The following is a 144,179-nucleotide window of genomic DNA, read 5'->3' as shown; positions in this document are numbered from 1 at the left end:
TTTAGCATTTGTTTGGGGGCATTTCTGCTAGCTACAAACTTTTGCTCTCTCTCTTTCTTTTTTCTTGGAATGACAAAGATGTGGAATTCTTGGTCAATAGTTTTTTCCTTTCAGCACTTTGTATAGGTCATCCCACTGCCTTCTGGCATCCATAGTTTAGATGAAAAGTTAGCCATCAATCTTATTGACAATTCCTTGTATGTAAAGAGCCATTTTTCTCTTTCTGCTTTAAAGGATGAGTCTTTGATTTTCCACAGTTTGACTGTGATGTATACGAGTATGGATCTCTTTGTGCTTATTGTACTTAAAATGTTTTGGGCTTCCTGTATGTGTAAATTAATGCTTTTCATCAAATTTGGTACATTTTTAGCTATTATTCCTTCAAATATTGTTTTTGCCCTTTTCCTTCCCATCTCCTTATGAGACTTATATTACACTAATGTTGGTATACTTGATGGTGTCACACAAGTCTTTGAGGCTTTGTTCATTTATCTTTTCCCCTCTTTCTGTTTTTCAGGCTAGATTATCTTAATTGACCTATCTTCAAGTTTGCTGATTCTTTCTTTTACCTGTTAAAGCTCCTGTAGTAAATTTGCCATTTCAATTATTGTAATTTTCAACTCCAGAATTTCTAGTTGGTCCTTTTTTATAATTTCTGTCTTTTTATTGATATTCTGTATTTTTGGAGACATCCTTCTCATTCTTTCTTTTAGTTCTTTACTCATGATTTCCTTTAATTATTTGAACATATATATAACTCCTGACTTGAAAAACTTGTCCAGTAAGTCCAAAATCTGGATTTCCTCAAAGACAATTTTTATTTACTGCTTTTGTTTACTTCTTAGGTATGGGTCATACTTTCCTATTTCATTGTGTGTCTCATAACTTTTTATTGAAAAGCAGAGCACTTTAAATGATATAATGTGACAACTCTGTCAATCAGATTTCCCCAACAACCTTATGGTTTGTTGTTTCTTTTTGTTATTTTGTTGTTGTCGCAACTGCCCCTATTGTTTGCTTATTTAGTGACTTTCATGGAATTATTTTGTGAAGTGTGTTTTTTGTTCTATGTAGCCGCTGAAGTGTCTACTAAGGTAGCTTAGTGGTAGCTAATCATTGAACAGAAATTTCCTTAATTGCCTTGAACCAATAGGTTTCTTATTCTTTGCCCAGGTGCTCTGAGTGAGTTTGTGTGTGTGTGTGTGTGTGTGCGCGCGCGCGTGGTGGGTCAAGACTTCAATATTCCAGCAGTTTACAACTCTGCTTTATCCTTCACCTCCTGCTTTTCAGAACCTTTAGGTCACCCAGAGATGAGACGTTTCTCGGTATGCACCAAGCACATGTGCATTTTGCTCTAAACCTCCAGGAACATTTTGGATTTTTCAAATCCCCTATGGACTTCTTATTCTCCAGATTTTTCTTTTAAGGTTTTTTGTTTTGTTTTGTTTTATGAGCCTCTTGTTTGCCCCAACTGGTATTGCTTGTGTTGCTGCTTCAGACAGTTGTGATGTTAAAAAATTGTCACTGATTGTTTTTGACAAACACCCTAAGGATAGAGGTTTTCTCAGTGACCAAGGTCTGAGTTAGATCAAATAAAGTTAATCCTTGTGAACCCTGGCTGGTGTGGCTCAGTTGGTTGAGTGTCATCCTACAAAGTAAAAGGTCACTGGTTTGATTACAGTCAAGGTTCGTGCCTTGACTGTGGATTCAGTTGTGGTCAGAGCGCATACGAGAAACAACCAATTGATGTTTCTTTCTCAAATTGATGTTCCTCGCCCTCTCTTTCTTCCTCCCTTCCCCTTATTCTAAAAATAAAAAATAATAATAATTTTTTTTTAAAAAAGATAAGCCCAGTGGATTGGGCTTTTCCAGGGAGCTGCCAGATGGTCAATATTGACAATTCTCTCAGGACTTGTTAGGGAGCCCCAAATCCATTATGCTCCCTTCAGTGGCTGCTAGACTACTGTTTTCCACAGCTATCATAGCTAAGAAGCTGTTGGTTTTTCAGAATACTGCAGGACTGGGGTGAAGCAGATGTAAATAGGGCAAGTTAAAATGCCACAAACTTGCTGTTTTTATTGCATTTCAGCCATTTTATCAGTAAATGATCTGCAGATTGTTTCAGGCTTTTGATTAACTTCCACAGTTCTGAAAAAGTTGATTAAAAAAATTTTTTTTCAGTGTTCTTGTTGCTTTTATAAAGGTGTTGATTTTTGGAAGTACTTACTCTGCTACTTTGGAAGGTCCTTACTCTGCTATTCCCTTTCTAGTTATTACTAAGCATTTTATGGTTTGTCACTGTTTTGTGGGGAATATTTACCCATACAGAGTTGGCTTATATAGAAAAAAAACTCTGATATAGAGCCATCTTACCCGTTTTTATTTTACTCCGTTATCTTCTTAAAAGTCTTTTGAAAATCTAGTTAAATAATTATATCAAAAAGAAATAATTTAATATCTTCCCAGTATTTGTAAAAATTACATTTTTTCCCTCATTTTATTGCATTTTCTAGAATCTACAAAACAATGGCAAACAAATGTGGAAAATTTCCTGTTTCATGACTGATTTTAAAAGAAATGACCTAATGGTTTCCATATTTAGAATAATTTATGCAGTTTTTTATTATATAATTTTACCATATTTAAAACTATTTTCTTTCAACATGTTGAATGAATGTTGAATTGAATTGAGCTCCTGGGTCACAAACCTTTGGGGATTTTTAAATTTAGGTGTTAACATTACTCTGGGCTATTTACTTGAAAGTAACTTGTGAAGTGTCTCATAAACTGGAATAACTCAGGCAGCCAGCTCAATTATAAATTGAGATATTACTACAGGAAACTTGAAGAGGGCTAGAGAATACACCCATGAATGTTCTAACAGAAAATTTCTGAAGATAAAATTTCTGCCTGAATTGTTTGTGAAATTATTGACTCTGCTTACATGGAGTTGGGAATCCAAGGTAGATCACAAGGATGGGAAACTCTGTGTCAGACTGGCAGGTGTGACGTTTTGGTATAGGCAGAGCCATTATTCTTGCTGTGGAGTCTACCATGTTATTATCTGAGACACTAAACGCTGAACCAATGGAATGGAGTTAGCACTGGAACTCTGACCAGTTTAAGCCCTAAAGACCACCCCCAGGCCACTTCCTGTAACCCATGCTAACCCTTCTCATGGAAAAGGTAACTGCTATTCTTTACCCTATTAGCTCCTTGTCTTTACTCCCTTTTCATTTTGTTCTATTTAGAATTTAAAATAATTCTCTGAGGGCAGCACTCTGTCCCACAGAGCTCCATGGGCCTCTGTGGATGAGGAAATGAGTCATTCCAGACACTCTCGGTCTGCCAGGAAAAGGGGGTGGTGATTCCAGCTAGTGAAGAATGCCCGAGTCCTTCTCTTGAAGTGGATTTTATTAAGAAAAATATGCGCAGGGGTATATAGCCTGCATGCAAAGCTTATCAATCAATGCCTAAAGGCTATGTTTACAGAAAACTAGATAGAGATCATAGATAACAATAGAAAGAACACAGAGATTTGCTTCTGGTCAGGGTCTGGTAGACAGGGTGGTGCCTATTCGATCCTGAAACCTGGGAAACTGATCTCATCCTGATCTCATCTGATGAGTACCAAACATCAGTACTCAGTAACTCTAGGACATTCTTAGCAAAGTAAGTTTCATAGGATTTAGTGCATTCCTTTTCCAGGCCTAGTTGCCCCCAGGGAACCGCCTGATCCAGTTTAGGGCTGTACTTGCCTTTAGTATGTTTCACTGACTCAGTCAGGCAGGTGGAGTAGAGCAGCCAAGAGATAAGGAGACTTCTTTCAAATAGAATGAGGACTCCGGCCATGACAAAGCCAAGGGGTGAGGGTCTTTTGCTTCTTCTCCATGTCCCCCAAATCCTTCCCTGATGGCCCCTATGCAACTGTGCCTGTCTAAGGTTGCTCCTGCCATTGAGGGGTCTTACCTGTCATTGACTAACCAGCCATCCTCCGGGGCCAAGCAGGGTGATATGAGGGAGGCAGGGACTGCACCCCTACTAGGGGGAGAGGTTTTGTCTCCTCAGTGGCCTATTTTCCCAAGGCCACCTTGCTCAGCTCTGGCCCTGGGGTCCTCTTGCCTGTCGGTGAGGCTAGAGTCCCTGAAATTAAGCAGGGTGATTCCCAACAATGCTCCAGAACTTTTACCTTAGAATTGACCTAAAAGCCACTAGAATCCCCATGCCTCACCCTCTTTAAACAACCAGTAGCATCAGGCATTGAGACTCAGCACCCAGCTCAGATTCCTGAGATGCTCCCTGCCTGGCCTCAAATTGACCTTCAAAAGCTCGCTCCAATTCTGACTGGTACCTAGAAGGCTGCAGGTAGTTTGTGAATGGTACTTTAAAAAAAATGGACTATTGCCCTGGCTGGTATGGCTCAGTGGATTGAGTGCCAGCCTGTGAACTGGAAGGTCACTTGTTCCATTCCCAGTCAGGGCACATGCCTGGGTTGTGGGCCAGGTCCCCAGGTCGGGGCATGTGAGAGGCAACTGATCGATGTATCTCTTGCACACCAATGTTTCTCCCTTTCTTTCTCCCTCCCTCCCCCTCTTTCTAAAAATAAATAAATAAAATCTCTTTTTTTAAGTTCAAAAAATGGACTATTGTCAGAATGCCATTCATTCTTTTGTTATTATTTTTCCACAAAAATTTGTCACGTATAGGGGATACCAACCTCTCCTTCTCCATGGTTTCTTAGCTTGGTCCAAAACATAGTTTGTCTGCTTTCTCAGAAGTGTTTGGGAGAGAACTGAAATCCTTTTTACATTTACCTTCCACTTGTTGTGACTTATGGAAGGTAAAATGGTTTATATCAGCAATTTTCAACCAGTGTGCCATGAGAGTTTCTAAAACTCTCTGCCTGGCCTCAAATACAATACCTGACTATTTAGTCAAGGGCACAGACCTCTTTTACCTTAGATTGTCAAATTAAAAATGACAACAGCCAGCATGACAATAGACTTCTGGTGTAAATGAATAAAAATTATGCCTATTTTTTGGTCAGATCAACAAAAAATATATTTTTTGATGTGCTATAGAATTTTAAAAATTAGTTCCTGTGTGCCAAGAGATGAAAAAGATTGAAAATTGCATTTATTACGCCAAGTTCCTCCTTGGCTTTCTTTTGGAATGATGCAGCCCACAGACATGCATTATTTTCTTCTTTGTTTCATAGACTAGCTGGAGCAGAACCTGCTTCTGTAGATGGCTTGTGGTTGTACAAGATCTGCCTGTAATTAAGTTCAATTTGGGAAGGAGTGTGAAATTGATTTTGACCCTTAATACAGGCTTTCTCCAATCTAATATTACCATAAAAAGATGGGATTTGGATTATTGTCTGATTCCTGGATTGATATCTCTATGGCTCAGAACTCACAGAGAATAGGAATGTGATTCTCATTCTCAAACTCTAATTATTGGTGCCCCTCATTGCTAGGAACAATGAGGAAGTTAAAGAATTATGTATATGAACATTTAAAACTGCTGGCCAAGATGGAGGTGTAAGTGGATATACTTTGTTTCCTTGCACAACCAAAGAAGGACAACAAATTTAAAAACAAAAAATAACTAGAGCTTCCAGAAAATAGAACTGTATGGAAGTCTGACAACTAAGGAGTTAAGAAGAAACATTCATCCAGACTGGTGGGAAGGGTGGAAAGAACTTGTGGAAAGGTGGTGGCGGCTGGAGAACTGGGCTGGTGAAGAGGTGGCTGGCAGACTAGTGGTCCCACATTTGTGTCCAGATAAACTGAGAGGAACAACTGGGGAGTGAGAAAGACCACGCAGTCCAGGGTTCCAGTGTGGGAAAAGAAAGCCTCAAAACCTCTGGCTATAAAATTATGTGGGGGTTGTGGTGGTGGGAGAAACTCCCAGCCTTGCAAGAGAGTTCTTGAAGAGACCCACAGGATTCTAGAATGTACACAAACCTACCTACCTGGGAATCAGCATGAGAAGGGCCCAATTTGCTTGTGGGTAGTGGGGGAAGTGACTGAAAGCCCACCAAGAACTGAGCAAGTGGCATTGTTCCCTCTCAGACCCCTCTCCCACACACAGCGTCACAACACAGCAATGTGGGTTACCCTGCCCTGGGGAGTGCCTGAGGCTCTACCTTTCCAATGTAACAGGCACACCAAGACAAAGAAATATGGCCCAAATTAAAGAACAAATCAAAACTCAAAAAAAAAAACAACTAAGTGATGAAGACATAGCCAACCTATCAGATTCACAGTTCAAAACACTGGTAATCAAGATGTTCAGAGAAATGGTTGAGTATGGTCGCAAAGTGGAGGAAAAAGTGAAGGCTATGCAAAGTAAAATAAAGAAAAATATACAGGGAACCAACAGTAAAGGGAAAGAGACTGGGACTCAAATCAATGATTTGGAGCAGAGGGAGGAGATAAACATTCAACTAGAATAGAATGGAGAAACAGGAATTCAAAAAAATAAGGAGAGGCTTAGGAACCTCTGGGACAACTTTAAACAATTCAACATCTGAAGCATAGGGGTGCTAGAAGGAGAAGAGGAAGAGCAAGAAATTGAAAACTTATTTAGAGAAAATAATGAAGGAGAACTTCCCCAGTCTGGCAAAGGAAATAGACTTCCAAGAGATCCAGGAAGCTCAGAGAGTCCAAGAGAAGTTGGACCCAAGGGAACACACACCAAGGCACATCATAATTACGTTACCCAAGATTAAAGGTAAGGAGAGAATCTTAAAAGCAGCAAGAGAAAAGGAAACGGTTCCCTCCAAAGAAGTTCCTATAAGACTATCAGCTGATTTCTCACAAGAAACCTTGCAGGCAAAAAGGGGCTGGGTAGAAGTTTTCGAAGTCATGAAAGACAAGGACCTACATCCAAGATTACTCTATGCATCAAAACTCTCATTTAGAATGGAAGGGCAGATAAAGTGCTTCCCAGATAAGGTCAAGTTAAAGGAGTTCATTGTCACCAAGCCCTTCTTATATGACATGTTAAAGGGACTTATCTGAGAAAAAGAAGATCAAAAACTATGAACAGCAAAATGACAACAAACTCACAACTATCGACAACTGAACCTAACAAAAAACCAACTAAACAAACAAGTAGAACAGGAACAGAATCACAGAAATGGAGATCACAGGGAGGGTTATCAGGGGGGTGGTGAAGCGGGGAGGATGGAGGAAAAGGCACAGGGAATAAGAAGCATAAATAGTAGGTACAAAATAGACAGGGGGAGGTTAAGAATAGTATAGGAAATGGAGAGGCCAAAGAACTTATATGTTAGGCTCATGGATGTGAACTGAGGGGAGAAGGGGGATGCTGGTTCGAGGGGGGTGGTACAGGGCAGAGGAGAATAAAGGGGAGGGAAAAAATGGGACAACTGTAATAGCATAATCAATAAATATACTATATATTTAAAAAAAGAATTTTGTATATGGCCCCTGCTCTCAAGAAATTTGTAGTTTTGTGATAGGGATAAGACATTTACACAGATGACAATTCAAATGAGGATATTATCATAAATATTTTGCAATCATTTATTGGCTTAAGGTATAATGACAAAAACCAAGGATACAGAAATATGTTATGGTTTCTGTTTTGAAGGCCCATACAGAGAAATCTTCACAAGGAAAGTGGAATTTGACCTAGTCTAAGAAGAGTAGCATTTCAAAGGGCAGAGATAGGAAAGATATTCCAGGTAAAGGAATTAGCATGAAGTTAAGACTAGAGGCAGAAATCAAAGCAAGCAGTCCATGTTAATAGAATTGGATGGATCATTAGGAGAGCAATGGGAAATAACTACACAGGCACATTGGAACTAGATTGTGTGGTTTCTTGGTTGCAAGCCTAATCAGAGGCAGTAGAGCCTCATGGTTAAGTGTTGTGACTCTGGGTTAAAGAAAAGGGGCAGAGGCAGTCTCAATAGAGACTAAACTGCTTAAGAGAAGGAAAATGTCCCCAAAATAAATACTGTCCTCTATAATTTATTCAGATACAATTACAGACTGGCAAAGACCTTAGTGATAGTCTACTTTAACTTCCTCTTTTTAAAATGAAGAAGCTCATAGAGATGAAGTGAACATTCATACAAGCACTAGAAGCATACCTGGAAAACTTAAAGATGATGTCAATGTGAAAAATTCACCCCAAGAAATAAAAGCAGTAACAGCATCATCTTTAAATGACAAGGACAGATGTACTCGAGAATTTCAATAATACAATAGGTGATGAACTGTTTCAGAAACACAAATTAAATAATTTCTTTAAAAGTGAGTGGGAAGATTCCTGGTCCTTACATGTGTGGACACTGGTCTTTGTGAACCACAGAGACTGAGTCACAGTAATTAGTAGATCATTGTCAGGTTATTATTATTTTTTTTTTTGATGTTACAGTCATACACCTAAATGATTCTAAGGTTACATTTTCAACCCCCAACAAACCTTTAAAAGGTACGCGATGTCTTTTGTTGGTGCTTGCTAGGATGATGGGAGGCCATTGGAAAGGGTTGCCATTATGAGTCCTAGCAGGGAACCTGCCTTCTAGGCCTCACTTGTCAGACAGTGAGTTCCACAGGACAGGCAGGAACAAGATACAGAGGGGAACACCTGTGGGAAACAGAAGTAAACATTATATTAAGAATAATTAAAATAATAAAATGGACATTCTTCAACCTACATTCATCACCAAATGTATATAATGCACTGTGACCAGAGGGGGAGTTTTAATAAGCACCAGATTCCCCGAAACTGGATGTCCAGAATCCAACACAGTTGACTCAAACGGCCGGTATTTTGAGGTTGGGAAGCTTGCTGGTCATTCAGACCTTCTTGGGGATGAACGTTGAGAAGGGCTCAGCCTTTCTTCTTCGCTTTTTAAAAAAATCAGGTTTATTTATTCTAGTAGCATACAATTCACCCATTTGAAACTGTACAACTTAGTTTTTAGTACAGTACTTTCACAAATATGTGCACCCATCACCACAGTCAATTTTAAGGTAATTTTATTACCTTAAGAAACCTCAGCTGGTGAGAATGAAATGTAGAATTACATATGATCCAGCAATTCCAATCTTGTGTATATACCATGAAGCAATGATTTTCAACCTTTTTCATCTCTTGGCACACATAAACTAATTACTAAAATTCTATGGCACACCAAAAAATATATTTTTTGCTGACCTAACAAAAAAATAGATATAATTTTTATTCATTTACACTGATGGCTATAGTTGTGTTTGCTGTTGTCATTTTTTTATTTGACAATCTAAGGGAAAAGAGGTTAGTGTCCTGACTGACTAGTTAGGTATTGCATGTTTTAAAAATTCTTGGAGCGCACCAGGGTGCCACAACACACCAGTTAAAAATTGCTGCCTGAAAGAATTGAAAGCAGCGACTCAACAGGTAGTTGCATGCTTGTGTTTATAGCAACATGATTTGCAACAGGTGAAAAAAAACAAAGTGGAAACAACCAAAGTGTCCATCACTGGATAAATGGAAAAAAATATATAGTACATATATATACAATGGAATATTAATTATTTGGTCCAAATAAGGAATGAAAGTCTGACTTATGTGTGAACCTTGAAAACATTATGCTAAGTGAAATGAGCCAGTCACAAAATGACAAATATTGTATGGTTCCACTTATGTGAGGGATCTAGAGTAGTCAAATTTGTATTAATAGAAGTAGAATGGTGGTCGCGAGGGGTTGGAGGGAGGGGTAGGAAAAATGAGTTTTTTTAATGGGTGTAGAATTTCAGTGGAGGAAGATGAAAAAGTTCTGGAGACGGATGGTGGTGATGATTGCACAAAAAATGTGAATGTGCTTAATGTTATAGAACTGTACACTTAATAATCATTCAATTAGTAAAGTTTGTTACATATAATTTACCACATTTTTTTAAAGAGGGGGTGTCATAGAGCGACCCTTGGGAAGAAAGACCACTTCCAGCCTATCTCCAACACATCTAAAGGTCACAGGCAGAAAGGGCGGGGACTGCGAGGCAGACAGGCCTCGCCTCCGCTTGCAAGTCTACGACCAACACACTCCTCTTGTTCTCCAACTTCCGTTTCCTCATCTCAAAAATGGGAATGATAAAGCTGCATGGCTCAGATAGTTGAAGAGCTTTCTTGAAATCTAAAATTCTGTTAGACCACTATAGTGTATATTCTCCAACATAAATGGCATAAAACAAAAAATATATATGTTAAAAAAGGAAACCCTATACTTTTTAGCTATCACTTCACCCCACCCCAAGTACTCAAAACCTCCCTACTGACCTTCAGCCCTAAGCAACCACTAGTCTACTTTCTCTGTATGTAGATTACACTAGTCTGGGTTTCTATATAAATAGAATCATAAGATATGTGATCTTTTGTGAATGGGCTTCTTTGTCTTTTTTTGCTTTGAACTAAGCTGCCTCTGCCTGTGAGAAACTGCATTTCCTCAGTGGGAACATAGGAACTGTGGGCAAGCCCTGGACAGGGCATTTGGAACCATTAGGATTGAAAACTAAAGGAAAGTCCTAAAGTTTAAAGCAGTTTCAACTTCTCTCATTATATAATACTATGTTTACTGTAAAAATCTCAAAGAATATTGAATAGCAAAAATAACAAAATACCAAATCAGCTCTAATCTTACCACCCAGAAATAACCACTGTTAACATTTTGATAAATATTCTTCCAGACTTTTTGCTACACATATTATATTCTCATACACACATATATCATATGAAACATTTTGAAAATCTTTTTTCTGTTTTTAAAAGTTATAGATGCTTGTCATAAAGATATTGAAATAGTATAGAAATATAAAATTTAGAATCTATTTCATAATCCCCTCATACAAGCTTATCTTCACTCAAGAATAGACTATGACATTTTTCATGTTAGTTCATAGAAATTTATTTCATTTTTTAAAACAGTTGGTTAGTAGTCTATATGGTTGTGCCATTATTTTTTTAGCATTCCCCATTGATAAATTAGTGTAATCTAGTTTTTCATGGAAATGATTCAATCAAAATATTTACACTCATATCATTGTGCTAGTATTTCTTAAAAGATGAATTTCTGGGTCAAAGTGTATGGAAATACAGTGTTGTATAACCTGTCTTTTAAAAACACATATAGTAATCTATTATTAACCTCTTTTCAGGTTATTAAATATCTAATTTAGTTGCCTAATATTATAATCTGTGAATGTATTAAAATTTATTTTCCTAATCTCTTAACACTAGATAGTGAGTTATTTCTAGATTTTCTCTATTAGAAACAACTTTTTGATAAATATTACTTTAGTTAAATCTTTGCGTGCATGCTTAAAATTCCTAGATATTGAATTGCTCATTCAATGCGCTCATGCACTTTAAAAATAACTTTCATGGGTTTTTTCTTATTATAGAAATAATACCTGTTCATCCTAGGTTAGAAAATGCAGATAGGCAAGAAAATCAAACATATATAACCTCACCACCCAGAGGTAACCATTGGCAACATTGTGGAGGTAACAGCTGGTAACAATTTTGTCTGCATACTTTTTTTTACTTGAATGCAAATATAGAGTACATAATGCTTTGAACCGTCTGTAATAAGCATGTTCTCATTTGTCTCCATTGTCATTTTTAATATCTGCATATTATTATATCATAAAGATGTACCAAAATTTATTTGCACAATCCTTATTGCTTGGTGTTTAGGTTAATAATGTACATATTTTCAAAACTTTTCAGGCGAATGCAGTACCTGTAGGGGAACCCTGATCTAACTGTTGACTACTTGTAAACAAAAAGCTCCTGTCCCTTTATGGATCCGTGGGCCAGGGGGAGGGAGTGAAAGGGAAGGGTTAATAGTGGAAAGGTACTGAGTCAAAGTAGAGAAGTGCCTCAGCAAAGGTCCCCAATAAGGAGGGATCTGAAAGGAGGCATCTAGGTTAGGAATGTAGGTATGTGTATGAGCATGGCTGGTTGCAGGTGGGGAGAAGGAGGGCTAAGTCGTTGACTGCACCTCCCCCCAAGGAAATTGCAATGCAGTGGCAGTGCATCAAGTCTGGTATGGGACGGGCAGCTTCTCCCCACGAGGCCTGCCAGGCAAAGCCTTGTAATTCCTCATGATCAAGTTGGAAATCTTACACATAGGATTTTGGCCTGGAGCTGGACTCCTCAACAGGGAATGACAAACTTCCAAAACTTGTACAGTATCCCGTCCCACCTGAGTATGTCAGAGTGCCAGTAGAGGTGGAAGTTTGTCAGGGACACAACAGGGAGAACTGAAATGATTTCTTTTGAGGTGTACAAACTGACATCTGAGGGCAGAACAGAGTTCCAGCATGACTGGACAACTAAATGAGCCCCAGGGTATCCTAAGCAGGATCTGATGTAGTGGGTCCCCTGCTTTTGGGAGATGAGATTGAGTCTTCTCCATTATCATCCACTCAACACATTTAGAGTGAATGCTCTACTTTTAGAGTGAAACCTAAGCACATATTGTGTGCATGCTTGGCTATGTTCCCTGGCCTCAAAAGGATATGATAAATCCTCCAACTTTTTATTTTTCCTTAAGAAATGATCTATTTTGGTTAATCCCATCTGAATTTCCTCTAACTCCTTTTGATATTTTCTACTTTTGTACTATTTCATTGAGGAGTACGTTCTCTCAGTCCATTACCCACTGTGTATATGGCTTGTATTAAAATTTCCTGCATCACAATTTAAATACTTTGCAATTTAATGGAGAGTAAGCACTCTCTGCTTACCTCATCCATACCTTTCATGACTTCGTAAACTTTTTATCACACCTCTTTTCATTCTTCATTGCTTTGGTCTGGTCTATTTTTTTTTAACCCTAAGATGGATGATTCTAAAGCACTCTGGCTGCTATAAATGGATCTTCCTGAGTTTTATTAAATTACTGCTGCTGCTGCTACTATTTGTAGTATTTATCATAGGGAAGTACTGTTGTAGGTACTCAGAAAGGGACACAAAGTTGAATAATTTATGGTCCCTGAAGGACTTGCCATTCTCTTCCCTTGACCTGTAGAAGTAGCCTGTTGAGCTAAGTCTTTAGAAAAGAGATGAAAGGACATTTTAGGTGTATAGTCTAGTCACTAAACCACAAGGCTGTTTGATTCTTCAGTAATGAACATTGATGGATATTAATTTTTATGTCATGAATTCTTCACAAGGGCACAAGGGTAAGGGTGACTGGACTTCATAGTTCCATCCTTTGCCTAGAGATTCTCCTTCCCAAGAGTGAGTTCTTTCTTAGGCCAGACTTCACAGGTTAAGGGCACAGTCCCCTGCAAGCCTGCCCTCACTCAGATACCAGCTACAAGTCCAGGGCTTCCCAGGCCACCTTCTGACCTTGTGGCTGCACATTTAGGGGTTCCCACTGTCTTCTAAATTTCGATAATATTCTAGAATGACCCACAGCATTCAAGAGAGTGTTGCACTTACAATTATAGCAAAAGGCTACAAATGAAAATCAGTCAAAGGAAGAAACAGGTAGATAAGTTCAGGAGGGTCTTAGAAACAAAGTTTCCATTATCCTCAAGGATACATTGCCTTCCTGGCTGGCACATCTATGTGCAGTGCAGAGGAAATCTTATGAGAGATTTGGTGTCTGTAGTTTTTGTTGGGGTCTTATTATCCAGGCACAATTGATTGAATCATTGTCCATGTGGGTGAACTCAATCTAAAGACCCCTTCCCTTCCTGGAGGTTGAGCTGACATTGCATTACTTAAAATCCCAAACCTCTAATCACAGGGTTGCTCTTTATGGCACAGCTAGATCCTATCCTGAGTCATCTCATTAATATAAACTGTCTAGGGGTCCACCATGAGTCACCTAATTCTCATAAACTATTAGGTATGGTCTGAGGGGCTGCCTATGAATAACAAATACACTGCTATTACTCTGAAAATTCAAAAGATTTATTGGTTATCTCCCAGGCCCTGAGGACAAAGGCCAGCCACATTTTTCATAACACACTCCCCTTGGCATCTCTCCTTAAGCATCGTAACGTGGGCCTCAAGGAGTGCTGGTTTCTGCTCTACTCTCTAGGTCCAGTAATCACAATAGGTCCACTGCCTTCTGGTAGTACCTGCTCTCAGCCTCAGTGAAGCTAGACATTACTCTATAGCTAATCCTTGGATTTCAAGTATATGCATCAAAATAGTCCAACATCAACACAGGAAATAATTATATGATATCAGGGGGATTGGTGTTCTGTATTTACAGTCTAGTTTTCTTTTCCTTCCTGCTTCCATAGAATACAAAGTAAATGTAGTTGTTTGGTTCTGCCAGAGAGTTTTGTCTTCAGAACTGTTGAAGGGAATGCTAGGGAGGGCTTAGACAAACCAAGCACTCCCATATGCTATATGTGGCATTACTTTCCGGGGAGTAATTTGTAATAGCTAAATGCATGTAACAAGAAATTGAGAGGTACCTTTTCTGTTTCTAAATTGCATTTAAAACCCAAAGAAAGCTCATAACATAAGACACTAGGTAAGAAAAACTAGATATGTACTTTTTCAAGAAAGCCATCAACCAATTACCTTGAGATGGGATTCAACACCTTCCTAGGGCTTCTGGAAGAAACAAAACTAGTACTACTCCCACCAAGACCACCCCTAACAACATGCCAAGTTAATCTAAGAAGAACGGCGATGAACAGGAGGAATGCTCAGTGGCGGTGGTCTTGTGAGAAAAGAAGACCAATAGCCATGAGAGGCTTTCCCCTTCTTCTCTGGGAGAGGGAAGGAGGGATGCTTTCCTCTCCTTGAATGCAAGTGAATGGGTGCCAAGAGACTCAGGAACAAAGATTAGAGCTGCTAGCAAGAAAGGGAAATAGACATTTTATTTCCTAACAGAGGTCTGCTTTGGCATAGACAGGTTTATCTTCCCCTGTGCCTGACTGACATGGGTAAAAGAGTTGGAAAAAGTGCATAGTGGCGAGCTTTCCACGGTTTGGTGTGGCAAGGACACTCAATTGTCTTATGGATTGAGAGGACCCTACAGAAGGTATCTGGGCTGAAATTAGGTTGCCAGCACTCCATCCAAGAAGGTTATTCATTCAGGGAGCAACAACCGTGAAATGAGGGGCCCCACCTGTGCAGTGTTGGGATCTGAGGTGGAGAGTGGAAGGGGCTGAGTTGGAACTGTATCACTCAAATAAGGGGAAGGCCTCGTGAAGAACTCCAAATTTTGGTGCCTGCCACCAAATAACATTAACCATCTGCCTGAATTAGCCAGAGAAACAGGACAGCCAACAAGAGATGTTTAAAGTCAAGGTGTTTGCCTTTCCCCCCATTTCCATTCCTCCTCCATTTCTATCATAGAAGGAGCCTCCCAAGTCTCTCAAGGGATGGGAGAAGCTTTGAATCAGCTTTGAAGTTTTAAATAGACTGGAAAGTTTTGGAATCTGCTCAAGATGCACTTAAGAGCCCAAAGGGTATTTAACACAACATAGTTGAAAGCCATGATTAGAAAAACAATACCACTTCATGTTGTTTATTCTTTACCAAGAGAATCTTTAAAAACAAATCAGTTACATGCACATTCTTTTCTTTTTTTTTTTTTCTTTTTCGTTTATTTTTAGAGAAGGGAAGGGAGGGAGAAAGAGAGGGAGAGAAACATCAATGTGTGGTCGCATTTCATGTGTCCCCTGCTGGGGACCTGGCCTGCAATCCAGGCATGTGCCCTACACTGGGAATTGAACTGACCCTTTGGTTTGCAGGCCAGTGTTCAATCCACTGAGCCACACCAGCTAGGGCTACATGCACATTTTCTTTGATCCTGCAACTCCCCAGTCAGGGACTGAGACTACAGATATAGTAGCTAGTGTACAACAAATGATATATACAAGGATGATTATTGCAGTATTGTTTGTAACAGCAAAATAGTAACAACAACAACAACAACAATAGTGACAAAAAACTAGATATGATGCTATCCATAGGGTACTAGTTAAATCGATTACCTCATAATCACACAACAAAAAGACTGAGGTAGAGCTGTATGTGTTGATTTAGAAACAGCTCCAAGATATTTTGTTATATGAAAAAAGCCAGGGAAACAGGGCAGCACAAAGTGCATAAGTCTTTAAAAATAACTGCTTGCATAAATATTTTGGAGTGTTTACTGTGTATACTGATACAGGAATTCAAAATGTTTTGGAAGGCCCTGGCTGGAGGGCTCAGTTGGTTGGAGCATTGTTCTGTGTATACCAAAGGGTTGCAGGCACAGTCCCCAGTCAGGGCGCACACCTAGGTTGTGGGTTCAATCCCCGGTTGGGGTGAGTATGGAAGGAAACCAATCAATGTTTCTCTCTCTCTCTCTCTCTACCCTCTCTAAAATTAATAAACATATCTTCAGATGAGGGTTAAAAAATATATCTCTGGAAGAATTTACAAGAAACTTAAGAGCCATTTCCTTTTAAATGAATGACAGGAAGGTTTTAATTTGACATATTTAGGTGCTATTTGAATTTATTTCATAGGGCATGTGTTTTTTTTTAAATGTTAAAAGTAAATAAGTAGGTTTTACAACAATGTGAATGTGCTTAATGTTACTTAAAAATGGTTAAAAAGGTAAGTTTTGTGTTATATATATTTCTCCACAATAAAAAAAGTAAATAAACATATGTAAATTCATTTGAAATAAAGTATCAAGAGAAGAAGACAGAGTGAGTGTGTGAGAAATCTCCAAGGTGGCAGTAAAAACAAGTTTAATGCCTTGTCTTGTGACTCTCACTGAAGGCTATTGCACAGGAAGCCTAATGGGGCTTTTATGGGGGGTTCAGAGAGGAGCCAGGACATGCATATTTGTCTGGAGTAAGTTGGGAAGGGGAAGGTGGTAATTTTTTATTTCCATTCGCATTGTGATTAGACTCTGCAGTGTTGTGTGAAATTAAAGAGCAGATGGATTTATTGAGCAGTGTAACCAGTTTTCTACCTGAGTAACCCATGGCTTGACTTGCACAAAGTTCTGTATAAAACCTGGGCTGGATTCTTAGTGGATGAGCCACTGTCCTAGATTTAAGGACCCCAGACTATCGGAGCTGAAAGTGAACTTGGGTGTGCCTTCCTTTTACTTGAGGACACTAAGACCTAGGAGTGACATGTACTGGTCCAAGTCACAGTGATGCTAAGGGACTGAATTAGGATTGTAACTTGGATCTCTGGACCCCTGGTCAAGTATTGTTTTGTTGTTGTTGTTGTATAAGTGATACCAGCACTAGTTTAGTCATGGCTTGACTATCTTCACTCAATTTCTCTTCCTGTTAATTGCCCAACTTCGCCTCAGAATTTGAAGGTCTGGTGTTTGGTCATGATTTTTTGGGATACTTTGCAGGATTCCATATGTGAGATTAGTTTATGCTTTTCTGTGTTTGTACTATTTTTTCACCAATTAGGTAATAAATATTTTTTCATGTTTCAGGATGCAGCTGACAATTGCTGTCTGCCAGCCTGAGTTACAACATAGTTGTCATTGCCTGTGCCTGTTAAACTTGCCTGAAAATTTCCGCTGACAATTGAAGCAAGGCAAGAAAGCTATGGCATCAAAATTTGCCATGTGGACGACTGCAGTTTGGGAAAAAAACCCACTAGAAACAATAATGAACCCTTCTTTCAGGAAAAGTAGCATTATCAATGCTTTTGATGGCATAGAGGACAATATTGTACGGAAAAACAGACATCAGCTCTGAATTGAAGAGAGATTAAGAAGAGCTTGAGAATGAGTATGAAAATATTTTATTTTTTTAAAAAAACAATTCATAAAAGTAATAGAAGATAATCTTTTAAAATAAGCCTAAAGCAGTGCTTTCACTAACTATAAAATAAAAATTCTAAGTTCTAAGAAAGTATTTTTGTAACGGTACATAAAATAATGTGAATTTTACAACCATTGGCATTTTAGGTTAAATGAAATATGTCAACTAAATTTTAAAATATTTAATTTATTTATTAGAGAGAGGGGAAGGAGGTGAAAAAGAGAGGGAGAGACACATCTATCCATTGATTCCTGCACACCCCCAACTAGGGACCCGGCCTACAACCCAGACATGTGCCCTGACCAGAATCAAACCCACAACCCCTTGGTTTGCAGGCCAGTGCTCAGTCCACTGACCCACACCAGCCAGGGCTGTGTTAATGATATTAAGCTTTGTTATTAAACCTTTAAGTTTTTGAAGAACTGAGTCCTTTTTTTTTCTCCTAGGCTTTGAGCATTTAAAATAACATCAGAATTCACTAAAGATCAGCACTCAGCTGTGAACCCATGTCACCAATGCAAAGTTTTTTAAGTATCATTTCAAGTTTTTTATAATAATTGGTCTATTTGAATTTTTCTTATTTCAGGATCCATTTTGGTAGTTTGCATTTTTCCTAGGAAAGCATCCATTTACTTTAGGATTCCAGTTTTTTTGCTATAGTTCTTACCCTTTTAATTCCTCCTCTACTTGTAGTAGTCTACAGAATAATTATTTCATTTACTTCTACTGTTTTTTTCTTAATTGGGCCAGATTTTATTAATCTTTTTCAAAGGAGGGATTTTAGATTTATATGTACTTTCTACTTCTTTTTAATCATGTTCATTTCAGCTTTCACCTTGATTAATTCCCTCTGTCTAATTTCAGTTTACTTGCTTTTTTTATCTTCTAATTTCTTAAGATAAAAACTACCATTATTTTTGGCATTATCTCCTTTAATAGCAAAAACATTTAAGGTATATATTTCCTTCTGAATACAGTTAGTTTCCACTTGACATTTGGATTTTGGTAGAAAGCTTTTTTCAGTTGCATTATAGATATTTCATAATTTTGTTTTTATTACTTCTGTGTATGGATTATGGTCCTTTTTACATTATTTTTAATTTTATTAGGTTAAGACAAGAGGATGTTGTTTTTACAGTCTGTTAAGGTTTTCTTTGTAGTGAAATATGACTGATTTTTGTAAATATCCTATGGGTACCAAAGAACTGTTAGAGAGAAGTACATTCTATACATAGCTGTTACATTAAGTTGATTGATTGTATTACTTAATTCCTATGTCATCCCATATTTACTGTGTACCAGATTTGTCCAATTCTGAAATAAAGTATTAGTTGAGAGAACCAAGATGGCAATGGAGTAGGTGGAAGGTATGCTCACCCCCTCCCAGGACCAAACTGCAATTACAACTAAAGTATAGGACAATTATCCTGTCCTGGCCGGGTAGCTCAGTTGGTTAGAACATTGTTGGGATATGTCAAGGGTTCAATCTCCAGTCAGGAAACATACAAGAACCAACCAACGGTTGAATAAATATGTGGAACAACAAATCTCTCTCTTCCCTCCCTCCCTCCCTCCCTCCCTTCCACTCTCTCTCTAAAATAAAAAAAAGAAATAAAAAGAACAATCATCCTGAATAACCACTTGCAGACTAGCTGAAAAGAAGTGTTATAATCAAGGATCACAGAAGCAGCCACACTGAGACTGGTAGAAAGTTCGGAGATGCAAAAAGGGCTGGCTGAGATTTCAGAGGGGCATTTTAGCTGTGAGAGTTCCCCCTGAGAAGCATGGGGTCTCAGCCCTAAGCTGGGCTCCCCAGCCCAGGCACTGGAGCTGGGAAGAGGCACCCAAATGACATTTGGCTGTGACAATCAACGGTAATTCTGTCTGCCAAGGAGAAGTGGGATTCTGCTAGACACAGGTGCTCTCTTAAAGGCCCAATCAATCTATAGATGCAGGTATTTCTTGGTCCAACAAAATTTTCTAGTTTTATATATTTAATTACTGACTCTCTTTCACATGTGTCTTTTTCTCCATCTATATATCCTAATATTGTATGGTAAGCCTTTTGGATCTACCTTCAAGTATCTTGTTCTTTTTCTTGCAATTTCAGTAGCTTTCTATCTTTGCTCTGTGCTTTGAGATATTTTCTCCACTTGATCTTCTAGCCCACTAATTGAGGTTTTAACAATGATCATTTTCTCCTTTCATTTATATACAAAATTAAATCAGAAAATCTTTTCCTTTTTTTCTGCCCTTTCTTTTTCTCTCTTTCCTTCCCCTCCCCTTCCTTCCTTTCTTCCCTTTTTTCTTCTTAGCTCTAGAAGTCTTTCTTTTTTTCTGCACTTGTATCTTCTCGGCATATGTTTAATCTGTTCTGATTGATCTTCCTGTCTGCTACTGAGCTCCTTTGGCTTGTTATTTCCTTTGTTGAGTCAGTGAAGCTCAGGGATGCTTCTGGGTTATCCTAAGAGGCAGTATAGACATAGTGAAAGACAAAATGATCTCTTCTGTTTGAGCTCATCGTGTGAGGATAAATTGTCAGCAAGACCTCTGTTAAAGCAGGAAGGAAGATCTGGTCTTCCTGGTCTTTGTAGATTGTCTCAGCGTCTGAGACAGGGAGGACACAACCCCACCATTCAGTCCCATTTTGTCTTCTTGGGACTGGGGGAAAAGCCACACATTCACGTAGGGTTGAAATCAGCCTTTATTCTTAGCACCCACAAGCTCTCTGAGAGCCTAGTGTTCCCTGGATTTTTTGGTTTGTTCTTGCCCTGGGCATTTCCAATAATGATTTCCCTTGTAGTCTTTGGTAGGGGGTCCTGGCACCCTTTCTTCTCTCTAGGACTCACACAGAGCCCACAGTCTCACTTTCATTTATATATTCATCGGCCTTAGCTGCAATTTGACAAAAAGATTGGAGGTGCTAGGTGGAGAGAAGGCAACTGTATTCCAACTGCCACCTCCTCGGTGGGTGTTCTGGTGCTCAGCTCTTACTAAGCCCTCGGAAGGAATGGCTGGCTGCCCTTTTGTCCTCCATGGCTAGTTCTGTGACCTACACATCTTTATCATAGTGAAGGTGGAGAAAGAAAAGGAAGGGAAAGTAGGAAGAAAAGAAGGGTGAGGAGAATATGTGAATTAAGGGGAAGAAAAGAAAGGAAAGCAGGATACCAGTGCCCAAAATCCTTCAGGGAAGCAGCTGTCTTTTGAAGATCGATTCTTATACCAAGGAATTTCCTTAAATCAGCACCCGCATCAAGGGGGATGCTTTCACCTTCCCAACTGCCTAATTTTATGAGCGTGTGTTGAGGGGACTGTGTTTGTGGATCTGCTAGTGTACGAACAATTGCCTAATCTTGCATTGGTACTTGGCCTTGCACAGAGGAAAGAAATTAGGTGCTGGATTCCTGGGCTAACAGGCACATATAGAAAAAAATCACTGTCAGGGTAATAGGCTCATTGATGGTAAACAGATCCTTCCAAATCTTGATTTGAGAAGAGACACCTGCTTTATCAGATCAACTACTTGGCCTTTACTCTAAGATGGCTTTCGTGCTGTATTTCTCAAAGAAAAATCCATCCTGTCCCGGAGCCTGGCTCTACCTGCAGTGTCACCTAGCTGCTCATTTATTCCTCTCTTGGCCTTGTGCTCAGGTGAAAGTGACAGGTACATTCTGCTCTCTGTGCCTAATGATCAAACTTCAATCTTTAGGTGAGCATATGTGTATATTTTCACTGGGTATCTATGTGTATATGTATATGTGGATTGCATAAGGATGTGGGCTTATCTGCATGTAAATAAAGATTTAACCCAATTCAGGTTCCTCTCCTTAATAGTACCTTGTAGAGATTATGTTGCTTAAGAGTTCATAAGTATAACCAAAAATAAGTAAGAGTGGATCTTCTCTTTGGGATAAGTTTACCATATACATACATGTATGTGGAAATTTACAAATAATATGCATATATAAATGCACAATTGTTCAGGTATCAATTACCAACCTTCCTCATTGGGGCACCCACAGAAACACTCAGCCAACAGTGGCCGGGGGCACCTCTTCCTTCTCTACTCTTCCTGAATATGTCAACTGTATCTATACTTGTCTGCCTGCTTATTGGTGTTACGATTGAAAGCTTCAGTGTCAAGTATTCTCTTTTCTCATCTTTATTCCAGTTCTTACAGTATTGGATTTATGATTCAACTGCATAGAGCTGTGACCCTAGTTTCTCTCATTTTTCTCTTCCTAAAAGGTTCTGCACAAACACAAGGTAGAAACTGCTGGAAGTGTGACTCCCATGCATTGACTTTTACAATGGTGGAAGGAGCTCTGGGTTGGGAGAAAGGCAGAGACAAACTATGGACAGGAAGGGCATGGCAACATTTTGGAGCCAGCCAGAGGAACAGACACCATGTAACAGGTAGTGCATATGTGCACGTGCGTGTGCACACACAATAGTCTTACTAGTGTCATTGTGCCTGTGCTGATGTCAATAATTTAAAAGTTGCCTCCATATCTAATCTGGCTAGCACACATCATAGAACCTTAAGAAATAGTTCCTCCAGTGACAACTGTTAAATTTCAGAATTGCTGAAGAAGTAAAAATCTTCTCTGAGATATTTGAAAACAGGATAGGTCTCAACCTGATGGTTGAATTGTCCTCTTGCTTAAAGCGGTATTATGATTTCTCACACTCTTGCTGCTAAATATTTGATTCTGAAATCACTTAGGACCAGAGAAAAATTCCTACAGCAGGCCAGGGTAAAAAAAATCTAATTACAATTATGCTACAGTAAAAGTCATAGGTATCTAGTAATCACGCATGCCTTTCTTTTATGAGATGCTGTCCTCAGCAGAAATAAAAAAGATTGTTTCAAAGCTGCCCATTGACATGTCATTCCTGACAACAAGCCCTGGGAAGTGATATATAATGGATAGAATTTTAATTGCAGATTCAGGGGCAAAGTTCTCCCTGCTCCACTAACTCTGCCCCTGGTTGCATGTACATTGGCTTAGGAGGAAAGATTAACACACCAAAACAGAGTTGGCTAAAAAGGATGTGGGGAGTGATGCAAGAACTCAGAGATATTTTGGAGTTACAAAAACAGAAAAGAGTTTTGAGCACAGATAATTGTAGACTCTTATTAAAGTTAGGAAGAGCCTTTTAGGTCATTGTCAAGGTTACAAAGTTTAAAATTAATAAGGACAAAATTTTAAAATTGTAGCTTTCTAGCTGTAACGTAATTTCCAATTACTTCATAGAAACTTAGCATAGTTTCTTACTTCAAAGATCTTTAGCTTTTAAAAGTCCCAAATAACATTTTAAGTCCAGTCTTTATTTGTATGAAGAAAATATCCATAGTAATAATTTAAGAATATTTTCTTTCTCATGAGTTTCCATGGCATCATGAACAAATTTACTTTTCCATTTAAATCTTCCATATACTTAGAGGTTGTAAGAGTGATTATTCAGTTATAAGCAGTAAAATAATCATAAAGTCTCATAGCTAGATCTTAAAAAAACTGGGGTAGAAAGTATACATAGTACTTATGTGCAGTATTGAACTTTTCCATTTCCTATCATGGAAATCTATGTATATGGATTAACTGCAGTGTTTTCTCCTAGGCGGATGTCTACTTTTGTTATCTTTCTTGGTTATGTCAGCTTGTTCATCGCGGCTGCTTAGGATGTTAGCCACATGTTATCTATCTGTGGTCAAAAGAACCCATGTACATCTTGATAAGGTCTTTCTCAACCATGTCTTATAAGCCTGAAACATTTGACCAAGCCATCTTTTCATGGTCAATGTTTCTGGTCAAATTGATCTATTTGATGCTTTCATTTCCCACAATTTAGCAGATACTCTTAGTTACAGTTGGCTTCAATATGGACAATCAGCTTGAATATATCTTATATGCTCAAAACACTTCCAGTTCAGAAAAAAAAAGTGACTGACAGGGAGATGAAAAGAACATTTAATTAGCAATCAGTGCCTGGTCTAAAATTAATTCTTAAAAAATAGATGGATTCTAATTCCAGCTCTGTCACTAAGAGAACGTGGGCAAGTCATGCATCACTTCAGACCTATTTCTTCACCTGTTAAAGTCCTAGTCCACGGACTTAGCTACTGAGACTTTCTCTAAATAATTATCACCCTTGCTGGGCAACTGAGTCACCTAGGGTAGCTTCTACAACTACTGATGCCCAGACTTCACCTCTAGAGATCAGGTCTCAATTAGACTGGGGGTGGGGCCCAGGCATATGAATATTTTGAAAGCTCCCATGATGATTCTAATGCACAACTTAGCTGCCTAGAATAAACTTTTCATCTTTTCTCCTGTAAAAGACTAATTCACTTGCTTAGATGGCTGTCTGGTGTTATTGTTGGTTTTTCTATTGGGCAGCACTACAAGGTTTAAGATTTGATCTGGCCTCTATTGGATCTGTAGTGTGTTCTGGTCAGCCGCACGGAATGCTATCTAAGGGTAGATAGCCCCTACAGGGGAGTCTGTGATTTGGTTGGGTACATTCAATTTAAGAACGTAAGACGCTTGCCCTGGTCAGTGAGGCTCGGTTGGTTGGAGCACCATCCCATAAACTAAAAGGTTGTGGGTTTGATTCCCAGTCTGGGGACATACCCAGGTTTTGTCTCCCATTGGGACGTGTACAAGAAGTAAGCCATTTGATGTTCCTCTCCATCTCTTGATTCCTTCCCCTCTCTAAAATTAATAAGCATGTCTTTGGGTGAGGATATATTTTATATAATTCATATATATTATTTAATAAAGCTGGTATATAGATCCCTTCCTCAAGTCTATGTCAATTTCTTAATTGATATCAAATTCAGAGGAGGAAAAGGGTGCGATAAACCACACCAACAAACTCAACCAAGTCTAGTCCTACCTCAGTATCATGAGGATTAAGTAAGGTAGGTTTTTGAATGTGCTTTGTAAACAGTAATGAGGTACCCAGATGTTTACTTTTATCTAAGGTTTCCCAACTGAGCTAAAGTTTTGACCACACTGAAATGTAGTGCAGACAGCATCACTTTGATGCTGGTTGATCTATTACAATTCAGTGCCAATACTGTTGATTTCTTGTCACAGATAGAGTAGTAAATGTATAAAGGGGCATACTATCATGGAGACAGCACTGAAGTGGGAATCCAGAGGCTTAGATTTAAGATTCAGTCATATGAAATGTTGGACAAGTCTCCCTGGTCTTGAACTTTTTTGTCTCACAAATGAGTGAATCAATTTTAGATTTTTTTTGTTTCTTCTAGCTCTGATATTCTAGGGAATGCTGAAGGAATTTTTCCTAATGCTAGCAGTGATTGATGTGATGGGACATATCCAAGTCTCACATATTCACTGAAAAGTGTGGCTTTCTATTTGGATTCTACAGAATTAGACAAGCCATTAAGGAAAAAAATTTCTTGACACTTGTTCTGAAGAGAGCACCCCCAACTGGGCAGATTAAGGCACAATTTTATCCTCAGGAAAGCAAAGAGATCAGACCTATGCACAATTTTTTTTTCTCTTGTGCCTTCAGATTTCTGAGCCTATCTTCACTAAGAAGCTTTCCTATATACTAATCATGAAGTGCTGAGCTTTTTCCAACTCAGCAAATTTGAAACAACAAAATGCAAGAAACTGACCTTAGTAAAATGATCTCACCAATTTCTTACTGGAGAATGCATCTGTAAATCTGTTAAGACTGTGGAAGCAGAAGGAACTCTAGTAGAAAGGTATCTGGTCTAATTCATCTTTTATCCCTTGCATCTAGCATAGAGAGTAACTGTTACTATATACTTAATGTATGTATTCATGTACTGAAACAATTCAATAAACAGATGAGCAATGATTATAGCAAGCAATTAGGCAAATACCGACATAAGGATTTTAGTTTTTTAAAACAAATGCTTATCAATTAAAACTAAAATATAATTACTTTTCCAGAATATAGAATCAAATTCCAACAAGACACCTTTAATACAGCTCAGTGTTTGATATGACAAAATGCACACAGAGGGTTAATGTAGATCATTCTTTCATGTGTTCTGGGAGAATAAATGTATGTATAGGATTGAAGTGTCTTAAATATTCTTTCTAGAATATTTACCATTACAAGGTAATATAGAAATCTGATGCAATAAACTGTATCTTGCCCTGAAAATAAAATTTAATCATTGAATCGTTGCTGAATTACATTTATTGTTTCTGTTTTAAAATATCTATATACCTATATAGGTATTTCTAACTCACAAGATTTCAAATACAGAAAATTTAAAAATCAGGTAATTTGACCAAAGTACATATATTTCCAACATCTTATTAACACTTTAAAGTCCCAAATTTTATAAAAAGTTAAAATACTTATTAAAATATTCCTCCCATTGTTTTTGTTTCTCACGAATAAAGTGGGTTCAGAAATGCAACAAACACCAATTGCAGGCACATAGGTCTCCATGATTGTTGTAAAGCGATCGCTGAGTTTAATATTCCTTACCAATAATTTACCAATGTCAACTATTTTAGTGAAAGGATTCTTAAAACATCAGTAGCAGACAGAAGTATTAACCAATTTAGTAATGTTTTTGTAGTACCAGCAATAGTAAAGTCAATTTCACCCTAGTTTCTTCCCCTGACTAGAATTCAGTATAAAACAATTTTATCTAAATTGTTCACAGCCAAAGTAAGTTCTGGTAAATGTAGAGTCTCTCCAGGAACCATGGCTTTCTGGTATGATGGTATTAAAAGAAAAACACAAAACCTTCATTAAACACATTTTAATATTAATATTTACAAAATTGAATATTGTCTCTTATGATAAATTGAGACAGATCAATTCTAGATAAGTCTAGTAGCACCCAACTCAATATTACCCTGTAAATGTTCAATAATGTGTAATGCATGTTGTTAGTGAACTGTTATTCTCTCCATCATTCTTGGTAAATATAGACCAAGGAGAGAGAAAAAGAACAGATATTTACATTAAAAAATATTAAAACATACCCCGCCCTCAACCTAGTATTAGAGAAGCCACTCAAAACATATGCTAGGCCTCATGGCAATACTATCTTTATATATTATTAATATGAAGTTGGTTAGGAACCGCTATCACCGCTTAGTGGAAGTGGATAAATTTTCTTTATAAAATAGTATTAAAGAGAACACACCTTTTCACTGATTTTATTTCAGGGTACTTTACCCTTATGGCTTTGACCTTCTGAGAGTAGGCTCGATTAGGATTCCCTCACCAGAAGCTCTAGATTCAAGAGACCTTAGGCCCCATTTCAGTGAAAGAAATCCCTCAGAATCACAGTTTTTCTCCCTCAAGTCAAATGCAAAGGGTGACAAGACTGTCACAAACAACTTATTAAATGATATAGTTCCCCTTCAGGTATAGAGCGGAGGATTTAAGGCACATACTTTTCTGAACACAACTGAAGACACTGCTACCTTTTAAAAAATCGTGACTATAATGAAAATACAAAATTGGATACTATTAAATTCATCACATTGTTACAAAGTACAGTTCTTAATACAGAGACTGTGAAGGTCAAGTTCTTTTCTATTCAAAGGAAATCAGAACTAAGTATTGCAGATCATGCTGCCTAAAAACATACACAATAGTCTTTACTCTTGTTAAATGCCCAGCTCACTATTTTGGACTAAATGGGAGTTATATACATGTTGCCATAATAAAATCTCTATTTTGGATAATAAGAAAGTGCTTCTTTTAGGTAAAAATTAGGTATTTCTAAATAAATGCAGCTAACGAATTTTATATACAAGAGTGTTGCCTACAAATGGTCCTGTATTTAGAATAACTTTTATATAAAACGCTTTAAAAATTACTTGCAGTAGTTATTTTTTTACATAGTGAAAAGGTAAACATTAACCAAGACTGTACCACAAATTCCAGGTTAATGAGGTATTACTTTCTCTTTGGAAAGAGCAAGGTTGGTTCTAAGAAAATCTTACTATTTGATCACCCTTCATTATGGAGGGATGTGGGCAATATCCCAAAAGCAGAAACTAAAGAAATTAATGAGAAAGGCTTTCGATGGTATTGAGTAGACCACTTAATTTTAAAACAGTTCACTATTACTTTAAAGAACTTTATTTGCTCAGGGATATCCCTGGTGACTTCTACTTGCCTATCCTTTGCTGCTTTTAAAGACTTCTTTCATCTCACACTCCAGCAATGAGCCTTTTCCTTTTCTTGTTTTGTTTAAAACTATTATTTACAATGTTTGGTGGAACTGGTCTGCAGGATTACACTGCATTAGTGTGAACTGCCTCTACCTTTTATTTACGTCAATACAAAAGTTTATTAAATTTGAGGCACAATTTACAATGCAAGTGTTTTCTTTTAAATTTTCTAACTTAAAGTTCCAATTATCAAGAACTTTAGAATAAGAGATTCTTCTGGAGGAATAAAATATGAATAGCAACCCTCGGGCCTATCTCTCCTACTCAAAATACAGGGAATACTGAGATCCCTGACCAGCTTGTCCTTAGGTCAGCCATTCTTTTAGGTGCCACAAAAGCAAAATTTTGTTTTCTCATTTCCTATTTCCTGAAATCCTAGGACTATTTCACGACTCAGTCTGGTGACACTGAGAACTGGATTCTAGGAATAAAATATACTAAGAATATTCAACCTATTTCAATTTTAAAAATTAGCACTGAAGAATTCATAATGCTCTAGTTTAACAGTTTTATCCACATGTTTTGGTCACTAAAATTGCCCAAGTGGAGATTAAAAAAACCCTTATTTCATTATGAAAATTAGTAGAGATTCTATACATCTCAGAAAATACAGAAAATTTATGAACTATAGTTTAAGCACAAATATGTGACTTAACAACTAAAGAGATATGACCTATCATTTAAAATGCATAATCAGCTATATGATTCGGGAGCTAAATATCTGGTTTCCACCTTCTGGTTTCATTTCTGCAGTCACCAGTTATGAAAAAAGGAAAGGTGGGAGAAGGAAGACTGGGGAAAATCTTAGAAATTATCAGCAGCTCTTGTAAAAGGTTAAAAGGTAAAAAGCTCTTGTCAAAGATTAAAAAAAAAAAAAGATAAAACTAACAGTTATACTGTAGATTTAAATAAGAGTAACCAAAGACAGCTGAACACTGATCTTAGGTTTTCAAATGTACATATAGAGAACCATAGCAAACTTTTTGTTCAAAGATAATTTGTTGTATACTATGATATACATCTACATTACATAGCAAAGGCCAGATGCTATTTCTGGTTAGACCTACTTACATCTGTAAAAGCTCAATCAGCGTATCATCTTTCTGGGAAGCTGGGAGGAGGTATATAAGGTTAAATACCTTATTTATATACCTACCCATTTATATTACAAAAACTAACTCTTAGAAGATTACCCAAACTGTTAGGTTAAGCAGGTAATGAATTTGAAAGTAAACTGAGGCATTTAAGCCAAAAAATTTGCTCCTATTGAGTATTTTACTATGAATACATTATCTATTTTCTATAAAAATATTTTGTATATCTAAATGAAGTCACTTACAAAACACTTCGAGCTTTCCTCTTAGGCACTACCTAAGTCATCTTTACTTACCAGTCATAAGTTTGTAGCATATAGCTTGCTATGGTACAAATGAAGAAAACAAGTCTTTTTATTACCTCTACTGTAAGATATAATCACCCATGTACTACTTTGCTAGGCGGTAGAAATATACTAGGTTACTTTTATAGAAACAGAAGATTTCTGAAAAGGAAAAAAGAATCTTACTACATTCTAACAAGGGGAAGGGACTTACCCTATAGCAGCGTTTCACAACTGCAGTCATGAAACTCCCATGTTTCATGAATTAACATATATAATAAACAATCTCTGAACTATCCTACAGTATATTTTAAGATAAAAAAAATGACATAAACCTAATACATGTACGTATTACTGAAAAACAATTTGCTTTTGAGAAATGATGCGCCCATTCATGAATGCCAGCAAGTCAGAAGGGAGATCATTTCCTGTTCTAATGCACCTCTGATCTACTTACTGCTGTACAGATAACACGTACTAACAGACCATCATGTTATTATAGGTTATGATCTAAGGATTGCTACTATGTGCTGTGTATAATATCTACTTGTAATTAGACCATTATTCAATTTTTATTGCATATTAAACTGATAAAAATTTGGTAATTTCTAGTAGCAAGGAATCTGTGAAAACATTTTTCTGCTATATTTTAAGGGTTATTTAATAATTTTTTGTCAATATTATTTTCAAAAAATATTCCATTAAATTGGTTTTAAAAATTATTCTATTGTATACAAACACAATGACCGCTGCCCCAAATTTTATTTGGTTTGTTGTAATGTTTTTCTAGTGTTTCTTTAAAATGTAGAGAAAGTTACAGTTCAGTACACATAGGCAATGGAGTCATATCTGACTGTTAAAATGTTTAAGTCATTTTCCCACTTCTTTAATGAAAGACATAAAGCAGCTTTCCTAGCTTACATCTCTTTCCTATGAAAAGAAATCTGACTGCTTTTTCAATCAAAAACTATTATTCTCTTATGATCAATAGATGATAAGGACTATGGTCTCCCATTAAGTGTAAAAGTGATTTGTTAGGCGATTACTTCATGTTTAAGCAAAAAATGAAGTGAAGGTGGCCATGGCCTCAGATGTCAAATATATAGCTGTTTACCTAGTTCTGTTAAAGCACATTTCAAAGTATTCTGCCTAGTATTTGTAGGCTGCTTTGACATCATGTCTTGAAAAAACTTCTAAATCCTAGTAGCTAGGTCTTAAGGCACTGTAACAGTCACTGCTGGATTACCTATGGGTAATAACAATTACATAAAATAAAGGAGCAGAACGGAACAGTTTTAAAATCACACATAAAGTTGTATCCCCTACATTACCAGTTAGTAGGTCAGAAAGGTTTAGGTCTATTGTAACCATCTGTGAGCTTATCTGAATAGCTCTGTAATCTAGATGTATGAGCAATACAAGAAAGGAGGGTTAATCCTATTACTGTACAGTGTTCAACCTATACCCAAGGACAATTTTGGTAGCAATCACAGCTTCAAACATTTCTTCATCTCAACTGTCACAAGTTACACCACTCGTGGTTTATCACAGCACTGCTCTTCAGAATGTTCTAGTCTGCTATGAGTGAAAGTTGCAAACAGCCACATTTGAAACTGCCTTCAGAGTTGAATTATATTCAAAGAATCCTAAGATGGAACTGGACTCATTCCTGCTGTGGGTAGATAAATCATAGTCTTTTACATCATCTCTGATTCTTTCATGAACATTCAAAATGAAGATAATGTTTAACTTCAAAGTCTATTTCCTTTTCTAACTACCTTCTCTCAGTCTTTCAGTGTTTCATACGACCCCACACGCCTTTCAACCGAGAAGAACTTTCTGCATTCTGTGTGCAGCAACACTAGCTTCATCCTCCGAGTCAGAGTCGCTTTGGGAAGTGGAGCTGTGAGAGGTGGAGCTGCAAGGGGAAGAGCATTCCGGCGAACACAAATAGTGCATCAGGGGAAGGCGGTACTTTCCACAGAAGTCCACAAATTTTATTTGTCTGACACAGCAGTCAAAGTAGACTCCTGGAGCGAAAGAGAAATAAGTATAAGGTAATCATTACAAAGCAAAGACTCACAGTTTCTTTTTCAACCATTTCTCCACTAGTCTGAAAAAATGTCGTGTATAGTCTTCTCTTTTGTGAATCTTAAGCAGAATCAGTAGATGTTTCTACAGCTGTTTATAAAAACACCAGAAGGTTTTAGGGATGGCAATTTGGCTGTAAAGAGAAGGCCAAGAGATTTCTCTGAAAGGAAACTGGTATTAAAAGGACACTTTATTTAATTTGTTTTCTCTGGGTGATTTAGTGGATACTGCCTGACAAAGATTATAGGATACCTCAAGTGCCCTTCCTTCATCAGTCAAGTGACTCCTTGGTATTATTCTATAGTTAAGAGATTTTAAAAAGCTCACAGACCTTCAAAATTTGCAGAAAGGAGACAATTTTTAGTTCCTGTTCTTACGTACTGAAAAGCAAAATGAAAAGAAACAAAATGCTATCTATTACATCTCCACAGGTTCTAAATCTACAGGCTTCAAAGCTGTTTCACTAATGGTCTCATATGATTTTCACACAATTATATATTGTTAGGTAGACTCAAACTAGTATTCACATCTTTTCATCCCTCATTTTGATTCTATGGTCCTTCTGAACTGTGGCCCTACAGCTGAGTAAAAATACGGTTAGAGCTGAAAGGAAAGCAGAGATTGCTACATCTTAGGGTTCTAGCTGCTCCTTAAGGAAACTGCACATCTCTAACCAGGCTGTCACAATGACTGTGGTATAACTGGAATACCTAGAACTCTGGGCCCTGTCACCTCTTTAGGGAGGAATCTCAACCTCCCTACCTTACCTAAGTTTCCTTTGGCACCCAACTACTCTGTGTGTGTTCCATAAAGGACCAAAATAAAAAGATGTGGTCCAAACAGAGGAGAAATACTAATTTTTACTTATTTTTTCCCCAATACTCCCTCATTAACTTTTTAATTTTTTGACCCTATAGTAAGTATAACCCATAATTTAAAAAAGGAATTCAAGGTACATTACTTTGAACAATTTAGGAAAGTAGATAAAGTCAATAAACTGGTCAATTAGTATTTTTATGACACCCGTCAAAATGTGTTGACTACCTGAAAACAGGTAGAAATAACACAATGTTACAGTATTACAGTGTTACTATGAGCTAAAATAGTACAGTATTATCTTGTCATTTGTCAGATCTCAGACTATACAAGAAAACATCTCACAAAATGTAAAATCTTTTGTTCAGAGTTCAATAACTAATGAATCGGGGGGGCGGAGTCAATGGTTCATTTTATATATTATCTCAAATTTTAAACTTTTAATTTTAAATGTATTTTTGTTGCTAAGAAATATAGCACATAAGTATACTGAAGAAGTAACTCAGAAACAGCTAAGAGAGAAAAGGGAATTCTTGTAGAGGTCCATTTCCAGAAAAAGATACATTTAAAGAGATGAGAAACAGACTCTCAAGCCTGAAGGCCAGGTGTGGATCTTGTCCCTTGCCACTGTTAAAGCCAATTTAGGAAAGAGCTCCAGACAGAAGCGTAAGCACTTCTGATTTAGCACAGCACAGCAACCTCTACTTCTAAGAGTTAGTGACTAGAAAGGCCCAGAGTATTGTCTTGTTTAAACCAACAGTGTCTTTTTTCTCTTTTGACATTTTTTGAGGAACTTAAACCATTTTCTCCTTTCTAAACCTTATAACGATTTCAACACATGATGGAACTTCCAGAAAAATCTCTGATCATTATGCAACATCTCCTCAGCTCCTACATTTTTATCTAACAGTAAAAACCTTGCTGTACCCCCCCCAAACTGGATATTTTTTAGAAGCAGTCTTTTACAAGGGAGCCGAAATAAAATACCTGCTATCACCACCAACTCCCACCCATAACTACGGGCACTGCAGGCCCCTCATAACCTGGTCTCAATGATCTGTTATAAAATCTTTTATTATTCCCCTAACTGTATATTTGAGCCTAATTATTACTCATGCAACATTCTGCCCCATACTCTTCTGTCTCCAATTATATTCCTTCCATCTGAAAAGTTCCTTATTCTCAATCTTACCCTATCAAAATCCAACTCATACTTCAAGAATCATCTCTCTTTTCCAGATCTAATTAACTGTACTCTCTCCCTCCTTTGACTTCCAATAGTACACTGACTTCCTACTTCATTTTGTTTAATTCTCTCCAAATACTCTAAATTGAAGAAATTTTGAACCATGGATTTAAAAGAATATAAAATTCCAGGGTACATGGTGAAACTGGCACACATTCTGTCCATTCTCATATATCTTGAATTATATTCTTTAAAGGTACCTGATGTTAAGAATGGTGACTCTAAAAACATGTCCCTCCAATGGACTTTGTGGCCAACCCAATACATCTTGACACTCTCATGCTTTTATTTTCATAGACTAGATTGCCAATGTTAAAATATTTTGTTATAACAAGTATTATCAAATTACTTCCTAAGTAATATATATCAATTATACTGCTGTACACCTAAGAGTGAGTGTTCACTTCTTCATTTCTTCACCATCACTTGATATTACTATTTTAATTTGCCATTCCATGACTGCAAAAAAGATTGTGTATCCTTTCATTGTTTCTTAGCAGTATTTAAATTTTAGATTTGAATTGTTCATTTGCATTAAATAGTCTTTTGTTCCTTTGCCCATTTTTTTGATATGGCTTGTTTATTAGTCCAATATTTTCCTCACTTTATTAAAATAATTGCTTATTTTTTTTAAAAAAAATAAATAAATAAAAAATAAAAACATGTCCCTCAAAAAAATATGAAAGATAGCCAAACATTTTAGAGATTCTTTTTAAGCAATTAGAATTGTTATGGCTCTTTTGTGTTTTCTCTCATTTTACAAATTTTATGACAGTTCCAAGACAGGAGGAAACTTTCTGGTGTTTTCCTTGTGTATGAACTGTAAAGTACTATGAAAAGGAAAAAAGAAATCCAGAAAGGGTAAAATGTCTCAGTTTCTGGTGAAAGGATGAGGGAAACAGAAATAGAGACCAACTGCCTTTCACTGAAAGAAGACAGCTAATAAAAACAACACTTAGACCATCAACTTTAATAATAGCCAAATGAATGGGAAACAAGGCCACTAAATAAACTTACCTCCACACTTTGGGTTTGGGCAATTGCTGGCTAAACTCAAGTATCTAAGAAGATTCCCGGGAAGATCACAGGGAGTGTAGGAAATATTTCGAATTTTAATGGTCCGTGCAGCTAATTCCAGGAGAGTTGGAGGGTCATAGGTTAAATCTCTAACAAAACGAACAACCAAGGGATTTCCTCGCAAACTCAATTCTTCTAAATGAGTAAGATTGAGGATCTCTCGAGGCAGGTACGTCAGCAAGTTATTGTGAAGACTGAGGGAACGAAGTGAATGCAACCTAGAATGAATGCCATACAAAAACCAACAGCATTAAAGCAAGATTACTACCAACAAAGGTAAGCGAAGAACTTGACTTCCCCATAAGAATGAGCAATTAAGGTCAATGCAAGTAAAACTAAAAAGTGCTGAAATCAGACCACAGTGCAGATTTGTAAACGTCATGAATGGCTTTTGCCCATGGAATTTTAGAGTTTAGAACACTCAAGAGTATTCTGATGTCATGAACTATAAATTGCTAGACTTAAGGATTTTGGAGGGAGGGATATTTTCTCAGATAAGCAAAAAAGGAAAAATTCTAAGTGCAACAGGAGTCAAGATCCTTCACATTATCTCATTAGGCTAGGAATGCTTCATATCAAATATAAAATCAACAAACTCCCATAAAACCTGGGAAATCTCTGCCAAATGAATATTCTGTTTTTGATTATTGAAAACAGGCTAAACAAATATTGTGAGGAATAAACCAGACCATTTAAAAGCAGCAGACCATTTTAAAAACAAGCAAACCCATTCAAGGTAAACCTCAGGACTCGGATTCTCATGTATCATTTACCTTGAGAACATCTAATTTTTTCTACATATAAAACATGTTGGTGAATGCAAAATAGTAATTCCTAAGCATGCATCTCTATGTATACATAAACTGCCTGAAACTACTCACTGTGAAAGTTGAGGAGGCACACTTTGGATTTTGTTGTCACATAATACCAAGTAATTCAGAGAAGGCAGATTTGCTAATTCTGGTGGGATTTCTTTGATGAAGTTTCCTCCAAGATATAAACACTCTAAACTGCAAAAAACAAACAAACAAATAAAACCCACAAAAAAACAAAAAACAAAAAGTAAACAAACCAAAGCTAAAGAAGATACCCTACTGTCTTTATTACAACAAACACATTCATCTATTCATTCAGCTAATATTTTATTTAGGATTTGCTTTGTGCTATACAGTCTCTAGAGAAATAATGCAATCTTCAGGGAGCTTGTATTACAGGTAAGCAGAGAAGACACACCAATATTAAGACAATATTATCAATATTGCCTACTGATTTTATTTTTGTTAGTATTTATTTCATTTAACCCCAGCTCTACCACTCACCAGTTTAAGAATTTGGTCCAAGTACTTAATCTTGTTATGCTCCAGTTTCCTCTTCTTTAAAATGGATTATTATATATTATGTAAAGTGCCTATCCAACAAATATGAACTGGACATCTACCACACACCATTCTAAGAAATATCATGGAAGACTGAGTACCTGACCTTACGCAGCTTATATTCAAGACGGAGACACACAATAAATCAATGATTTTGAATATATTTTGCTTTTATATTCTAGCTTTAAGCGCTATAAAGAAAAAGGTCATTAGGTAGTGATGAAAGTCATATTCTAAACAGGGTAGTTATAAAAGATTTCCTATAGGTGATGACATCTGCATGGAGATCTGAATGAAATGAGTACAAATATGAGGTTGAAAAATGCTCGTGCTGTAAAAGAGCAACACAGCCAGTGTGCGTAGATCAGGGAGACAGAGACTGACAGTGCTAGTAACACAGGTCAGAGAGGTAGCCTAGGAAGGCCAGTTCAGAGGCTCCTTCAGACCTTAGTAAGGATTTTGAATTTTATGAAGTTGGGTGCGCTCTTTACAAAGAGTTACACTTAAAATAGAAATACCCCAATACATTAAAAGTAGTGAGATAGAAAAAGATGTACCAAGCAAGTATCTACCATTTCACATCTAGACTACTACATTAGGCTCCAGTCTGGTCTTCCTGCTTGTACTCTTCCCATCATGTTCTTCTCTCACTTCGGCAGCTATTTTCCACATAAAAGCCAAGTAAGCCTTCTAGAGCACTGACCTCTTTTTGCTTAGATTGTTAAATAAAAAAATGACAACAGCCAACAAAACAATAGCCATCTGGCGTGAATGAATCAAAATTATACCCATTTTTTTAATCAGATTGATAAAAAATGTATTTTTTAGTGTGTTCCAGAATTTTAAATTAGTTTGTGTGTGCCATGAGTTAAAAAAGGTTGAAAACTGCTGTTCCAGAGTGTAACTCAAGTAACATCCTCAGAAATTCTTTCAGCAAGGACCCACCATGGTTATTAATCTGAGTTCTTCATCTCTGGTATTTTTACTCCCCCTGCTCCAATCTTGAGTGATACTTTGGCTGGGCATTAAATTCTAGGCTGGCCTTTATTTTTCCTTAGCACTAGTAAGATACTGATCCATTATCTCATCTCAGCCAGTATAACTATTGCTCCTTTGTAGGTAATCTGTTTATCATTATTATTAGGAGCTTTTAGGATCTATTTTCTTTATTTAACCTTATTGTTCTGAAGTTTTATCATTTGTCAAGATATCAGTTTAAAGCACTTTTAATTGTGGAACAATCTCAGCTGTTATTTCAAACATTGCGTTTTCTACCTGCTCTCTAGTCTCTTTCTAGAATTCCTAGTAAACAGCAGTGGAACTTCTGAATCAATTCTCCATTATCTCTCAACATTTTTCATACTTCCCACTTCTTTATCTTTTTGTGCTATGATCTATCATTTAGCCTAATGAGGTCATAAGTACATTTTTTCATTTTTAGGAGTTCTAATTGGGGTTTTCATAATTGTCAATTTTTGAACTTAATTCTTGTTTCATTGATGAAATACCCTCCTTTACCTATCTCAAGTTAGGAAACATACTTATTTTAAAAGTCCTTTATAGATTGCCTTATTATATGGATTTTCTGGGTATAATTTCTTCTCTTTGTTGAATTTCTTATCTATACTTTATAATCTTGCCTTCCTTGATGTATGGTGATTCAAAAAGTAAAACTGAATTTGAAGTTTCGTCATTTAAAAAATATACTGATACTTTTCTATATCTGATTTTGTTCATCTTTTAGATTTATAAGGCTTAGTAAAAGCAGACTTTAACTCCAATGTTATTTTCTTGTCTTTCGACTACTGCCTTGTACAAAAAACCCAATTGTCTGGCCCCGGCCAGGTGGCTCAGTTGTCTGGAGTGTCATCCTGTGCACCGAAAGGCTGTAGGTTCAGTTCCCCCTCAGAGCATATACCTAGGTTGAGGGCCCAATCCCCAGTTGGGGTGTGTATAGGAGGGACAGTCAATGTTTCTCTCTCACACCCTCTCTTTTTCTCTTTCTCTCCCTTCCTCTCTCTAAAATCAATAAAAAAAATATATTCTCAGGTGAGGATTAAAAATAATAAATTGTATACAAGACTGAATTCTCCTGCATGTAATTGTTTAAACAGTGGTAAAACAAACAAACAAACTTCTTAGGGAGGATTTTGATCCTAACAAAAATGGTGTAAGTGAATGCTGTTATTCATTAATCTCTATTTTTCAATGATGAGAGCTACTAGAATAGAACAGAACACTGCTAGCCCCCAAAACAGAACCTATCTTGAAAAAAGAATTAATGAGGAGACTATTTGAGAAAAAATATTAGCAAACTTGGAAGTCCTTTTATACAGGATTTAATAGTTACATAACAATTTGCATTAGTTTACTGAAAGAGAAAGAAAGGGGAGAGTGAGTCTAAGAACAAATTTAAATACTGTATTTTCCATTTGTTTAAGTCAGAAACCTACAGAAATTAGTATCTGGTGGTCAGTTACTACTCAATGTCTTTCTTTCAATACTTTGGAGTGGGGAGGAATATAGACAAAGGATGCCAAGCCTCAGCAGTTACTGTGACTTGGCAGAGAAGGATCTGATGTTCTAAAATATAATCAAGCCTGTAGTTTAAAAATTTTATCAATTCTCTTTCGCAACTGAAGAGTATCATTAATCAGATTATACAACTGGCATATTAAATTTATACCTTCAAGCTTACTTCTTACTTTGAAGCTCAAGTAATTCCCAAAGTTCTAGGAACTTAAAGCCTTTAAATGATTTGTGGAAATTAAATTTCTAAAGTATACTCTAGTGTTTCCAAACATGCTTTTCTGTAGGAAGAAAGGAAACTGTTGAATTTAAAGCAAAACTGTAGTATTTAAAAGTTCTTGTGTTTGTCAGCATTGTATCTCTGCCAATCAGGCTTGGAACAATTCTATTCTTTCAGTGTGACAAATACAGAAAACAGAAAAATCACTAACAAAATTTATAGAATTCTTCTTTTCCTGTTTATCATTAACAGACCAGTCTTAAGATTTGTTTCCTGAAAAGAATTCCACTTCTCTGACTCCTTAGGGATAATGAAGTGGGTGGCTTTTCTCTAGCAAAGGACAATGACCCACTGAAAAAAATACACTAAGGGTCCCTTAGTGCCAATCAACTTTTATGACAGATATACTGAGTAGAAAATGTTTTGCCTCTCCATCCAAATAAAAATGACAAATATAACAGAAATATACGGTTATTTAAAGGGAGATAAAATTAAAATGAGACATGTTTGTACACAAAGAGGCAGAAAACAATGAGAAACATAGACAAGAACCATATATTTGTGGATAAAGAGTAATTTTCTTGAGATAGCATCCCCATATTGAATCACTTTCAAACACTATCACTCATGACAGGCTTTAAAGAACACTTATGTTCAAAAGTAGAAGCATAGACAGAGGAATCATCTCTCGATGTTAGCCCCAAACTAAGGCAAGAAGTCAGAGGGCAGAAGTCGAGAGCCAGCAAAAAACTCAGTATGTGACTCTAAATGGGACAAAGTTTTTATTTAAACTTTACCACATTCTATTTATCATCTGATCCAATCACTTCTTTCATAAGATATCAATTTGTTTCCTGCACACTAGCTTCAAACATCCCAGAGCATGAATATTTAGCTTTTGTTTTTGTCACAGCCCTCTTCCCTTCAATTTTTAAAACCACATCAAGCACACAGTAAGAGAAGGTCATGAACAGAAAAAAAGGCAGGCTTTACTTGAGCAGAAAATATTGTGAGAAACAGTACCAAATGGAACTCACTTATGCTCAAACTTAACCTCCAAATTGTCTAGAATCCTGGCTGCCAAACAGTCCTGAAGCTTTCATTAAAAAAATAAATAAAAATAAATAAATAAATAAATAAATATAACCATTGGGTGATAAGTTATTAAGAGCCTGGGTTAATTGAGAAGAGTAAGTTAAGAGGTCATAAGATCAGGTCAAAATACTAATTACACCTACTTTTTCAACATTAGGAAAAAAAGTCAGTTTCTCCATATATTAGCCAAACAGATATTACACCTACTTGTTGATGAATAGCATCCTACTTTGATGGTAAGTAACTACATCTACAACCTCATGGTTCATACTGAGCCTAATTTACTCCAAGGGAATGAAGTTAATCATAAAAATAATATTTTCAGCACCTACTTATTCATGATACTTTATAATTGATCTTTCAGAAACGACTTTACAAAAAAAAAAAAAGATTTGCCACTAGGGAAAAGGATTAACAAAGTACAGAAAACATACAGGAAAACTGCTAATCTGAAGAGGTTAATTACACCAATTGAGCCAATTGTGCATATGTGTTATCCCTTCCTGAATGAAGACTGGGGAGAAAGGAAATCTTTACATGGATTATATACTTTGCAATATTTTTAAAATTGCTCTTAAAGAGGGTAGGTATTTTCCTAACATCCAAAAGCAACCGATATAGTTTATAAAGCAACATGGCACAGTAAACAATATACATCAGGGTTACCTGTAAGGTCTAGGGAGTCCATTCTAAGAGAAGATGGTGTTACTGGGAAGCTACCTGAGGGTTTAAGTGACTGATCTCTGTCTCTCCATTTCTGAAACTTTAATGCATTGTTTTAGTGCAGAGTAAGCAGCTTTTGAGGACTGAATCACATAAATCTCACTGTCACTATCTGGCCTCAAGCAAGTTAAGAGTAACTATATCTCAGTTTCCTCATCTGTAAAAAGAAGAGGGTAAAGCAGGCCATTGCTTAGGCTGTTTCTATTTCTACTACATGACCCTATTAGCCTACACTCAACGAGTTTGTATTTGGAGCATGGCCTAAAACCTTATGACTCTTATCAGTAAAGAGAAATGGAGCACAAAACTAAAAAACAACATAAAAGATACCACACACAATTGGAATCAAAGGCATAAAAAAAAAACCAGTTATTAGCCCAGAAAATCAAGGCGACCACGTAGTGGCTTTGACCAACCCTCCTGGTCATATATGCAACATAAATCAGAATTAGGTTCTAGCCCTACTGTGTCACTGTGGAAAATTCATGGGTTTGGAGTCAAGAGACCCCAGAGCTTGAATCCAATTCCACCACTCACTGGCTTTGTAATTTCATGACTTAAACTCTCAGAGCTTCAGTTTCTGCTCATCTCAAGAATCATGGTGAGAATCAAAAAGCATATTTAAAGCACCTATAACCAGGTCTACATCATTCTAACTATGCAATAAATGGGATTTCTCCTACCCTTTTCCTTACATGATGAAAATAATAGCTGCTCTGGTTATTTCTTAGTATATTGAGAAAATTTAAAAGAGGTTAAAATTATGTAACACCAAAATCAGAAGGAACCAAGGCTTGTCAATTTTACATTTAAATTTCTCTTAACCTTTTCTATTTATCTCTCCTAGCATCACCCTGGTATAAGCTACCATCATCTCTAATTCTACTAGAGTAGACTCCTTCTAGCCAGCCCTCAAAATCTCATCTCTCCCTCTTCTCTCCACTCTACTTACATAGCAACAAGAGATGTTTAAAAACTCCCTGTGTACTTAACATAAAAGTGAAACTTTACTAGGGCCTTCAAGATCTGACATGGCCTGAGATCTAGTCCAAATATATTTGCCGCTTTCACTCTTGGCCACTTTCTCACTATGTTCTATTACAATGTCCTCCCTTCAAAATTTTGGCCCCCAGTCCTTCTTTCCTCTGGGCTTTCACCTGTGCCATTCCTTCTACTTGGTCTAATGCCACCCCACCCTTTCCTAGTTAATTCTTATAAAAGCTCAATTCAAACATTACTTGCTCAAGAACCAAACTAAGGCAGGTCCCTCTGTCATTTCAAGGCACTCTGTATGTCTTCATAGACCTTACAATAACTGTAATTAACTGAGGTTTAGTGTCTCTCATACTGTGTTAGCTCCAGGAGAGCAGGATCATGTTCACCATTGTATCCCCAGCACCTGACACGTGGTAGGTATTACACAAATATCTGTTGATGAATTGAGTAAATGAAGAGACCTCTCTGAATGCCCCATTTTGCAGCTTAGGAGGCTGCAGTCAGGACATGTTAAGTGACTTGCCTAAGACTGGGACACCAAGAATTCTTATTCTCAGGCCAATGTTCTTTTCACTCTAATTGTGTCCCCAACCAGGCCGTGGACCTGTAGGGGACTGTGGCCATTAGGAACCAAATCACCAGTGAAGGCTGCCTGAGCGCTGCCTCCTGTCCATGGAAAAACTGGTCCCTGGTGCCAAAAAGGTTGGGGACCACTGTAGTAATTAACTGAGGTCCCTCCCAGCTCTAACATTATTATCTCAGAAAAATTCAATAAAGGCTGTGAAAATTAAATTTTACGGATGACATATTTTTTTTTTTCACTTTGGACAATACACTTGCTCTTGCTCTATTTCTCATTCTCCTGCACAGGACATTTAGGGGACTTTTGCTACCTGTGTCTCTGCTTCTTCCTTCCATTTAATTCAACATATATTAACCAAGTAATCTGGTAGGTGAGACAGACCTGTAAACAAGGAATTATAATTAATATGATAAATGCAATGGTAAGATGAGGAAGTACAGTACAGGTAATAAATTAAGTGCTGGCCAGGAAGCAGTAAAGAAAGAAAACATATCACCCTCAAGATGTGTTTTTAAGGATAAATAAGAATTTGCCAGGTAGAGGCAGCATTCCAGGCAAAAGGAAAAGGATGTGTACAGAGGCATTGTATCCAATAAACACATGTGTAGTGAGTGCCCATAGGTACTGGTAAAATTCAATGGCTTACTGAATTTTGTCTTCCCCATTTTCGGTTACCTGCAGTCAACTGTGGTCTAAAAATATGAAATGGAAAATTCCAAAAATAAACAATTCATATGTTTTAAATGATGCACCCTTCTGAGTAGTGTGATGAAATCCTAGTGGCCATTCCGGTTATTAGATCAACTGTCATAGTATCACAATGCTTATTATGTTCAAGTAACATTTATTGTACTTAACAATGGCCCTAAAGTGCAAGAGTAGTGATGCTGGCAATTCGGATATGCCAACGAGAAGCTGTAAATTGCTCCTCTAAGTGAAAACTCTCTACTTAAAGAGAAAAGAAAAAAAAATCATATGCTAAGATTGCTAATATCTAAGGTAAGGATGAATCTTCTCTCTGAAATTGTGAAGGGAAAAGAAATTTGTTCTGGTTTTGCTGTCACATCTCAAAATGTTGTGGCCACAGTGCCTGTCCTTAGTTAATATGAAAAGTCATTAAATCTGTGGGTGGGACACATGATGAAGATTATATGCACATAACATTTATTACAGGTATATTGTTGTTAACTGTTCTATTTTACTGCTATTGTTGTTACTTACAAATTAATATCTATCACAAGTATATACATATAGAAAAATACAGACTGTATATAAACTTAGGTATAATCTGAGGTCTGGAGTATGGGATAGGAGTCTGAAAACGTAGGCCCCATCCCCAGGGGACTGAGGTATTGCTGGTACTGCTACAACAGGGAGCAGTAAATGTGGTAGAAAGCAAGGTTCAGATCAGAGTACCTTGTATGTCTTACTAAAACGCATGAATTTTGAATAGTGACTTTCAACTGGTGTGCAGCAAGTTTTTAAAACATGCAGTAGCTGACTAGTCACGGGCACTGACCTCTCTTCCCTTTCACGGCTGTCCAACCTCTTTTCCCTTTCAGGGGTGTCCAACCTGCAGCCAAGGATGGCTCTGAATGCAGCCTAACACAAAATCATAAATTTACTTAAAAACCTTTTTTTTCTCCTCAGTTCTTTAGTGTTTGTGTATTTAATGCGTGGTCCGAGACAATTCTCTTTCTAGTGCAGCCCAAAGACGCCAAAAGGGTGGACAATGGGACTGTCAAATTAAAAAAAAAAAATAATGACAACAGCCAGCACAACAATAGCCATCTAATAAAATATATATATATTTTGGTGTGCCGCAGATTCTTAGTAATTAGTTTATGTGTGCATGAGATGAAAAAGGTTGAAAATCACTAATCTATATAGGTGTGGAAAACCACCAAACTTCGGAGCAAAAAAGTGACAACCTCAGATTTACATTTGTTTAAGGAGCCATCAGTTAGTATAATTCCCTTGGACCCAGAAAAATTGCCTCAAAAATTTGTATAGAGGAACCACAAAATACCAAACGCTGTCACACACACTCTCTTATTAGATTCGCTGAGCCGCCCGCGTAGTACTCAATGCCAAAAAGTTAAAGGGAGAGCCTGGAAGGAGACAATTACGTGACAACTAAACAGTGCCAAAGCCAGGCCCGGTGCCCAGGGGCTCCCTCCTCTCAGGCGGGGACCCGCTCACCTCTGCAAGTTCCCGATCTCAGCCGGGATCGTCTGCAGCTGGTTGCCGCCCAGGCTAAGGGTCTGCAGCGCGCGCAGCTCCAGCACCGAGGGGGGCACCACTTGGAAGCAGTTCCCGCTGAGGTTGAGCACTTGAAGGCTGCGAGAGAGAGGCGACTGGGCCAGACCCTTGGGAAACGCGCCGGGACCTCCCAGCCGGTTGTTTTTGGCGAGCAGCGTGCGTAGGCCGCGCAACGCGAGCAGCTCCGGCCCTAGCGCGGTCAATGCGTTGCCGCTCACGTCCAGTAGCTGAAGATGCGAGAAACCCCTGCCCAGAGCCCGCGGCAGCGACACCAGACGGTTGTGCGGAAGCAACAGCCGCAGCAGCGCCTCCCGCGCGCCGCGCCGCTCCTCGCCCCGTGATTCCAGCTCCGACTCCAGCGTCTCGGGGGACACGCTAAGGCGGGACAAGTTCAGTTCGGCCTCCCCGGCCGTAGTCACTGCCTCTCCAGAATCCTGCATCCCGACCTCCACAGGACGCGCGGCCCCGGGAGCGGGATAGCGCCGCGCGGGGAACCCCGGGCCGGGAGCTCTGCGGCGCCCCGGAACCTGAATCAAAGGCGGTGTCGGAAGTGTCGAAGGCGGGCGCTTAACGCCGCGCAGCCTCGCTGAGTCACGCGACGAATGGCGGCGAAAGCGGGCGGTGCTCTGGGGTGGGGCTCAGTCTCACGTGGGGCGGGGCGCGGAGTTGCGGCGCCGGGTAGAAGAGAGGGCTGGCAGCTGAGGCGTTGCTCTTAGGTCGCCGTCGAGTTTCGTCGGTTTTGGGCAGTCGCGGTTTATATAGTCCCGGCCTGGTGACCTGTTCCCGTAGTCCAAGGTCACTGGGGTAAACAGACTGAGGGTTATTTATCTGGCATTTACGATTCTCCTGCGTCACGGTGCACTGCCCGCTTACTCCTCTGTCGGGACCGCGGCCCACTAGTCTTTAGGATTCAGTGAGAACGCAGGAATTGGTGATTGGGCCCATTGGAGCAAATCCCAGGAATACACAAAGCCATTGAAGCCAAAGCAAGCTGGTCCTGGCTCAGGAACCGCTATATAGATCAATGGAACAAAACAGAGAGACCAGAGATCAACCCACGCCTTTATGAGTTGTTAATATTTGACAAAGGAGACAACATCATACAATGGAGTAAAAATAGTCTCTTTAATAAATGGTGTTGAGCAGTTGAATAGGTACGTGTAAAAAAATGAAATGACTTACTGCTGAGGCATGCTCATGTGCAAGAGATGAATTCAGGGGAGAGACAACACTTACAGTAGAAATGGGATAGCAAGTTTATGAAATACACTTGAGCACGAAACTGCAAGCGGGCACCCAGCTAGTCCGAGTACCCAACTATTGAAATTTTAGGGGTTTTATGCTTGTAGCCAGCCTCTAGTTTCCACCTCCTCCCCTCTCCAGACTTTGGGGTTAATACACAGTTTCAAAGGCTTTCTTCTCCAGATAGTGAAAACAATACATAGAGAATTTCAAGGTCTTCCCTCCTCCTGAGCTCTGATGTTTTGTTTGTTTGTTTTTGCTTTTTGGTCTTTTTGGTGACTTTTGGAACACCTGGCAATCTTATCTGACCAAGCTCAGGACTGCTAAATAAATGAGTGAGAAGTCTCCCTCCCCCTCTCTTGGTTTGCTATTGTTCCTGCCTAACATAGAGCACAATAAATTCCTTCCACACACAAGAATAAACTCAAGATGGATAAAAGACTTTTAAGTCAGAAAACCACAAAAATCCGATAAGAAAACATAGGCAGTGAAATCTCAGATGTCTTGCATAGCAATATTTTTGCAGATACAACTCCTAGGGCAAGGGAAACAAAGGGAAAAAAATAAACAAATGGGACATCAAACTGAAAAGCTTCTGAAGAGCAAAAGAAACTATCAACAAAATGAAAGGAGAATTCACTGCATGAGAGAACATTTGCCAATGATATATTTGATAAGGGATTTATTTCCAAAATATATAAAGTACTGATTCAACACCAGGAAAGCAAACAGTCGGATTAAAAATGGTCAAAAGACTTGAATAGACACTCCAAAAGAGGACATCCAGATGGCCAATAGACGTGAAAAAAATGCTCAACATCACTAATCATAAGAGAGATGCGAATTAAAACTACAATGAAATATCACCTCATACCTGCTAGAATGGCCACCATCAATAAATAAACAAACAAGTGCTAGGGAAGATGTGGAAAAAAGGGAACCCTAGTGCACCATTTTTGGGAATGCAGATGGGTGCAGCCACTGTGTAAAACAGTATGGAGTTTCCTCAGAAAATTAAAATTGGAACTGTCTTTTGATCCAGGGATCCCACTTCTGGGAATATACCCTAAGAATCTGGAAACACCAATCAGAAAGAATATATGCACTCCTACATTCCTAGCAGTGTTACTTAAAATAGCCAAGATATGGAAACAGTGCAAGTGCCCATCAGTAGATGAGTGGATAAAAAAGTTGTAGTACATGGAATACTATGTGGCTGTAAAGAAGAATGAACTTTTGCTTTTTGGGACAGCATGGATGGACCTGGAGATTATTATGCTAAGCGAAGTAAGCCAGGTCAGAGAAAGACAAATACCATATAACCTCATTTATATGTGGAATCTAATGAGCAAAATAAACTGATGAACAAAATAGAACCAGAGACATGGATACGTGGAACAGACTGGTAGATCTCAGAGGTGGGGGGGATGAGGGGAACTGAATAAAAGAGGGTAAAGAGATTAGCCAAAGAACATATATGCCTGGCCTGTGGACACAGACAATAGTGTTGTAAGGGCCAGGGGAGAGGGGGTGGGGCCTGGGTGGAAGGGGGCAAAGAGACTGAAAATGAAGGACACCTGTAATAGTGTCAACAATAAAACTAAAAGCCCCAGGAATTTAAAGTCTGGGGAATAACCAAACTGGCTTCAAAGTGCAAAGACAGCTGGACTAGAAACCAGAACCCCTGGCCTCTTCCTTGGGTTCTGCTATTAAATAGCTTTGTGTTCTTGGACGTGGATTTTATTTCAGATTCTCCATCCATAAAACATGGATAATACTTGCCCCACTTGCCCTACTAGATTTTTTTTTTTTTAAGCCTGATATAAGTAATGAATATCAAGTAAGGATGTCTCACTATTTTAGCTACAGAAGCTCCTCTGTGGTTTTTGGTTTAAGAGATAGGAGCTAGAAATGAATTTGGAAGCCATGAAGCAGCTTAGTTATTTTTGAGACAGTTCAAACTAACTGATGAGGTTAAGAACTCACAAAGTATTGAGATTTTATTGCAGGTTAAAACTACAATTTGGGAAAATCCTGACACTGGCTTTAAATTTAGCACTTGTAAGTAACATATTTTCCCTTGCCATAAATTCATCTTTTTTAAATTACTTTTTATGATTTTGAAGACATGAATAGAAATGGGGAAGATATTTGGCATTCTTTTACAAACCTGTGCAGAAAAATGTTGAGGTTATTTATAATCAATTGCATTATATTGCTTTCCTTCTAACAAAGCAAATAAAGATTTTCTTGCCAGACTTTTGTGGGAGAAGCTTTATGCCTTTTATCTTTAATTTACCTACCAAACTTTAATTTCTGGTCGAGTTATAGTGATGAGAGAATATATCTTGTCAGGTTAAGCCAGGGGTAGAATGTTTTTAAAACCAGTAATGTCCTGATTTTGAAACCTGTTTTGAAAGGGTCCTTTAAAAAATGAGGCCTTGTTTTGGATCAAGATCACATTCTGTCAGAAATGCTAATATGTGAAAATAGTAAATATTTATTTATTTTTTTAAATTTAATCTCTATGTACTTTTTTCCCATTACCATTTAGTCCCATTATACTCCTCTCTCCACTAGCAGTCACCACTCTGTTGTCCATGTCCGTGAGTCCTTTTTCCATTTTGCTCAATCCCTCCACACCCTAAACCCCCAATTGTCATCTGCTCTCCATCTATGAATCTGTCTCTTTTTTGTTTGTTAGTTCAGTTTGTTCATTAGATTCCACCTATGAGTGAAATCATATGGAATTTATCTTTCTCTGACTGGCTTATTTCACTTAGCATAATGTTCTCCCGGTCTATCCATATTGCTGCATAGGGTAAACTTTCTTTTCTATTGCAGCTGAGTAGAACTCCATTGTGTAAGTGTCCCATAGTTGTTTTATCCACTCATCTATTGATGGACACTCGGGCTGCTTCCATATCTTGGTAAGAAAATCACAAATATTTAAAATAATACATTTTTATGCTTTAGAAATGTATATGTCTGTGGTAAAAATAAAGTGACAGGAATGTAATTTAAAATGAGAAAAAGAAATAATTTGAATGTAATTCAGAAGTAGAGTTAAGATTACAGACCAGTAAACTTAAAGGGGAAAGATGGAAATAGCCTCAATAAAATGAAGCTACCTGATAGAAAGTTTTGGAGAAATGTTTACATTAATGTGAGAATCCCCTTATTGCTCATTCTAATAAAACCCTCTATATGTCAGCTACCATGGATGTATCTCTTTTCTTTGTTGCCATATGGGTCAAAATTAAGCAGCATCTCCAACATCGTAGTATGCCCTGAAACTATTCAGTCAGGCTGGAGAGTTCTGAAAACCCTCTGGGAGGTGAAGGAGCTTTGGTGGCTGGTGGACCTTCACAGTGATGGGGTCTGTCTGTGGCTAGCAGGAGATGCAGTGGGGCCACTGGAGAGTGTGAAGGGAAAGGGAGACAACATAATCCGTTAAGTAGGGAAGGGGCTGAACTTCAGGGAATTGGGACAGTACATGGTATATTTGTCCACTTATCAAAACTATACCATTAAACTATTCTTGGGTTAAACTGACTAGAATGCTATTGAAAAAAGAAGGGAGGCAAATGAAGAGCATTTTTTCTCATTAGCCACCCTGTGTAGGTTTCCTTGTTTTCGGCCAAAAAATACAGCCATTACAAATATTAAGTCTCATGGAGCATCATGGTGAGATCTTGCTGCTACACTTTGGTAATACCAGTATCACTGAGAAGTCCCTAGGGACTGTCACACAACAGCCCCTTTGAAGACATGCTTGACCTCACCTCACTTGCTTCTCATCTGGTTGATCAAAGGCACCGGCTGTGATACAGGTAAGCTCTTTGAATAAGGAGTCCATTTATTTAGGAGAAATTGTTGGCCATGACTGCAAACTGGAGAGCCAAATGACTGATAATGTGACTGTAGTGTTTAGAAGCCTACTCCAACTGTATCTGGTCCCTTTACATTTATGTATCTACATAGAGCTACTTAATAGATTTCTTATAGTTTTTCTGGCTGGAATTTTCTGTTTTGGCATAGTTGATACTCATTTCTAGTGGTGTTTGAATTTCTTTTTTCTGTTTTTTTTTTTGTTTTGTTTTTCCTACTAGATAGTGAAACCTTGTAAGAATGTTTTCCTAGATTAAATTTAATTTAGTTAATCCAATAAATACTTATTGGATGCCTATGACATATGTCCTTTCTTCCTTTGAAATAGTAGACAAAAGAATGTATAAAGAAATAATTGCTATACAGTATGATTCATGCAATGACAAGTATGTTCAAAGTATGTTCAAGATATAGAAAGGGGAATGATGAAGTGGACATGGATCAGGGAGGGTTTGAGAAGAAGAGCTACTTGGGCAGAGTTTTTAGTGATAAGTGAGTAGCGGAGGACAGATGAGGGTAGTGGTGATGAGGGAATGTGCCAGTCAAGGAGTATTTGGACAATATCATGATTTAAGGATGGTACTGGTGGAACTTGGAGAGTGGGAGGGGTAGTGAGAGATGAGACTAGAGAGGGAGAGTGGGCCCATCCCATGAGGAAAATTGCCTTTACCTGTATGTAGATGTACATCTGTGTCAGAGCTTCTTGAAGGGGCTGAGTGTTCCCTGAGCCCTTTTCTCCCACCCCTTCCCGAGCTGTCCCATTAAAGTGTAGCCCTGACTGGGAAGACTCATTTACTACTGCCTTTCCATTATCAGGGGGAGTAGAGGTTGCCATCTTGAAATATGCCATTTTTAGGTTATTGATTATTTTAAGCTGATTATTTTTAAGAAACGAAGACTTTGGTAGAAACTTTGACTTTCCCCCAACTGTCTAAAAGAATTTCGATAGAAGAACATGAAAGGAGATATTATCATAGATAACTATTGTTTAATATGGATTAGTGTGTGATAGGGAGGAATCTAGCAATGCTCCTTTGATCAAAGTCTTCTCTGTGTCTCATTGGTAAAGATGGCCCAGCAAACATTTGTTTCCCAAACAATTGGTTTTTTCATCTCCATGTGAATTACCTTTCTGCTCTTTGAAGTTCCAAAACACAAGGTCTCCTTTCTCCTTAGCTCCAGGTGGCATAAAATATAAACATAGCAGTTAAATACTGTTTAAAATCAAAGAAATGCAAAGTAAAATACTAAAACAGGGTGTTTTTCATATATTGGATTAACAGAAATTTTAAAAGGGTAGAAAGGGGACAGAGAAATGGGCACTCTCATGATCAGCTGATGGTAAAGGAAATACTACAAATCTTCTAGAGGGCAGGTTAAGAGTAAATGTCAAAACTATGCATCCCCTTTGAGATAGCAGTTGTATTCCTACAAATGTACTTTTTTTCTTTATTGATCAAATACATTTGTTTCCATTTTCCCGCCATGACTTTCCCCTGCCCCACCCACCCCCACCTCTCACTCTCAATCCTTCCCCACTTTGGCTTTGTCCATTGGTCCTTCATACATGTTCCTCAACTTGACCCGTCCCTCTCTTTTCCCTGTTATCCCTCTTCTGCCTCCCCTCTCATTACTGTCAGTTGTTTCTTTTCAATGTTGCTGGTTTTATTTTTCTTGCTAGTTTCTTTTGTTGATTAGGTTCCCTTATAGGTGAGATCATATGGTATTTGTCTTTCACCCCCTGGCTTATTTCGCTTAGCATAATATTCTCCAGTTCTACTCATGCTGTCGTAAAGGGTAGTAGCATGCACTTTTTTTTCTGCTGCGCAGTATTCCATTGTGTAAATGTACCATAGTTTCTTGATCCACTCGTTTACTGATAGAGACTTAGGTTGCTTCCAGCACTTGGCTATTGTAAATTGTGCTGCTATAAACATTGGGGTGCATAGGTTCTTTTGAATTGGTGTTTCGGGATTCTTAGGATATAATCCCAGCTGGGAATTGCTGGGTCAAAGGGCAGTTCCATTTTTAGCTTTTTGAGGAAATTCCAAACTGTTTTCCACAGTGGCTGCACCAGTCTACATTCCCACAAACAGTGTACTAGGGTTCCCTTTTCTCTGCAACCTCACCAGTGCTTGTTGTTTGTTGGTTTATGATGACCATTCTGACCTGTGTGAAGTGATATCTCACTGTGGTTTTAATTTGCATCTCTCTGATGGCTAGTGGTGTTAAGCATCCTTTCATATGTCTGTGGGCCCTGTGTATGTCCTCCCTGGAGAAGTGTCCGTTCAGGTCCTTTGCTTATTTTTTTAATTGGATTGTTAGTCTTCCTGGAGAGGAGTCATGTGAATTCTTTGTATATTTTGGAGATCAAACCCTTGTCCGAGGTATCATTGGCAAATACATTTTCCCATACGGTTTGTTCCCTTTTCATTTTGCTTATGCTTTCTTTAGCCATACAGAAGCTTCTTATTTTGATGTAGTCCCATTTGTTTATTCTTTCCTTTCTGTCCCTTGCCCTAGGGGACATATCGGTGAAAATATTGCGGCATGAAATATCCGAGAGTTTCCTGCCTTTGTTCTTTTCTAGGCCTTTTATGGTGTCACGACTTATATTTAAGTCTTTTCTCCATCTTGAATTTATTTTTGTTTATGGTATAAGTTGATGGTCAATTTTCTTTTCTTTTTTTTGCATGTAGGTGTCCAGCTCTCCCAACACCATTTGTTGAAGAGGCTATTTTTATTCCATTTTATGCTTCTGCCCCCTTTGTTGAATATTAATTGACCATAGAGACATGGGTCTATTTCTGGGCTCTCTATTCTGTTCCATTGATCTATGTGTCTGTTCTTGTGCTGGTACCGGACTGTTTTGATTACAGTGGCCTTGTAATATATATAGTTTGATGTCAGGGATTGTGATCCCTCCTGCTTTGTTCTTCTTTCTCAAAAATTACTGCAGCTATTCGGGGTCGTTTATGGTTCCATAAAATGTTTTGAAATCTTTGTTGTATATCTGTGAAATATGTCATTGGTATATTAACAGAGATGGCATTGAATCTATAAATTATTTTGGGTAGTATGGACATTTTGATGATGTTAATTCTTCCAATCCATTTAACACAGTATATGCTTCCATTTATTTATGTCTTTCTTAATTTCTTTCTTCAGTGTTGTGTAGTTTTCTGAGTACAGGTCTTTTACCTCTTTGGTTAAGTTTATTTTCAGGTACTTTATTTCTGTTGTTTCTATAGCAAATGGGATTCTTTCCCCTGATTTCCGATTCTGATATATCATTTTTGGAGTACAAAAATGCCTTTGATTTCTGAATATTGACTTTGTATCCCACTGTTTTGCAAAATTCACTTATTAGGTCAAATAGTTTTCTGGTGGACTTTATAGGGTTTTCTATTTACACTGTCATGTCATCTGCAAACAATGACAGTTTTACTTCCTCCTTTCCTATTTGGATGCCTTTTATTTCTTTTTCTTGTTGGATCACTGTGGCTAGGACTTCCAATACTATGTTGAATAGAAGTGGTGAGAGCGGACAACCTTGTCTTGCTCCCAATCTTAGTGGGGAAACTTTTAGTTTTTGCCCGTTGGGTGTGATGTTGGCTATAGGTTTTTCATAAATGGCCTTTATTATGTTGAGTTATGCCCCCTTTACTCCTACTTTGCTGAGCATTTTTATCAGAAATTGATGCTGTACCTTTCAAATGCTTTTTCCACATCTATTGATATGATCATGTGATTTTTTTCTTTCCTTTTGTTTATGTGATGTATTACGTTTATTGATTTGTGACTACTGAACCATCCTTGCATCCCTGGGATGAATCCCACTTGATCATGGTGGATGATCTCTTTAATGTATTGCTGGATGCAGTTTGTCAATATTTTGTTGAGGATTTTAGCGTCTATGTTCATCAGTAATATCGGCCTATAGTTTTCTTTCTTTCTTGTGTCTTTATCTGGTTTTGGGATTAGGATGATGCTGGCCACATAGAAGAGTATGGGAGTCTTCCCTTTTCTTGGATTTTTTGGAATAGTCTGAGGACAGGGGTTAGCCCTTCCTTAAATGTTTTGTAAAATTCTTCTGTGAAACTGTCTGATCCAGGGCTTTTGTGTGCCTGGAGTTTTTTGATGACTGCTTCAATTTCTCCAGCTGTTATGGGTCTGTTCAGACTTTCTGCTTCTTCTTCATTCAGTGTTGGAAGGTTTATTTTTCTAGAAATTTGTCCATTTCCGTGAGGATTTCAATTTTCTTGGCATATAATTGTTCATAGTAATTTCTTACATTCCTTTGTATTTCTGTACTATCAGTTGCAATTTCTCCTCTTTCATTTCTGATATTATTTATTTGGGTCCTCTCCCTTTTTTTCTTGATGAGTCCACTTAAAGGCTTGTCGATTTTGTTTATCTTTTCAAAGAATCAGCTCCTGGGTTTATTGAGCCTTTGAATTGTTGTTTTAGTCTCTATGTCATTCAGTTCTGTTCTGATCTTGATTATTTCCTTCCTTCTACTTGCGCTGGGCTTTGTTTGTTGTTGTTTCTTCAGTTCTTGAGCTGGAGGGTTAGGTCATTTATTTGAAATGTTTCTGTCTTTTTTAGGTAGGCCTGTGTTGCTGTGAACTTCCCTCTCAGGACTGCCTTCATTATGTCCCATAGGTTTTGGACTATTGTGTGTCTGTTTTTATTTGTTTCCAGAAACTTTTAAATTTCTTCTCTTATCTCATTATTGACTCATTCATTGTTTAATAGCATGCTATTCAGTCTCCATGAGTTTGAATATTTTTGAGTTTTTTTTAATTGAGGTTAGTTTCTAGTTTCAAGCCCTTGTGGTCCGAGAAAATGCTTATTATGATTTCAGTTTTCTTCATTTTGTTGAGGCTTGTTTTGCATCCTTTCATGTGGTCTATTTTTGAAAATGTTCCATGTACATTTGAAAAGAATGTGTATTTTGCTTCTTTGGGATGAAAGGTTCTATGTGTATCAGTAAGTCCATTTGAGCTAATGCATTGTTCAGTTCTACAATATCCTTTTTTGATATTTTGTTTGGAAGATCTAACCATTGTTGACAGTGGGGTGTTAAAATCCCCTACTATCAGTGTGGTGCTATCTATATCTTTCTTGAAGACCGCCAAGATTTTCCTCATATGTCTAGGTGTTCCTATGTTGGATGTATATAGGTTTACAATGCTTATGTCTTCTTGATGGATTCTTCCTTTGAGTGTTATGAAGTGTCCTTCTGTGTCTCTTTTTATGGCCTTTGTTTTGAAATCTATTTTATCTGATAGAAGAATTGCTACCCCTGCTTTTTTATCCTGTCCATTTGCTTGGACTATTTATTCCATCCCTTAACTTTCAGTTCATGTAGGTCCTTTGTTCTGAAGTGGGTCTCTTGTAGGTAGCATATATGCAGGTCATGTTTTCTTATCCATTCATTTACCCTATGTCTTTTGATTGGAGCATTTAATACATTTACATTTAAAGTTATTATTAAAAGGTACATATTCATTTTTTTTCTTTGTACCTGTGTTTCTCTCTCTCTCACTCTTTTTCTTCATTTTCTTAAAGCAGTCCCTTTAGCATATCTTGTTGTGCTGGTTTGGTGGAGATGTGTTCCTTTAGCCTTCTTGTGTCAGAGAAACTCCATAATTTGCCTTCCATTTTAATTGAGAGCCTTGCTGGGTAGAGCAGTCTTGGTTGCAGGCCTTTGTTTTTCATTACCTGGAATATTTCTTGCCATTCCCTCTTTCTTGCACTGTTTCTGTTGTGAAGTCAGCTGCTAGCTGTATCAGGGCTTCCTTATATGTTACTACCTGTTTTTCCCTTGCTGCCTTTAAGATTCTCTCTTTGTCTTTGATATTCATCATTTTAATTATCATGTGTTTTGGAGTGGGCCTCATTGAGTTCCTCTTGAATGGGACCTTCTGTGCTTCCTGGACTTGTGTGACTTTTTCTCTCCTTAGATTAAGGAAGTTTTCCATCACTACTTTTTAAAATAGGTTTCCTATCCCTTGCTCCTCTTCTTCTCTTTCTAGTATCCACATTATATGGATAATATTACATTTCAGGTTGTCCAGCATTTCTTTAAATGCCTCTTCATTCTTTGCGAGTCTTTTTTCATTGTCTTGCTCTTTCTGAGACCTTTTTTCTACCTTCACATCTAGCTCACTGAATCAATCCTCTGCTTCGTCTAGCCTGCTTTTGATTCCTTCTACTGTGTTCTTCAATTCAGATATTGTATTCTTCATTTTCTCTTACCTGTTGATAGTTTCTATGTCCTTTTTCATGCTGATATAGTTTGCAGTAAATTCCTCATAGTTTCCCTTAGTTTTTTGTAATTCTCTCTGAACTCACTGAGCTCTTTAAGCTTCCTTAGAACCATTGTTTTGAACTCAATATTTGATATCTTACTTGTTTCTATTTCATTTAGTTCTTTTTCTGGGGATTCCTCCTTTCCCTTCAATTGTGGGGTGTTGCTTTGTGTTCCCATTATTTGTGGGACTCTTTTTTGTTTTTTGCTTCTGCTTTTTAAATTGATCTCTCTTGACTGACTTTGTGGTGTGATCTTCTATGGTAGGAGACCTGTGAAATTCAGTGGTGTAGTCTCTTTGATCTCCTGAACTTGCTGGTTGCTGCTCTTTGGATGTCTTTTATGCCATTTATGTTGGCTCTCGCTGTTCTTTCTTTCTGGACCTGCCTCTAATGATGTCAGATGTTGACCACCTCTAACTTTAGGCAGTCTTTTTGAGACTTCCAGGAATCTACTGTCTGTTGCCATCTTGTTCAGTTGTTAATCTAGTCACTCTGCACTCAGTAGTCAGGTTTAGGCACCACTGGGTGGGGCAGAGTCCCTCCTAGGGGTGGGGCTATTGTTTCCTCTCACTCTGGTACTGTTCAGGGGCGTGGCCTGCCTGAGCAAGATGGCTGCTGCCTAAAGGGATGACTCAGCACTGGGATCCCACATGCTATCCCCTCAGTTCTCTCCCCAAAGCCTCCTTCCCCAGTCTCCTCTCAGGCACCCCTAGCCCTCTCTTCCCCCTCCTTTGCCAGAGCCCAGGGTAAGTGGCTGTAACTAAACATTTATGCATTGTCCCTTTAAATGGCTATTTACATCTCCAGCGGCCTGTCTTGGGAGGCAGAAACCCTGCCGCTTTTTGTAGCTGGCTGTTATCTGTGTCCTTTTTGGGATCTGGTGTTGTAGGTTGGGAATCCCCACTTATGGTTTGACTGCACTCTTCCCTGGGGGATCCAACTAGCTGTTTAAATATCCCTCTGGCACTGTTGCCTGTAGGCACCCAGCCAGCCTTCTTGGATCTCCACTGCACTCCTTACCAGTTAGTTTGTGCTAAAGCTGATTCTTCTGTCTGTCCGAGGTTATAAGGCTTCTCTCTCGCTATTGTTCAGATGTTTGTTCTGGGTGATGTAATTCTCCACAAGTTAGATATAATTCCAGATTGGTTCTGGGAGGAGGTCAGTGTGACTTCCATTCACTCCTCCACCATCTTGCCTCTCCCTACAAATGTACTTTAAGGATAACATTGGATAACTGTACAAAGATGCAAATACAAGATTATTGTTGGAACTCAGCTTACACTATGTAGAAGTCAAAAACCATCTAAAAGCCCATCCAGAGAGAATTAGACAAATTCATTATGGAACATGTGAAAATGAATGATGTAAGTCTAAATCTATTGATTTAGTAAGTCTAAAACATCCACAATCTATTGCTTTGTATGTATAGTATGATCTCATTTTTGTGGAGGGAAGAAGAAAATGTTTTTGTAGGTGTACACATGGCAGAAACTCTGAAAATGCAAGGCTCAAAATATTGGCCACTAAGGAGGAACATAATGTACATAGTCTTCCCTGGAAGCAGAAAATAAAGGGAATACATGGCCTATAACATATTTATGAACAATAATAAAGCCCACTAAAATCAGTCTGCTTTTTATTGTGACCATGTCCAACAATTCTAAAGAACGACAACAAAAGATGGCATAAGTCTCAACTACCTGCTTTGTTCTTGGGTTCCCTAGTCTTATGGAACCCCAGCCTGCCATATGTACATATGTAATACATTTGGTTATTCCCTCCTGTTAATCTGTCTTATGTCTATTTGATTATCAGACCAGCCAAAGAACTTAGCCTAGAAGGAAAATTATTTTTCCTTCCCCATAGCTATTTTAATCCATTTGGGAAGCAACACTCCATAACTTTCCAGATACATTTTTATATCTTCTAGTTATACCTCCTCCACTGTTGACTTTCCCCAAGCAACATCCAGAAAAGCCAATGACAGTTGCTTGTGAAGTTGTCATTGACCCATTAAGTATTATCTCAGGGCAGACTCTGATTGAAATGAATTTAAATGTGACTCATCTAGAGAAACAGATTTATTTATTAGATAAATAGAATTCCAGGTTTGTACAGCAAATGAAGAATATTTGCATAGGATCAGCCTAAGTGAACTGGATTCAGTGGGCATCCCACGAGGAATGCTGAGGTGCTGGAAGTCTCTGTCTGTTAAGGGTATATCTGGTAAGTGTGGAGGCTGGAGGTGGTGTCTCAGGGGAGCCTTTCTTGGATCTAGGGGAGGAGATGAAAGGGGTGGCTGAGTTATGCTGGTTCATACTCTTTTTTGGTTGAGGCAAATTTTCTGTCTTTTTTTCTTACAGAATGTCTTTCTTTTTGTTGACTTTCAACATACTTTGATTGTTCATGATGCAGGTGAGTTACTTCTCAAAAACAACTTTATGGGTATTTCTAAAACAGCTTTGGTGATAGTGAAGAAAATAGTGGTTTCAAGATTTTTAAAAAAACAAGTGATTTAATTTCTCTGAAACTCAGTCTTTTCATTTTTTTGATGGGCATAACAGTGCTTTATTTGTTTCACAGGAAATAGTGAGGAATAGACGGGAAAATATAATAGTCACAAATTATAAAGCATTATTGTTTATAGTTTTCATTTTTTTAAATAGGAAAGCCTCACCACAACCCCAATATGGTTTGTCCCTGTAATTCAACTAACTCAAAGTATATATGCAATAATTTCTTTTAAAAAAATGTGTCAAAAGTCTGCAATATAACTGCTCTGCAAAGTGATCAAACATTTATAGTTTCTAGTTATATGTCATATCTCATGGGCCTGCAGCAGGTCTGCTGGTCACTCAAAGCAGTGATTTTCAACCTTTCTCATCTCATGGCACACATAATCTAATTACAAAAATCTGTGGCACACCAAAAAATGTTATAGTTTTTGCCAAGCTGACAAAAAAAAAATAGATGTGATTTTGACTCATTCATACTGGATGACTATTGTTGTATTGGCTGTTGTTATCTTTTTATTTGATGATCTAAGGGAAAAGAGGTCAGTGCCCTTCACTAAATAGTCAGGTATAGCATGTTTTAAGAATTCTTGCAGTGCAGCTGTGTACTGCAGCACACGGGTTGAAAATCACTGGCTTGTAGGTAACAGCAGCTTGAAGGCAGCAGATCTCAGCCTCCAGGGATCTACTCAGGAGTTAGTTCAAGGCCTGGTCCACCAGATTTCTTTTACTGGCTCTTTTTTTTAGATGCTTGGTTGCAGTGCATGCATGTGTGTGCACACATGTGTATGTGTGTGTGTGTGTGTGTGCGTGTGTGTGTGTAGAGAGGAGCAATAGGCCAAAGTAACATGGTAATTCACTCATAGTCAGGCACAATCTAAACAAATAAATGAAAGGAATGGGTGTGTCTATAGGTGAGAAAGAGAAAGATATATTTTAATAATAACATCTTACATTTTATAGCAGTGTTGACAACCTAATATTATATGATAGGTACAATAATAAGTACTTTAGATAGAGTGTCTTTTTCTACAGTTTTTAAAGTGTTTCCCCACAATATTAGCTTTTTGCTGAGTTTTTGCTTCAGTTTCTTAAGCCTTGGGAAGCTAAAGACACATCTACAAATAATACAGATTGAAACAAACAAAAGAATTATTCGGATTCAAACAGGACCATCTGCAGACACATCAGTCAGAAGTTGGCTTTCATATTACCAATTACATCATCAGTAGTTAATGTTTCATGATTTGATGGCTAGAACCTTTGAATTCCTGAGTCTGAGAGGCCTTTCCTGTGAGGCCAGAAAAAGTACAGCTGTAGCAAGATCTTCTGGGTATAACTTGAGAAGCTAGAATTAAGGACTTTTTATGAATTACCTTCATATTCTTATGAGAGATATTGGGAAGGGGGTAGTTTACTGAAGTATCAACCCATCAGGCCCACTCATCTGTCCCTCTGAAAAATGACTAAGCCATGTCCTATAAGAACAGTCCCTAGGATCCCAAGGTATTTAATAACAACATAGGTCAGGTGTTCTTATCCTAATTATACGTAAGGAAATTATAACTTAAAGAGATTTCCCAATGTGCAATGACTTAGACATGGAACTAGAACTTGGATTTATACATGTTCAGACTAAGATTTGTTTCTCTTGTAACTATAATCCACTGCTTCTTGGTTGTAACCACATTAGACAAATGGCAACATTTTGAGCAAGACTAGAGCTGAAAATGCTCCTCTTCATTTTGAGCCTTCAAAGTTAGACTGGAATATACCTTTGCATTCTTTTTCTTTTTAAGTATGCAAACATGTGAAGATATATTACATGAGATAACCATATCACAGATTGGAACAAAACTGCCAGCAATAGGGATGGGTTTAATTCATTCTATTTGCATCATAATTTCTCTTCTCTGTTTCTCAAGATATATATTTTCAACCACAGTTCACATTCAATACTATGCTGCATCAGCTTCAGAAGCACAAAGTGGCCAGAAAATTATTCAATCTACAGAGTGATCCTCAGACACCCTAAGCACTCACCCGGCCTCATATGTAGTTATCATGATGTTATTGACCATATTCCCCATGCGGTAATTCACATCGCTGTGACTATTCTGTAACTATCAATTTGTACTGTTTAATTCCTTCATCTCCTTCATCCCCAATCCTCCCTCCTCTCTGACAACTGTCAGTCTGTTCTCTGTTTCTATTTTGTTTGTTTATTTTGTTCTTTACATTCCACGTACTCATGAAATCATATGCCATTGCATTCCTGGATCTCCATTTTGCTCGCTGCAGATCTTGGGAATTCTCACCTCCATAATAACATGATCTCTTTATATAGGTTTTGTTTGTTCTGTTTCTCTGGAGAACCCTAATAAATCAGGTAACATTTATTAAGTGTTTTCAATATGCTAGATTGATGTTTCTCTCTCTCTAAAAAAGGAATAAATAAATAAATAAAAAAAATAAAATTTAGACATATCCTAAAAGCTTTTTCTGAATTAATTCATTTAATCTTTATACTAACATGGAGATAGGAACTGAAGAAAGAGCATTCTGAGCCTAGCATGATGCAGGAAGAGACAAAACACATACACGGCAAATCTCACCTTCTATGCCCATCTTAGGGCTCATTCTTTAGCCTTCCAATGATTTTGTAAACATTGAATTTCCTGTACTAAATTCCTATCTGGTTGAAATAGCTAGAGTGACTTATTTTATCTGTTAGCTGTATTAAACCCTACCTGATACAGTATTCACTGATCTTTATAAGTACTTTACTAAGTTCATTCCTCATTTGACCTTCTCAGTGTCTACTGAAGAGTTACAGGCCCACCCTTTCATTGATGTTACCCTCTCCTGCCATTTCTCCTTTGTGGAGGGTACAGGAAATCTTGAGTTTTCTTGGGAAAGAGAAGACATCCAAGAAGAATATGAGGTAGAAAATGATAAAGAATATTTCTGCTTCTTCAGGTACTATAATTTTTTTGAAGTTTTCTCTAAGTTGGTTGACCAGTTTTGCAATAATACAGAGCAACTAGAAGACCAAAACTCATTGTATTAGGAAAGAGTTTCCATGGATCAGGCTGAAATTTCTAAGGGACTCTATCACTTTTATTAATAAATGTGGATTTAATGGACGAAGCTATCTACAAGTGTTCAACCTTCACACCACATGGAAGAGGCAAAAGTACAATTAAGCTAATAATAGAAGGTAAGAACATTTATTGGATGAACTTGGTTTCAAGTTCTGTCTCTGTTCAGAGGGATAAATTGTAAGTTTTCTCTTCCAGTATTCTCACTTTTTCTCTTCAAATTATTATAGGCTCTTCTCATTCCTATGAGAGAGTCAGGCAGTTGGAATGTCAATTCATCTTAGCTAAAAATATTGCTCTGAACCAAAGTTGCTATATCTACACCTCTCATTGAATAAGGAAACAAGGCATAGGAAAAGAAAAACATTGGCCTTATTGCAAACTCACCAAACAAATTTTAACACTGAAAAACAAAAATGTTAAATAACAATAATCCTATATAAGTACTCTGAGATCTGATGTGTGGCTTAGTGAGAAGAGCACTGCTTTGGAAGTCAGGAGGCCCAAGTTCTAATTCTGGATGACTGGACAATTGATTTAGGTTTTCTAGGCTTTCTCATTTTCTAGGCTTTTTCATTTTCTTACTGTTAAAATGTGCGATTGGACTGGACCAGTGGATCTCCATAGTGCCTCAGGGATCCTCAACTTTCTCAGGGTTACATGGAGAGTGGTCTTCATCCCACTAGAGATTGATCTCACAGTGGGCAGAGGAAGGCATGGAGGAATTCTTCCAGGGTAGGAGTTGGAAGAAATGGGAAGGGGATGGTAACACTCATTTGTTATCTTCTGTGTTTCTCAGCAGAGTATATGAGGTCAGTGAAAGTTCAAAATGAACCCCCAAAAGAGGAGAAGATTCCAAAAAAAGATACAGCAGTAGCATGGGAGACCTTGAGAGCAGAAGCATGCATGTTTCCTGATCGTCTCTCACTGCGCCTGGATCAAAAATTTAACTACAGTGAACCTCAAGATGTGTTGCCTCCATAAGGGTTAATGTAAAAACTCAGGGCAAGATTCTGCTAGCTCAGTCCTCCTGGAGCTGAAATGAAAAAAAGAACTAATTGTTTTGTTATTCTTTTCCAACCAGACTCTGAAATGCCCCAGGTGCAGTTTGATAGGACTGATGATGAGGACGTGGCCACATGCTTCTCCAAGAGCTGGTACCTCATGCCTAATGTGACCTGGATGGACTGGGCAGAGAGGGACCTGAGCTACCACAGTAACATGGAGGTCTTGGAGGAGCAGATGAATGGCTTCTATAGGGTATTCTCCATCCTGAAATACCCTGTTAAATTAAATGAGAAATATGTCTGCCTTATAACAGACAGATGTGAACAACTAGCCCTTCAGAATCATTCACAAGTACCCCAGTAAGTGAGTGAAGGCAAGGTGTATTTTACCATAGAGAATCCATTAGTCATTAATATTTACTGAATGCTAAATGTATCCGGCACTTCTGGGCTCTTTGGAGATTTAAAGAAACATCAGGAACATAATAACTTGGGGCAAGAGAAGGTGGTGAGGTGAAGTCTCTTTGAGTTTGAAAAGAAACCACACTTGAGGGACTGACAACTTTTACCCTGATTGATGTGACAGTCACTATTGATGAGGCCTCTGTTCCTCTGCTAAGGGCATCAACTTTATCATGTGACAGGTTGAGTAGTCATAGCTGCTATTCATCAGCCTCTTACCATATGCCTGTCATTTTATATATTTCACTTTAAGTCCTTGCCTCAACCCTGAAAGGTAATTGTTATTGTTGTCCCCCTCCTATTTGAGTAACCTAAGAAGTTAAATAATTTGACCAAGGACATAGCTGATAAGTATGAGAGTTAAGATTCAAACCTATTCTTTCTGAATCTGAACTTCATGTACCTCATCTTTTTATACCACACAACATTTATATACCTAAACCCACAGGCTGAAGGCATTACTCTAAGTCTGGAGAAGGGGAGCCTCTGTGTGATAAGCAATGAGACTAGAAAAGAAGTCACTGCCCATTCATGAATCCTAGCCAGTCCTAATGTTTAACTACATTCTGGGGATCTCTGCAGTTCCTTGACAGAGTCCTTGAGAGGAAATTTGATGGATAAGTTTGTGTGTGTGTGTGTCAGTTCTGTTACTTCCAAACTGTTTTCATGCTTCTCAAGGAAGGATTCAAAGACTTGAAAAAGCATATGAGAAAAGGAATATGTATTTATTGAATATATATGGTGTTCTAGGGTGGGCCTATGTACCTTCATGTACCACATTTAACCCCACAGTGACTTTTGAGGTAGATACTACTATCCCATTTAGCAGAGGCGGACATGTGGAGAGACCATAAATTACCAGAGGCTACACAGCTGAAAGTACTAGATTCTAGGATTTGAACACAAGTCTAAATGTTAACAAAGGCCTGTGTACTTTCCACTATAACAGAGTGACTCAGAGGCAGTAAGTCACTTGTTTTATAGCATTCAGAGCCTCAGGCAGAGTCACTGATGTATGCTGCCACGGGTGGTCCCACCTGCCTCTTCTTCAAGGAGGAAGGCAATGATGATGATTAAACTTGCACCATAAGCTAAATCCTTCTACTTTCCATGTTCCTGACTTAGAACATTACCAAGACCTCCTTGGAGGATTAGATCTGGCAGGGACTTTAGCCATCATCTTCTACTAACCACAGCACGTAAGAGTGAGGAAACAGAAGTCCATAGAGGTGAGATAGCTGTCCAAGGTTGTATAGCTTCTGTACGAGAAGTGTTAAGGGAGTCTGACTTCATGCAAATGTTGACTGTACCCTTTCAGTTTTGGTCAATAGGAGCATGGCAGTTAATCAAAGCTTTCAAGACACTTTTGAAATACTGGATCTCCCAGTAACAAGCTGTGAATATTATACAATTGTTAAAATTATTTGCTAAAACTTTAAACAAGATAGCCAAAACAATCCTCAAAAAGTGTAAAGAATATAATTATTGTGAGCCTTTCTGCATGCCATTAGAAAAGCAAGATTTAAGCTTGTATGTGTAGTAAGAGCCCAAGTTGTTTAATTGTATGCATATTAAAAAGATAAGATATATAATAATGATAATAACTATTTTTATTAACAACAATTACCGGTTATTTCTGTGTGATGTGATTAAGGCAATTTTTCTTTTCTTTTTTTATTTGTCTGTCTTATGCAACATTCTGTAATGAATATGAATTATTTTTATAGTCCAAAAGAGCTATATTTATAAAAACCTTTTTAAACACCTTTATGAAATATAATTCACATGTTGTAAAATTCATCCATTTGAAGTGTGCAATTCAATTGTTTTAGTATATTCACAGAGTTGTGCAGCCATCATCACTATCTAATTTTAGAACATATTACCCTAAAAAAGAATTCCATATCCATTAGCAGTCACTCAATTACATACCATTATATAATGGTATATAATCTTTTTTATATGTTGCTGGATTATGTTTGCAGATATTTTATATCTATAGTCATAAGAGATATTGGTCTGTAGCTTTCTCTTTTTGTGATGTATTTATCTGATTTTGGTTTTAGGGTATTATTGGCCTAATGGAATAAGTTGAAATGTGTTCCTTTATTATGTGATTTTTTTTTGGAAGAGTATGTGAAGGATTGGTGTTAATTCTTCAACTTTTGGTTTTATTTATTTTGTCTTTTGTTTTCCTATTCTCTATTTCATTTACTTCAACTCTAATCTTTATTATTTCCTTGTTTCTGCTTGCTTTGGATTTAGTTTAATATTCTTTTTTTAGAAACAAGGTATAAGATTATGTTATTGATTTGGGATCTTCTTTTTAACATAGGCATTTACATCAATTAGCTGAGTGCAGCTAATTTAGCACTCAGAAGAAAATTTACTGTAAATTAGCTGTATCCCATAAGTTTTGGTATGTTATGTTTTCATTTTCATTCATTTTAAAGTATTTTCTAATTTCCCTTGAGACAACATCTTTGACCTATTATTTAGAATTGTGTTGTTTAATTTTCACATATTTTCTATTTCCTAAATTTTATTCTGTCATTGAGTCTTAATTTCATTCCATTTTAATAACCTTCAAAAATGTAAAGTACGAGCGCTGGGGAGAGTAGTAGTTCTCCAAGCAGCAACTCTGGACCAGCAACATTGGCACCACCTCGGAGCTTGCTGGAAATGCAAATTTTCAGACCCCACCCAAGATGTACTGAATCAAAAATTCTGGTGGTGGACCTAACAATTTGTGTTTTAACAAGGCCTCCAGTGATTTTTTTCTCACTCTCAAATTCAAGAACCACTGATGTAGAATGTTGGCCCTTAGGGGTGGTGAAGACCCAGGGAAACTCTGGCTTATCCCTCCCTATGAGGACGGAATTCTGTCTCCTCAAAGCCATGAGGAGCAGGTGAGGGAAGCAGAGCTCTGCACTTCTTGCCCCGTTCCAGTAAAACAAGACTAACTAGATGGACTTGGAGATTTAAATGTCCTATTTTGAGTTGGCCTTTCCTTTAAAGGAAAGAAGAGTGGAGTTACTTATTCTCCAGCTTTTCACACATATTCAGGAATAGTTGGATGTCTCTGACCATTACAACAGCCTACAGACTCTCCTCTGAGATACTGGGATAAGTTATCAATTAGATAAGTTCAAGGAAATCCCTGCTTTATGTCCTGCTAAATTTCAACATCTAGAAAAGATCCTGGAAATGCCTAAAAGGCCCATATATTTTACTTTTCTTCACCTCCTTTCATTGACTTATTTGTATAAGGCCCTTTGAGATCTGACATATGCCTATTTTTCTAGCCTCATATCCCTCTATTTTTCAACACAGGACTATTGCTTGTTGCTGTCAGTTTACAAACTACTTGTGTTTTCTAGATTATGTTTATTTTTTCATTTTTGTCAAGCCTTTTTAGAGACTCTTCCTATGCTTAGGATGCCTTTCTTTTCTTGGAGTGCCTAATGAGCTCCTGCTCATCCTTCAAGATTTCGCTCAGACTTTAAACCCTTCTTAATTCGCTTACTCTCATTTCCATTTGTTCAATATTTCATTCATTCATGAAATATTTATTGGGCTACAACTCTGTGCCAGATTCTCTTTTAGGCATTGGGGATGCAACAAGGAATAAAATAAATTCCTACCCTCATGGGGCATACATGCTAGTAGTAGAAAGAAATAGACAGTAAATAAAAAGATTGATAAAATATGTAGTATGTCACTGAATGAATTCATTTTTACGAAATATAAAACAGGCCAAATTAACCTATGCTGTTAGAAGTCAGGATAATGGCTGCCCTTGGAGCAGGAAGGGGATAGTGGCTAGAAGAGAGCATGAGGAATACCAGAGGAGTTGGTAACATTCTGTTTCTTCATCTGGGTGCTGGTTCCATGGCTGTGCTCCGTTTGTGAAAATTAATTGAGCTGGACACTTACATGCACTTTTCTGTGGGTGTACTTCATTTTAAAGTAAAACATTTAGTATATCAGATGGTGAAGTCATATGAAGAAAAATAAAGCATGAAAGGTAGATTGGAAAAAGAGGAGAACGCCTTACTGAGTGGTTAAATTTTAACAAAGATTTGTAGGAAGTGAGGAAGCCAGGTTTTGAGGTGGGCAAAGGCTGGTGGGTTTGAAGAACAGCAAGAAGGCCAGTGGTTGAAATAGAGAGAATGTGTGGGCGAGTGTAAGATATAATATCAGAAAGATAACAGGAGGCTGGATTGCATTGTGCTCATAGGGTCTGGCTTTTGTTCATACTGTGGGAAGAGATGGAAAGCTAGTACAGGGTTTTGAACAGAGGAGTAAAATGACCTGACTTATATTTTAAAAGTGTTTTTCTGGCTACTTTGAGAAATGACCCAAGAGAGGCCAAGTGTGGGAACAGGGTGACCAACTGGGAGACTGTTACAATGATCCAGGTAAGAGGAGGTGATGACTTGGTCCAAGGTGGTAGTAGTGCAAGTGGTGAGAAGAGACTGGGTTAAGTATATCTTTTTGAAGGTAGAGCAAATAGGATTCACTGACACATCAGATGATGATGTGAAGAAAAGAGGTTCAATGGTGACTAAGGGTTTTGCCCTGAGCAACAGGAGGAATGGAGTCACCATTTATTCTAATCAGGAAGTCCTGGAGTTTGGTTTGGGATGAGTTAAGTTAGAGATGCCCATATTAGGTATTTGAGGGGCATGTAGAGTAAATCATTGGCTATGAAATTGGAATTTAGGAGAGAGGTCCAGACTTGAAACATAAATATGGGAGTCATCAACTTACATATGATGTTTTGAATTACGAGACTAGATGACTCACCATGCAAGTAGTCATAGACGGAGAAGAGCAAAAGTTTAGGCACCGAGCCCTGTGACCCTCCAACATTTGTAGGTCATGGAGATAAAGAGAAACCAGGGAAGGAGCATGAGAAGGAGTAGATAATAAATTGGAAAGGAAACTAGAAAAATGTCATGACCTGGAAGCCAAATAAAGAAAATGTTTCAGGAAGGAAGTTGTTTGGTGGCCTGTGTCAAAAGCTGCTGATGGTTCGAGTAAGATGACTGAGAATAGATCACTTGAGGGTAGGAACATGAACTACTTTTCAAGTCTGAGAATAGACCACTGGACAGTTTGTTCAAAAGGGGAGCAATAGAGAAATGCATATTAGAAAGTTAGTCTTGTTTTTATTTTTTCCTTTAATTTATAAGGGAGAGACAAGAGTGTTTGTATGTTGATAATGAACAAATGGAGAACAAAAAGTCATGATGTAGGAGAAAAGGGGGAAAATTACTGAATAATGTCTTTCAGTAGGCAGAGGGCATGGGGTCCAATGCACAGGCAGAAGGGTTTACCTTGGGTAAGATTACATAAAAGGGGGTTACATAGAATACGTGGGCACAGATACAGAAAAGTGAGTAGTGTGGTAGAAATGTGGAAAGAGAATGTGTTTTCTCTTGTGGAAATTCTTTTCTGCTTGCTTCTAATTTTCTTAGTCAAATAAGAGGCAAGTTGTCAGCTGAGTGTGAGGCTGGAGATGGTGACATGGAAGATTTGAGGAGAAAAATGAAATAGTCACATAGGAGAGTAGGAGAGAATAAAGAAATATAACAGGCTTCCTGGGCAGTAATAAAGGCATTTTTGAGGTTCATGGTCATGAATTTAAAGTGAGAACCCTCAGCATGATTGTGTATTTTTCTCCAGCCACATTCAGCTGCTTGTGTGTGGACAGAGAATGGGACGTTTTGCCATGCAAGTGTGAAAAAAGAAGACTGGTGCATGATAGAAAGTGATGAAAATAATCAGTCACGGGATCTAAGCTGGGTTAGGAAGGAGGAAGTATGTGTGAAGGGAATGATGGATGATGAAAGAGTGGGAAGGTCATTTGGTTTCAGGTCCTGATGGCAGCCAAATAATGTTTGGAATTAGGTACTAGAGATAGTGAGATGGAAGGATAGAATGTAGGGATTGGAGAGTATCAGTGCATTAAACTGAGATAATGGAGTGGTTGTAGTTATTGCTAATGGCAAAATCTAAGTTATAACCATGGGGAGGGTGGCTAAGATAATATGGAAAACAAGATCCTTGGAAGAAAGGTCCACTTCTGGAGGAGTAACATGCTCTCCATAGCACCTCGAACACATTATATTTGCACAATTATTGCAGCGCTGAAATTCATTTTTATTTATCTTATCATAAGACTGAGAATCCCTCCCAAACAGGAACTATGTTGCCCTATCTCTCTATTTTGGCTCCTAGCTCTTGGAACAGGTATTGTTAGCTCTTAATTCCTGATTTTTTTCATCATTGTCTCTGAGATGCAAAATAACTTGGAAACTTGAAATGGAAATGTAGGATCTCTTTATTTCTTTCCTCAGGATACATCAGAAGCACCCTCCTCCCTTTTCCCCCTGTGGGTTTACAAGCTAATATGCAGACTCTGCAGCTGTGCCTCGGCCTGGCCTGACTTCCTTCCAGAATACACTGGAATGGGTGGGATTTGCTGACTGAGAACTTCGGCTTCTCTCACTTGTGCCTCAGCCCCATAAACTCGGCCGACGCGGTGGTGCTCTTCCAAGGCCTTGTGCCCATTTTGTTTGTTTCCTTTCTCTCTCTGGAAGTTGATGGGAAATATCCCATTCATACCTCTTTTCTTTCCTAGCTTCTCTAATTGTTCCCCACACACTATTATTGTTGAATCTGACTGAATCAACCAGGACTGTGCCTTACAGACAAAGGGGAGCTGCTAGAGGCGAAGGAGCTACCTAAGAGCTCCTGCTCTTCGGAGGAACAGAATTAGTTTTTCACAGCTCTCCTTTTCCTGTGTAACTTTCAGAAATATATTGTAGCTGAAAGCAGGTTTTGTTTCTGATACAAAACTCCAGCCTGCCGTGTTTTCTTTCTTTCTTTTTCTTTGCAGGGAGAAAGTATCCTCCTCCACCTGACTACTTTAAAGGGATTTGAATCACAACCACCTAAGAATCAGTCTTGCACTGAGCTCCTGGTTTTCTCTTGTGGATAATATTCTTTTTTTACCCTCAGCACCTCTGTGCCATAAACAGGAAAAAAGTAAGGGGGTAAGAGGACCAGTGTGTTGGATGCTTCCTAATTTTGCCTGTATATTAGGTCTTATATGGAAGTCTTGTTTCTTTCTAATTATGTTTTATTTGTAAGATTTACTTTCATTTGACCTATGTCTCTTACACATTAAGTTCTCTGAGTAAACTTTAAAAACCTTCACTGCAAAATAAAAAACAGTTAAAAGCCTTTTGAACTACTACTTTGTGTGTATTTTATTATGTGGTACTTTGGTGACAGACAACTTGTTGGAGAGTTCAGGGTGGAGCAGGTGTTCTCTAAGTCAGATTTTTTGGGTTTTGGTAATGATGTTACATAGGCACTGTGCTGATATGATGGAGAACCTGAGAAAGAGGCATCCTCAAAAATGATTATGGAATTATATTTGTATGAAGCCTACTCTGGGTATTACTGGTGGCTATGCACATTTTGGAAATATACAAAGATGGTTAGATTAACTCTTGAACTTATCTGATTTGCCCAGTTGATTTCTGGGTCTTTATTATTCCTAAACCCCACCTTACAAATTTCTCCTATCACTATGTTTGTTTTTGTTTTTGTTATTTTTTTACAGATTTTCCTCCATTGTTGCTTTTAGAAGTGAGCACAGGGCAATGCCTGTCCTGGTAGCTGGGCCTTGTAGAAATCAAGCTTAGGTTATGGGAGAGCGGTGATAAGGCGTGTAAGAGAAAAGATGGGCAACTGCTCAGGAGCCAGAGATTTTCAATTGGCTCAAAACCAAGTTTTTTTTAAATCACTGGAGTTGGGGGATAAAATGATTTCCATGGAGGCAAGACATACACCTGATCCTGAAACTTCCACATAGAACGTCACAGGAAGAAAGCATGTCAGGAGATTTGTATAACTGTACAAATTTGGTATGTGCATTCCTAGGGTAAGTTTTCAGCAGGCCAAACGTTTGTAGTGTGTGCTGGAGGTTGCTGAGGGCCCCAGACTGGCTGTCGTGATTCCTGGATATATCAAGTCTGGGGTGACCAAATTGGATTGGGGATTGCATTTCAGGGAACTGCAAAGGGCTAACCTGAACTGCACTCATGCATCTACTTAAAAGAAACCAAAGCAAGACCTGCATGTAGTTATTAGAACTAAATGAAAGAACTTATGACTTACTTTTATGTGGTCAGCAATTGCATAATAGAGAACACTAATTGGGAATTAATGGTTCCCATTGATGTGATCTTTATTTTTCAATTACAGTTGACATTCAGTGTTATTTTATATTAGTTTCAGGAGTACAGCATAGTGCTTAGACAGTTATATAATTTACAAAAATGACCCCCCCCAATAATTGTAGTACCCACCTGGCACGATACATAGTTATTACAATATTATTGGTTATATTCCCTATGCTGTACTTTATATCCCCATGACTATTTTATAACTACCAATTTGTACTTCCTAATCCCTTCACCTATTTCACACAGACCCCCAACACTCCTCCCATCTGGCAACCCTCAGTTTGTTCTCTGTATGAATTTGTTTCTGTTTTGTATATTTTGTTGTTTAAATTCCACATCTAAGTGAAATTATATGGTATTTTTTCTCTCTCTGACTTATTTCACTTACCATAGTACCCTCTAGAGCCATCCATATTCTTGCAAATGATAAGCTTTCATTCTTTTTTAATGACTGAGTAGTATTCCATTGTATAAATGTACCACATGTCCTTTATTCACTCATCTGTTGATGGGCACTTGGGTTGCTTCTGTATCTTGGCTATTGTGAATAATGCTGCAGTGAACATGGGGTGGATGTGATGATCTTTAAAATAAAGGGAAATGTTGTGGTAAAGTAGAGTGAGTATGAGGGACCCAGGTTTGGATACTGACTCTGTTCCCTGCTAGTTGTGTGATTTTAGGTAAGTTCCTTAAACTTCATGAACTCTGTATTCCTTATAGGTAAAATATGTTTTCACAGGGTTATAGAGGTATTACAAACCAATAAGCAAAAGGCCAACAACCAATAGAAAAATGAGCAAAGGGAATAAAAGAAAAGGACAAGGACCAATAATTCATGGAAAGATGCTCAATCTCACAAAAGGAATAACAAAATAAATAAGCAATGAGTTATCAGTTTTCTTCTATCAGAGGCCCAGAAATTTTAAGACACAGCACTTGCAAAAATGTAGTAGGGAAATAGACATGCTCAATTTATTTAATTTTGGTATGAATGTAACTGGGAGCAACTTCTTTGAAGAACAATGGGCAATTATAAGCAAATTTATAAATGTACACATTCTTCAAGATGATGAATTTTCTCATTGTATTTTCTTTGATACAATTTGAATATTTTTTGTCATGTGCATATATTACTTTTTAAATAAGAAATAAGTGTGAAATAATTTGGGAAAAATTAACTCCTATTGACAGAAAGACTCTCATTCCAACAGCAAAACGATGCTTCCTGTTTCATCATGGAACAGCCCTCAGCAGCAGTAGCCCAGGGTTTGCTTTCTTCTTGTCCCACGTCTATCCAGATTTACTCCAGGGATCTGAATGGATCTTAGATCCATCTACTCATTCATATTCTTTTTCTTTCCCTCTCTATCCTTCCCCTTATTTTAGAAATAATTCAAGAGGGACTGATGGAACTTGACACAGGTGCTCCAAAGCAAAGCTAACTAATGTTATCTGTACTAATTTGCACAATTCTTAATATTACATTTTGATTATAGAAAACTTACCTTCTGAATTAGGCTTCTTTCACATTATTTTAACTTATTTTTTACTTCCTGAACACACACACAGTGTAATATCAGGAAAAGTGCTCCCAGAGCATGGTTTGGGAGAGGCCATCCAATATTTAAAAGTGGCTGTGGACAAGTTACCCTTCAAACTGGGTTTGAGATTCCCTTATGAGAATGGAAATTTGAATAATCAAACTGTGATTAATGAGCTTGGTAATCTGTATCAATACCATAACCAGAGATAGCCTTTTAGTATTTGATTAGCAATGGAGTAACACCCTAAATCCAATCAAGGTGACGTGGCTATAATTTTAGAGAACAAGACTTCTACACGTATGACTAAAATTTAAAAAGCATAAACCTGATTGACCATAATGAGCTCTTTTGGAAGACAGTATTTTTGGTGGTGGGGAGTACATGATGGCTATGGGAATCACTGGGACAGGAGAGGGGAAAGCAAGTGTTGCCTGGAGGCAAGCATATGCCTCCAAGATGGAGCAGAACATAGGGTCTTAACTAGCCAACATTCAGTCCACATGAAAATGTTTATGCCTATGGATAATATGTGCATATCTGGTAAAAGCCATTAAGGTTACCCAGCCAGACCCTGGTGTATTCCCTGTGCCACCTGCCATGGTTTATTAGGCTTCTCATACAGGTTTACCTGCAGGCAGCCTTTTCTGATGCCATTCCAGTCTCCTAACACCCATGGGGCCTTTAGGGGCCTTTTCTCAATACATCCTGACTTCTTATCACTTCTCACCTCAGACCCACCATCCATCATTCTTTTTTTAAATTATATTTTATCGTTTATGCTATTATAGTTGTCCCAGTTTTATCCCCTTTGCCTCTTCTACCCTGCCTACCCCCACTTAGGCTATCCCCACAATGTTGTCCATGTCCATGGGTCGTGCATATATGTTCTTTGGCTACTCTATTCCCTATACTGTACTTTACATATTCATAACTGTTCTGTAACTACCAATATGTACTTCTTAATTCCTTCACATTTTTTGCCCATCCCCTCAAACCTCTTCCATTGGGAAAATGTCAAAATACTCTTTATGATTCTGTTTTGCTTGTTTTTTAGGTTGTTTTTAGATCCAATTGTTGATAGATATCTATTTATTGCCATTTTATTGTTCATATTGTTGATCTTCTTAATGAAGCTCCCTTAACATTTCATATAATACTGGTTTGGTGGTGATGGACTTTAGCTTTTTCTTATCTGGGAAGCTCTTTATCTGTCCTTCTAGTCTAAATGATAGCTTTGCTGGGAAGAGTAATTTTGGTTGTAGGTCCTTGTTTTTCATCTCTTTGGATATTTCTTGCCAATCCCTTCTAGCCTCCAAAGTTTCTTTTGAGAAATTGGCTGACAGTCTTATGGGGCTCCCTTGTAGCCTTGTAGGTAACTAACTGCTTTCCTTTTGCTGCTTTTAGGATTTTCTCTTTGTTGTTAATCTTTGGCATTTTAATTATGATGTGTCTTGCTGTGGGCCTCCTTGGGATTATCTTGTTTGAGACTCTCTATGCTTCATGGACTTGTACATCTATTTCTTCCACCAAGTTAAGGAAATTTTCTGTCATTTTTTTCAAATAGGTTTCCAATTTCTTGCGCTCTCTTCTCTTTCCGGCACCCCCATCATGTGAATATTGGTATGCTTTAGGTTATCCCAGAGGCTCCCCACACAATCCTCATTTTTTTAATTCTTTTTTCTTCTTGCTGTTCTAATTGGTTGTTTTTTGGCTCCTTATATTACAAATGGCTGATTTGATTCTCAGCTTCTTCCACTTCACTGTTGATTCCCTGTAAATTGTTCTTTATTTCAATTAGTGTATCCTTCATATCTGACTGGATTTTATTTTTATGCTGTTGAGCTCCTTACTAAATTCCTTGAGCATCCTTATAACCAATGTTTTGGACTCTGTATCTCTTAATTGCTTGCAGTTCTTTTTCTGGAGTTTTGTTCTGTTCTTTCATTTAGGCCATGTTTCCTTGTCTCCTTATTTTGGCAGCCTTCCTGTGTTTCTATGTATTAGGTAGAGATGCTACGTCTCCCAGGCTTGGTAGAGTGGCCTAATGTAGTAGGTGTCCTGTAGAGTCCAATGGTACAGTTTCCCCTATTATCCAAGCTGGTACTCATGGTGCACCCACTGTGTGGGCTGTGTACAACCTCATGTTGTAGTTGAGCCTTGATTGCTGTTGGCACATCCAAGGTAAGCCATCACCTGTGTTCTTTCCAGGGTCAAACAGCGTAAGCTACAAACAGATATGCAAATAGCTGCTACTTTTGCTGGGCTTGGAGGTGCCTAGGCTAGGCCAAGAAGTAAACTAAGGCCAGATGCTGCAGGTGCCAGGCCTAGGGCAACTTAGAGAGAGGTGCAAGACTCACTGAAGCCAGATGATGCTTGTTTGAGAGAATTTAGGAAAATGTGAAGCATGGGCCAAAACAAGCGATTTGTATAGAAAAGACACTGGAAACAGCTTGGGTGGGCCTGAAAGTTTGGTGGGGCAGGGCCCTAGGGAATCACCAGGGTAAGGCAGACAGTGTGAGCCAGGCTGATGGAATCTCATATATTTTGCCCACCTGTGGGCTCTGGTTCTGTGGGAGCACTCAGAAAAGGAACAATGGTCTCTGCTAACACTTCTGTCTGGGAGAATGCTAGCCCACAGGTCTTGCTCTGATGTTGGACAATTCACTTCCTTCCCATATGTCTCTGATGCTTTTCAATCTGCAACCCCCATGTAGAGCTCAGACGGAGTGAGTCCAAATGTCTGTGTGCTGGCCCTTTAAAAGGATCTGCCTGGGACTCCCATAATTCTGTCTTCCACAGCCTCAACCCTGCTGGTTTTCACAACCAGAAGTTATGAAGACTTATCTTCCTGGCACTGAAACCCTTGGCTGGGGAGCCTAGTATGGGACTGGGACTCTTCACTTCCGAGATATCCCTCCTGATTTTTATCTGCCACATATGGGTGTGGGACCAGCCTGTTCTGTGTCTCTGCATCTACTAGTTTCAATGTGGCTTCTTCTTTAATTCCATAGTTGTAGAACTTCCATTCAGCTTGATTTCTGATGGTTCTCAATAATGGCTTTTCTATAGTTTAGTTGTAATTTTGATGTCATTGTGCGAGGAGGAGAGCCATGTTTACCTAAGCCACCATCTTGACTGGAAGTCCATCATTCTTTTGAATAAACTTGCTCTATCCCTGAGTAAATTTTCTCTCCCAGCTGCAGTTTCAAGATTTTATTAGGAAAAACTGTTCAGGTCTTTTTTTAAGGCTCCTGAATCCTAAATCCACTTTTATGAGGTAAATATGTTCTCATAAGTTTATTGGGGGGGGCAGGGGAGGAAACCAATACAACTGTTATTTTAAGTTCTTTATTTATCAATAGTATCCAAAAAAAATTAGGCATTACAAAAACAAGTTAAATGCAGTATGGAAGCCTACTAAATACAAATACATTTCACACACACACAGGCAACAAAACCTGTTCAAATTGTGTCTTGAAATTTGACTATTTTAAAATGTAGGTGTAAAAGACACTCACTGGTTCACATGGACTTATTAGCAGGTGGAGGAGTCCTGCTTTCCTAAAACAGTGGAGTGCAGTGTCATGGCATGTGAGGTTTCTGCGGAGACTGGATCTTAGCAGGTGCTGTAATTAATACGTTTATAAAACTGTACATACACAGATAAAGCCCAAGGAAGCTTGCAGACTAAGCCCTGTGCTTTAAGAGAGCTGGAGGAACTGAACCCAACTTAATCCTGTTTATTTGCTCCATGTAAGACTCCGCAAATTAGGCTATTTAGCAGCTTTCCATGAATGGTCATCAGATCATGGGATTCTATGGTGCAGATAACAGCTTCCCTATTTACAGGGGGAATGCAGATTTGCTCTTGGGAACTCATCATTGCAGAGTTGGATAAGTCTTGGATGGTGACCCTTGTCCTAAACAACTGGTGAGGAGACACTCTGGTTTCTTGCTTTAAACACACTGGGAGTCCTGCTCTCCCTCCCATAGTGTTCAAGTACTGGCAAACTTGATCAAGGTGTGCTCCTGGGAGTTCCCCAAGGCACTGGGACAGGCAGGTGCATTTCAGACTGCACCAGTGGGGTTCGAAGAGAGCTTTTAAGTGGGATGATAGATAAAAGCTCAGAATTCTAAACAAAGTGGAATGTTCTCCTTACAAAGGAGAACAAGGAAACTTATTTAGTAGAAATTCCATTTTCAGTACAACTTTCAACAACCCACATATTTTCCCTCTGGTGGTCTATAATCTGCTTTCTGAAAATGAGATCTTATTTTTAATCTTTGTTATTCCAAATGCATCTTAAATATGGTATTGAGTGGGGTTAATAACTACACAGGCCAAAAGACACAGGAAGGGCTGACTTCTCGCCAATCACAATTTTAAGATTAAACTTCCAATTTTTCCCCCTCTTAAAATGTGAAGTCTCCTTTTTGTCCTCATCTCTAAATGAAAAGTCATTTCTGTTTCCAAGAAGGTTAAAGAGGAAATGCAAAAGTGAAAACAAGTGGAGCGGTTCTCTTCCTCACTCTCTTCCAGGTTATGGTTTACCCAAGAGGGCTCTGCATCACAGCACAACCTGGGAGCTGTTCACACTGAGGTCAAATTTGGTCATCTTGTTTTTGGCTGTCTGAATCTTCTTGTTCTAAACATAAGTATTCATCCACCCAAAGGAGGAAAGGAAAATCACAGGAACATGTCTCCTATGGACCAATGATCAGAACCAGACTTTACGAAGTTGAAAGGTTAATGCATTCCTGCCTGCTCACTGAGGAAGCTGAGGCCCAGAAATAGGAAGAGATAGGGCCAAAGTCACTCTCCTAGTTAGTGGTGGATCAATAAGCATATTGATAGGCTGGGATATCTAAGCCTCACTTAGCTGCACTTGCCTCCATCCTTGAAATACTGATTTGAAAGAACTTAGAATAATTGAAAACAAACTAGCTTTTGTATCTTCAAAGCTTTGTATGGAGATGCTTCTCTTTCCCTGGCTTCTGTCTGAGGCACCCATGGCTCCTCCAGCAGAATACTGACCCACTGAAAGCCAGATGGGCAAACTCTGGGCTACAGCTAGTATGTGGCAGGGCAGGAAGTCTGGGTTACAGCGGTCCCTGCACTTGGAAGAATCCCAAATTCCCCCACCTTGAAATGGTAGGACTACGGAAAAATAATTACAAAAGCTTAATTTCTTGTCAAGAAAATAAAATATTAAAAAACAACAATAATATAATGATAATAATTGAAAAATGAAGTCAACTTGCCAAAAAGTTTTACAAAAAAATAGCACCTTTTTAGTATTTTTAAAATTTGGTTAGGTCTCTAAGGGGCTGAAAGTACACAAGTACCTGCATCACTTGGGTGTACCTTCTCAGGAACTCCATCAAATCCGAGGGACACTAGCTAGCAGGGCAGCTGTGTATCTAGAGACAGTGGTTGGGGCCATGAGAAGCAAAGATGCTGGTCTCTGTTATGTTGATGGCAACACAAAGAACTGGAAGCAGAATGCATTCTTCACTGAGCTTCCCAAAGCCCTCCTCTGGGCCTGTCTGCTAAGTTCTCTCTGGCAGTGCTTGCCCTCTCTGCAGCGTGTTAGACTCAGAAGTGGTTCAGATCTGGGTCTGCTCCTCTCCCAACCCTGATGCAGTTTCCTTACTTGCCTCTAGCCCCCGAGCACCATTTATACAGTTTCTCTCAAATCACTCCTAGAAATGGAGGTTATGGCCTTTCCCCTCCTCGCCAGCCACCCCATTTCCTTTTTTTTGCAAAACAAATAGAAAATAAAACTTGTTGCTATACAAGCAAATACTGGTGATTTGGCGATTGTAGCAGGCTCTCATGTATACTGGATTCAGCGCTGAAGTGGAGGAGAAGGTGTCAGTCTCTGGACACCCGTTCCCAGATGTCTCCTCACTAGATCTCTTTGGTGCTCACTCTCTTGGCCTTTTCGGCTGTTTCCTTTGAGAAGCAAGAGAAAATAAGTGTTATGAAATATTTTTAAAAATCACTGGCATTTATCTAGACCTCAAGACTTTATCTAGGATTGACAGACACATGCTTATGCTGAATTTTAGTTCTGTCCCCTATTATATCTCCTCTGTGGATGGCAAACAACTTCAGGGCAAGGATCATGTCTTACTCATGACATGGTCGTCTAGGTACTATCACTGGATTAAGAGCCGACCCCATTGGAATTCCTATGAAACAATCAGGTCCGACATCATTAGACCCATTTTCAAGATGAAGAGAAGGATACAAAATAGAAGTGCTACGAGATGTCCTGAGTCAAAGTGCAGAGAAATGTTAAGAGCAACAGGCTCTGGAGGTACAGTGCTAGAGCTTCAATCATGGCTGGACTGCTTTATGGGGTTTTTGGGGGTATTATGAAACCTTCTGTGCCTCAGTGTCTTCAACTACAAAATGAGGGAAATAAAGTACCATCTCTTACAACTGTGATACATTTATCCAAAGAAAACATTCTTATTCAGTGAGCGCATGAGGAGATACTAAACACCAATCATTAGGGAAATACAAATCAAAACTACAATGAGATGCCAGCACACTAGGATGGCTAAAATAAAAAATAACAGACAGTGTTGCCAAGTTTGTGGAGAAACTGAAACACTGCTGATAGGGATGTAAAATGGTACAGTCACTTTGGAAAACAGCCTGGCATTTCTTCAAAAGATAAACAGAGTCACCATATGACCCAGCAATTCCACTCCTAAGTATATACCCAAGAGAAACGAAACCACAAAAGCTTGTACAAGAATGTTCATAACATCATTATTCACCATAGCCAAAAAGTAGAAAGCGAAATATCTATCAACTGATGAATGGATATACACTATGTGATATATCCGTACCATGGAATGTAAGTTAAACATAAAACAGAAAAAAGCATGTATGTCAGCTGTAATTTAAAAAATTTTTTTAATTATAAAAAAGGAACGAAGCACTGATTCATGCTACAAGGATAAACCTTGAAAATATTATGCTAAATGAAAAAAGGAAGACAGAAAACACTACATATTGAATAATTCCATTTATATATGTCCAAACTCAAATCTATTGAGTTAAAAAGTAGATTAGTGGTTGCCAGGAAGAGTGAATATAGAGTGACTTCTAATGGGGATGAGGTTTCTTTTGGAGATGATGAAAATGTTCTGGTGGCTGACAATCTTGCAACTATACTAAAAACCACTGAACTGTACATTTCATTATCTTTTTAATTTTTTTAAAATTATATTTTATGATTATGCTATTACAGTTGTCCCAGTTTTTCCCCCTTTGCCCCTGTTCACCCAGCACCCTCCACTCCTCAGCCAGTCCCCTCATCATTGTTCATGTCCATGGGGCATGTGTATAAGTTCTTTGGCTACTCTATTTCCTATACTGTACTTTACATCCTGTGGCTATTCTGTAACCACCTATTTCTACTTCTTAACCCCCTTACCTCTTCATCTATTCCCCTACAACCCCCTCCCATCTGACAACCATCAAAAAACGCCTTTGTATCCATGATTCTGTCTCTGTTCTTCCTGTTTGCTTTGTTTTTTAGATTGACTTGTTGACAAGTATGTGTTTATTGCCATTTTATTGTTCATAGCTTTGATATTCTTTTCTGAAACAAAATCCCTTTAATGTTTCATTTAATGGTTTGCTGATGATGAACTTTAGTTTTTTTCTTGTCTGGGAAACTCTTTAACTGCCCTTCAATTCTAAATGATAGCTTTGCCGGGTAGAGCAATTTTGGCTGTAGGTCCCTGCTTTTCATGACTTTAAATATTTCTTGCCAGTCCCTTCTAGCCTGCAAAGTTTGTTTAGAGAAATCAGCTGACAGTCTTACAGGAATTTGTCTGTAGGTAACTAACTTCTTTTCTCTTGCTGCTTTTATGATTGTCTCTTTACCTTTAACCTTTGGCATTTTAATTATGATGTGTCTTGGAGTGGGCCTCTTTGCATCTATCTTGTTTGGGACTCTTTGTGCTTCCTGGATTTGAATGTCTGTTTCTTTCACCAAATTCTTCTTTCATTACTTTTTCAAATAGATTTTCAGTTTCTTGCTCTTTTTCTTCTCCTCCTGTCACTCCTGTGTTGCGAACATTAGAAAGCTTGAAGTTGTCCCAGAGGCTGCATATACTATACTCATTTTATTTGGTTTCTTTTTTCTTCTTGTTTTTCTGATTGGTTGATTTTGCTTCCTTATGTTCCAAATCATTGATCTTATTCTTGGCTTCATCTGTTCTACTGTTGTTTCCCTGTAAATTGTTCTTTATTTCAGTTAGTGCATCCTTCATTTATGACAGGATCTTTTTATGCTCTTGAGTTCCCCACTAAGTTCCTTGAACATCCTTATAACCAGTGTTTTGAAGCCTGCATCTGATAGATTACTTATCTCCATTTTGTTATTTTTCTGGTTTTGATCTGTTCCTTCATTGGGGCCATGTTTCTTTGTCTCATCATTTTGGAAGCCCCCCTGCGTTTGTTTCTGTGTATTAGGTAGAACTGCTATGACTCCCTGTCTTGGTAGTGTGGCCTAATGTAGTAGGTGTCCTGCAGGGTCCCGTGGCACAACCTCCCCTATCACCAAAGCAGGGTGTTCGAGGTGTGCCCTTTGTGTAGGCTGAGCATACCTGCCTCTTGCAGTTGAGCCTTGGTTACTGTTGGCAGGTCAATGGGAGGGATTTACCCAGGTCCCTCAGTTGCAAGGATTGGCTTTGACCACTAACCACCAACCTTTGCCCTCCATGGAGGATCAGCTTGCAGAAGCAGGATGATGGTGCTCTGATGTGGCCTGTAGCTGTCCAGTGGGTGCACTGGCCCTGAGTTTGCCCAGGTGGTGCAGGCCAAGGTCAGTCCCTAACTGTGTTTTGCCTGGGGCCACCCTGCCTGAGCTACAGAGCAATCTGAGATGGCTGCTACTTGTGCTGCGCTTAGAGAGTCCCAGGTGAAGCCAAGCTGTGAATCCTCTAGGCTGGCTGCTGCTAGTGCTGTGCCTGGGACCACTTAGCAACACGTACAGGGGTTGGGGCTCACTGAAGGCCAGCTGTTGCTTGTTTGGAAGGATTTAGGAAGTCATGAAGCTTCAGCCAAGACCAGCCATTCATATGGAAAAGCCACTGATAATAGCTGTAAGTTGGGTGGGATGGAGCCGCACAGGATTTCTGGGGTGGGGAGTGGTGGGGCGGGCAGCAAATAGTGTTAGCCAGGTTGATGGAGTCTCAGATATAACAACCACCTGCTGGCTCTATGGCTCTGCCCACCTTTCTGTCGTGGAGAAAGCTGTCCCCCAGCTCTCACCTTGATGCCAGCCACTTCAGTTCCTTCCTGTACGCCACTGGTACCTTTCAATCTGCTACCCTGGTGCTTGAGCTCAGAGGAAGTGAGTCTATGTAAGTTGCTGCCTGAGTTCCTTAGGAGGAAGTGGTTGGGACTCTAGAAGTTTCTTTCATCGACTCAGTCCTTGTTGGTTTTTGCAGCCAGAAGTTGTGGGGATTTATCTTCCAATCACTGGAACCCTGGGTGTGGGGGCCTGGTATGGGTCTAGGACTCCTTGCTTCCAAGATATCCCTCCTGAAATTTTTATCCACAACATGTGGATGTTGTACCTGCCTATTCCGTGTCTCCAAACCTCCTACCAGCCTGGATGGATGTGGCTTCTTTAATTCCGTAGTTGTCCAAATTCCATTCAACCAGATTTCTGCCAGTTCTGAGTGAGTTATTCTATAATTTAGTTGTAATCTTGATGTGATTGTGTGAGGAGGCAAGCCGTGTTTACCTATGCCACCATATTGACCAGAAGTCCCCTATTAATCTGAACTGTACATTTTAAAGATGTGAATTTTATATTTGAGTTATATCTCAATAAAAAAATTAAATAGGAAATAAAAACAACAATGCCTGGTATCTAGCAGACACTGTTGGTGCCCCATCCATAGCCCCTTGTTTTCACTCTTTCCGGTTCACCAAACCGGCTTCTTACTGCCAACATCTGCCTCTCTTTCTCTGGCAGCTGGAGCCTACTCTGCTCACACATGTTGGCAGGCGAGAAATGCCAGGTAATTGATGTTTGCTTGTGGCAGCCCTCACCAGGGGCTGACAGGAATTTGGGTAGGAACACCTTCAGGCACGGTAACTGCTTCCAGAGTTCCACACCATGTTTCTTTGTCTCATCATTTTGGAAGCCTCCCTGTGTTTGTTTCTGTGTATTAGGTAGAACTGCTATGGCTCCCTGTCTTGGTAGTGTGGCCTAATGTACTAGGTGTCCTGTAGGGTCCAGTGGCACAGCTTCCCCTATCACCAAAGCAGGGTGTTCGAGGTGTGTCCTTTGTGTGGGCTGAGCATGCCTGCCTCTTGTACATTTTAAAGATGAGAATTTTATATTTGAGTTATATCTCAATAAAAAAATTATTGGTGGAGGACTAAGTTCCACTTGCTTGCAGTGATAACTCTCCTGGAGACACACTCTATTGCTTTCTTCCCTTCCTGTGCTAACTTCCTAAGTCCCCTCCCAGCGTTTCCTGGGATTGCCGCACAAACAAACTGTTTGTACTTGAGTCCTTGCCTTAGTATCTGCTCCTGAGGGAACTCATAGACAGAGACATTTAAAAATGAAGGATAAGAGATTCTGCTTTGGTTAAAAAAATTGACATGAGATTTTAGTGACGATAATGACAAAATGCATATAAAATCAACAAATATGAGCAATTAGTATTAACAATTATTTATTTTCAAGTCAAATATTTCATCTCAATAGTTTAGCAGTTCTTATGATTGTTATATTCCTTAAAAACAACATCAGGGCCCTGGCCAGTGTGGCTCTGTTGGTTGTAGCATCATCCCATAAAATGAAACACTGCAGGTTCAATTCCTGATTAGGGCAGGTACCAGAGGCAACTGATTGATGTTTCTATCTCACATAGATGTTTCTCTCCTTTGCTTGCCTTCCCTTCTCCTCTTTCTAAAATCAATAAGCATGTCCTCAGGAGAGGAATAAAAAACAATTAAAAAAACAACAACAAAACTTCTATGTCAGAGAGAAGGCTTGTAGTACCAGACCCAGTCTATACACAGGTTACCTAAGGTGTGATATCCTTTGTTAAGACTTTATAGTAAACTAGTGGAAAGATAGGCCCAGGAGTCCAGCATACCAATGTTTTCTCTCTAGGACCATGGCAAAGTATGTCAGTGGATCACTACTCTGCTAAGAACCTTTTCCCCAAGAAGGCCTTCTACTTGACATAGAACCTGAACAGAATTCTTACTACCTTCTCAAGTCTTCAGGAAGCACAATCTTGAAGTTTCCTGTGTTTGTCAATCCAGGCTGTTTTCTAGCCAGCTTAGCATTTAAGATAAATCCTTTCTGCTCTAGTCCAAATCCATTAATTTCATGTTCACTGAGAACAAACTATACACCAGGCTCTGTGGTAAATTCAGTGATGCAATGGTGAGCAAGCCATAGAGCTTTGCCTTCAGGAATTCATGGACTTTGAGTCTGGGCACTTGTTAGAGAAAATGGTAAACTTCTTTAGTCCATGCTCATTTGCAAACCATTTGCAATCTATTTGCAAATCACCAACCTACTGATTCTTACTTAGAAAGCAATTCTGCTAGGACCTGCAGAACCCTGCAAGGATCCCATCAAAGAACTGTTTCGTGGTTTGATATTATATCATTCAGAGCCTATTGCACTGAGCAGAGCACATCTTTTTGGTCTCCTGGGATATTGGGCAATGTCTGAGTGGTGAAAGAGTTTGGTGGTGGCAAAGATACCTGAATCAGTAGGGAGGCTGCAACTCACCTGGTGCTTCTGGAGCTCCTGGACATATCTCGTCATTCCCTCCTCTGTCTGGGTCTGAGCCCCCTTCTGATTCTTTCCTACAAGAAGAACCAAGGCTCAGAGTAGAGGTGGCTGAGGGAAGCCAGTTAGGAATGCTGCTGATATCTACATTCTAGGTTCTTAATTTTACCTCCCATTTAATTTGTGGAAGAAGAGGTGAATTACTCACATTTTTCTGCCACCTCCAAAGTGACACACTGAAAACAAAACAATCTACCCCCCACTATTTTTTGCCCTTTGTTTCAACTGCTCTGCACATTCATTCTAGAAGCTGGCCATGCAGAAAGAGCTATGGAGAAAATCTGGATCCTGACTCAGGAATTCTTCTGGGTCAATGGTTCCTTACCTTTCACAGGCCCTGGATAATGTTTCAAAATATATTGCTTAGACTGCATCTTCAGAGACCTTGATGTCATTGTTGGGAGGTGGGGTCTGGGCACAGGTTTCTACAAAGCTCTTAAGGTGGTTTGGATGTGCAGCCAGAGTTGATACACACCACACCTATAATGTTTACCAAACCTGCGTGCGTGCGTGTGCGCGCGCGCGCACACACACACACACACACAATCACAGAATACATCTTAAAAACACAGGTTCCCAAACTGCTATTTTGCAGATTCCAATTCAGTAGGTTTGGGATGGAGCCCAGGAATCTGTATATTAACCGAGAACAGCACCTGTAGGGAAATACCACTCCACCATGGCTTCCTGACTTAGGCATCAAGCTGCCTCGCATGGTGATTTCCCTCAGCTCTGGCTCTGGCTGGCTTCACATCTTAGTCCCCCTTCTTTTCTTTGCCATTGGGATTTAGGATCTAACTTAAGTACTGCCCTGAAAATGGCTTGGAATGCCACCTCTACAACGTCCTCTCAGAACCCTGGTCCACACACCAAGACACGCTAAGGCCCCTGGGGCACCACCATGGAGAGTGCTCTTTATACCCACGTAGGGCTCTGAAACGGGGCCATCCAGAAAGGATAAACAGTCCAGTGTTGTTGTGGGAATGAGCACTGTCCCATCAGGGCAATCAGTTGGATTTTTGTCTGATGCATGTAATGGGTCTCATTATCCAGATGATCATAAACCAGCTATTCACCAACTGCCTGTGTCTTATAAATGGACGGCTACCTTTCCTAAGCCAGACCGTGAGCAGCTATGGCAGGGAGTTCTGGGAAGATGAGTTCAGGATGCTCCCTGGTTGAGGCAGGCTGGGTACTGTTTCGGGATGTTTTCAGTAGCTCCTGTATGCTTGGCCTGGCTACCCTGGCTTTGATTTGGCCTCCAGCAACTTCTAGGCATTTCTAATCTCTAAATAGCCTCTTCCTGCTCTTTCATTTGTCTCTGGAGTTAGACGGCCTCCTGTCCTTTCACACTGAGAAGAGATTTGGCCCCGGGGAGTGGGAGACAAGGGATCCCCTGGGTAGTGCTGAGTTCCATTTGTACTGTTGGTGTTGCCTGGGCTTTTTATCTAGAAGAACCTCTTCTTGGGTCCTCTGTCTCCAGTTACCAGGTCACATGATCTTGAACATGCTCCTAGGACCAGCCTGCTTTTTCTTGTCTCTGTTGGCTTTTTAAGATACAATTTTAACTTCAAGCCACCAGGTGTAAATTTTGGGTTTGATTCCTTCCAATTGACCTTTCTTCCCAGAACAAATGTGACTTGGCTTCACCCTTCTGTTTTGCCTCCATTCTGAATGGTGCTTGGTTTTTTCCTAAGGCCCGGTTTTAACCTTTGACATCATTGTAGCCCAGAACCCTGAGGGGACCCTAGTGGTTCCAACATACACTTTGGCTCCGGCACTGGCCTCCCAAACTCTACATTTCTATATCCCCGACCTACCCTGCCCATGTCTCAAATACCTCGACTTTCTCTTTTTTGAAAGAACATCTAATTCTGTTAGTCCAAAGAAAGTCTACAAACTTTCCCTTTTCTTCTGAGAATGGGTGATGAGGAGAAGTCTTTTCATCTTCCAAATACTTGAGCCTTTTACAGAGAGGATTTTCTAGGCTGTCACGAGGATTAAGTGGGTTAATATGTAATGCTTGGAAGAGTGCCTGGCACGTTGTTCTCACTAAGTAAGTGTGTGCTCTCATTATTATTATTACTACTTGAATCTCATATCAACATTTGATCTTGCCCTAGGTCTTGAACCTCTTGCTGCCCAGGTTCCTTGCTCCCAGCTACCACCTTACTGTTCTCCATCATCCCTGCCTGGACTTCTCTCATGGTGATTTCAAGAAGGACCCTCTCTCCCCACTGCTCCTTCTTTCTGCCAGGGGCATGGCTCACCGTCACAGGTCATGGCCGTGCAGACCCAGTTTCCACAGGCACAGACACAGCGGTTGCAGTCCACCTCAGTCTCCGCTCCATCGGCGTACACTTCATCCTCTAGGGCACACTCTGTTGGGACCAGATATAAGGGTGATAGTTCAGGGTGAAGGTGGAACAGAGCATCTTGACTACGGTCTGTGTACCTTACCCTTTCCCCAGACAAGAACTGTCTGTCCCTCACAGGCACTATATCTGAGCAAACAACAACCACAGGTTTGGGGACCTGAACATCACCATGGAGATGATGGGCTGGAGCCAACCTAGAACTGTGAAAGGGAATTTTGTTAGCAATCTCTGGAGAGTTCCGTCAATTTTGGCCCTCTCAAAATGCTGCCATTCCCTGTAACTCCCTGTCTTTGGATAAGCATACTCTTCTCTGGAGGGTTGAAAGATGGGTTGAGGCACTTGAGGAACTCTTGGAAGCTGAGTTTCCAGTCAGCATTTTCATCAGACAGTTCAATGAGAGCATCGACACAGAGTCCTCTGAAACAAAACACAGGAGAAATCTGTCAGCCAGCCCTTGGTTCACTCCTGAAAAAAGGAAATCAGCACCAGGACCACCTGCATCTGGGGCCCCCAGAGGAGGCGAAGCAAGTAACTGCTGAGAAAGTTTCCCGCTATATTGACCTCCCACAACCATCAACCATCCTGACTCCTGTAAGTATCCAACCTTCAGTTATACCAGATGTCAGATCACTCAAAAGTTCCTCCTGAGGCAACTAAAATTTCCTCAATGATTTTGCCCAATTTTGATTGAGAAATGTTTCACTACCTGCACACCTTCCATTAGTAGTTGCCTTTCCCTATGGTATAAGTGTCAAGCCAACTAAACTAGGAAAATCAGGACAGAAGAGAGGGAAACAGGTGATGTGAAAGGAATGTGTGATTTGAAACAATGTGGAGTTCAAGCAAACATCACTGTTCTAGAAAGAGATCTTCAAGAAGAGTTTCATAGAATCCCAGCTCCCTCACTCTCCTGTGGCTGGCATTTGGGCCCTGGCTCAAGCACTTAGCATCCAAATGGCCTTGAGCTAGTCATTCAGCCTTCCTGTGCCTGCTTTCTCATCTGTAAAGTGGGGACAAGGGGTCCTCCTTCACTGGGATGTTATGAGGAGCAAATGTTGAACTTATAAAACACTTTAATTTTAAGTTATCAAAATACGAAGGATTTTCAGATATTATATGTAGGCCATGGACTATGATTAAGAAGAATCTTTCTAGAATCTGGGCTCATGTTTTGTACTTCTTTTGAATGAAGTGGTGCTTCAACTACTTTTAATTCTTACTAGTGTACTGGAACCGCACCAGAAGTTTTTTAGAGATTCATTTTTATTAATGTTTACTTTGGAATAATACCAGAAATGGAGAGGGATGTACTCACATTTGTAACAATTAGGGTTTCCTACATGAAATAGTACCAATTATCTTAAAAATCAGAACTAAAGCTATTTTAGATCTACAGTTAAATAATACATTAAAGTAATTCCTTCAGAAAATTAACCATTAAAACATTGCCCACAACACTCAGAAATAACTTTGCCCTGATGTGACCTTGATCATTTATTTTAAAATTACATTTTTCTCTCCCTTGCAAGTCTTAGCCAAAAACAATAATCATTTGATCAGATACCAGTGGTGCTCAATTTATTAGTTCACAATGTTCGTAATGTTCACAGAATGGACCAGGACAGGGTTCCTATTTTGCTTTTTCTTCATGTTAACATTGGTGGCTCCTTCACAAGGAAGCAGGGTTTCATATCCCCTCTCTGGTACAGCCTTGCCCCCATGGACTCCTCCCTGCCCCTCTCACCTAAGCAGCTTGTTGTTCTCCTGGTCTGCATAGGTCGTGATATTGATGGCGGTTTCATTCTGCTCCACAAATTTCAGGAATTCACTGGAGTCCAAGCGAGAGTCACCATTATCAAAGTTCTAGAAAGGGGAAGAAGAGCTCTTTCAGGAAAATTCAGTAGAACTCAGTTCCAGCATTCCCCCGCTCAGCTTGACCCACCTCTGGTTCATCTTGTTCTTGACACATTCCAACCAACCCTGCCCTGGCTTGGCCTCCAGAAAGCCACAGCACCAGAGGATCAAATCCCTGGGCACCCAGAGAAGGCAGCTGAGCCCCAAGGAGGGAGAGTTAAAGTGCCTGGGCAGAGGCCACCGAGGGCCTTTCAAACCCAGACCCTGCTCAGGAGGGCAGCTTGAGCACAGCTTGTGGTGCCCAGGAAGCTGAGGGGCTCGAGAGAGACTGCAGACAGTCCTGATGGCACCCCTGGGGTCTGCCCAGCCACCATGCCACATTTTCAAACCCTAACAAACATCTAGTAGCAAAGCTGTGAGTCAGAACCTCTGCAGCAGAGTCTAAGATATATATTTCTAACACGCTGCTTGGGAACAATGACACAGGTGGCCTTCAGAGCCCACAGGACCATTTCTTACTGCTTGAATTCCAGCTTCCCTGGCCTGCTCAGTGCTTAACTTCCACACTGGTGCCCCTCACTGACTGCACCAGGGAGGGGTCAAAGGCCAAGCTCCTGCATCAAGAACCTGCAGTCAGAGGTGGAAAAAAGTCCCTCACCCCTCTGTCCTGTGCTGTGGGCCCCACTGCAGACATGTGGACAGGTCCTTGGCCCACCTAGTGCAGACTGTATCCGTGACTCAGGTGACATGCCACAAGCACTGGTGACGGTGCAGTGAGCTCAGGCATTGCCCCCACTTTGTCAAGATGCTAAACCACGACCTTTTACCAGGCCCCAGCTGCAGGAGGAGGATGTCAATTTCAAGGCTGGGATCAACTTCCAGGTTGGACCCTTTTGTTTTCCTAAAATAGTCCCAATGAAAAAAATTTTTTCTTTCAAAATTCTTTCCTTAGGCAGCTTCATACTTCTGCCCTGGGAAATAATCAGCACCCCTAAGTTACCTTCTAGGTGGCTCCCCAGATGGTGTAAGGAATTCTGGAAGAAAAGTCTGTCCAGGTTTCTAGGTAGAAGGTAAAGATACAGCTACCAACTTTCCTTCCATAATGGTCACATGTATTCCACTCTAAGGCTATAAATCTTTCCATGCACGTATAAGAACGGGAATGTACAAGACAACTATGATGGCCTTGTTTTGTACTTGTTTATCAGGCTTGTCCCTAACTCCTAAGAAGAAATCTCAGATGTAGTCACTATACATTCACCCTAAGGAAACTTTGCTAAGTGTTCACCTTGTGACTTCTTGATGAATTAAGGGACAGAAATGTAATAAGGTTGGCCAGGTACCATTCTTAGCAACATAAATCTTTCTTGAGTCCAAATGTTGCAAGTGCTGGATAGACCAGAGTAAGTCTTACAGAGCCTAATGCCAACAGGGCCTAAATCAGACTGAGTGTGGGCGCGGAACAGCCCAGCAGAGGCTGTAGGCCCTGAGGGCACCAGGGGAACTACAACCTGAAGACTGCAGCCAGGCAGCTCTCAAAGGGCAGTGCTGAGTGTACTCACTTCACATTCACTGGGACCAGAATCCAGGCCTGAAGCTGAGAGAGGGGCAGGCCTGCCTGTACTAATCTCATAAGGGCCCAGTTGGGTTTCCCCAGGCCAGGTCTGTATACGGAATCCACAGGAAACAGAGGTTTGATACAAGCCCAGGCAACAGCCGGGAATTCCTAGGGGGCCTGCATGCAGTAGGGCAGGCGGAAGGATCATGAACTTGGACCATGAACCAACCTTAATTCACTCAACCTCTGTTCAACCGACCAGCTACAAAGGCATAATACCTCCTTATACCTGCGTTTCCCACCTTTATACTTGAGATAACCCTTTTCTTCTATGTAACCACAGTGTTGTGGAAAGGCAGGAAGTGTGTTATTAGACCCATGTGTGGGGTTTATTGCAAGTTTGGAGGCTGTTGAAAGGAGATGGGCTAGGCCAGGCCCCACTCACGTACAGCAGCTGGGGTGATGGAGAATGTAATACTAGGGTAAGGGAGCTAAGAAGGCTGGATCCAGGTTCAGCCTGGCCACCAGGAGTCTGCCACCCAGAGCCCAGGGAATGTGTGTGACATGGCCATGAAAGGCTCTTTCTACCTGGGTCTTCCCCTCCTCATCCTGCTACACATTCACCTAAGAAAGAGTGACTGCATCTCCAGCTGAGGGGAGAGTCTGATTTTGGTCTTAGCCACATTCTGATTAAATTTGCATTTCAACTAATTTTGCTGTAAGGAATACCAGCTGGGCTAGAGGGCAATTCACTGGTTCAAAAACAGTCTGAGATTTTGGGTCACTTGTTAACAGGCAGCTGTTTGCCTGCTCCCTTTGAAGACTGCATATACAGGTCTCAGATATATCATCAAAAAGTAGATAGCGGAAGACATATACAGAGCTTCCCAGACAAGAAGAGCTAAAGGAGTTTATTACCACCGTGTGTGCTGGATCCCCAAGACTGTACTGCTGGACTCCCACTGATCGAGCTGGTCAGAATGCCACTGTCACTGCTCCACAGAAGGATCTCCAATGAGGAAACACTCGAGGACTCTCACAGGTTTGTATTTCCTCAGGGTCTGGCCACAGGAGAGGGAGTCTCCCTTTCTTTAGGGCTGACCAGCCTATGGTCCCCAATTTCGGTTACCTTAAAGTACTTGTCCAGGATTTCACTGTAGTTGCTGCCTTTGGAGAACCAGCCATCTGGAATGATCTCTGCCTCCAGCCACTGGATGATGCGGCGCCGGAGCTCATCACGGTTGGACTGATAGCAAACGACTGCAGGGAAGGGAGGAAGGTCTGTTGAGTGGTAAGGACCCCGGTGTCACCCGGGAGTCGCTACATGGAAGCCCCGTGTCTGGTGCTCTGAGGGCGTCATCTCATTGAATTTCCACAGCACTCAAGGAAACAGGATGATCACGCACATGTCACAGAGGGGTCAACCCAGGGCATATACTGGAAAGTATCTGACCCAGGATTCAAACTCGTGTCTCTAAAAATACATAAAGATCAATGATATTGAAAAAGAGAGACTATGTTGCTTAGGTGAGAATAAAAGGAAGAGCAGCAAAATAAAGGATATTTTCATTAACTTTAGGAAGTTGAGGGAGAAAATAATCAATCAGCAGAACAGCTCTCTCGGATCAAAGATAGGCTGAAATAATAAATGAATAAAGGAGAACATTGCAATTCTTTATGCCACTGGATTTCTGATTCTCTCTATAGAGCTTTTCTCTCTTTCACCAGCTGAGTCCATCAAAACTTCCTTCCACCTAAAATTTTACATTGCTGCATTTTCTTTTATTATACACAACAGGAAACAAGGCCAAGGAAGGGACATGTTGAAGCTGCATAAGTCACATGGAAACCACAGGTGGGGCTGAGAGATGGGTGGATGGGGAAGCAGAGAAGGGAAAGACTTGACAAAAGGGACTTCCTGGAAGACAATATGTTAGGATGAGAAAAGGGCCAGTGAATGAAAATCTGGGTACTTTCCCCATTCTGACACTTCCAAGCTGTGCGGTTCAGGGAAATTCACTTGGCCTTTTTGAGACTCAATTTCCTCATCTATAAGATAATTACAATAAGACCCACCTCACAAAGTTATTGTGAAGATTTAAGGAAAAATATATGCTAAACAAGTCTGCAACTATAAATCGTGATGAGATTTTACTTTTTATTCATAGAAAATCACAGAAGAAATCTTACTGGCATTTCAAATTGTCTCCTTTCAAAAAGTTGTGCCTTCTGATTCTGCTTGTCCCATGACATCAGCATGTCTTACAGAGAATTGAAGGAAGGACTCAGTGGCTTTCTTGTCCTTGCAGTTCAACCACTACTCAGCAAAAATGCAAAACAGTCAACATTGTGACCCACCCAGATACTTCAAATGGCAAAGACAAAAAATGAAGTTTTGCAGCTTTCTGAGCTACGTCAAAGAGCAACCAGTTGTGGGTCACTGGGGCTGCCACATAGAAGATCTTGTGATCTTCAGCAGGGACTGTGGGACATGAAATTTCCATCATGAAAAGAATTTCCTCCCTAAGACGCACACTGCAGAAAAACAGGCACTCACCGGGGCTGGCAGAAGGACTTACAGATTTCTTCTCTGAAAGACAAAAGGAGAAGATGCATAATGCAAAGAAAAGAAAAAAGAAAGTTTCGGTGTATTACTAGGATTGAAACTGTCCCATATTAAGGGAGCCACTTATAACTTTTCCATCATTTTTTCTTAAGCCCTTGTCTCCTATTCTTCTTCCAGGACCCAAGTTTTAGGGGTCTTTTCTTTCCTGCTTTGTTTGACATTTTGGGGCCACCGAGGTCCCTCCTGGTGTCATACCTTGTCCTGTTAGGTTGACGGGTAAGGGAGGTCACTGGGACTTTGACAATTCATGTGGAATCACTATGGACATGGAAATGGAGTGGAGACCAACATAAGAAACTGGAAAACAGCTTCTTATTTCTCCAGGGAAGTTCAAGGCTAAGAAAGGCTAGGCAGGGGGCTAATGTCTAATGAGCAACCCCTTCCCTCTTATCCTAATGGCAATGGTTTGAGTGTAAAATGCAGGAAATATAATACTACCAGGCTGAGAGGTACCCAGACTTTAAAAGCATAGGAAAAGTGAAATTTACTTGCTTTTTAAAAGATACAGAATGCACTTAAAAATGTCCTTACTATTACTGATTGCTGATGTGGCCCTATCCACTATCCAGCTGCAGACAGAGCCAGAAGCCCCCCTAAGGGTCTGATGCAGGAAACCCTGAGCAGAGGCCTGGGCCACCCAAGATGAACCAAGCAGGCTCATAAGTGCCAAGAGGGTACGGCTCCAAGAACCTGGGTGGTCTCCACAGCTTTGGGTGCTACGGTCAAGGTGGAAAGGACTCCCAGAACCCATGGCACCCTACTCTGTTCCCTGGCTCCCTGAGGCTGCAGCCGGGATGTGGTGGTGAAAGGGCTCCCTACCTTTGCAGTGTCCATCGTAGTCAACCTGGATTTTGGATCCAGTGAGGCAGGCATCTCGATGCAGCTCACAGTGGTTGAGGTAGGTCTTGGCGTTGCTGCCACACACAGGCCTCTTGTGAGGTTTGCAATGCTGAAACAGATCGGCAGAAGATGCTTGTGCAGTCAAGGGTGCCAGCACACACACAAACATGCACACACACGCACGTAGAGCCATCTTGTGGGGACTCCCCAGCAGAGTTGGCCTGTAACCAACCAGGGCAGAGGGAGCCTCAGCTCTGGCACTTGTGACCCTACCCAACTCAGTACTGAAGACACCTTATCGCCTTGCAGCCCCACATGGCCCTGTGTGCTGATCCTGGTTCAGGGTTATTTCTTCTATGTGGTGAAGATACAGATCCCTGCCCCTCCCCCATCAAATTAGCAGAAAGGGCATTTTTATTAGTCAGAAATTTGGATTTTTTCTTTACTCTGTCACTTTGTCACTTTGTTGAAAGACACTCAGCGTCTTTGGATGATTTAAGATCCCTTAAAAATTCCACATTCTATGACACAAAACAGTCTGAGCTGGGAGCTGGAAATGTGGAGACTGAAAAGCAGGTAAATGCCCCAGTTCTTAAACTTTTCTGGGGCTGAACCATAAGAATCTTTGCTCTCTTGGTTTGGTTAGTATTTTGGGGCCGTTTCTTTTCCTCCAAATCTTACAACGCCTGTTGTGAAGCTGGGGGCGGGGGTGCCCGAGTCTTTGTGAAGGACTGCAGAGGATCATTATGAACAGGGAAATGGACTAAAGTTCACTTGGCAATGCAGTTCTGCTTTGGCTATTTAAAGTGCTACGGTCACAGACAAGCTTAGTTGCTTAAGACTTTTGTGGTTTTTGAAAGGAGGGAGAGGGAAACAAGTTCAGCTCTGACTTAATAAAGGCACTAAAGCAAGCAAGAGCAGATGCAGTGAAAAGAAACCCAGAACCCCGGAGCGGGGAGGTAGCCCAGCCTTTCCAATTTATATACAAGAAGACCAGAGCCAGAAAGATGAACGGCACTTAACCAATACTTCTTACTGAGTTCTACTATGTGCTGGGCACTGGGCAAAGCCAAATATGGCCTCTGTCTTCACAGCATTCAGTGGCAACAAGCTTGCTCGAAATGATACGACTGTATGTGGCTGAGGTGAGACCAGGCGCCAGGTTTCTGAACCTCAAGTCTGGGCTTAAGCCGCCACACAGTGGCCAGCACACCTCTAGTGAGGCCCTGCCAGTGTCCCCAGACTATCTGTTTCTCAGATTTCTACACTGGGGGACTTCCTTCTGGGGCAATGGATCAGGACCCTTCACCTGGGGACTAAGCTGGGTGTATTTATTTGCAGAAAGACAGATATATTTCCAGGCATGGATTGTTTTAAAGAAAGGGGGGAAAGGGCACACATCTAGGGTATTTTTGTTTGCCTGAAGAGTGAGAACTTATCAGAATCCTGCTTATGAAAGAAATATTTCTCGAAAGATCACTTTTTGCTTTTTATAGTTCATTTCAAACCAAAGCAAACCTGAAAAACCTGCATTCTGTCTACTTAAAAAAAATGTGCATATCCTTTGACTGAGCAAGCCCTAGTGGGAATCAATCCTACAGAAATAAAGACAGCAACAAGGGTGTTATTTTTTAGTGGGAAACAAACTAAGTGTCCACCTATAGGAAAGTGATTACATAAATCTGGTTCTTTTACACGACTAAAGATTATGGAGCTGTTAAAAAATGAGCTAGAACTTATACACTCTGACCTGCAGGGCTTTCCATGATATATGAATGAGCACAAAATGCAAGTTGCATATATACATATCTGTATATATATTATGATCCCATTTTTGTATAAAATAGATGGAAACCCCATATATTTATAGTAGCAAAGGAAAAAAATGTGGAACAAATACACTGCACACTGTTAACACTGGTTAACGCAGACTAACAGGATTTGAAGGTTATGTGGAAGATTACTGATATTGTTTGTACAAATATCTGTGCTTATTTGACTTATTTTGTAATTTAAAAATCTCATAAAGTGAAATGTTTTTTAAAAAAAAGAAAACATATCCCTGCATTCACATCTGATTTTTAACTCCTGGAATGAAAATGCTACTCTTTTCAGATAGATAGGGTGGGCTTCTATAGAGATGATGAAATTGTCGGCACTGCTGAGCCAGCTGGCAGCTCCAGCAAGGCGGCCACACTGGCTGTGGCCACTCTCCCCCAGCTTCTGACTTCAGGACTTACCTCGATGCAGAGGCAGGTGGGCTCTCCCTTCTCTGTGACTGCACATTCCCGGCCGGCTCCACAAAACACATTGGCACAGATCTTGGATTTGCTCCTTAGTTCTTCCTAAAACACAAAATCATAAAGAAAAGAAAACCATGTCACTGAAACAAGCTCATCTTGGGATGGGCCAATGGTGGCGATTATCTTTCAGGCCCAGGGCTTGGTCTGGTGTCAGGGCTTATGGTGGTGAAGGGTGCTGAACTGCCAGGAGCTTCGCCAGCAGCCAGCACCAGCCTCGCAGCACTGCTCCAACCCAGACCACCTCTGAGTCCCAAAGACTGTTTCTTAAAGAGCAAGAGCTCGTTTCTTGCATGCTCCCTTTCTTCTAAGAATATTTATGGGGTATAATATTATTCATTACATGCCAACATTCTGCTAAGGAATGGAGATACAAAAGCACAGTCCCTGTTCTCAAGAAGCTCCATGACACTCTGAGGAAACACAAATAAAGAGTTCTTTAGAAAGCAATATGGAAGTGCCAGAGAGCGCGGGGGGAAGAGGGTGAGAATCAAATGAGACTCTCTGACATAGGAAGCTTTAACTGATTCCCAAAGGATGAGAACAATAGATCAGGCAGAAAAGGAAACGTTAGAGAGAAGTATGGATATCTGGAGGACCAAAAATCTCAGAGTAGTGTTCAAGGACACATCATCTCAAACGGCAAAAGAAAGATGTCTAAGCCATGGAAGCATGGTCTTATTTAGCCCCTGTCCACACCTGCCTCTGGCTTCAAGACTAAGAGGGCCAAACAATCTCACAAGCCTATCCTCAAACCACTGATGGCCAGGCATCCTGTTCAGACAATGCACTGGAACTGAAAAGGCAGGGAAGGGCTTTAATCTATGCTTCTGGACCTCTGCCCACTGGGGTGGCATTGGCTGTGACAAAACCAACAAAGATGGTAGTTGTGAAGGGGTCATAGGATTGGCCATAGGAAAGGTGGAGATGGAACCAAAGATTCTGCCCTCAGGTCACATCTGCTATGCCATGTGGGGAACTCACATTCACAGAGTCACTTCTAACAGTAAATTCTTACAGCTGGTAAAGGTTTTGTATCCAATAATAGGTCAAAGCAAAAAGCAAAGTAGCTATTGAGAGCTGAGGGGCTTTGTCCAATATAGCTGGTCTGCTGCCACCCGGAGGCTGCTTCGCAAACTTCCAGATTATTATTTTCTCTCCTGAGCTGGCCAGCATGTCACACAAGGCCCCCATTGGTCTAGAAACTCTTGCTATGCTCACATTTCATTGGTTCACATGCTGTTGCTACACTCATTCCTTTTTGGATGTTGCTAAGGCGAATTCAACAAAGCTGGCAGGCAGGGAAGAAAAGAGGAAGTAATTCCCAGAAGGCAGGGAGGACTAGAGAGCTGTTGTTTCCTAAACCAGGAATGGAGATAAAAAGCGAGCAGATTCTCCATGCAGAACAGCCCTCTTGGAAACTGTGCCGGGGAATAGAAAGCAGATCTAAAAAGGAAGCAGAAAAGGCTGATTAATAGAAAAAAATCTCAGATAAGACTGTCTCCTTTCCCTTTCAGGAAACAACCCGCTAAGAGAGGGATACAGACAAATACATGACCCTCTGTGGGTGTGTCACAAGAATTCCAGACACACACACAGATGCATAAAACACATGATCGGACATAAGCCTACACTGAGAGACACACCACACATGGTTCCATAACCTTTAGCACTTACTAGCTGTGTGTTGTAACTAGTCACTTTAATTCTTTGAGCCTCGGTTTCCTCCTCTACAAAATAGGGATAATGCCAACGCTGCCTTGTGAAGATGAAATGATATATTTGGAAGTGCCTCATAAACTGTAAAACAAAGTGCCTATGAAAAGTGTTATTAATGTTAATGCTCACAGAGTTTCCTGCAGGAGAGCCTGTGGAATTTTGGAGCCTCTTGCCTCTTTTTTTAAAAAAAAATTTATTTTAAAGTATATTTTATTGATTATGCTATTACAGTTGCCCCTTTTTTTCTCCCCTTTATTCCCCTCCACCCTGCATGCCCCCACCTACACTCCAGCACTCCCCCCGTTAGTTCATGTCCATGGGTCATACATGTAAGTTCATTGGCTTCTCCATTTCCTATACTCCTCTTAACCTCCCCCTGTTTATTCTGTACCTACCATTTATGCTTCTTATTCCCTGTACCTTTCCCCCCAATCTCCTCCCACCCCTCCCCTCTTATCTCTATTTCTGTGATTCTGTTCCTGTTCCAGTTGTTTGCTTAGTTTGTTTTTGTTTTTTACGTTCAGTTGTTGATAGTTGTTTGTTGTTATTTTACTGTTCATAGTTTTGACCTTCTTCTTTTTCTTAGATAAGTCCCTTTAACATTTCATATAATAAGGGCTGGATGATAATGAACTCCTTTAACTTGACCTTGTCTGGGAAGCACTTTATCTGCCCTTCCATTCTAAATGAGAGCTTTGCTGGATAGAGTAATCTTGGATGTAGGTCCTTGCCTTTCATGACTTTGAATACTTCTTTCCAGCCCCTTTTTGCTCGTAAGCTTTCTTTTGAAAAATCAGCTGAAAGTCTTATGGGAACTCCTTTGTGGGGAACTGTTTCCTTTTCTCTTGCTGCTTTTAAGATTCTCTCCTTATCTTTAATCTTGAGTAATGTTATTATGATGTGCCTTGGTGTGTGCTTCCTTGGGTCCTACTTGTTTGGGACTCTGAGCTTCCTGGACTTCCTGAAAGTCTATTTCCTTCACCAAATTTGGGTAGTTTTCTTTCACTATTTTTAAATTAAATTTTCAATTTCTTGCTCTTTCTCTTCTCCTTCTTGCACCTGTATGATTTGGATGTTGGAACGTTTAAAGTTGTCCTGGACATTCCTAAGCCTCTCATTTTTTTGAAGTCTTGTTTCTCCATTCTGTTCTGGTTGAATGTTTGTTTCTTCTTTTTGCTCCAGTTTATTGATTTAAGTCCTGGTTTCCTTCCCTTCACTGTTGGTTTCCATGTATTTTCCTTTATTTCACTTTGCATAGCCTTCACCTTTTCCTCCATTTTGTGACTATACTCAACCATTTCTGTGAGCATCCTGATTACTAGTGTTTTGAAACCTGCATCTGATAGGTTGGCTATCTCTTCATTGCTTAGTTTTATTATTTCTGGAGTTTTGATCTGTTCTTTCATTTGGACCATTATTTCTTTGTTTTGGCACTCCTGTTACATTCTAAGGGGGGAGCCTTAGGTATTCACCAGGTTGAGGCAACCTGCTGAGTTGTGATGCTGTCCGTGGGGGAGGGGTCCGAGAGGGAACAATTTTGCTTGCTTGGCTCTTGCCCAGCTTGCAGTCACTTCCACTGCTACCCAGAAGCAAATTGGGCCCTTCTGATGCTGAGTCTCAGGTGCGTGGGTTTGTATATGTTCTAGGACCCCATGGGTCGCTCCAACAGACTCTCCTGTGAGGCTGGGAGTTTCCCCTGCCACTGTAAACCCCACAGATTTTTATAGCCAGAGGTTTTGAGGCTTTCTTTTCCTGAGATGGAACCCTGGGTTGTGTGGTCTGTCTTGGTCCCCAGTTGTTCCTCCCAGTTTATTTGCACACAGATGTGGGACTGCCTGGTCAGCCAGCCACCATTCTGCCCAGTCTTCCAGCTGCTGCCTTGCTGTGCATCCTCTCTGCCTCGGCTACCCATCTCCACCCCTCCCACCAGTCCGGATGAATGTTTCTTCCTTAACTCCTTGGTTGTTAGACTTCTATACAGTTCAATTTTCTGACAGTTCTGGTTGTTTTTTGCTTTTAAATTTGTTGTCTTTTTGGTTGTGCAAGGAGGCAAAGCGTATCTACCTACGCCTCCATCTTGGCCAGAAGTCTCTTGCCTCTTTTTTTATCTTATATTGTTGATCTTAGTGAGTATTTAAAAATAAAAGCTAGTAATTATAGGTTGAATTCAACCCAAGCCATTTTTCAGAAATAGTTCTCAAAAATCCATGTAAGGAAACAGGTACTCTTTACTTAAAATATAAAAACTAGGGGAGAATCAAGATGGCAGAGGAGTGAATGAAAGTCATACTGACCTCCTCCTAGGACCAACCTGGAATTACAACTAAATTGTGGAGAAATCACCTGGAACAAACTGAACAATAGCGAGAGAGGAGCCTTGTAACCTCGGAGACAGAAGAATCAGCTTTAGCGCAATCTAACTGGTAAGGAGTGTGGGAAAGACCTGAGAAGGCGGGTGGGGGGCCCACAGGCAGCAGCACCAGGAGGATATTGAAACGGCCAGTGGGATCCCCATGAGAAGAGTGGGGTCTAAACCAAAAGTGGGGATCTCTAGGCCACAGCACCAGAGCCCAAAAAGTACACAGAAAACAGTCAGCTGCGAAAAGCAGAAGGGTTGCTCTCTGCCAGAGACAGGCGGCTGGAGATGCAAAGAGCCTCCTACAGAGTCAACACAAAATTTTTATTTGCAGCCACTTACCCTGGTCCCTGGCAAAGGCGGGGGCAGAGTTGGCTAGAGACGCCTGAGGAGAGATGGGGGAAGGAAGCTTTGGGGAGAGAACTGAGAGAGTAGCTGGTGGGATCTTGGTGCTGACTCATTCCCCATGTGGCAGCAGCCATTTTGCTCAGAAAGAGATCACTCCCCCTGAGCGGCACCAGCGTCAAAGGACCCAATAGCCCCACCCCCAGGTGGGATTCCACCCTGCCCTGTGCTGTCTAAGCTGCCTGCTGAGTGCAGAGTGGCAGCCACAGACAGTAGATCCCTGGCTAAAGAGGGCGCAGAGACGTCTGGTGACACTTGAGGAGAGACTGGGGATGGAGGCTTTGGGGAGAGAACAGAGAGAGGAACTGGTGGGATACCAGTGTGGACTGCTCCCCCATACTGCAACAGCGTGAAAGGACTCAATAACCCCGCCCCCAGGAGGGACTCCGCCTCCCCCTGAGCTGTCTAAGGCAGCCTGCTTAGTGCAGAGTGTTTGGATTAACAGCTGAAGGGGACAGCCACAAACAGTAAGTTACTGGAAGTCTTGAACAGACTGCCTAAGGTCAGACAGGGTCAACATTTGATATCATCGGAGGCAGATCCAGAAAATAAAAACAGTGGTCTCATACCATTGAAGTTCACACCATAAAGTCAGGAAATCAAGACAGATCAACTTAAGAAGCAGAAGCAAAAGAGAAGAGTCTCACAAATAATGAGAAGACAAAGAAATACGTCCCATTCAAGGGAAAGGAGGAATCCCCTGAAAGAGAACTAAATGAAATAGAGGCAAGTAAACTATCAGATATTGAGTTCAAAAGAACAGTTCTAAGGAAGCTCAATGAGCTTAGTGAGCTCAGAGAGAATTACCAAAAACTATTGGGAAACTATGAGGAACTTACTGCAAACTATATTAGCATGAAAAAGGACACTGAAACTATCAATAAGAGACAAGAGGAAATGAAAGATACAATTTCTGAATTCAATAACACAGTAGAAGGAATCCAAAGCAGGCTAGATGAAGCTGAGGACCGAGTTGGCAAGCTGGAGGACAAGGTAGATAAAAGCTCCCAGAAAGAGCAAGATAGTGAAAAAAGATTCAAAAAGAATAAAGAGGCATTTAGGGAAATGCAGGACAACCTGAAATGTAATAATATCCGTATAATAGGGATACCAGAAGGAGAAGAGGATGAGGAAGGGACAGAGAACCTGTTTGAAAAAGTCATGATGGAAAACTTCCCTAATTGGAGGGGAGAAAAGGTCACCCAAGTCCAGGAAGCAGAGAGGGTCCCATTCAAGAGGAACCCAATGAGGCCCACTCCAAGACACATCATCATTAAAATGGCGAATAGCAAAGACAAACAGAGAATGTTAAAGCAAGCAAGAGAGAAAGAGGTAGTAACATAGAAGGGAGCCCCGGTACAGCTAGTATCTGACTTCTCAACAGAAACACTGGAAGCCAGAAGGAAATGGCAAGAAATATTCCAAGTCATGAAAAGCAAAGGCCTGAAACCAAGACTGCCCTACCCAGTAGGACTCTCAATTAAAATGGAAGGCAAAATAAGGAGTTTCCCAGACAATAGAAGGCTAAAAGAATACACCTCCACCAACCCAGCACTGCAAAATATGCTAAAGGGACTGCTTTAAGATGAAGAAAAAGTTTCTATGAATACCCAGTTCCTATCAGAGTTGCTAATACTTGATAATACCAATATTTTTAATACTCATTAATCTGATTGTGACAATGATGTTATTTTAATTGTTCTTTGACTATTTGTTGAAACTAAACCTGTTTTAGTATATTTCTTGTGTATTTCTATGTTTTTAAAAAAAGCTTTAAATGACTTTTTGGTATTCTTTACCCATTTATTGATTAAATGTTTGTAGAACTTCTCTCCCTAAAAAAACAAACAAAAAAAACAAAACAAGAAGCAAAAAACCGATTAACCTATTAAGATGTGTTGCAAATACTTTTCTATTCTATTCATTGTTCTTTAACTTTTTTATATGTATATTACTATATAGTTAAATGTTTAATATAGTCATATTGTCAATATTTACTTTATAGCTTCTGGATTTGAATATTTTACTTCAGAGTAAGAAAAACATTATTTTGTATTTTCTCCTAAAACTCCTTAGAGTCTACATATTGATTTTTAACACCTGAATATTTCTTGTATAATGTGTGAAATAGGGCTCTATATTTGTTTTATTTCAAATAACAGTGGTCCATGCACCTTATTTGTTGAATAAGCCTTATTTTCCCAATTGATTTGAAGTATCAACTGAATCATACATATATTATTCAGATATATATGTCTGTCTCTAGAATGTTCATTATATTTCATTGATCTACTTGATTATTTCTGTGCTGGTGTCATGTTGGTTTAATTGCTGAGACTTTAGAACGGTTTTACATTTTTTTAATATTTTATAATTAACTTTGACATTTAAAAAAAATAAAATCAATCTACATTTAAGAAAGAAAGAGAGATGGAACTCCAACCTTTTGCAACAACATGGATGGAAGTGGAGAATATTAAGCTAAGTGAAATGAGCCAGTTGATGAAAGACAATTACCATATGATCTCACCTATAATTGGACTCTTTTCAACAAAATAAACTAATGAACAAAATAAACTACAGGCACGGAAACATGGAGCAGACTGAAAGGGACCAGAGGGGAGGGGGAAAGAGGAGAATGGTGGAAAGAAGGGGAAGGGACTAGACAAAGAACATGTATGAATGACCCATGGACATGGACAACAGAGTGGGAACTGACTGTGGGAGTGGGGGGTGGGGGTGGGATGGGTGGAGGGGGCTACAGGGGGAAAATTGAGGCAACTGTAATAGAATAAACATGATTTATAAATAAAAAAATGATAAGGCTAAAATATAAAAAATAAATCTAAATGTTAATTAAAAAATATATAAAGACTAATACTTGAATAGTACAATGAAAATAGAGAATTTCTAAGTGTTTTCATATATATGATCTCATCTTACTGTATGGACTGCCCTGAAAGACCATGTGTGTTAATAACCCTATTTTATAGACAAGAAAATTAAAGATCATAAAGGTCAAGTAACCTCCCCAAGGCCTCAAAGCTAAAAATAGGGGGAGGTATATTTCAACTGAGATCCTCAGATAACAAATGATTAAGCTCCCACTTATAAATATCTGGCACCCTGCTAAGAGACTTTTATTATACATTATTCTTTAATTTTTTTTTTACTTATTGATTTGAGAGAGAGAGAGGTTTGTTGTTTTAATTATTTACGCATTCATTGGTTGATTATTGTGTGTGCCCTGATTGGGGATTGAAACTGCAACCTAGGCCATGTTGGGATGATGCTCTAACCAACCGAGATACCTGGCCAGGTCCTATACATTAGCTTATTTAGGCTCTACAATGCCATAAGTTTGACATCATAATTATCCCCATTTTACAGATGAGGGAAGCAAGCCTTACAGGTTTAATAACTAGCTAGAAAGTGGCAGAGATACGATTCTACCCAACCTAAAGGAAAAGTTCTTTTATATTTATTTTCATACTCAGAAGGTTTAAGGTTAAGGAAATTATAATGAGGATGTGATTTGCATAATTAGTAAATGTCAGGAGAAAGTGCTTAACACTGTGTCAAAGAGTTAGATTTCAATTCCCACATCTCACCTCTGTTCCTTAGTTGCCCTGGTAGTGGGCAAGGCACTATCTTTAAACCTGTTTCCTCATGTGTACAATGAGAACACCAATCCCTGCAAGGGCCGTGTGAGGATTAAATGAGATGTACCACGTGTAGCAGACTGCCTGCCACACAACTGAAAGTGGCCATGATTACAGTGCAAAATTGAGTTTCAGACAGTTTTCCCACTGAGATGCTGTTACCACTTTGGGCTGCGACGTCCCCACCCATCCTCCCTTACACTGGAATGACAATACTGAGAGCAGAACAAACTGAACGGGAAAAATAAAGGGCCTACCAACCCGTTCATTCTGTTTGAAGGCCACAGAGAAATGCTGGTTACACAACGATTCCTCTTTGCAGGTGGCATATCTGTCAATAGGTGGCAATCTCTCTCTTTGTCTCACAAGCCGGGAGCCGCAATGCAGAGTACAGCCCCGGCTCCTGCCACTCCTCCCAGCTCTGCCTCCTTGCAAGGTGCGGTGGGAAGGTGGAAGATTGGGGCAAGTGTCCCACACAGACACAGGCAGCAGGACCCAAGAACTGGGGATTTGCCAACTTGGGAAAGAATGTCTAACCTGAAGCCCTCATGATCCTCCCCAGTTCTTCCCATTCATGGACATGGTTTAATGTAGAAATCAATGATGAATTAAAATTTCTCCCAAGACATGGCTTTTTTGTGTCATGGAAAGCCCTTCCCCAAGCCGTATCTCCTCTGGCAGCAGGAGTGCCAGGAGCATTCCCGAAGCTCCTGGGACGTTCCTTAGTGTGGTAGGTGGTTCTGCCCATCCGTTAAGTGACTGATTTTGAATGGGGGAGAACATCTTGAGATGTTTGAGGCAGGATCACACTCACGGGTAGGGAGGGGGGCATGGTGGGAACAGAGAGATGGGGTGGGACAGCAGATGCTGGGAAGCAGGTCTTGCCAGCTGATCCGAAGGATTTTCTGTGGATCTGGTGGGCAGTGAGGACCTTGGGAAGTTTGGAATGGTGCTGGAGACATGATGAATGTGGTGACTTGGGACACTGTGTCTAGTCCCTTCCTACTTGAATATTCTGACTCCGGGAGAATACGCTCAGGGAGGGATGCTGGAGGCAGGGAAACCTGCCAGATGTAGGCCAGAGATCTTGTGGGGTGGGGGGCGGAGGGGGTGACAATGGCCAAGAGCCAGATGCTAATATTAATTAGGGCTCTACAGCTGAATGGGGCTCTTCACAGATATCTCTGTCTTCAGAACATTTGTGCAGGTTTCCATATTTTTAGTCCCATATAACAGATGGGGAGGAATTTAAGATTCCGAAGACCTCTGTGATGTACAGAGGCCATATAACTAGTGGGAGCTGAGTCAGGATTGTAACACCGGTCAGCCTGGCTCCAGAGCCATGGTACTGTTTTACCAAGGACAGTCAAGGGAGGGAGCTTGAGAGAGGATACAGCTGTAAGGGACAGCACAGGGAGAGGTCACTGGGCACAGTGCAGTTCTCACAAATGAAACAGAATTATTTGCTTTACTACCATAACGATTTTAGGAATTAGGTCCCAAGGCTGAAGGAGAATTTCATCTACATAGAGATAACCACATTGGCATATGAATGTTCCCTAGGAGGGTGAGCTCACAGGTATACAAACACATCAGTTTGAATGTTCCTGTGAGACTGTGATTGGTTGGGGAAAGGGAGTGTGTTCTGGAAGTGCAGGCACCCTGATACATTGAAAAAAATCAACAAAATACTTGCTTCCAAGGAGAAACATCAGGTTTATAGCATGACCCATCTACATCATCTCCCCGATTTCCTTCTACGTTATTTTCACTATGTGCTGTAAACCATACCCTGGGGACTTGGTGTCATGGCTAATTTTCACAATGCAAACTCCTCTTGGTAAAGACTGACAGGAACATTGCTGACTTTTACCAGGAAAAAACTTCTCTGAGCAACAGGCGCTGCATGGTAATAAGTGATACTTTACATTTGTACCAACAATTTTGATTAGTTTAGAGTTTCTACTCGCATTTTCGATTCTCAGAACCTTTTAGAATAGGCAGGCAGGGATCACCTATCAGGCCCTTACAGATGTAACACCCTACGAAGAAGAAGAAACCGAGACTCACAGACAGCTGGCTACCGCTGACTGATCCAAGATCGCTTGGGGCCTGGCCTGAGGTCTCTGGACTTTAATCCAGCCCTCTCCACTAAACCACTTTGCCTCTTTAACAAATCAAAGATAGTAAAGTGTTGTCTTGGATCCAAGGTCTAAAGAAATGGGAATTATTTTTGCAACTGAAAAAGCAAGTGATTTGCAAAACCACCACTAGAGGTGATGGTGTGTCTGAGTCTCTGGGCCGACCTGCGTTAAGTCTGAACAAAAAATATGCTTTGAATGTTTAAAAAAAGTCTTCTGAAGTAAAACAATTTGTGGAAGAACAAAGTGCTTTGGGAGGGGAGGAAGCATATAAGCAAAGGCATAAAACTGCACCTTAATATACCATCAATCACTAACATGAACTGGGTCGGCTCTGTGCCCTCCATCCTTTTCCTCCTTCCCAGCTTTCTTTCTGAAAAAAATAAAAAGAGCCCTTACATATGCCAAGGTGGAATTTTGGCTCCAATTGCCACTATTCTGTGACAGAGCGCCTCTGTTGATGTGAAAAAAGTCTCTCCTTGCTTTGCCAGAATTAGTCATGGAAACTTCACAGAAACACCAACGCCCCTCAGATTTGCACAGAACCGTGGAGCTGGGGACAAAGGAACTCACAGAACTGGGGAGAACAGGAGACCCCAATGGGGGCAGGTGGGATGCTGGCTACTCCCGGGCAGCCATTCTAGAATGGAACCTAAGTAGCCCTGGCCTGAGAACCACTTCAGGACCTTACAATCTAGCTGGAGCACCATGTGACTTTGCTCAAATTCTCTGATTCCTTTCTCTGAAAGGAACATGTGGGTGCCTCCTACATATTCCAGGGAAAGAGGGAGTGGTGATTTCTAGCAGATGTCCTGATGCGTTTGGCGGTAGGTGCTGCATTTGCAGGGACAGTGTCCCCTATGTGCTCACAACCAATCCCTCATCTTGAGTTTTGCATCAGAGCCAGATCCTGGTTTTGTGGGGCCTGAAGCTGAAAAAATGTGAAGGGCCCTTCTTCAGAAAAAGAATATGCAATGATGACTGCAAAATTGGGCCCAGGGCCTTGTAAGTAGAGGTCTGAGACTGAAGCTTAATTAGCCTCACAGTAAACCTGACCATCTATCCTATATTTTCTCCCTAAACAAGGCTTTTCACCTCTAGTCTATTAGTCAGAGCCTTATTTAATATTTTATGCACATATAGTTTATCTCAAATAGACTAAGTGCTTGCACATTTTGGCTTCCCACAGAATCACCACATTGTCCTGCCTGAGAAAATGCGGAATGAACATTTTTTTACAATAACTATCATTTGGGATCCATTCAGATTAGTGTCAGTAGCAGTAGCAAGTGACAATGGCATACAGGATGTTTGGGGAAAGGATTAGCTGGGCTTTATGACATCAATGTAAGGGATGCATCACCCAAGAGAATCAGCTTTAAGGTTAAAAAAAATCTATTATGAACCTGTTGTTCAAGAATTATCCAATTCTCCTTTGTATTAATGTCTATGCTCAGCCTCTACCTCAGCTTGTGGGATAACATGCTCCTGACACTTTTCACTTGTGTGATAATATATTTTGTGCCTAAAAATTACTACTTTCAAATTTCAGGTGGGACAAGGCTGTTTATCTTAACCATTGTCATTATTATTTTTGAGATTGTCACATTCTCTAAGTGTCTGTCCTGCCAGACTGAAGGACCTAAGCTGCCATCTTCACAGGGAAGCCCTTTCTCTGTAATGCCTCCCGCTCCATATATTCGGGTCTTTGTCGAAATGGCCCAGGTCCAGCACAGCAAACGGGATGCTTGGTTTCTCTATAATGCTAAGTTCAGTTTTCTGTAACGGTCCTGTCCAGTCCTAGCAGAAGTACACAGCAGCATTTAGTAGGCACCTACAGAGTTAGAAATATGCTGGGCACTTTCACGCAGGACTGAAAATAATCTCACAAGGGTCTGTGAGGGTGGAGGATTCGCCCCTACTGACAGTGAGAAGGCTGTGACCCCGAATTGTCACCAGTACTGGAGTAGGATGTTTCTGCTCTCATGCTATCAGGTCCTGGTCCAAGGTGATGAGCTGGGGTGTCTTCCCAGGGAGCACCAGGCTGTCTCCTCAACTCAGGCTCAACCAGTGACTCCACTCTGACTGAAACACTCCCCAGTGTCTGTCTACAGTCCTCAGAGTTACTCCTGCAAGTGCCCAAGCCCTCTTATGAGTCTTCCAAAAGGGTGCTTTGGGCAAGTTCCCTAGTTTCACAGTTTCCTCTGTTAGTTTTCTCCGAATACCTGGGTGGAACCTTTTTAGCCAGACCCCTTTCTGCCCTGAATTAGCCTGTTAGGTTTGGGTACAGTATTCTTTTTCCATTCTCCAACTGTTGAGCTAAGACCTGCCCACTTTGAAGGACAAAGTAGGGATATAAATAGTCCTCCAGTCTCCAGTAAAGGACGGGACAAGTAATTTGAACTCATCAGAAAGCATATTTGCCAAGTACCTATAACAATAAAAGTCTAGTGACCAGCATGGTGTAAAGTCTACGGCATAAACTTGGAAGGAGTGGCCTCTGCCTTCGAAGAAGTTTCTAATGTGGTCCAGCAGATGGAACCTAACACACACAAACCAAAGCTTCCTGAAGGAAATGGGGCTGACTCCAGGAGGTGGGGTTTAGTGGCCGAAATGGGACTTGAGCTGAGCCCTGAAGAATGGTAGGATCTGGATGGAAACCCTGTAGATTTTGAACAGGAGGGTTATAAGAGCAGTTTGGCAGTGGTACATGGGAAGACATGGGTGAGGACGAATTAATTGAAGGCGCAAGGAAATCAGCTAGAAAGAGCCTGGGGTGAAGAGTCTCATGTAAGGTGGTGGTTGGGATACAGAGAAAGGAAGGAATCCAAGAGAAATTTCTAAAGAACAAAGAAATCTGGCAACATACCAGACAGAGGTAAGGAAGGAGAGAATCTGGAGGTCTGCCAAGATCTTTGGCTTTGAGGGCCTGGAAGGTTGCTGGCGTGTCTGTCAGAGATGGAGCCCTGGGAAGGACTGGGGAGGAGGGGCAGCGATGATGGGTCAGTTATGGGTGTAAGTCTAAGGGGATGTAAAACATCCCACTGACAGATGAAAATAAGACACAAGAGGATGCACATCTGGCCATCATCCGTGTAGGAGTGGGAAATGTGGCCAAGAGAACAAATGAGCTCAGGAGGAAAGGGTGGGAATAGAGGGCTGAGGGCAGCTGAGGAGAGGAAGGGACTGGATGTGTACAGAAAAGAGCAGGGTGAGAACAGGCTGCCACCAGCCCACACGGGTTCTTTGTGCAAATCAGAAAAGGTGCCTTCCCCTCTAGGCAGATGCAACACCTGGCCAGGTTACAGGGCTTGGCAAGCATGGTGCAGGTTGGAATTCAGGCCCCTTCCCCTTCTCATGCAGCGAACAACCGTGTGAGGGCTCTGGTGCCAAAGTAGCCGAGAAAGCAGAGTAGGTGCATTCAGAAAACTGGGAGCAAAACCAGGAAGTCTAGTGAGCTCCAAGAAAAGGATGATGAAAGCCACTGTATGAGACATTATTTGGCAAACACTGGGATGAGATTTCCCATTCCCCGCCCCCCCCCCCCACACACACAAAGCCTTTAAACCTCTGCCAAAACCTGAACTAGTAACCCAGAGGGCAGACCAGACTTAGAGGCAGTGAGGGTCTGTGTAGGGAGAACTGGTGCAGGAGCTCTGATATATGGCTGCCTCTAACACAGCATGACTTAGGGCAAGGTGCTTGACCTCCCTGGTCCTCAGTTTCCCCATCTGTAAAAGTGGGGGTTGTAGGTGATGCCAAAATCTCTTAAACTGTTAGGATTTTCTTAACTAGAAAGCACAAGAATTTACCATTCAGAAGTTTCTGAATATCAAACTTTATTCTCTCAGGGAAGTGAACCCCAATGTCCAATCGAAAGAGAATGTTCACATGTAGAACCTCCTGAGAGTATTTCAGGTTTTTTGCTAGGTTTGGTTGGGGAATTAGAATTGGCTTTCATAGTCAAAGAATTTTCCTAACCAATGCCTTTTCATTCCTTCTTGGATCAGAGCACAGGAAATCAGGTGAGCAGTAATGGGGCCCCAAACGAGTGGCCTTATTTCACTCACCAGTTAACTGGCAGGAATCCTCTATTCCCTTAGAATTACATTAATAACATTTTTATTCTATTTGTGTTTGCCTTGCAAGGAAAAAAAAAGGAAAGAAAAGAAGGGAGAGAATGGTTAAAGGAAATTCACATGAGATTCACAATTCTTCATTCCTGCCAAGAACCTGTCACTGAAGTATGCCTGGGACTGCCAGGACTCACATTTACTCAGCATTCATGGTCTAATTATTTCCACATGTAGTTCAAGGAGAATGGTTGATTAAAAGTTAAAAAAAGGAAAGAAACCCACACACCTAAATCCCAATACCCTCAACTAAAGAAGGGAGACAGCTCTAGGACAGCTGTGAGAGAGTGTCCCCAGCAATGTCTGCTACATCTGGACCAACATTCCTGCACGTGCTCAGCACCCGAGCAAGCCAACCTTCCATCTCCCCAAGCTTCCCAAGCCCGGAACCAGATAGGATTCACGTTCATAGGCTTCTGAGTGGAATGAAAGATTTACTTCCCTGCTTTGGTGGGAGGCAGGTGAGATATACCTGGATACAGCCTAAAAGCTATGAGTTCTCTCCACCTTTTTGCCCTGGGGTCTACTGAATTTAGGTAGCCCTTGGGTAGTTCCTGATGTACATATCTACCAGGGAAAAAACCCACTGCGGCAGAGAACTTGGGTACTTTCCCTGAACTGGGGAATAGTACCCCCACATCTGTATCTCCTTTTTATTATCCCAGGTTGCACATGGCTCCCCCTAAAACTGAAGGCTAAGCCACCGTTCTCCAAGGGGATTCACATGACCTAGCACTGATTCAAATGCCTGACACTGTCGCCTACTGGCATCTACTTGGCCACATTTAACAGGTCTTTGGCACTGCTGTTCAGAATCTTCTTCCTCTCTGCTGAGTAACTTCATTGTTAATGTGGCTTCAAGGTCCTTGGCCTCCTGATGCCCAGTAACTCTCTGGCTACAAGGGGCTTCAGCTGCGCCTATTGCTAGAGCAGGTGGCCACAGCGTATTTAAGTCCCAAGGAGACTAAAATGAAAGGCGCAGGACTCCTGAGGTTCTACATTTTGAAAGGAGAACTCTACCCTTTGAAAATGTCAGCACCATTAGGTATTGTTAGATGCTTCTTTAGCCTTCAGATGAGCAGAGATTGTTCTACAAGACCAGCTAAAAAGACGTCAAGATCTGGAAAGTCTGATTTCTTGTCTGGATTGCACGAATTCTTCTGTCCTTTCAGGCTTAGCTCAAGTTACACCTCTACATCCTTGGTGACCTGCTCCTTTGGGTTGATATGAATTCCTTCTTCCTTCTCTGAACTTTCATTCCACTCCATCTAAACTCATTTTGATCACTTTTTAAAAACTTTTATTTGATTGTACATATACCATCTTCCCAGCTGAACTATACATTTCTAGAGGACAAGGATTATGTTTAAGAGTTCTTCTGTGGGTCCCAGCATAGTACCCTGTGCTATTAATCAACCTTTGCTGAAAGCATGAAAGGGCTACTGAGTCACACTGCCCTGAGGACTTGTAGGGGCAAAAACATAGACCCTGCGCCAACTCCTCTCCCGGGCTGCCCCCTTCCAAGACTAGTCTTCTCGGGGAACTAGCTTAAAGACCCCACCCTTCTCCACCAGACCATAAACGTTAGTCTGAAAATTCACCAATTAGGGATTGTTTGAGACCCACGGGAAGACACTGGTGGGGAGAGTGTGTGTGTATGCGCATATGCTGGTGAAGTGGACAGGAGAGCAATGGAGGACTGAAATGGCTTCCAGTCATTTCTTTTGTCCACTAGCAATGTAGAGCCTAGCTGACATGCTGAGGGAATGCGAATTTTGTGGAGGGAAACAGGATAGATGTGGTCATGTGGGAACGTGAGGTGCCTTGGAGGAAGGCAAAAGTGGGTGAGACTTCAGAGTGTAGGTTGGTGGCCTAAACGGGGAGAAGTGGAAATGAAGAGAAGTGAGAAAAGACCAAGAGAAAATGGACTTATTATCCAAGGCAGCTGTTTTGTGTTATCTCGTCTCAGGAACCCCACCCTTACACTGTCCTAAGAGGTGTAAGGGAGGCCAGTTGGTCTGTCTCCCTAGACCAGAAAAACAAGCTCCTTGCCTTGTTCTACCCCTCTCCGCCCCCAGGATGTCCCAGGGTCTTCAACCTCTCCCCTCTGGCTCATCCTTGCAGTGGGCTGCCAAGGAAGGATGAGGCTTTAGCGGTAACCAAGTGATTTATTTCCCCTGGGACCGAGCATCTTAAAAGGAACTGTGACATCCTACCAAGAGCTAAGACAACTTGGCCTATGAAGGGGACCAGGGTGGTGGGTGGAGATAGCAGGGAGGTCAGGGATGACTGGACAAAATGGAGCACAGAGATCCAGAGACCGGGCACAGAACAGCAGCATGAGCCTCCACCTTCAAAAACACAGACAAAGGCCTGGGAATCTTTGGGGGCACTGTGGCTGCAAAGCAGCTGTCAAGTTTCTAGTATCTTGGCAATTATTCTCCAGCTTGAGGAATGCAGAAGGAGTGAAAACCCAGCAAGAAACTCCAGGCTAAATGAAGTCTCCATATGTGTGTCTCGGTGGTATGCTTCTAGGAGAAGCAGACAGATGCAATTAGAAGTTCTCAGACACTGTGTTGCCATGGCAACTGCTGGCCAGGAGAAAAGTGGGGGAAACCAGGAGTCCGAGGGATAGTCTTCCAAAGACCCTGGCTGGTGTGGCTCAGTGGATTGAGCGCCAGCCTGCAAAGCAAAGGGTCGCTGGTTTGATTCCCAATTGGGACACTTGCCTTGGTTAAGGGCGAGGTCCCCAGTAGGGGGAGCGTGAGAGGCAGCCACACCGTGTAGTTTCCCTCCCTCCCTCCCTCCCTTCCCGTCTCTAAAAATAAATAAATAAAATCTTTTAAAAAAAGAAACACCAGAAGCTGGTGGCGTTCATCACCCTCAGGTTCCACAGGCAGGGCTTGCACCTCTGGCTTGCCCCCTCCCCAATTCTTAAGGACCCTCCACACCTAACTCCCCTCATCCCCCCAGACACACATCCAGAACAATTCCAAATGCAAATGAAGAGCTCCCTTTAGATGGCACCCAAAGGAAGGAATTAGGGAGGAGTCGAGACTCGGAGGACTATGTGCAGGTGACATTGTTCTCTGGGTGATCTCTTGTCTCAGGGACTTTCTAGATCTGAGCCTGAGGATCTGTCAGGGAAGTTGCAAGCTTAATTTACATGTCACCATGGGACCCAGTGTCTCTACGTGGGGGATGCTGGATGGGTGCTGCAGGGCAAGCAGAGCTTTGTGAGCTTGACTGGACAATATCTGAATTTAGGAGGGAAACCATGTATTTTATCAGCTAATCTGGGACTTTTTTTGAGAGTAATGAAGGGCCTTTTAAACAGACAGACTTGGACAACAAACTAACTATGACACATGGTCACCTTAGTTATTAGGCTGCCTAAGGGAAAATGATTATTTTTATTTTATAGAGTGGGAATTCTAAGTTGGTGTCTGTGAGCCCCCAGAAACCCAGCTACAGATTTTGCAATTCCGCTTTCCTAGTGAAGGCCTAACCTAGGAAAGATGAGAAATCCAGTAAGTGTCCTTCTCTGGGCAGGGGCTGTTTCTTGCAGACTTAATCTCCATCGATTCAACTACCCCATGAGGATATGCATGGGTTTCTGCTGCTGGGAAGCTGGGAAATCTGAGCAGATGGGACCACTTTTGCTTCAAAATCTTGATCATTACAAATCCTTCCAATTGCTTCTCTAAAGAGAGAATAATTTATTTTATGCATTGTTGCTAAAGGGAGCTGTTTCTCTATTAGTTTAAGGCAATAATGTGGGCAATAGAGTGGGATCATTCCCCAGGAGAGAGGGGAGGCTTTCGGCAGTGCATTCTTACACATTCCTGAACAACTGAACCAAAAACAATGGCTCAGTGATCCTGTGGTCACGAAACCCAGGGAAAGGTCAGGCTCTCCCAGGGAACCAGCAGAAATAACTGCCTTTTAGGCATAATGTAGCCAGCCTAGAAATTATGAGCATGTGGTTCAGCCACAAGCTCAGTTACAAAACTGTAGGATGTTTAAAGGGTAAGGCCCACCCAGGGTGCATTCCTAGTATTTTCTCAGGAACTCTGGGAATCACAGCCATTTGGTAGGAGCTCCTGCCAGTTACTTGGCAATCCCGGCTGGTGGTGGCCCCCTTCCCTCAATTCTGGCTTAGGGTTTGCAGTCACTAGGGCCAACCTGGCTTATTTACCTGCACCTAAACCCAGAGAGGCTTTGGAAAATGGGGCACAAATCTCTGAGCTTAATGTGGAGCTTCCCCAAGATTTTGGCGTGGCAAGGAGGGACTCCTTAAAATCTGTAATCATCCATTAACACCACTGCTCTTTGCTGGGTGTGCATGTCAGGAAGTTCTGACACTGACTGCAGATCCCCTGGGCTTTAATAACACAGTTTTGAGGAATGTTAACCTTTTAGGACAAGTTAAGAGCTATATAAAATTAGTCCCTTTGAAAAATGTAATACTCCAAATAAATTAACTTACATTTTCTTATCATTGTCCAAAGTGGCAGTGGACAAGACCTGTTTCCAAGGAAGTAAGCAATATATGGGACAATGAAGCAATAAAATACCAAACATTATGCTGGATGACTGGGCTCAGGGAGAATGAAGCACAGTCCATGTTTCCAAGCTGACAGTTTCGATGGGGAGAGGGGGCGTAAATACATGGAGTTTTAAATAACAGAACTCAATCTACTAAAAGATAACTCAAAACAACGTGTGGCTAAATGCAATGTATGGTTAAATGACAAGTGTCTAGAGCAGTGCTGTCCAATAGAAATATAGTATCAGTCTCATAGATAATTTAAATTTTTCTAGTAGCCATATTTTAAAAAGTAAAAATAAACAGATAAAATTATTTTAGTGATTTGTTTTATATAAGCAAATATAGTCAAAATATTACCATTTCAGCACTTAATATCATTAATGATATATTTCATACATTTTTTCCCATAATAAGTCTTTGAAATCTGCGATGTATTCTACACTTACAGCAGGTGTTAATGGGACTAACCACATTTCAAGAGCTCAACAGCCACTTGCGGCTGGTGGCTTTTCCTACCAAATAGTACAACTCTAAACAGTAAGTCTGAGTAGTTCAGACAAATTACTGAGGGCTGAATTGAAGCGGAGGGTTAAGGTAGAAAGAGTAAGACATTAACTTGGAATGCTTTGGAAATGGTGTATATAATTGAAGTTAACAGATATTATCTGAACTTCAATTATATACATGGGTAAGGCAGGATGCTCGGCTGCCTCTAGGACCAGGATACTGCAGTAGTGAACACCCAGCCCTGTGAAAATGGGCAGATGTCACGTGTACTTAAGCCTAATTCTGGCTCTATTTTCAATGCCTGTGATGTTGTAAGGGGTGTCTCCTCTGGTCTTCTGCAAGGATGATAAAATGTTTTCCACGTCCTGTCATTAAGACTCTATATGGCTCATGAAACAATGATAAGGGGCCAGTTAAATGACATTATTTGGCGGTTTCTCTTAACTGTTTAAATAAACTTTTTTTTTTTTGCATAAAAGTCTATGGACAAACTTGGTAATGAAGGGGCCATTTCTCAAAATGCTTTTTAAAAATTTTCTTGGCTGAACTGCTATACTCTGTTGCCGCCAGCTTTCAATAATATCGCACACACTTTTAGTGCCTTGAGATTAAAAGTCAATGAAAACATGCACATTTTATCCTTCTTGAGACATTCCTGTCTTGCATTATTTCCTCTGAGCCGTCAGAAAGTCGCAGCTGGGAGGAAGGAGCTGTAAAACCTACTCATACTGGCCAATCAGGCCATAGCTGACAGGAGGTTCTCCAATGAGAGACTGAAGGATATCCTCCAGTGTAGCAAAACTCCCTATTTTTGTAGAAATGAAAATCCTGTGACACCCTCAAGCTATACCAACAATGCACAAAGACCTCCTTTTCTGTTCATCTTGTTTTCTCCCAAGGACTACATTAGAAACACTACACAAAAACCTACTAACTTAGTGGTAACAGATTATCTATCATTCAGGGTAAAAACACTCCCAAGTAGTATGTAGCAGTACAGTTCTCAGGCTCTCTTTTTCTTCATTTTTAACTGACTAAACACTGAGAAATGCCACATATTTAGCTGGTTTAGGTTACTCTGACTACACCAAAAAAATGGAGCAACCAGCTATGAAAGTCAGGTAGCTTGGTCTGCGGGTCAACTACAAGAGAGTTTAGAGAGTAGGGCTGCAGGCAAGTGGGGGACTGGCTCCCGGCAACTGCACCCGCCACTGACCTCTGTGCCTTTGGTGGAACTTCCCCTAGGATAAAAGTCTTCTTTGAGATCTAATGTGTTTTACCCATGCTGAGGACATCACAGTCACCGTTCAAATGAAACAGGAGACAGAACAAATGCAGAAAGGATCCCAAAAAGTAAAGGTCTCGGCAAATGGTAAGGTCAGAAGACAAAGTCACCAGAGGCTTTGGGGAAAGGAATCACCAGCAACAGAATTTAATGCTTTATTTTATATTCCTTGGGATATTAGCTTACTCTGGGAATGATGCCCAGTGAAATCAGAATTGCTGATACTTATTACCATTCTGCTAGCCTCTGCTTAAATTCCAACTTCACCCAGAACTGAGAAAATCAGAATCCAGGTGTCAGACTAAGCTAGTCTAGCATCACCACCATGTCCAACATTAAGCAAAGTGCTGATGGGCAAGTGCTGTTAACTATCTTCCCAGCTGCACAAATACTTGCAGACTCCAACAGAGAGGTCGCTGGGGTACAAAGATTGTAGGCGGGATTTTATGAGTCTCCTCATATCACACAGGAAACATTTGGATTCATTAATTAATCCACGTGGCCAGTGGATTATTTCAACAAATACTTACCAAGCATTTATCATATGTTAAGCTCATTTCTAGGTGATAGTTATTCACTGGTGACCGAGACAGAGAAGGGCCCTGCTGTGAAGGAGTACATATCATAAAGGGAAGACAGTGAGTAAACACAAATAGTAAGATCATTTCAGATTGTGATGAACATTTAGAAGATATGTTTGCCAGCATATGCTGACAGAGACATCTGGGTGAAAGAGCACCACTTAGATTGAATGATTAGGAAACCTCTCTTGAGCTTAGACCTGAAGAATGAAAGGAGCAGTTCAGATAGAGAAAAAAAATGCAACGGTTCTGAAGCAGGGTGGAATTTACTATGTTCCTGGAACCAACACACGTGTGGCTATGACATAGGGTCCAGCAAGGTGAGCAGTGAGAGGTAAACTGAGAAAAGCAGTACTCAGGCCGGAGCATGCAGGGCCTCGTAGCCACAGATAAAAGATTGGTATTTTATTCTCAAAAACACACGGGCCACTGGAGGGTTTGAAATAGCAGAGTGAGATGATTAAAAAGATTACTACTCAGGCTGCTGTGTAGAGAAGTAGAATGGAAAGAGGCAAGAAGGAAATGGGAAAGCAGTTAGGATGCTACTACAATAGTCTAGATACAAAGTGATGATGGCTTGGCCCAGGGTGGTGGTGATGGAGACCAAGAAAATTCAATAAAGACATGATATATTCCGAGAGTAGAACCAACAGGACTTGCTGATGGTCTGGGAGAGTGAATAATCAACAAGAAGATTCCTGGGTACTTTAAGCTGATAACCAAAAAATCCCAGCCAGTTCTAGGCAGTGTATGGTCATAGCCATGCCAGTGGTACCATATGGAGTTATTCCCTTGGACTGGCCCTGGGGTCCATGTAAGTCCCATATCTTCTTGATGAAACTGAATCAGTTCAGGTAAGTGAGTTCACTTACCTAAAGCCCACTACGATCTGGGGTCAGATGTCAACAGCCTCTGCTTATGGAAATCTATCCAGAAGTGACCTGTTTCCAAACTATTCCATGGAATTCTAGTCTTGAAATATTTATGGGTATATTTGGAAATGGTGTTCTGTGGCACAATGTCTGGGAAACACAGCTTATTTATAATACCTTCCACCAAGGGAGGAAAATACTTGCATAGCGCATGTGAACACTGTAAGGCTCTGAAAGTCCTGAAGCTAAAAATCCATTTAACCTAGCACACACATTAATATCACTCATGCACAGTCTGAAAAATACGGGTCTAGACTCTGTATGTCTCTCCCCGAAGTTCTGCAGTCTCCTGGAATTCAAGGGAAAACAAGAATAGTAACTACTATTTATTGAGCACTTAACTTGTGTAATGTACTTTAGATCATTATCTCCTTTGCAGCACACTATACATAGGCGATGTCTGAATTTATGCCTTTTACATTGTTTCCTATTGTGAGTTTTGATTACAGACTATATATTCACTTAGCAACAGCAGACATATATCTTTTCTGATCATATATATCAGCAGTGTTCACTCACAGTATTTCCCCATGAAGCCGCAAGATAAAGACCAGAAATTCTTCCCTTTACCACCTCATCTTCACTTATTTACCCCATGACAATTAACAGTGACAGTTTCCCACCCCCACCATTGCCTCCCTCCTCTTCCCCTGGTCCTCCTCATCACTGTTTTCCTTCTTTCTGTTTACTCCATTTATTTCTAAACATGAACCATTTTTGGGATGGTTCACATGCTTTGAACACCCCTGAGCTTAGAATCCCTAATTTTTGTCTTTCCTTCAAAAAAAAGTCATGACTTTCCAGGTATGGCTATTGTCACCTCTAAACCCACAGATGGGTAACCTAGAGCCCATAATAACCGTCAGCTATTTGAACACACACACACACGCACACACACACAATATCACCTAGGCAGAGGGAAGACTTCTTCCTGGAGTTAAACAACAGATCACTGGGGAATGAGGAGGTCGTCATGTTCCAGGACACTGTAACATGAGTAATTATGGTCACTAAATGACAATGTTATTTACACAGGGCGAAATAATGATAGCATTACCTAGAAAAATAACCCAATCACCAACTGAAGTATATCCACAGGGTAGGAACCCAGTTTGTTCACTAATCCATGTAGCAATTCCCTGAAGCAACTTAAACAGGAAATGAACGGCCTTCTATTTGATCAAATGTGTAAAGGGAATTTAGAGAGGAAATTCATTTAACTAAGCTGTAAAATGACCAACACTGCGGGGTTAATAATCCTCAAGTGCTGGTTTTTCTTATAGGATTTTATATCATCTTTATGATTTATTTTTGTCTTTAAAAAAAGGCGGGAGTGCCTAAATAGGGCATGTAAAAACACCCACAAAAAATAAGTTTTATAGTTTCTTATTATCACCCAGGTCATACTATATATGTTCTCCTATAGGAAATAAAGAAAAACACAAAGATTTTTTTCCAGTTGTAGTTCTTACAGAAAAGGCTGTTAAACTGGAAACTGTCCTTTCAAGTTTAAACAATATAGCTCACAATACCTTAGGAAATCTTATTAAGAAAAATGTTTGCAGTGAGTACTGAATTTATTATACTCAACATTTAGCAAAGACTTGAATGGCTGGTCTCTACTTAAAACACGTCCCTTTTTTCCTTCTAGTCTTGCCCCCTCAAAAAGGAAATTGAGAAACTCCAAAAGAACTCACACCTAAAGAGGTGTCCTTGTGCTGGGGTGTTCTTTGATCACTAGCCAGCCCTTGGTGCCATGCAGAAAATTACTCTTCTGTTGAACATGATGCAGACACCAATTAATGCATGAAGTGAAAGGTTTTACCGTAAAATAAGTAGCTAAATCAGGAAATCTGCTTCTCTGCGTGTGGCTGTTGGCAAGGCCAAGGCCACATAGGATAAGAAAGGAAAGAAAAGAAAAATGCCAAGGATAGGAAACCGGAGGAGGGGTGGGGGAACAAAGCACAAATGGACACATTCCTAAAAGATTTTTAGGACTCTGTGGAGAAGCCAGGTGAATTTCCTGCTCCTGATATAGACCTCAGCCTGGTCCCAATTAATTGTAGCATCATAATAACAACAGAGAGTGAAGACCCAAGGATGGCCATACCATTGGAGACACGAAGCTGGGTGTTCGGAGCATTTGTGAATTCTGCCTTCATCCAAAAGCAGGTTTTTGTGAGTTGAGCTGAGCCACCGAGAAGCACACCTGGGCCCTCCTGATAGGGACCCTAACTGTGAAGGGAACTGCTTGTCTGAGTCTGCCGAGTTCAATAACTTTTAGCTGCTTTAATAGAATTATCACACATGTAAAATTCACACTAAAGCTTAGATGAGCCTGGCAACAGTCAGCAGATATTTCTCTGAACTGTCTTTGAGTTGCTCATCCATTTTCTTTTGCTCTGTTGCAAACGTTATGCCACAAACTTGGGTCCTTCTCCGTAACTGAAAATAGGCCCAGTTAGCCTATGCTAACAGAGAAGCTAGTGGGACATGCTAACCATGGGAATTGAGAGGAAAAACACACCTCTGATTCTTAGAATGAGGTCAAGCACAATTTAGCACACTGGAATTACCTAGTGGGATTTGGGGACTGGATTGCAGTTAAGGTACCAAATGTTTAAGCAGGGCTAAAACATCTGAATGGCCTCTGTTTCCTTACTGGGTTCACCCCAGCAAGTCACTTAATTTAACCGATGAGGTCACGGCTGAAGAGCAGTGTTCTCAGCTGTAACAAAAGCCCTGAACTGATTTAGAGAGACGGGCGTGGCGACCAGGGCAACAACTTGATCAATACCTGCTCAGGAAACCCAGGACGCTGGTCATGGGCTGGGTAGCATGGTGAGAAGGCAACAAGGGTTCCAGAAATTAAAATTAGGGTTCATGCAACATTTTTAAAAGATAATGTGAACATTTATAAAGGTCAGAAGAAAGTTTTGTTTGCTTTTTTTTATATGAGTTCAATAAAAGCTGACATTGCACACTTTGGAATTTTGGGTTGTCTTCTTTTTTTATTTTTTATTTTTTAAAGATTTTATTTTTAGAGAGAGGAGGAGGGAGAAAGGGAGGAAGGTCAATGTGTGGTTGCCCCCTGTGTTCCGCCAACTGGGGACCTGGCCTGCAACCCAGGCACGTGCCCTGTCTGGGAATCAAACCGGTGACCCTTTGGTTCACAGGCCAACACTCAGTCCCTTGAACCACACCAGTCAGGGCTGTCTTCTTTGTTTAAAAAAGTTCCTTGCTCAACCCCAAGCAGACCCAGCATTCTCCATTTCTTGCCCAGTGTTATGAGCAGCTAGTTTCTGAAGTAGAAAAGGCAGGCAATTCCTTTCTATAGAGCAAAAGAGCATTTGGATTTCCTGGGCATAAGGACTGTCCGGTGACACATGCTGTACTGTTTACATTACACTCAAGACAGGCAGGAGGAAGTAAGGGACACAAAAATGCCTCCTGCTATTAGTCATTCTTTTCTCATTCCTGCACCAGCTTCTCCTTCAAACTGCTCCTCCTCGGGCGGTCAATTAAGACAAGAGCTAATCAAGTATCTTAACTCCATTACGTAGAATATTTTGAAAATTCGACCTAAAATGTCTGCCTTCTTTTTTTATGGATAGGATTTCAGAGCTGGGATTTAGAGCTAACCCTCATATTTTCTGATGAGAGGTCCAGTGACTTGCCCAAGTTCACCCTACCCACGGAAGGCACAAGGCTCTTCACCTGGGTGCCAACGTCTGTCCTGGGTTATTTACTCCAGCCCCGTCTCCAGCCAATCAGTGGAGGCTTGTTTGAAGGCCAGGGCACATCAGGAATGTCTGTTAACTCAGTCACAGCTTCAGGCAGCACTACTGATATTTTCTCAACTCTGAACCTTTCCAGACAGTGGAATCCTGACGGTCTCATAAATTCAGTCACCTGCTTCTTGTATGTGCGGTCATGCCAGTCCCCCTGAGACAGTTTAAGGCTAAGAAAACTGGGGAAATGAGTGAGGAGAGGAACCCAAGTCAGAGCTCCAGAACTGTGCAGATTGTGCTGAGAAGGCACAGTGCCAAGCAGACACTGTCTAGACGTTTACTGGCCTCTCCAGAGGGGCGTGCAGGGAGGAGGGGGAACAAGGCTGGAAAGCCTGCTGGCTTTATGTTCGGTTAATGCAAACACATGACACAACTTCTGACAGACTCCAGGCTGGGAATTCACTGTCTAAGACATTTCTTCTTTGGAGCTGGAATTCAGCTGTGGGCTGAGGGAAGCTGTGCTAATCCAGCAATCAGAGGGAAGCTAGGAATGCTTTTCTTAATTCCTGGGGAATCATGGTCCTGAAACTAGCCTGAGTTGGGCAACAGAGCAAAGTAGCATGCCGGTGGGTGAAAAAAATTTCTTTCAAATTTTCGTTTGTGTCACCTTAATGAATTCATGAGGAAAGCTCACAAAACATACAAAACTGCCTTTTAATGGAGGTCTGCTAAAATTTTTAATAATTTATGCAGACCTCCATTAAAATTTATGACAGAATGATATCAATTTATAAAATGTACAGATGGAGAAATGGTCACCATAGTCCAAAAATCATCATCTGTCTGAGAGGAAAAGTTGGGCTGGGAAGCTTTGCGCATCAGTTAGAAAAAAGGCGTCCCTTCCTCTGGGTGGGCACACAGCCCCACACCAGGGCACATAGCCTGGTAAGCAGAGTGCAGGATGGAGTCCACCTTCTTTGCCCCCTTAGCCAGCATACTGGGGCAGGGGATGGTCTGAACAACCATGCTCAGCTACTCAGCTGGAATCTTAGACATGTCCTGTGATTTGGTCTTATTCGACATGGAACAGCTATGAATATATCTGAAGGACAAAGAAACTGCCTTCAAACATTGCCTGAGCCACTGACCATTATGCTGCAAGTGCTCTAGTGGAACAACTACATTTCAATATGGGTCAGAGAAGCAGCTGCACCGGAACCAAATCGAGACTCTGCCCATATCGATGTGGCCAGAACGACGAGCCTTTAAGTGTCAATCCAGGCACTTGGCTGATGTAATGTGAAGAGGCTTGCACGCTGTTGTTTTTTTAGTCCCTGTTACCTAGAAAAAAATGTTTTTGGTTTGTTTCAAAGTCACTTTCAGAAATAAGACACAGAGGATCTTAACACAGGGATTTGCCTTGAGAGTCAAGTCCTGGGTTTGTACCCTGGCTTTACTATGTACTAGGTAGCTGATTTTGAGTAATGTAACTGAATCCTATGAGCCACAGTTTCTTCATTCTTAAAATGAAGACTATAATAACTTCATTATCAGTCCTAGCTGGGTGGCTTGGTTGACTGGAGAGTTCCCCTGTACATCAAAGGTTGAGGGTTCAAGTCCTGGTCAGGGGACACCTAGGTTGTGGGTTTGATTCCTGGTCAGAGCCTGTAAGGGAAGCAACTGATGGATGTTTGCTTTTCACATAGATGTTATCTTTCCCCCTCCCTGCCCCTCCCCACCCCACCCCGGCCCCTTCCTTTCTCTCTAAAAATAAACATATCCTCGGATGAGGATTAAAACAAATAACTTGAATATCAGGTTGTGAGAATTAAATTAGATAAGGCTCTTTGCCTCTCCTCCAGCCTGTTGTCCAGCTAACTACCACTCATTTTTCTGGGCTCAGCGTGTGGGACACCCCCTCTTGGAGGACTTCCCAGACACCCCCGTGCTGGGTCAGGTTCTCAGCCCTGTCGTAGCTCTTACCACACGGGATCAATCTAAGCCTGTGCCCCTGCGTGCCTCTCCCACTGGACTGCAAGCGCCTTGGGAACAGGGTCTTTGCTTGGTCATCAGCACTGATCAGTGCCTGACTGACAGACTTTAGGTTTATGATACTTTTTACTTTCCTTTCTTGAGTTGTTTTAAAAAGTTGACTTTGTCTCAGATGGGTCCTAAGCAAAATAATGCATCAAGACTTTGTGATGTTTTCTCTCTGCATAAAATGTGAACCTGGTGTCTGGGGATGTTTTGACAGCTTCTAATGGAGCCCAAACACTCCAGGATTAACTCTCTGTAATTGTGGAGGAGGAAGGGGAGAAAGAAAAGGAGAGACAAGAAGGAAGAGGAAAAATGTGAACGGGAGAGCAAAGAGCCTCAGGGGATCAGTAGAGACCTGGCTCTGGGGCCCAGGAATAGTGGTCATGTGAGGCTGTGGTCGGGGCTGGCCGCCAGACACAGCAGTGCCCAGACTCAAGGTACATGTGCAAAACACCCGAAGTATTGCTATGGTTCCCAAAGGGCCAAATCCAGCCCGTTCTAGGAATACTTCCTACCCTGTCTTTGAGAGGTTATTTATTTTTCAAACAATGAAAGCAAAAGGTTCTATTCTTTTGCCTGATTATATTTTTCCAAACTCCAAGTTTGGAATGCGTGGCCCAGTAACACATGTACTATGGATACTTCATCAAGAATACATGAAAATGAGCATCCACAAAATATACAAGATATCAAGTGGCCACCTCCATATTTTAAGGAGGGACATAAAAAAAGAAAAACTTAATGTGGAAAAATTTCCAGGAGTTTGATTACCTCTCTTCTTTGCTTTTCCTCACGCTGCATCCCCTTCAGCTCTCTCCCTTGCTATCTCTGGCTTTAGGAAGAACCCATGCTGACTGGCACAGCCCACTGCCTGTGCACAGGAAGTGCTCAGTGAGTACTTAATTCTTCTCCTGGAGGAATGGTAAGGCTCTGGCCTCACAGAGGAAATGCCACCTAGATGTTTGAAGGCGAGATGGGCTCAGTAGAAGCAAGGGTTCTGATATGAATTCTGGGTGTCAAAGCGTCCACTGAAATAAATATCCTAGTTGCACCTTTAAAAGGTGATCCTTAATCTCTGGAGAGAGTGAAGAGGCAAGGGGAATTCTGCATGCCATGAGCACAGGCATGTGTACACACATGTGTGTGCACCCCTCCCCCACATGGCTTTGGAGCTCTTCCAATAAACAGAGATGCTACAAGAATGATAGTAATAGGTAACACTTACTGTACCCTTTGTGCTGAACCACTTTACTGATTGCTTTACCTGTTAATAAATAGCCTGTGTGATTCTCACAAGTAACCGATGGGGGAAATACTCTGTAGTAAGCCCATTTTATAAATGAGGAAATGGGCTCAGAGAGATTAACTAACATCCCCAAGGTCACAAGGCAATACGGGCAGTGCTAGGATTTAAATTTGGTTAATCACGCTTTAAGGCCTAAGTGCCAAACCATTATGCTATCCTTTCTCTCAAGGATATTTCATAAACAGAATAACAACCTGAGCCAGAACACAGGTTGAAGATATACAGACAATGCCAAGTAGAGGTCAATGTGCAAATTGAGAATTCTCTTGTTGGAATCTTTACAGAGTCAAAACATTGCCAAACAAACAAACAAGTGCCCAGTAGGGATTGGTGACAGGCACCTCATCTCTTGCAGATGTTTGGTGTTGAGTGTGTGCCAGGAGTAGAGGAAAACTTTGCCATTATTGAATTGCACAGGCAGGCAGTGAGATGGCCATTGCTCCCACTTTACAGATGAGGAAAGTGAACTTGGGGAGGGTAAGTAACTTGCAAGTTTTCACAGCCAGATGACACCAGAATTCAAACCTGCTCCACTACCCCAAAGCCTTTGCTCTTACCTGAAACTGCAGGCAGAGACATCAGGTGGCTTTAAAAAGGTAAGATCAGCAAGAAAGGAGTAGAATAGGGCTCTAGGTCAACACCTCTTTCATTATTTTATAATGTCCCTCTTAAAAATGAGAAGATTCTGTAACATGGTCCATGTCAAAGATGCGATTTGGAAACACCCAGATATGAGGACGAGAAAAGAGAAAGAAGAAAGGAACTCAGTGGAAGGCTGCAGCGACATGCAAATGGGCCGTCGGAGAGGAGCACCAGCATTCCAGGAACAGTCAGAATTTCAGATGAAGTTCTAACCAAAAAAAAACCTGCCACCTACTGGACAGTCTGGTCAAGTGGTCAAGGTGCACAGGTGGAAATGGCCCCTTTCAAGGGAAGCTCCATTGGAACCTCTCAAATTCCCTCCCACTGTTGTATTTCAGGAGTTTCTGAGCCAGCAGCGGGATGTGAGGAAGGGGGTGGTAATTTCCACAAAAGCCACGGATTTGGCCCCCTAACGGCCTGGTCCATTTAAGCTGAGTAGTAGCTATAGTGGTAGCAGCTCCTTCAGAACTGGGACCTGTATCATGCGCCTTTTAGTTCCACACTATTCTTCATAGCAGCACTTGTGCAAAGTGACTGGCATTAATTCTGGCACTTTCGTAGGAGATTAATAAATTACACTCATTTACTATGGTTGAAGTCCAGAAGGAAAGGCTGTTGGGAAAAAGACAATTTTGCCTCAGGCCCAAGATTTTAAATCTTGAACACAATAAAAAGCAAAGACAATGAGGTATTTCCCTACATCAATTCAAGGCAATATCCCATGACACACACATATAAATCTGGGCCGGCAACACATCATGGTTTTTGCCATGTGTCACATGACTTGTTTTGGCAACAGCTTAGTTGGTCACCAACAGTATCTAGGATTATTTAGGGGACAGTTTACGGGTCATAAATTCAGATTTAATCCTGGAAATAGCTTATAGGTGATGGCTTCCAAATGAGCATATAAAAAAGTCTATGAAGAGATTACATGGAAATCCTCTAACCACGGCAGAAAATGCAGATTTATAGAATATATTTTCTATTCTACCCAAAGAGCTTTCCATTAGCAGGTTATTGCCAGATGGCTGCTGATGCAGAAGCTGCCATCTATGACATCAGCAGCTCCGAGAGCCTTAGCAAAAGTGACTGTTATCCCATCAGAACAGCCAAGAAAATTCTCATTATCATATCTTTGTTGATGGCTGACATTAAAGGGTTTACCTTACTTTGTTCGAATTCATTTAAAGAACTTAGAAGCTTGCCCTGGCTGGTGTGGCTCAGCTGGTTGGAGTGTTGACCCGTAGACCAAAGGTTGCAGGTTTGATTCCTGGACAGGGAACATGCCTAAATTGAGGGTTCAATCCTCGGTCACGGCGCATATAAGAAGGCAACCAATTGATGTTCCTCTCTCTTTCTACCCTTTCCTCTATCTCTGAAAGCAATGAAACAATGTCCTCAGATGATTTAAAAAAAAAAATCATTAGAAAAAAAAAGAACTTAGAAATTTGGGCCAGGATCAAAGTGCTGTTTTCTTAACATTTTCATCCATTTGCTCCCCTAGTCCCATCATGTAGTACCAAACTCTGCCTTCGAATCATCTTAATTTTGGCTAAAGATATACCAGTTTTTGTCAAATTGGATTGACTTTTCCACCAGGAATGGCAAGATCTGTGTACAGATGTAGATGTGAACAAAACCAACTCCATCTGTGTCCCAAATTTCATTTCATTTTTAAGTCATGCTGTGACCTTTGACCAACTCTGTTATGCAAGAGTATTAAAGCTTTGTAGTTGATGATTATTTGTGTTCCCTAAAATGTAGCGACAAGTTTTTTTTTGTCAATAGCAGTCAGAATGGCATGGCATCCAAGAAAAATATCAAACTGATACCAGTATTGATTATGAGCAATCATCTATCACAAGACCACCGGGAGGTAGGGCCTCTGGAGCTATTGCATTCGTTGTCCCTTTTTCTTGTCAATAATTAGTACCCACGTTTAACTATGAAGTAGATGTTGTAACAGGGATCTGTAAGCGGAAAATAATCTGCAGACTGCCGGGTCATCTTTTCTGCTCCAACTCAATCTTCCCATAAGTAAATTGCCCCATAGTAAATTCTGCCATATTCTATAGTGCTTCCTGTTTTGTTTCTTGGTCAGAGGATACCTTTTTGCTTATAGAGGCCATTACAACTTTACCCCATTGTTAATCTTTTATCTCACACACAGACCAACTGCTTGCTAGTGGTTACACAATACGGCTGAGAAGGATTTTCAAATCTTCAGGCTCACAAGGAAAGAATTCTATGATTGACTGACAACGTTGGTCATGGGTAAGGGTGAAGGTAGTAGTGATATGCATGTCATGGTTGTTCTGTATCTGCAATCCATTTATCTCAGTGTTGAGAGGTACTTATTGTGATTGCCTACAGTGTCTAGAAGGCACATCTGCTGATTGATTTTAATAACTTCTCTGAAAGGAGGGATGAAGGGCTGGTTTATCTCTAGGTAGTGAAGTTATAAGTAATTTTATTATTTGCTCCAGTTTTTTCTATATTCTCTAAGTTTTTTATGAACATATTTTATTTTCCTATTTTATCAGAAAATAACATTTTTATTGAAATAAAATAGCAAGCGATATTAGGAGGGTAAATTACTCTTGGGAAAAAAGAGGAGTCACAAGAACCTTGATGGATTTCAAGACTTTAAAAATACTTCTCTATAAATTTTTACACCGTTGTGAGGATAAGACATTGGTGTAAGGGGTATTCTGATTTTTAAATGAAATCATGGTCATTTGCCAGAGCCTTGAAATTTTCTGTAAACATAACTTTTAGTGGCACATATTGCTGTTAACCCTTAACTCTTCTATTGTTGGGTAAAAGGTTTTAAGTTCTTAACTATCATAAATAATGTGTCATGCATCTTATGCAGAGTCCCTGTAAAAGTAATAATGAACAGGATAAAGTGGTCAAACAGAATTGAGTTTCTTTCCTTGATTTAGTTTCTCAGTATAAATTATATTGAGTTTTGGAATATCTACCTGCAAAGCAGTAAAGTCAGCTCCCCCAAACTGACCCAAAGTTTGCTAAAATAGATTTATGTCAATAAAGACTGTATTTAACTGTATTTGCTATATATATAGTAGCTAACAAGAAAAACAATTTTGTCCTGCAAGAACTGTTAAGTTCATATAAAAATGTTTACAATAATATCCAAATTGCATGTCTCATTATTGACAGGGTTAATTTACTTTTTCATTAATTATTAAAGGTTTATAATTGTTAAAACATGAATTAAACAAACATTACTAAGGCAAGGCATAAAGCAACTAATTAAACCAAAAAGATCCTTGACTGATGAAATATAACCTTAATCATATCTAGTCTTCACTTTCTTTACTGTAATGATTTCCACACATCCTGAGTTCTTAGCCTCCTTTCTGACTCCCTCAGTCTTGGTTGGGCGGTGGCTACATGGGTGCATCCATGTGTAAAAGTTCATTTAGCCATCCATACATTAACAATCTGTGCACTGTACTAATGCAAAAGAACTGGAAAAATAAAGAGAAGTCTTATGTTAATGTAAAAAATGTAATAATAATCATTGCAAAGACACTTGTTCACCATCTAGCTATAATAATATACATTTTAGCTGCTGGCTGAAAGCACCTAGCCCACCATTAGAATGGAAGCAACCTGAGGGCAGAGACCATGCCTTACACTTCATCTGTGACTCTGCCCTGTGTGTGCGTGTAGGGTGTGCTCAGCCTGCAGAGGGAATGCTGGCTGATGGCACTGTGAAGGGAAGGCCCATGCTGTAATGACACTCCTGGAGAAAGGACCCTGCGTCAAAGTCACAGGTGTCAGAAGATGGCATTTTTTTAGAGAAAAGTATGCATTTGACCTGTAGGACATTAATCACCTGATTTACAAAATGAACCTATCTAAGTAAAAGTATTTTTTCAGTTCTATAATATTTTGTGTCATTAAGCTAATACTATTTGTGGCCACTAGAAATTCTATGTCCAGGTGTCCAGTTATTTAAAGAGGAGTAGGAAAAAGCCATGGTGACATTTCCAATTATCCACATGTGACCCTGGTATTTATAGCTCATCCTTTACCTTCCCCATTCTCTTGAAAAAATGTCTTTCTGCCTCACTGCCTTTATTTCCTTCTTCAGGACATTACATCTCCTGCAGCCCATGCTTCCTGATCTTCACCTCACAGCTCCTCCCCAACTAACTGCTCTAAGCCTTGGAACTGCCTCCTGCTTTCTGTCACCCAATCCAGAGACTTCTGTGGGAATTGTAACATGTCTCCTTTCTAAAGACATTTTCAATGGCCAGGCCTCAGTTTGCAGGGTGTTTGTCCATCTGTTTTGGCTATTCAGCAGAGTCACTGATATGTTTTAACATCCCAATTTCCAACAATGGTCTTTAAAATTACAGCAAGTAGTTCATTTGCTGAAGGATAAACAAAGAGATTATTTTAGTGGTTAATGTACAAGATGGGTATTAAAACCCTAGTTTTCTGCAGCTCCAAAAAGTCAGAGGATGTGGGTCAGACTCTAGGCCTGCCTGAATCCACCATTAGAATAATTCTAAAGAATACGGAAGAGATCCCACGTCAGCCAACAAAACTCCTCATGTCTGATTAATTGTATGTTGATAACAGGGTATAAATGAGGTTAAAAAATCTGATGTCCCAGGGACAACGCCCTAATAATCTTCTTGTCTGTATAACCATTATTGCTCTTGTCATTATTATCTTAAGTGATGTACTCACAGTTCATGGGTTAAGCATTCCCTTACTGGAATGAATGCTCTGATTTGTGAATCAGCCCACTGTACTTATGTGACTTATGAAGAATTTATAGACCTGGAATGCTGGGAATCAGAGTGCAAGCAGAGACAACCACCAAGGGAGATTGCACAGGCACTTGCCAACGCTGTCTTTCAAAAGCAGGCAGTTGGGCCACAGGGTCCCCTCCAGTCTCCCATGTTGAAGTGGACTTGGATGCACCTACTGAGACTCAAGTGCACATACACCGACACCTGGGTTCTCAACCTTTACCAACTTCTCAGTCAATTGCAGTAATTCTCAATGAAAGGGAGATGAGTGCGGGAGAGCGAGCAGGCCTACAAAGATCCCTCCCAACAGAATCTAGAAAAGGAGTAGTTGTGCAATTGTTAGCTGAAGCCCTTCCCTGCTGCTGCCATCTCCATTCTCCGTCCATACCAGATGCTAATATACGTTCATCAAGAGATGTGCCAGCGATTCCCCTGCTGGGACTATACCCTGAGAACACCAAAACGCCAATACAAAAGAACCTATGCACCCCAATGTTCATAGCAGCACAATTTAAAATAGCCAAGTGTTGGAAGCAACCTAAATGCCCATCAGTAGATGACTGGATCAAAAAATTATGGTACATATACACAATGGAATACTATGCAGCAGAAAGAAAAAAGAAGTACTAAACTTTGCGACAGCATGGATGGAACTGGAGAGCATCATGCTAAGCGAAATAAGCCAGGGGGCGAAAGACAAATACCATATGATCTCACCTATAAGCGGAACCTAACCAACAGTGCAAAGAAGCAAGGAAAATATGACCAGCAACACTGAAAGGAAAAGAAATCAACAGAGACAAGAGGGAAGGGGGGGGGGGCAGGGAAAGGGAAGGGAAGGGGAAAGTCAAGGAACATATAGCAAGGACTCATGGACAAAACCAAAGGGGAAGAGCTGAGGGAGGGAAGGTGGGAGGGGGCAAGGGAAAGAGGTGGGGGGAAGGCAGAGACAAATGTATTTAAAAAGTAAATAAATTAATTAAAAATAAATAAATAAATAAAAGTTTTACAATTCAGGCAAAAAAAAAAAAAAAAAAAAAAGAGATGTGCCAAATGCCCAACGCCCCTTTCAAGCAGACTCTGAAGAGTGCATGGGTGTTAGCTGAGGTGGATGGGGAAGAATGTTGATGGAGGCTGCCTGAAGGAATACATTTTTTTAAGAAGTATATTTTATTGATTATGCTATTACAGTTGTTCCATTTTTTTCTCTCCTTTCTCTCCCTCTGCCCTGCACTGTCCTCCCTCCAGCACCCTCCCTTTAGTTCATGCCCATGGTTGTACATATAAGTTCTTTTGATAGAGAATGAAGAAAAAGGGAATGCAGGAAAGAGGAAGCAATAAAAAAATCTGGAGGTGCCAAGGTAAGTAAGAGACCATGGAAAACATTCAAAATATAACACTTTCCTTAATGAGATTTGTTACTGGACTGTTGACTCTAACCAAATAGGATTTATAGACTGGCATTAATAATGACAACCACCTTTTCCCAAGCTTAGGGCACCTCTGATTCTGGAAGGCTACTATTCTAAATGCCTGGCTTCTCCAAATAGCAACATAATTTGTCAGGTAATCATATTTTTTAAATATGCTGAATTGCGTACTAGTGCTTGTATTCAACCAAAAGGCACCAAGAACACTTGAGTTTATTTTCTAAATTTCACTTTTAAGAAGTTCAACAATATTTGAACAATCTGAGCCCTAAAGTTTACTAAAGTGGGTTGGAAATATTATTTGGCTTTGTTTGTTATATGTTGTTATAGCTATCAAAGAAAAGAAGTTCTACTGCAAACACCATTAATTGCATGATTAAATGCTTAAAATAATACCCAAATTGTTAATTTACCTTCTTACCGATAATTAAAGGTGTATTATTAAAACACGGATTTAAAAACTGCTTAATGTTACTAAGGCCGGACATTAAGAGACTGGATTGGTTAAAAGACAATTCTAGATCATGCCTTCTCCATCCCTCACATAATCTGAGTTCACTGGCTCTTTTGTGCAGCAACTTCCTCAGTTGTCATATCTCAGCACTTCTTGGTTTTACCTTCTTCTCCATAGATTTTGCCTGGGAATTTTGTGAGAGTACACTGTGCTCTTCTGCCTAAGGCAGGAAATTGCTGCTGGGGGCCTTCCTATGAGAACTAAGCTTTTCCCTGCAATGCACTGGGGGAAGGGAGTATATAGTACAGGCTGCCTAGAATAGATCCTGGAGGTTGGGCCACACAGCCTCCTCACACCTCATATTAGCATTCCAGTTCGGGGAGCAATTTCACACACTCGCTGGCAATCCTAAGCCTGCTGTAAAACCAGCCAGGGTCCACCTCATCCGTCAAAGGGCTGCAGCTGCCTTTCAAGGGCCACAGCAAGGGTGTTCCTTTGCCAGGACTAAATCAACCAGTGAAGAGGGATCTTCCCTCAAATTCAAACCCTAGAAAACAGTGCATGAGAAGCTGATTGGGAGTTCAAGATGAGTTCCAAAGGTGGAGGGAGTGGAGGGAGCAGGGTTCAGAGCCTTCCTCGGAATTACCTAGCTGTGTGACCCTGGGCAGGTTACCTATTTTCCCAAAACTTGTTTCTTCCTCTGTGAAATGGGGATACCAAAAGGGACCCTGCAAGATTGGAGAAGCTTTAAAAGAAATAATGTATGCAGCCCAGTGTCGGCTACACAAGCAGTATGGGTCCAAAAACTACCCCCACCACCTAACAGATTAGAGCACCAGATGAATTATGTAACCTCTGTGACTCAGTTTCCTCATTATTAACATGGAGTTTTAATACAACACAAAGTACATATCCAATAAATATTAGCTACTTTTTTTTATTTCCTTGTAAAAACAGCCTCTGTTTCCAGCTCAACCAGCTCTGTAATGGTGAATTAAATGAGTTCATATTTTTTTAATCGTGAAGACCTTCCATGCTTTTATGATTTTCCTGGGCAGAGTCAAGCAGCAGTGCTAAGGGTGGGGCTAAACTGTAATATGAAGAAAAAATTTCAAAGAGGGAGAATAACCACCCACCAGGGAGCTATTTCTTTTGTAATGTACATTCCATTTCTTCTCCCTCATGCTTTTTAATTCCTTCCACATTTCCTGCCATAATTATCAAATGTTTGGTTTCTGACCTCACTTTTCTGGAGACTAGAGCCCAGGGAATTTAGGATTGTTTATTTTCTGTCCATAAACCTTTGAGTTAATGGAAGGGCTTGTGAGTGAAGGGTTTGTTGGTTTGTTTGTAGTGTCTCAGGAAGGTCACTGGAGTTGAAAAAAAAACATTACCAAAAAAGTGCTGAAATACTTTGACTGGAAAAGCTGAGGCTGAGCAATGGATAGCTCACACTTGCGCAACTCTAATTTAAGAGAAAATTTGAGATTTTTGAAGGCCGTTATATGGTTCTAACAGTAATACAAAAACCGAAGGCACTTTACAAAGGAAGAAAAAAAAATCAGAGAATTAAAATCTTACTTTATAAAAGAAAAAAATTATTCCGCCCTAAAAGAAGAATCTCTTAGGATATATTCTTTTTTTGGGGGGGGGGGTTGTTATTTTCTCTTCTACCCAAGCGGACAGACTGGGAAGGAAAAGTCCCCAACTCTTCTCACCGTCCTCTCAAGGCGCCTTTTTGAATTCGGCTGCGCCCTCGTCGCCGCCTCGGTCCCACACGGCCCATCTCGTCCTCTCTCCCCCCCGCCCCAATCTCCCTCCATATTAGTCGCGGTGGGGCTGCCGCTCACTGCTCAAACTTCTTTTCCTGATTTTTGAGGTTTAAGTTTCGTAAGTAGCATTCCCGCTCCGAGCGCCGCCCTCCCCACGTTCGGAAACTCCCAGTTCCACCCGGGGAGAGCATCCCCAGGACGCACCACCGCCCGCCCGCGCGCAGACCGCGGTGGCCCCGGAGCCCGAAGTCGAACCTCCTCGGCCGCTCCCTACCTCCGCGCGGACCCAGGCCACCGCCACCAGAGAGAGCGCGAGCCAGCGTGTCCACATCTGCGGAAGAGACGAGAGCGAGACTGAAGGCACCGGGCCCCGCGCCGATCCCGAGAACTTCCTGGGGTCCCGCAGGTCGCCCTCTCCTCCCAGCCCCCCTCGGCTACCCTCGGGGCCCGGCCACCGCACTCAGCTTCGCGCCGCGCACCGGGCTCTCACCATGGTCCTGTCCCGGTTCCCCGAGTGCGCGGAGCAGGGCGGCTGCAGCAAGCTCTGTGGGAGCTTTGCCGAACGCCAGTCTCGAAGGAAATCCGACCTGGGCTCGCCGCCCCTTAAGACCCCTCCCTCCCCTGCTGCCTGCCCCCCAGCTCCTCCCCGTTCTCCTCCCCCTTCTGCTGCAGCGGCCCCGGCGGCTGCCGGCTCCGCTCCCTCCTCCCGCCCCTGGCTCCCGGGAGCCCGCGTGCGTCCTGGCGCCGCCCGAACTCCACTCCCTGCCCGGCCCCCAGGACGTGGAGGCTGAGGCAGAGATGGGGTGTCCCGGGGGACACCGAAACAAAAGCGGAGAGTGTGGGGAGGGCGGGGGGATCCGAAACCGCACCCTCGGAGGGGCCCTGGCGTGCTGCAGCTCGGGCGGGCTGCGGCGGTGCCCAGGTTGGGCGGTGCTGCTGGGGCACCCGGGCCCGGTGTGGGGAAGGAACCTGGGGGAAAAGGCTCCCTGTAGCCTGGGGAGCCCCAGCCGTCCCCAGCGGGTGATAGAGAACCGGAGATTCCCAAGACCCATAGCCCGGGGGTCACTGCAGCCAGGACTCGAGGAAGTGGACGCAGGGCCCGGAAGACCGGCCAGCGCGAGGAATGCTGCTTTGGGTTCAACTGTGCATTTCCTAGGGGAGAGCTGGCGGCTGCCCCGCTCCGCTGGAAAGATCCTGACTGAGGCGTTTGCTAGCAGCCTCACCCCGTCCGTCCTTCCCTCCGGTCCAGGAGCTGTGCCCCCTCCTGTCTTCCGCCCACCCGTCACTTCTGCCCCTTCTCCTAGTCCTGTCAGCCCAGCTATCCTCCATGTTCATGCTTTCCATCTCCTACAGCCTCTTCCCAGCGGTTTTCAAATGTGTGCTGCCTCTTTCTATCGATTCCCCAAACTTGCAGCTGTGGCCTCTCATACCTTGCCTCCGGTGTCTCTGGTGCTGAGGAAAAAAAAAATCCACTTGGCGCTTTAGATTTGACATGCCCTAGGCTGAGCCCCACTTCCCATCAACTCCCAGGCCTGCTCCTCTGCATCTGTATGAGGAGTGCCCCGAAAACTCTGCTCCACTCCCTAAACTCGGGTTGTCACCATATCCTGGCAGTCTTCACTTTGATATCTGCTATTGTCCCTTCACTGTCATTCACATTTCCACTTCCCTAGAACAGACCTTCATCTGGCTCCGCGAATTCTAGAAACCACCTCTGATTGCTGTCCACCTCCAGGCACTCAAAGTCTCCACTGCAACTCATTGCCATTTTCTCTTACTACCTGATTTACACAGCCTCTCTCACACACTTCCCCGCTCAGAAACTTTGAGCACTCTTCTTCCCACATGAAATTCAAACTCTACCTTCCTTGTAAGCCTTTCTTCATTGGGACTACGTAGCCATCTAACTTTACTTAAGCTGCTTAATATACTCCATATACTCAGATCAGGCCAGTCTTCTCATTGTCCGCTGAACCTATTCACGTTCACTCTACTACTATGGTTTGCTGAGTGCCTAATGCTGTGGTTTTAGGGGCTCTAATAACATTCATATTCCCCAAGCATTTTCACAAGCCATTGAACTAGCCACCAGAGTCAGACTGTTGGAGAGCAAAATGTCAACTTTGTTCCCTGTTAAAGCTGGAATGGTGGCCATAGCATTAGATTTGCAGGGACAATGAATGGATCTGCTTATACTTCACCCCAGAGTTAAATAAAATAAAACGTGTTGAATGGCCTTAGTACCTGTCACATGCAAGAGTTGGAAGATCTGTGTGTGAGATTTGGGAGCTGGAGTCACCCCCCAGGGCTGACAGAGAGAGGGTGGGAGGTGCAGAAGGACCCTTTTTATGAAAATCTGCTTGTATAAGATTGCAGCTTTACAGTTTCTGGAAAAGCAGAACACACATGCTTCCTAGGGCAGACCCGCTCCCCAAACTTGAGGGGTCAAAGTGATGTATACTTTTCCAGCTCACCAGTCAGATAACTCACTCCTGCTTCCTTGATATGAAAATAAAAGAGGTGGGAATAGTTGTCCCCTGCCAGCTGCTCTGTCCCAGTCTCTGTGCCAGGACTCAAGCAAACTGTGAGGTACAGGTTTTGCTTCTACTTACAACACTTTTCATCCCTTACACATACACTGCACCCCCTCAGAATCTGGCATGATCTTTCTTCTCTTCCTCTTTCTGTTCATTCAAGTCTGTCTTTTTTTTCAGGACTCAAGTAAAGTTTTATTGCTTCTCTAGCAATAACTTGTTTCTTTAGATAATAACTTGACATAGTAGAAAGCACTTGAGATTTAATGTTAGACAAATCTGGCTTTTAATTCTGTCACTACCATTTACTAAGCTAGCTGTATAGCCTTCATCAAATTATTTAAGTTCTCTGAAACTAAGTGTCTGCATCTGATAATTAGCAGATAATTATTAGAGATAATGCCTTTCAATGGGCTGTGAAATTTAAATATGGAATATTATAGAAAGTACCTGGAGGGTAGTAGGCCTCCATATACATACCCATTAGTATTTCATTGATCTACTTTGCAAATGAATTGTAGTTGGTACCATATGCCATTTGACATGTCTAATTTATTTATCACAACAAACTGAAAGTTTTTTTAATTATTTCCATTTTCTAGATAATGAAACTGAATCTCAGAAAAATTTGGATACTTTTCTAAGGTTAACAGTTGGTTATTAAGCTTTACAGCTTGGTGTTTTATTGCATACCATTTAGTATAACTTTTAACACTGTTCACATAGTTGTTGTTCTTGATTCTCCAGCTAGATTTTAAGTTGCTTAATGCATAAACAATGTTTTTCATATCTTAATTCTCTCTACATTTGGGGCACAATCAATGGATTTGACCATATCAGAGTCAAAGAATCCTACTCAATCAAGGGCACCATTAAAAAAAAATAGATTAGAAGGAGAGAATCAGTATCTAAAACTAAAAGGAACTCATAACTGCAACCCTTGTAAATCAATAAGAAAAAGACAGGAAAGCAAATAGAAAAATGGGCAAAAGCCAACAAGTAGAGAAAAGATGCTTAAAGTCAGTCACTGGTATTATTTAAATTACACAACAACCCTATAATATCAGTAACATTTTACTATTTCTATTTTACCATTAAGGAAACTGAGACAGACATTTTTAGTAATTTGTCCTAGATAACACAATAAATGGTAAATATTATCTTAGACTCATCATAGTGGCAGAAATTAGGCAACTGGACAATGCCAAATGTTAACATGTTAGTCGTGCAGTCTTTCTGGTGTAGTGTAGTGATTAAGAGCATTAGTTTAGGAGCAGGAAGCTTCAGTTTAAATGTGTCTTGGTAGTAAATCTTGGCTTTACTACTTACTATGTAACCTTGGGCAAGTTAGTTTGCTTGTTTGTAAAATGGGGATAATAATAGTACTGATTCCATAGCATTATTGGGCAGATTAAATGTGTTAATATGTGTAAGTCACTTAGGACAGTGCCTAGTACAGAAGCTTATAATTAATGTGTACTAATTAGGAAATAGTTCAATAGAAGGACTTTGCAGGTACTGAGGATAATTCTGTGCTGTAGAGTATGATTAACTTAACTCTACAATTAATAAAAAACAAAACAAAACAAACAACAATGACAAAATAAATTGCATGAAGGAGTTGACAGTTATATCAGTGAGGACTTTTCTGGTTGCAGGTGATAGAGAAGCTGATTTACATAAGTGGCTTATGCATTTCAATGTAATCTATTGGCTCCTATAACTGAGAGATCCATGGGCAGGTCTGGCTTCAGGAAAGACTTCATCCAGGAGCTCAGACAAGGTCACCAAGGATCCGATTTCTTGTTACCTCTTGTCTTTATCGTCTGCAATCTCATTCCATTCCTGGGCCCAGTGTGGTGGTACCTGGGAGTTCTGGTCTGTGCCCTCTGGGTAGTAAGCAGGCTGCAGTGGTGACCTCATCATGCCCCTGGTTAGGGAGAGAGCCTCTTTCTGGAGCTACTACAAAAGTGCTAGAATTCACTTTTCTTTTAAGCCTAAATTGAGTTTCTTGTTATCCCCATACCAGTCACTGGGAAGAAAAGGAGGGTGGAGCAGGAGTGGGGTGTGAGATGGGGGTTGAGGACTCACTCAAAGAAAATCAGGGTAATGATGCGCAGGAAAAGCAGGGAATGAATGCTGAGACGAGCCAAATGGTGTCCACTGCGGCAACAAATCACCAACTATGCTGTGAAACCAGTGCTCTCCAAAGTTGGGTGCAGGGTCCCCAGAGGGTATGGGAAGATAATATGTATATATTTACTATTCCCAACCTAAAAATGGGAATTGACTTTGCAAATATGTAGACAGACTGTGGTGCCCATATTTGGTCCATATGTCAGACAGGTAATATTGCCAGGTTCCATGAGGACAAAGCAAGCATTCTCTCACACAGAGGAACTGACAGCAGCCAGTTCCCTTTAACGCCTTGTGATATACTGAGGTGTGCCCACTTAAGTGAATTATATATAATACTATCTAGTTTTAACTAACTAGATAAAAAGCATTTGGCTATGAAACCAGGAATGAGGATAAAGATTTTTTCCTATTAATAAGAAAAGGACAGGACCGACATGTTTCTTACTTTTGTAAAGAGCTTGCTGTCTGCCACATCAGCAAGGTAAAAACAATGACTCAATCAGATCTGACAGTAAGTCAGTCAAAAAATTCAAAGGTAACAAAAAAGCTATTTAAATATGGATTCACATTCTTTATTATTAGTTATATCCTCATCCCAAGCGTACCTTAAGGTATTGGTTAAAAATACTTAGGATTAGCAAGAATTTTAGAAACCAGGTATGCAGAATATAAAGACAAATACCTACTTTTTTTTTGTGTGTAAGATAGAGGCTCTTTTTATTTTTTTAAAGATTTTATTTATTTTTAAAGAGAGGAGAAGGGAGGGAGGAAGAGAGGGAGAAAAACATTGATCGGTTGCCTCACTTAAGCAAGGCGTCCCAAGTGGGGACGGAACTCACAACCCCTGGCATGTGCCCTGACCAAGAATCCAACGGATGGCATTTTGCTTTGGGGAATGAAGTGCAACCAACTGAACCATACCAGTCAGGGCTCTTTTTTTCTAATTTTGATGATACTTGAAGATGTGCAGTATGCAATTCAGTACTTCAGAAAATTCCACTCAATTTAGATTAAATATTGTGAGATCTTTTAGATTTCTTATTTAATGGCAAAAGACATACCTTTAGGGGAAACAATTGTCTTGCTTCTCTAAACAGAAATAGTAGAAGGGATACCTGGAAAGCAATATGCTGACAAGCTAAAATACAATGTTTGGTCAGCGTACACCATTGAAACCAGCAAAAAAAAATAAAATAAAAAAAATATATATTTCCAATATCTCCAAAGATTAGCAGGAAAAGTGAGTATGAGAGCAAATTATACCATGTTGATTGGCTATAAAAGGAATGAAAAAACAGATGTTTCAAATGTTTCTGAACTTATTATATTGACCGGTTTCTGTTCTATAATGACATAAAGAAGTACTGTATTTGTGAACAACTAAGAAAAGCTATACTGGAAAAGATACCTTCTTAATAATAAATTACCTCTTTAAAGAAATATTTTCTGGAAGATTTATGTAAGTGGAGCCAGAGAAACGGCTGCTTTGGAGCAGAAGGAAGGCTCACAGTAAGGTCGCATGGCCACCCTCCCACGTGGACTCACACGTGGCTGCACCACTCACAGATGAACTGCTGCAGCAAAGATACTGAGGCCAGAGCTGCACTGCATGTTGAAGAAAGTCACTGATATGTTTAATTTTATAAGTTAACATATAGCAGAATATTTGTAATACTTAGCAATAATATGGGAAATGACTATGTTTATATCACATTGAGGCTCACAGAAGATCTTACGACAGAGGCCATTATTATCGAACTTGAAAATACAAATATGTGTTTGACATAACGACAGCAGTTCTAAATGTATTATCTTTTTATGTGATAACAAGTAGAATGCTACCTATTAGTTTTAAAAAAATCCACATACATCTACCACTTCAAGGAAAATTTCGATGCAAATAATGAATGAGAAAGTAATTGCTTTTAAAAATATGTGCTATGGAGAAAATATTTTGAAATTGGATATTTGGAAATGTTCATCATTAGGTGATTCTGTTGTCTAAAATAATGGAGGTGTAGCACCCATAAAAACTCTCATATATATATATATTTTTTTAAATATCAAAAAAATCTTCTAACCTGCTTAAAAATCTTCCAACCAAGAGTCCCAGTAGTTTATTTACTCATTTGTGAAAAATATAAAAATGCCACAACTTTTGATTAATTTGAAGAACAAACAATTTCTAGAGCAGAAGAAAATTTACTAGACAATTTTGACCAAAACTTTTGCATAATTGGTCCATAGGACTGAAAAATGAGCATTTTGATTTTGTGTCAGTGATGTACATTTTCCATCTAGATCTATGTATATTTGGAGTGTATTAGTTTGCTAGGGCTGCCATAATAGTACCACAGACGGGATGGCTTACACACCAGCAACTTATTTTCTCACAGTTTTGGAAACTAGGAAGTCCAAGATGAAAGTGCTGGCAGGGTTGGTTTATGGTGAGGCTTCTCTCCTTGGCTTGCAGATGGCTGCCTCCTCTTTGTGTCCTCACCTGGCTTTTTCTTTGTGTGTGCATCCGTAGTATCTCTTTCTCTTGTTATAGGAACAGAAGTTCAATGAAATTAAGACTTCATCCTTCTGACCTGATTTAACCCTATTTACTTCCTTAAAGACCCTATTTCCAAATATAGCCACATAGAGGATTACGACTTCAACATCAATTTTGTGGAAACACAATTCAGTCTACAACAGTGAATTATCTTTTTTACCTCTGACAGTTATACAAACATTATTTAATAACAAAATAAACTGGACTTAGAATCAGCTCTTCAACTCTCCCTCTCAAAAAATGTTGAGAAAATATTTTCTAAATGAAGTAAAACATCACTGTCATTAGATTTATTTTTTCCAGTGAGAGCAAATAGTTTTCTGATCATTAACAAGTAAAATGAAGTATTTTCAAAATGTTGCTTATTTTACCTTTAATTTATTGTGTTACTCTGTATTTCGTATATATTTGATGATGGACATAATATATTAGCCCGTTGTTACTGGTGCAGGTATGTCACCAAAAAGTTTGAAGCCCACCACTACGGAAGTGAATCTCACTCTTAGGCGAAAAGAACATTTCTAGGATTGAGAACAATATTAATTATTGTTAACCTTATTTATTGTGCCATTAGTCACATTTATTGTGACATTTTGTTTAATCATAGAGAACACCTGTGACAAGATGCTTTCATCAGCAACTTGGGGGAAATAAAGTATTTATTAAAAATTCATATGTGTATTGACTTATACAGAACAACATATAATTTAAATGTATGCCTAGTCAGCCTTGTCTAAAGATGCTAGCTCCACACAATCTCCTCAGTTAATTTCTGAAAATTCTGTGGATTAGTAGTACAAATTTTCATGTTATATTCACAGGACTACAATTTATGATAATCCACTTATCGTGAGCTTGGTAGTGCTATTAATTTGTGTAAGTAACTTTATATCATGAAATTTGCATGGTATTCAGTATACATCTATTCCTTTTGTAGTCATCATGCTTTCACTTTGTTTCTGGCGACCATATCCTCTTTCCTCTAGAATACCATTCATCTTCCACTCATCATCTGTGTGTTCTGCTCTTTCTAGAGGTAGGCAACGATCTAGGGTAAGAGAGTCAGTGCATTTCATTTCCCCAGCCATATTTTAGGAGTAGGCATCTGACAAGTCAGGCCGATAAGATCCTATTCCAAGGGCCAATGAGATCCTATTCCAAGATTTTTGTTCCACTCATTAGGAAAACCGCCTCTCTCTCTCACTGGCCTGGGTACAAGATAATGTGAGTCTGAAGGTGCAGGGGGCAACTCCTGGGGGCTGAGATACTGCCAACTCTGCAGGGCCGAGAGGTGGAACCCAATAATATACTCAGAGCCTCAAACTGAGCTGAAACTGATTAGCCCCAAACTTTTGCTCAAACCTTTTAGGTTGGGTTTTTTGGTCACAACTGAAAAAAAAATCCCACTGATCATCAGGTCATAAATATAATTTCAGAGTGTTTAAAACAATCAGATAGAATAAATAAATGCAACAGTTCTTTAAGCCTAATATTTGTAAGAGCCATGAAACATCAAAGCTGGGAAAAGGCAATGATTTTCTCAAACACTTGTGGAAGAGCAGATGTTCTGGCCATTGCACCGGGCTGCCTACTCCATTTCCCAGCCTGCTGCAGGCATAGGGATGTGTGTTATTTAAAGACACTTCTAAAGTGGTGGTGGAAAAATGAGGACAAATGTTTTTGAACAATAAAATTTTTTTTAAATAAAATGAGAAAAAAATAAAGACACTTAATACAAGTGATTGAACTTGACTCATGTTAGCAGAAGGAACTTAAAGGCTGGTGAGAGTACTTGGGGTTGAAGGAAGAGCTGCAGAAACTAAGGTCTCAGGAGTTTGAATGGGACTATGGGAGGCTTAAAAAAAAAATGCTCCCTCCATCCCTGCCAAGATTTACTCACATCCTAATCTCTGAAACATGCAATGTTACCTTACATGCAAAAGTGTGAATATTGTCTCATATGGCAAAGACGTGAGTAAACTAATGATCTTGAGAGGAGAAGTTTATCCTGGATTATCCAGGTGAGCCCTAATTCCAATCACATGCATCCTTATAAGAGAGAGGCAGAGGGATATCAGACACAGAAAGAGGAGAAGAGACACACAGAGACGGTAGCATGAAGGTAGAGGCAGAGATTAGAGTGGTGCAGCCACAAGCCAAGGAACACCAGGGGATACTGGCAGCCACCAGAGCTGGAAGAGGGAAGGAACGGACATGCCCCTGAGCCTCCAGGGAGAGCAGTGCCCTGCAGACAGCTTGATTTCAGTCTTCTGACCTCCAGAACTGGGAAAGAAGAAATTTCTGGTGTTGTAAGCCATCAAGATTGCAATCATTTTTTATGGCAGCCCCAGAAA

At 40.4% G+C, this 144,179-nt stretch overlaps 2 protein-coding genes across 2 annotated transcripts; both read right to left on the bottom strand.

Annotated features, from left to right (window-relative positions):
- Positions 1–25,788: 25,788 nt before the first annotated feature.
- Positions 25,789–44,915, bottom strand: LRRC58 (leucine rich repeat containing 58). Its single transcript, XM_054575255.1, has 4 exons — positions 44,336–44,915; positions 35,493–35,621; positions 34,552–34,829; positions 25,789–31,411 (listed from the first exon to the last, which is right to left on the bottom strand). The coding sequence occupies exons 1-4, from the start codon at positions 44,833–44,835 to the stop codon at positions 31,203–31,205; spliced, it is 1,116 nt and encodes a 371-aa protein (XP_054431230.1). The 5' UTR covers positions 44,836–44,915; the 3' UTR covers positions 25,789–31,202.
- Positions 44,916–76,071: 31,156 nt separating this feature from the next.
- FSTL1 (follistatin like 1) lies at positions 76,072–135,187 on the bottom strand. Its single transcript, XM_054575254.1, has 11 exons — positions 135,086–135,187; positions 134,870–134,926; positions 96,095–96,199; positions 93,834–93,963; positions 92,946–92,978; positions 91,518–91,648; positions 88,721–88,839; positions 87,281–87,393; positions 86,869–86,979; positions 84,539–84,615; positions 76,072–78,693 (listed from the first exon to the last, which is right to left on the bottom strand). Exons 1-11 carry the CDS (start codon positions 135,086–135,088, stop codon positions 78,649–78,651), a joined length of 924 nt encoding a protein of 307 aa, XP_054431229.1. The 5' UTR covers positions 135,089–135,187; the 3' UTR covers positions 76,072–78,648.
- Positions 135,188–144,179: the final 8,992 nt, after the last annotated feature.

The sequence above is a fragment of the Pteronotus mesoamericanus genome, unplaced genomic scaffold (genome assembly GCF_021234165.1).
Source record: "Pteronotus mesoamericanus isolate MK-2021 breed Mesoamerican mustached bat unplaced genomic scaffold, CSHL_Meso_final contig_27, whole genome shotgun sequence".
Classification (NCBI taxonomy): domain Eukaryota; kingdom Metazoa; phylum Chordata; class Mammalia; order Chiroptera; family Mormoopidae; genus Pteronotus; species Pteronotus mesoamericanus.
The sequence above is the reverse complement of the archived record's forward strand: the minus strand, read 5'-3'. Positions and strand labels throughout refer to the sequence as shown.

Excerpts from the sequence above, each read along its gene's own strand:
- FSTL1 (XM_054575254.1), bottom strand. Across the intron at positions 84,616-86,868 it reads CACGGCCATGACCTGTGACG|GAAAGAATCAGAAGGGGGCT; the intron begins GTGAGCCATGCC and ends TTCTTCTTGTAG. Across the intron at positions 78,694-84,538 it reads AGGAGCTCCAGAAGCACCAG|GAAACAGCCGAAAAGGCCAA; the intron begins GTGAGTTGCAGC and ends TGCTTCTCAAAG.
- LRRC58 (XM_054575255.1), bottom strand. The coding sequence starts at position 44,835 with ATGCAGGATTCTGGAGAGGCAGTGACTACGGCCGGGGAGGCCGAACTG. Across the intron at positions 35,622-44,335 it reads GAGATCGGGAACTTGCAGAG|TTTAGAGTGTTTATATCTTG; the intron begins GTGAGCGGGTCC and ends TGTTTTTTGCAG. Across the intron at positions 34,830-35,492 it reads GTGCCTCCTCAACTTTCACA|GTTGCATTCACTTCGTTCCC; the intron begins GTGAGTAGTTTC and ends CATTCATTCTAG.